Source organism: Cetorhinus maximus, chromosome 2 (assembly GCF_964194155.1).
Source record: "Cetorhinus maximus chromosome 2, sCetMax3.hap1.1, whole genome shotgun sequence".
Lineage (NCBI taxonomy): Eukaryota > Metazoa > Chordata > Chondrichthyes > Lamniformes > Cetorhinidae > Cetorhinus > Cetorhinus maximus.
Window position 1 is genome coordinate 80,319,999 of NC_135880.1, and position 144,179 is coordinate 80,464,177.

Sequence of the window (144,179 nt, forward strand, 5' to 3'; positions counted from 1 at the left end):
GGAAGATGTAAAGGATCTGAGACCTACTGAGAATGTAGGAGTCATGGGCAATTCATGGGAAGCGTGCACAGACCTGTAGGATGCATTTGTGGTGGTTGCACACCAGCTGAACATTCAGCGAGTGGAAGTCCTTGCGGTTGACATAGTTGACTGGTTGCCACAGAGATTTGAGCGCCACATGAGTGCAATCAATGGCACCTTGCACCTGTGGGAAACTTGAGATCTTGGAAAATCCTCGTGGTTTTGCTTCCTGGCTTTCCTGATCCCGGACGAAATGCACAAAGTTGTGTGCCTTTGCAAAGATGGTGTCCATGACCTCCTGGATGCATTTGAGTGATGGGGCTTGCGAGATCCCACAGAGTTCACCTGTGGAACCCTGAAAGGAGCCACTGGTGTAAAAAAATTGAGTACAGCAGTCACTTTCATGGCCACTGGCAGTGGATGCCCTCCGTGTCCCCATGGCGCCAAAGCTGCTTGGCCTTTTTTTAATTGATTCTTTAATGGCCTTTAACAGGTCTTTTAATTGTCAATGGGCTCGCTGCTGACTCTGCCGTACACCCGCTGACCGAAATATCACGCAACTGCAGGTTGACATCGGGACGCTCACCTGACTTCAATGCGCGTCATTTCACGCTTGAGCGGGTTGGGCGCGTGCCTGCCAGTCGAGCTAAGAATTTTGCCCACTGTGTCAAATGTGAACAAGTCCACTCCAGTTTTCTGCTAGGGCCTCTCTGGAACGCTGTGTGGTTGAAGTGGTTCTTTTTGTTGCAATTTACTGTACTTTTGTCACTCTGCACATGCATTCACCATTTCCCCGATTTGTGCTCCCATTCCAGGCCAATACATCAAGCTCTTCTCCTGCATGTTTCTATACTGAGGTGACTTTTATGTACGTGCTGCAGCATTTCTATCCTCAGTGTTGCAGGAATTATGATCTTTTCTCCCTTGAAAAGTATTCCTTCTGCTACACGAAGTTCCTCACAAAAGTTCCAGTACTCTTATACCGGAGAAGGGGCTCCGCTCCGATGTGTGGGCCAGCCAGTTTGTACAATCTGCTGCAGTTTTCTCAAGGTGGTGTCAATTTTGGTCACTTCCTGTACTTCCCTTTCTTTATCCTCTTCCTCCGTGATGGGTAGGTACGCACATGACAGAGTGTCTGCGATGTTCATCTCCTTGCCCGGTTTGTATTTACCTCTGACCTGATACTTCTGCAGACATTTGTAATCTTTGGATTCCTGGCGGTGCACAGTTCAGGGGTTTTTTAAGTATAACATCCAAAGACTTATAATCGGGACTCTACCTCCACGTCTTTGCCGTGGACAAACCAGTGGAAGCGTTCTAGGCCAATCACAATTGCTAGCATTTCTGTCTCTATTTGGGCATAACGCTGCTGTGTTTCAGTCATTGTCTTTGAAGCTTTGGCCACTGGTGCCTCATTTTGCAAGAGGACAGTTCCCAGGCCAGTCTTTGAAGCATCCACTGAGATCATGACCGGCTGACTGACATGGTAATACTTTAACACTGGTGCCTGGGTCAGTGTTCTCTTCAGACTGGTCAAAGCTTCCTAGTGACTTTGTTCCCAGTGCCATTCCACATCATTTTGTTGAAGTTCTCTGAGAGGTGCTGTCAGGTCTCACATGTTCAAAATGAATTTCCCAAGATTGGTCACCATTCCCAAAAACCTCTCCAAGTCTTTCTTACATTCTGGGGGTGGCATGTTCACGACTGCTTCGATTTTACTTGGGTCCGGCTTCAGTCCCTCACTTGTTAGCACATGTCCCAAGCAATTGATTTCATGAAAACCTATTTTGCAATTTTCCTTCTTCAACTTGAGGTTCCTTTCTCTAGCTCTGGCCAGCACCTGCCTCAGTCTGTGGTTGTATTCTTCTCGTGAGGCACCCAGACCAGCAGGTTGTCGATATAGGTTTCCACACCCTATAACCCTTCAAACAGCTGCTTCACTGTTCTGTGGAACACCTCCAGAGCTGAATTAATATCAAAAGGCAATGTAAAAACCTGCATCGCTCTATGGTGTGTTGAAGGTACAGAGATAGGAGCTACGTTCATCCAGCTTGACCTGCCAGAAGCCTGAACTCACATCCAAGACTGAATAGTATTTAGCATCAGCTAGCTTACACGTGATCTCTTCTACTGTGGGCAGCTGGTAATCCAAACAGACTTGCAGATTTCCATCTGATTTTTCTACAATTACAATTGGATTAACCCATTTTGTCAGTTCTTCAATTTTCTTGACGATGTGAAGTTTCTCCATTCTGTCCACCTCTGCTTTCAGTCGGTCTCTCAGCATTACTGGTATTTTCCTGGGTGAGTGTATTTTGGATGTCACAGTTTTGTCAATCATGATGGTGTGTTCCCATTTTTAGGCAGCCAATCCCCTGGAACACATCTTTATACTCGCTCAGGATGTCATCAGTGGTGACAGTCATTATTCTCTTGATTAGCTTCAAATTTTCACAAGCTTTGAATCCAAGAATGGGTTTTGCATCAGTTTTCACCACTATGAATGGAAGTGCTTGAGACTGTTTTTTTGTAGCTCATTTTAAGTGTGCACTTGTCTTCTACAGTAATTTTTCCACCTGTATAAGTAGACAGCTTCACTTTTGTTTTAGTTAGCTGCTTTTCTTTGCTTATATTACAACACAGGTTTATGGGAATGACATTTGCTTGTGCACCTGTGTCAAGTTTGAAATTTATCATCATGTTGGCAATATTTAAATCAACCTTCCATTTGTCTTCTTTGGAATTTGTTGTTACTGCACCAACGAAAAGTTCAGTTTCAGTGTCTCTGTCATCATCTGCAAACATGTGTACTTTCTTCAATTTACATACCTTAGCGAAGTGATTTAGTTTAGCACAGTTCTTACACTACTTTCCATAGGCTGGACAACTATGTGGTAAATGATCTGTTCCACGTCAGCTGCATTTAAATGTTTTAATAGCAGTTTTGTTCTTTGCACCTTCAGGCTGTTTCTGTTTAACTGCATCTAACTGCTTGACTGTGAGTGGCTTATCATCTTCTGTCATCTATGTAGTCTGGCATTTCGTTGCCTCTGCCATTCTGTAGATATTTATTGCTTTCTCAAACATGAGATCAACTTCTCTCAAAAGCTGTTCTCTCAGAGTGTCATTTGCGATCCCGCAAATTACTCTATCTCAGATGAGTGATTCTTCAAGCTCGCCATATTCACAAGATTTCGCTTGTTTGCTCAGCTCAGTTATGTACTGACTAATGTTGTTACTGCCTTGCGTGCGTGCAAAAAAAACCAGTATCTTTCACATGTTATGTGTTTCTTAGGGCTCCAGTAGGCTTTGAATTTTTCCATTATTGCTTTCAAGTCATTTCGTTCTTATCACTTTCAAATGTAAATGTGTTATAGACTTCTAGGGCTTCTTCCCCTGCTACATGAAGAAAGATGACAGACTGTACCTGAGGGTCTTTTTTATCACTGCCCATCACTGTGAGGTACAATTCGAATTGCTGCTAGAACCTCCTCCGGAGTTCACAGAGATTGCCCTCCAAACTGAGCTCTGTCGGTGGTTTCAGAACCTCCACTGTTGCATTTAGTTTACTTCTGACACTATGGGCAGAATTTTAAGAGTCGGCGAACGGGGGTGGCGCCCGATTTAAATTTTCAGGAAGGCAGGAGCGCAGCAAAATCAGCTGTGTGCCTGACGACCTGTCAATGGTCAATTGAGGCCATTGACAGGGTCAATTAAGTAATTAAAGGACCTGCCCATCCAACCTTAAGGTTGGTGGGCAGGCCAGGAGCCCTGGCAGGAACTAGAAAAAAAATGAAACCTCATTCACGGGCGGGATGAGGTTTCATATAGGCTTTAAAAAATTTTAATAAAGCTTTTGTAAAAATTATGGACATGTCCCAACTCATGTGACTTTGTCACATATGGGGACATGTAAGGGATTTTTTTTATTTCTATTTTTAATATTTTTGAAAGTAGAGACGATCTCCCTGCGGCTACACTTAGCCTCAGGGAGATGAGTGCGCTCTTTCATGCGCATGTGCAAAAGAGCGCACTCTCGGTTTTGAGAATCCCTCCCCTGCCCGCACAGGGAGCACATAGCACTTCTGTGCGGATGTCATGCTGGGCGGGCCTTAATTAGCCCACCCACGTAAAATGGCGCCACGCCCCCAATTAGGGTCGCCGATCAGAAGCACGCCCATACGCGCCCGTCCATCAACTTCCCCTCCAAAGGGGGGAAAGTTCAGCCCTATGTCTTGTTTCTCGTTCTTTTTTTTAATGATGCACACAGACCATTGACTTTGCAGCTGAGCTAACTTTATTGATAACACATTTTCCTAACATAAATACATATCTGCAGTATCTGAACTCTATCAAGACAGGGTCGAACATGTGCTGGCTGACCTTCAACCCCTAAGTCAGTTGACCCTGTGTATAGTACAGAGTACCATATAGTATCTAATACTGGAGTCCACAACCACAAACATCTGTAGTATTTTACTTTTGAACAGTTCACATGGAGGCCATGAGGAACAGCAGTCGCAGCAATAGCACCCACCTGGCCCCCCACCCGGGGCCACTGAAGTCTCAAACAGGGTGGATTGAGGAAGTGCATCTTGGCATCTTCACAGCCTCCCAAATCCCTCCTTGGCAATAAAATGTCCAAACCTCATGGGCCCAGGTGGGGAGTGAGTGAGCCTGTGTGACCATGAGAGTGAGTGTTGTGAGAGCAAGAACCCTGAGACTGGGAGTGAACCAGACACACACTCATCCTTCCCCTTATCCTCCTCCCTCCCCAAAAACCTATCAACAAAGCAGCCGGGAGAGGGGGAAAACCAAGGCTGAAAGGTAATCTGCTTCCGACCCCCACTTTTGCATGAATTCCACCAAGCCAAGCTTGGAGTGTGTGCCACTAGAGGTGCAACCAAGGTCAGTGTTAGTTAAGCTCAACAGCTTAGCTCAGGTCCGGTCCCCACCCCTTCTCTGGTGACCAGGACTTCATGCCTAATCTGTCTCTCTAGCTCTGGTTCTTAAGTGAAAAGACAAAAAAGATTTTATTGGTTAGTTCTGCTGCTTGGCACTTTTTAATGGTCATTATTATTAATTGTTTTCAAATGACCAATTTATTGCTTTGGCATTGATCTTTTTTTCAATTCATGTTCAATATTGTGCCAAACCTGATCTTTCTAAAATTTGCTTATCAGCACCGTTAGTGAGAAAAATAATTGAACTGTGACCCCCCTCATGCAAAAATGTTGAGCACCCCGACCTCCCCTGAAAGTTCCATGCTGAACCTTTTAAATAGCTCTGGTTGTGTAGGAGGGGGGCGGGGAGGGTGGAAGGAGGCCGGGAGGGTGGATGGGGGAGTGGGGAGGATGGCTTTTTGGTCCCTGGTGCAGCTGAATGCATGTTTAGCTCTCCATGTTTAAGAGAGGATGATAACACGACTTGCAAGTTCCAAAATGGCAGCTTGTGTTTCAAATCAGCATTAGACATGAACTGCTATCAGGATCTGCCCATTCCGCATGCTTCCAATATACCACAGGGATGCTATTAAATCATCTACTAAACAGCCTTGTAGATGATGTCCTCCTGGAATCTTAATGTGGCTTTAGAGCTAACCATGGGGCAGCTGATGTGGCAGGTGCAGCAAGCCAACTACAAGAAAAGTGCAGAAATAAACATAGGATCTATGTATGCTGTTCATAAACCTAACTAAAGCTTCTGACAGTGTGAGTTGACCTATCTATGTCACTTGTTCTCCAATCTAGAATGCCTGAACAAATTTGTCAAAATTCGGCACCCACAGTAAAAATGAAAGTTGGAGATTCAAAACTTTCTACTGCCTTCAGAAAGAGATGGCCCATCACAACTACAACAAAACAATACACACAGGCTCCAGCGAAGTGCAGCTCTGGCGAAGCCACCCGGTGATGCAACCGGACCAGGGAATGCCTCGGGAGGGCAGCTTTTGACAGGAGGCATTAAAAGAGTCAAGGCGAAGACCCAAGGATTCTCCATAATTTTATCGGTATTTACCAGCTTTTCTTTTGTTACTTCTTTTAAACAGTTAATGCTGTTGTTATTGACTCATTCTGAGTGTAATTATTTAAATTTTTAAATTATTGTATATAATTTATAGTCAGTATTTATAAGTGAACTTATTTTCTCTTACTTATTTTAAATCTGTAATGTTATTAAATGACTTTAAGTGTAGCGTGCTTAAAACTATTCATGTTTTTGCATTTAGAGGATGGCAACTCATGATAATGTGGTGAAGAAGAGGAGTCAAAACTTCACAGATGAGGAATTGAATATTTTGTTAAACGAGGTGGAAGAAAGGCACAAGTACATCCCAGGGCATGGAAAGTCTAAGCCTCCAAGGAAACAACAAAGCATGGCTTGGAAACAGGTTGCAGCTGTTCTTAATGCCAACAGCATTGTACCTAGGATGGTGGATCAGTGCCATAAGAAACTAAATGATTTAATGCTTTCAGCCAGGGTATGTATATATCTGAATACATAAATTAATTTCTGAAACTTAAAATCCTAGCTTGTGACTTTAAAATGAAGAAAAGGCAGGAATGTTTGTTCTGTCTACTAAGTTTATGAGATGTCAAAAATGCAGTTGCCATGGAGACACTTTGAATTAGTTATATCCAATCTTGATAAGACAATACAGTTTATTTTCTAACTTTGAGGTTTCTTTGCTAACTTTAAAGAATGTAGTTGCCTTGGAGATGCTATGAACTAGTTCCATCCAATCTTGATAAGACAAAAGATTCTTTACTGACTTTGAGAGAGGAGTCAATTCACAGCTGCAATACCAAGCCTCAACAGATGTTTGCCAGCATCTGCAAAGATTAACTGAGGTTAATACTCAGCGTGTGCAGATTTCTCAGGAGCAGAATGAGCTTACGAGGCAGCATAATGAGTCTCTTTGTCAGATTCTTACTAAAATGGTAACACCTGCAGCTGCACATTCTGGCCAGAAGCCGCCCAATTCAGATGCAGTTGCTGCTGGGCATGTTGCTGCGCCTGCACCTTCTGTCCAACAACCGTCCAGTTTAGAGAAACCTGCTGCTGGGTATGTATCTGGGACACACAAGGTTACATCACATGGGTGGGGAAAGGGCTGGGTTTTTTCAGTGCTTTGTGTTCCTTATTTATTGCGCTTTTTGACCACTGACTTGACTGTAAACTATGTTTTGTTATATTTGATTTATTTTTGGTTTGTGTTGTTTATTAGTTTTTATGCCTTCATTTAAAAATGTTCCAGTTCAGATTTGTTGTTTATTTGAGTTATGTTATTCAGTTATAGCTATCTTCCGTTTAAGTGTTCAGTGTTTTGGGCCAAAATTTTCCGTTTGGCTGGCAGGCGGAGCAGGTGCTGACACGGGCAGCCGCGGACCCAATCGCCGCCTGCGATCGGAGCCACGCTGCCATTTTGCGTGGGCGGGCCAATTAAGGCCCACCCAGTGCATTTCCGACCCCCGTGGAGAGCGGGAGTCTGAAGTTTGCGGCTGGCGTGTACAGACTGCCAGGTCCAAAGGCGTTTAAAAAAAGGCCTGGCAGCCTCCTTTAGGCTGTTCGCTATGGCCAGCTGCAGGTCGTACCATAGGGGGTCTGCACAGCAGGCCATTGTTGAGGGAAGGCCAGAGGAGGATGGCAGGCTGCAGGGTGTGGCCCAGGAGCAGGGCAGGCTGTAGGGTAGGCCAGCGGGAGGCTAATGTGCCCCTCGCTTTTTTGATGATTGCCTTGCTGCCCTGCTCGAGGAGGTGGCAGACTGGTGGGAGGTGCTATTTCCCCAGCATGGGAGGAGGAGGAGGCTCCCCCACATGACGAAGCGTGCCTGAGAGGAGGTGATGGAGGTAGTGAGCTCCCGCGACATGGTGCGGCGCACCTGGATACAGTGCCGTAAGCACTTCAACGATTTGTTGCACTCTGGAAGGGTGAGTACCATGTTGGCACTGGGCATTTAGCCCAGCAGGTAGCCTGAGCCTTTGAGGGCACACACACTTCCCCCCCACCCCCCCCCCCACCCCCCCCACACTACCCGACAAGTCTTACTGTTGTGACTGCATTGACTCATATTGGGTATTTGTCGCATGCTGGGTGGGCACGCAGATAGTGACCGTGCTAACATCAGCCTCAGTGGTCCATGAGAAGATGGGTTCTCCCCGCACCATGTGTTGGTCTTAGTCGCACATGACTAGTCTGGGGGAAACCTGCAGGAGATGCACCTCAGCAAATACTCAGAATTTCAACACATGCCTTATTCACAGTGATGAGATTGTGGAAGAGGGGTCTCAAGGTCTCATGGCCAAGAGCCATCTGGTGCCCTTGACGCCACACCTAGTTGTGCCTCCTTGCCATGGGAGCTAAGATCGTGTGTTTCTGAAAGTGATGGACACAGAATGTGTCCAAGGTGGCTGTTGTGTCGGGGGGTTGGGAGCAGTTGTACTATATTTTTGTGACCAATCAGCAGTAGTGTGGAGAGGAGGCACTGCAGACCTGAGATGGGTCACTGTGGTTGGGGTGTGGCGTGCTCGTGCAGAGTACGTGAGTGATTAGCCCCAATGAATGGTCTTCTCTGTTTTGCAGGAGAAAAATGTGAACAATGCTTATGAGCGTTCCTGCACTGGAGGCGGCCAGGCCCAGCTGGTGATATTGAGCCATTTTGAGCAGGAAGCCCTGGAGCTAGAAAGGCGCCATGCACCCAGGTCCACAGGTGTCAGTGAGGCTGGGGTGCAGCGGCCAGGTATTTGAGGTCCACAGTCACATCCGCTCTATCTTCCCACCATCCAAAGCACTGATGATTTTTGGAATCGTTAATGTAGTAACATTGCTCACTCACAGACTGATAGAGTCAGAGGTGTGGATCATAGACAAAGGTCCCTCGGCCCTTCGAAGATGCGCATGTCCAGCACCTTCCAAAGTCGCCTTATCCCATTTCTGACCACTATCCCCATGGCCTTGTATGCCATGGCATCGCAACTGCACACCCAAATCCCAAATACTTATTACATGTTAGGAGGGTTTCTGGCTCCACCACTTTTTCAGCCAATGCGTCCCACATTACTGTGTGCAAAAGTTCATCATCACCTCACCTGTCAACCTTATGCCTCTTACCTTAAATAAATGCCAGAAGGTTAGTCTGCCAAGGGGAAAAGTTGCTTTCTGTCCACCCTATCTATGCCCCTCATAATGTTATGAAGCTCAATAATGTCACCCCTCAATCTCCTGTGCTCCACGGCAAATATCACTTGCGTATGCTGTGTGTCCTCATAACTCCAACTCTCCAGGCCAGCATGCATCCTGGTCGGCGACCTCTGAACTCCAATTGCATCCGTCCCATGAAGCGCTGATTACAACAGAACGCAGAAGTATAGCTGTGGTATTGGCAGCATGACCTCCCTGTTCCTACATTCTATTCCTCAGCAAATAAAGGGAAGTATGGCATTTACCTTCTTAAATGCCTTATGTACCTGTCCCGCTACCTTAAGGGGCCTGTCGACATGCCCAGCAAGGTCCCTCTAATCGTCCTTATTTTCCACGGTCCTGCCATTCCTTTGTATTCCCGTACCTTGTTTCTCCTGCCCAAGAGCATCACCTCACACTTATCCACATAACATTCCATTTGGCATTCCTGAGGCCATCTGGCCAGCCTGTCTGTATCCGCCTGTAATGTTTGGACCTCCTCCTGTCTATTTGCCACCCCACCAATATTCGTCTCCTTAGGTTCTGGAAGTTTGAGCGTATTGTGAGCCTGGGGAAAGGGATGAAGTGTGTCACAGAGTGGACGCTAACTGATCCGCTGTCCTTGTTGTTATTTTCAGCATCATCAGAGGCTGCCGGCCAGGCTCGAATACACATGCCCCCTCTCACACCTGAGGGCCCTGAACTGTCACCTGCGTCACACCATTTCTGCGAGGCAGGCACCAGCACAGAGACTAGCACATCGGTGGAAATTGTAACATCGGCTAGTGTCCCAGGGCACAGTGGAGAGAGCACTCCACAATTGCTGGAGGAGATGGCAGAGACAGAGTGCCGATGGTGCCAGCAGCCGGAGGACAGCACTGGACCAGGCACATACTGAGTCAGGGCATGATGATGTGCCTTTGGAGTCGTCCGCAACACAGCAGCTGCAGGAAATGCGGCCGGGTGTGTGGGAGCAACTGGGAGTGTTGCATGAGAGTATGCTTCGCTTGGTGTCCGTGGTGGAGGAGTCCACGCGGAGCATGAGTGATGCCATGAACCTCATGTCAGAGCGTCATGCTTCTTCCATAGAGAGAGTGGCGACTCTCCGGGAGAGGGGCTTCCTGGAGAATAACCAGCTTCTCCTAGGGATATGCTCGGACCTGCAAGCCCTCACAGCGCCAGTTGCCACAGCTGGTCATAGGCAATGTGAGAGATGGTCTGGGCACCAAGTGTCCCAGCTCGGTGCCCATCCATCTACGGTGAGCAGGGAGGTCCGAAGTGACCTCACGTCAGCACAGCAGCTGCCTGTTGACTCTGCGGGCTCCTCTCAGGGCGCTCTGGATGAGGGCAGCAGCTCCTCTGCCCCTCAGCCAGTGACCATTGCATCCGTTGAGGCTGCGACAACTGGGGAGATGCCAGCTGTGGAACTGGCCACTCCCTCCCAGCCGGGGCCAGCACAGGCTCCACGGTCTGCCAAGGTCATCGAGGCCAACAGGACAGCAGAGTCAGCAGGCTGTCTCAGAAGCCACTCCGAGCGATGGGGCGGCACCAAGACATAGGACCCGTAAATGTAAGCATAAGGCACTTTAGGCACACCATGGGTTTCTCACTAGTGCTTCTGTGTTGGCCCTAGATTAGGGAATAATTATTTTTTGCAGTTGTAAAAACGTTTTGGATTCATTTTGTTGGACCATATGATGGATCAAAATAAAACCCACATGTGTTACCACTGCTGAGGATAGCTCCTTTGTGTTGCATTTGTATGTTTTACATACATGTCATGAGTGTTTGAGTGGACATTTAGGTTTATGACCAAAGCCCTTAGTTGCAGCTGATGAAGTGGCAGATGTAGCACTTAAGCGCAGTGTATGGAAGTGCCAGGCAATGCTGGTCCTCCAGATCCATTTGCGTGCAGCTAGCTGAAGGTTCATTGGATTAAAGTCTCCCGAGTGCCCCTGCCTCCTTGGTGTAGTGCCGGGTCAGCGTTTATCCCCTCATCATTCCCCTGTGCTTCCTCATCCTCCGAATCACTGCTGGACTCATCGTGTGCAGCCACATCCACTGCGTCAAAGTCTTCATCATCTACTGCGCCCCCCTTTCCAGCGCAAGATTGTGCAGAGCGCAGCATGTAACCACTATCACCGAGACACAATCTGGGGGGTACTGAAGTGCGCCCCCTGAGCGGTCCAGACATCAGAAGCGCAACTTGAGAAGACCGATGGCTCTCTCCATCACAGCCCTTGTGGAGCCCTGGCTCCTATTGTAGAGCTGCTCAGCTTCTGTTCTTGGATGGCGGAGAGGCGTCATGAGCCACCTTCTGAGGGGATAGCCCTTGTCACCCAGCAGCCATCCATCAAGCCGAGCCAGAGCACTGAAGAGCCCCGGCACCTGGGAGTATCTGAGGATGTAGGCATCGTGGGAGCTGCCTGGGTACCTTGCACAGACTTGTAGAATCAGCATCCTGTGGTCACACACTATCTGCACGTTCATGGAGTGGAATCACTTCCTGTTGACGAAGGCACCGGGCTCACCCACTGGCGCCTTGATGGTCACATGTGTACAGTCTATAGCACCCTGGACTCGGGGGAAGCCTGCAATGGCTGCGAAGCCTCTGGTTCGCTGTGCCTGACTTGTCTGGTGGCAGCGGAAGTGGATGAAGGTCAATGCACGCCTGAACAGAGCGTCTGTGACCTGCTTGACACAAGTGTGAACAGCTGATTGGGAGACACCGCAAAGATCACCCACCGAGCCCTGGAAGGAGCCAGAGGCGCAGAAGTTGAGGGCAACTGTGACCTTCAGAGCTGCTGGCATGGGGTGTCTGCCCACACAGTTAGGAGAGATCCCAGGGCCAATCATCTGACAGATGTACTGTACTGTCTCCCTTGACAGTCGGAGCCTCCTTCGGCACTGCATCTCAGTTATATTGAGGTAGCTGCTTCTCCACCTGTATACCCTGGCAGCAGGATAGTGGTGTCTTCTGTGGCCCCTTCCACCTTGGACTACCTCTTGGCCCTGCGCCCCTTATGCCTGTGCCTATACTCGCAAAGGTGGCTCCCCTGGAGGCTGATTGTCCACTCCTGGCCTCCTCCTTGTTCTATCCCTCCCTTCCTCCTCAGAGAAGCTGCCTCCAGTGGAGATGTCAGAACCCATACCCAGGCTAAAGGGAGGCCTCTGGAAAGCTGCAGGCCCGATAAAGATTATTGACTGCAGACTGCTGAACTGAAAGTTAAAAGTACACAGAAAGCTACTGGAATTCGTTCTGAACTGCTACAGGTCACACAGGCAAGTTTGAAAAACTTTCTGCAATAAATACTCACAGACCAGATTGACAACCCCACTGAGCCCTCTTATCCCGCCCGTGGATGAATTTTATTAATAAGCCGCTTACTCACCTGCCCATTGCGCCCATGCGCCGAGCCGTAGATCGCACGGGCGCCTCAAGATCAGCATCAATTGCCGAGTTAAGGGCCTTAACCAGCCTGTTAATTAGTGGCGGGCGCGGGTCGCACTTCATCGCATGCCCGCCCAACGAAATGTCGCGATGGCGCGCGGTGACGTTGGGACGCTCGCCCGAAGTCACCACACGTCATTTTACATGCTGACGTGCAGAGCCCGCCCCCCGCATGTCACCCTGAAAATTCTGCCCTTAATGATGTAATAACACATTTGTAGCAGTCTGTAAAATTTTATGAAAAACATTTATTCACAAAAATAATGTAAGAGATACAAAATCTTAAATTTTTGACAACAGTAACCTTTAACTTAAGCAGCGGCACTAATAAATTTTGAACAATAACTACCTCATATTTTTTCACATTTTTAGAAATAAAATGAAGCATTTTTTCAACTTTACCACAACAGTTCTCTTGTTTTATTTTGAAAGGAAGGGAGAGAGGGAAGGAAGAAGGGAGAAGGGAGGGAGGGAATTTACATTGTGAATTTTCAAAGCTCAATTGTCATGACCATGGATCCTATTCCTGAATTACTTATGGGCACATTGAGCTTTTAAGTGAGATGTGTTTTTTAAAAAAAGGACCTACAAGCAAAAACTGGCTGAGGCTGTAAGGCATATAAACTTGCTATAAAATTCCTATGGATTTCTTGACCAACTAGTTCAGAGAGAATGAAATGTCATACCTAAAATGCGTGACATGGCCTACTTCAGACAGAGGGACTTCAAAAAAAAATACAATGCCAGCTGAACTGTAATCTCCTGTGGTCGCAGAGATAATGGAAAATGATTACCACCTCAGCCAAAATCACCTCCTGTTGAGTTACATCCCAGACTGTGAACATGAACTGAGTTGAAAAGAAAACAGTTCTGGGCGAAAGACATGTTTGTTTTCTCCCTTCCAGGGATGCACAAGGAAAGTAGTTTAAAAAAGCCAACTGCAACCCTAGTTTTGTGTGCTAGTCTGGTGTTCTGTTCTGGCGTGTATGTGCTGTGAAGGTCACAGGTGAAGAACACCAACTGGGTATCCCTGCACTTGCAGGTAATAAAAACTCTCTGATTGCTGGAAGCAAGTCACAAGTCAGCAAAGCCACAGTTGAAAAGGAAACAGGGCAACTCATTTCAGCTAACCTGCAGAACCAAGAATTTTCAAAACTAACTGCTCAACTGCCAAAGTCAGCGCTACCGGAATTATCCCAATGTAATGGCACAATGTTTCACCACCTACTCCTCATGGACAAGCCCAAGGACTGATTTGTATATCTTTTTAACTTTTATTTTTGGACTCAATTTTCTCATTTCTAACTTGTGTGTATGTGTATTGCATTTTTATTTTTTCTCACATTTAATAACTAATAAACTCAGTCTTTCTTTGATTCAAGACAGCCTGGTTAAATTGGCTCTTTTTAAAACATAAATACTTTTGGACTGGGAAAAGGTATCCACAAGGGAAGTGATCCCTTTTAAATTAATATTGTTGTGACCAACCGAGGGGTTGAATAAAGAAGGGGAGCTCATTCATTCCTCCTCACCCAGGAGCATAACAATTTGGGTTTCTCGTCTGGGATCATTATAAATTGGGGGGCCTCACCCGAGACTGGTCGTAACACAATGTCCAAAAGCAGTAGCGACCAGGTGAAATGTTATACATGTCATTAGTGTCGTGTTGAAAAGACCCAGATGCAACGAAATTGAGGTTGTGAGTTTAATCTCCACTGCTAAGGCAGTGCGGCATTTTGAGTTTGGTTTCATATCTTCCTTCAACATTTCACAGAGGCATCCCATCGCTTCCTTACTGAAGCATAGTCTCCTGACATGCAGCTCCTATGACATTTCATATGACGTCCTTTGCCTGTACACTCCCTGGGGTGGGTAATTGATCCTCTTGCTCAGCAGGTGGACATTTTGCCTGAATCTCCTCTCATGGTGCCTGTGCCTACATCAAGTCCTCAACATAAGTAGAGTGGTTCCAATAAACAGAGCAGAAATTGTGATGTGCCAGGGATTGAACATGACTCCAGGTCAAGTTCGCAATCTGCACTGGATTCTGGAATACCTGTCGGAGATAGATCACATCAGCTTACGGCTTGTGTCAAGAAAACAAGAAATTGTAATATTTTTCTTCTGGTAATAACCCTGGCATATTTTCTTAAGTATTGGAAGTCAGGCTGCAATTCGATTAAGAGCTAGAGTGATGGTAAAGGTCTAAATTCAACAGTAAGAAGTGGTTTTGATATATTAATGAACAAAGAGGGACTTCATTTAGAGTTTTGCATAAAGCAATAACAGGAATAGTTTGAATTGAGTTGTTTTAGTTCAAAGGGGGATATATGCAGGTTGTAAAAAGGTGCAGGGAAGTGAGGTAAAGATAGGGTAAGTTTGTTATTACAAGTCTAAGAGCTAAAGTAAAGAATAGTCCAATCAATTCTGGGAAGAAAGCATTTCTGAAGAAACTGGTTGAAATAATAGGGAGATCAAAGGAAAGGAATGCATTTAAGGAAATACTGAAGCCTATATGAGGGGCCAGCTGCTTAGATCTCCCAGAAGACTGCAGGGTAGCTGGTCAGAACTCCCAGAAGGCAGTGTGAACAAGGCCAGACCTGGAGACCTGGTTGCTGTCGCCCAAGGGAAAAGCACTGTGTGGTAAAATTACCGGACATCTATAGATTTTAAAATCTATAAGGATAATTGCTGAACAAAAAATGGAAAGGTTAGCTCTGGGGATAGTTAAGTTAAGATTTATGGAACTGTTTTAAAGTACTGTTTACTGTGTGAAGCCATTCTTGTGTTTAAATACAATTGTGTTTTATTTTTTCCTTTATTATTTAAATAAATGTTTACTTTAATATAAAATCATCACAAGTAGTCGGGGAAATCATTTCTTGATTTCAAAGCCACTCCTCATAATATAGAAATTGCAAAAACTGCTTTGGCAGTTTTTCAGGTTTCCCTCTGGGATTTGAGTAGCTTGGCATTTATCACCCGCTGTGCCATTACACTTTTTAAGCTTTACACTTTTCTAAAGCAATTGAAATAGCCAAATTACATACTTGTAAAAGTAAATGCAGTACTCCTTTTCAAATATATCAGATTAACTATTTAACAGGCTTCTTTGGATCAACATTGCATTAAAGGGACTGGAATTAAAACTGGAATACACCACACTGCATTAAAGTGCATCATAAACATATATTTTATGAAATAATTTTAGCTGAAGCTTATTACAGACACTTTTATGAGTCATACCTACCTTGTTAAATATGAAAGCGTTTTTAATGGAATAAACAGCAGAATTGCGTGACAAAGTTGTAAAAAGATTAAAATGCTACCCTTCTTACACTTTCTGCACATTACACATACTTTCAACATCTTTTAAACGTATATAAAAAAAACACCCAAAGAATCTCTCTGAAATGTCTGCTTCCTCCCTTCACTGCAGTTCGACCAAGAATGAAAGTATAAAAACATCCACATAAATTCTTGCCTATCTTTGGGGCATCTAGGCAAAGTTAGCGCTGTCACATCAATTTAAATAGAAGCCCTCCAGTGCAGCATATTCAGCTGTGCAGTTAAAAATCCTGAGTTGGAAATTCCAATGCAGCCGCTTTTAGCGTGCATGTGCATGTGCATGAGTCGGGACTTTCGCTGGGTCCTGACGCGCAACTTCCAGGCTATATCGCTGGAGCATCGGTAAGTAATGAGGAAGTTAAGGCCCCTAGTTTCACCATTGATACAGCTGCAGCAGTCTCTGTTATGAGAGTCTATGTTAAGGAGAGTACAAGAATTCTTCCTCGCATCTCCTCTAAACCTCCTGCCCCTTACCTTAAACCTATGTCCTCTGGTTATTGATCCCTACCATAAATAACTCTGCCCAGTTTAACCATATTTTCCTAAGCCAATTCCTTCTCATCAGGGTGACTTTGTTTCCTCCTGCTACTGCCAATGGCAAGTAATAAGATGCATCATTGTATTCCATGCTAACGTTAATTTCACCTAACACTGGAATACTGTTACTGGAATAACTAGTACCATTCACACCAGTTTTGTGTAAGGGAATGTGACTTGGGGATTTCTTGTACTCTCCTTAACATAGACTCTCATAACAGAAACTGCTGCAGCTGTATCAATGAAGAAACTACTTTTCATGTCCAAAGGTAGAAACTGTAGAAAGTTGGTAAAAGTTGTGTTGTGTCTCAGAATGACAACTGATCTAACCACGGCTCCTTTCATTCCATGGTCAAACATAGGAAAACCGTGGGAATGAGTTCATGTCAATTTCTTTGAAATGTAAGGGAAAGAGGACCATGTTTTGATTGATAGCTATAGCAAGTGCATAAATGTTGAGTCTATGCCCAATATCACAAGTCATAGAGTCATTGGGGTCTACAGCACAGAAAAAGGCTCATCGAGTCTGCGCCAGTCAAACATGTATCTAACTATTCTAATCCCATTTTCCAGCACTAGGCTCATAGCCTTGTATGCCATGACATCGCAAGTGCACATCCAAATACTTCTTAAATGTTAAGAGGGTTTCTGCCTCTACCACTCTTTCAGGCAATGAGTTCCAGATTCCCACCATCACCTGGGTGAAAAAATTCTTCCTCACATCCCCTCTAAACCTCCTGCCCCTTACCTTAAATCTATGCCCCCTGGTTATTGATCTCTCCACCAAGGGGAAAAGTTCCTTCCTGTTTACCCTATCTATACACCTCAATCATGTCCCCCCTCAATCTCCTCTGCTCCAGGGAAAATAACCCCAGTCTGTCCAATCTCTCCTCATAACTAAAACTCTCCAGCCCAGGAAACATCCTGGTAAATCTCTTCTGCACTCTCTCTAGTGCAATCACATCCTTCTTATAATGCGGATTCCAGAACTGCACGCAATGCTCTAGCTGTGGCCTAACCAGCGTTTTATAACTTCCCTGCTCTTATATTCTATGCCTTGGCTAATAAAGACAAGTATCCCATATGCCTTCTTAACCACCTTATCTACCTGTCCCGCTATCTTAAGGGACTGGTAGACATGCACACCAAGGTCCCTCTGATCCTCGGTACTTCCCAGGGTCCTACCATTCATCGTGTATTCCCGTGCCTTGTTTGCCCTGCCCCAGTGCATCACCTCACACTTATGCAGAACAAATTCCATTTGCCACTGATCAGCCCATCTGACCAGCCCATCTATATCCTTCTGTAATCTAAGGCTACCCTTCTCACTATTTACCACCCCAACAATTTTCGTGTCATCTGTGAACTTACTGATCAACCTTCCTATATTCAAGTCTAAATCATTTATATATACCACAAACAGCAAGGGACCAAACACCGATCTCTGTGGAACCCCACTGGACACAGGCACCCAGTCACAAAAACACCCCTCAACAATCACCCTCTGCTTCCTGTCACTCAGCAAATTCTGGATCCAATTTGCCAAATTGCCTTGGATCCCATGGCCTCTTACCTTCGTTATCAGTCTCCCATGTGGGACCTTATCAAAAGCTTTGCTGAAGTTCAAGTAGACTACGTCAAATGCATTGCCCTCATCTACACACCTGGTGACCTCTTCGAAAAATTCAATCAATTGGTCAGACATGACCTCCCCTTAACAAAACCATGCTGACTGTCCTTGATTAATCCCCGCCTCATCAAGTGTGGATTAATTCTGTCCCTCAGAATTGCTTCCAATAGCTTCCCCACCACTGAGGTTAGACTGATTGGCCTGCAGTTCCCTTTTTATCTCTTCCTCCCTTCTTGAATAACGGTACCACATTGGCTGTCCTCCAGTCCTCTGGCACCTCTCCTTTGGCCAAAAAGGGATTGAAAATTATTGCCAGCGCCCCTGCTATTTCCTCCCTTGCCTCACTCAATAGCCTGGGATACGTTTCATCTGGGCCTGGAGACTTATCTACTTTTAAGCCTGCCAGACCCCTTAGAACCTCCTCCCTTTCTATGCTAATTTCTTTAATTGTATTGCAATCTTTCTGCCTGATTTCCATACTCACGTCGTCCCTCTCACTTGTGAACACCGACACAAAGTATTCATTTAGAACCCTACCTACAAATTACCACCACAGTCCTTAATGGGCCCTACTCTTTCCCTACTTATCCTCTTACTCTTAATGTAGTTGTAAAATAACTTTGGATTTTCCTTTATTTTACCTGCCAATGTTTTTTCATGCCCCCTTTTTGCTCTCCTAATTTCCTCCTTAGGTTCCCCCCTACACATTCTGTACTCCTCCAGGGCTTCTGCTGTTTTGAGCCCTCAGTATCTGCCACAAGCATCTCTTTTTCACTTTATCCTATCCTGTATATCCCTCGACATCCAGGGTTCCTGGATTTGTTGGTTCCACCCTTTGTCTTTACTGGAATATGTTGGCCCTGTACTCTCCCTATTTCCTTCTTGGATGAGTCCCACTGCTCTGATGCAGATTTACCTAAAAGTAGCTGCTCCCAGTCCACTCTGGCCAAATCATTTCTGATCTTATTAAAATCGGCCTTCCCCCAATTTAGAACTCTGATTTCTGGCCCATTCTTGTCCTTTTCCACAACAACCTTGAATCTAACGGAGATCTGATCACTATCTGCAAAATGCTCCCCCATTGATACCTCTACCACTTGCCCGGCTTCATTCCCTAAATTAAGTCCAGGACCACCTCCTCTCTTATAGGACCGTCTACGTACTGGCTTAAAAAGCTCTCCTGGATGCATTTTAAGAATTCCACTCCCTCTAGACCTATCACACAATGACTAACCCAGTTAATGTTGGGGAAGTTGAAATCCCCCACTATTACTACCATATTATTTTTACACTTCTCTGAATATCTGCTCTTCTATTTCTCTCTGACTGTTTGGGGACCTATAGTATACTCCCAGCAATGTGATTGCTCCTTTTTTGTGTTTCAGTTCTACCCATATGACTTCATTTGAGGAGCCTTCTAAGATCTCATCCCTCCTTATTGCTGTAATTGATTCCTTGATCAAAATTGTGATACCCCTCCTCTTTTACCTCCTTCCCTGTCTCGCCTGAAGACCCTATGTGCTGGAATATTGAGTTGCCAATCCTCCCCCTTTCTCAACCATGTCTCTGTGACAGCAACGACATCATACTTCCATGTGTTAATTTGTGCCCTCAACTCATCTGCCACACTTGTCAGACTCCTTGCATTAAAATAAATGCCATCCAACCTTGCCAAACTCCCTTGTGCCTTAACTGGCCTATCATTTCTCTGCCTTTCAGACTCACTTGCTCCCTCTTCTAATTTTGGCTGTGCATCTCCCCCTGCTGAACCTCCTCTCAGGATCCCATCTCCCTGCCAAGTTAGTTTAAACCCTCCCCAACAGCACCAGCAAACCTTCCCGCAAGGATGTTGGTCCCATTCCGGTTCAGGTGCAACCCGTCCACCTTGTACAGGTCCCACCGCCCCCAGAAATGGTCCCAATGTTCCAGAAATCTAAAGCCCTCCCTTCTGCACCATCTCTCCAGCCATGCATTCATCTGGACTAACCTCCTATTTCTGTACTCACTTGCGCGTGGCACCAGAAGAAGAGTCATACAGACTCGAAACGTTAACTCTGTTTTTCTCTCCACATATACTGTCAGACCTGCTGAGTTTTTCCAGCAATTTTTGTTTTTGTTTCAGATTTCCAGCACCTGCAGTATTTTGCTTTTATCTGTTAAATTTTCAGGTATTGTTGATGTTGATTTAGTCATATTTGAATATTGTTGAAAAGAGAGACATGTTGCTGAAGCTTTTCATCTTGCATTCATCAGGACAAATGCAAGAATACCAAATTTTAATCAATCACAACCATTTATACTATGGGCAAAAGGGGTGCTGATTGGTACCACAGAGTTGACTTGCCAACTAATCAGCATCCCTTTTCTCCTGTAGTATAAATGGTTGTGATTGTTTGAAATTTGGCATTCTTCTGTTTGTCCTGATGAGTGCAAGACAAAAAGTTTTGGCAACATGTCTCTCTTTTCAACAATATTCAAGTTTTGTACTACCAAGTGACTGTTTAGTCATATTGCATTCTGGGAATGTATGTACATCTATGATTTTATATTTGAATTAATAAGTTGTTCTAAGTGGGAAGGGAGTTAGTATGTTGCAAGATCTGAGCATTTTACTATATTGCCCTCTCTGTTGGCGAGGCGTAAAGTAAGTTGTTCAATAACGGCTGCCTGCACAGTGCAATACACAACACCCACGGAGATCATGAAGTCACATGCAGCGTGGTCATACTCAAATAAAGAGGGTACCACCCACTATTGCAAAAGTAATTTAATTCGTGTAATACACTTCAAGCAAGTTCTTTGCTAACTAAACCAAGAATAAAAGCTGTTTAATTTTAGGTAAATCTTTGATTTTTTGAAAATTCCTATTTAGAAACGAAATCAGGTATTCCAAAAATAACACTCGCATGCCACTGGTTGGCATTCGAAATAGCACAATTACTTTCTGTTGCCTGTCTTGAACTTTCGCGGCTGCCGTCTCCACTATAGGCCTTGCGGATGGGGGGGAGTTTCCTGTAGATTCAGTTCCACCCACTCCTGCCCGTTTGTTCATGTTGCCGAGAAATTCCGCTTCGATTCCCGCTGTCAGTCGGTGTTTCGGGAGAAGAGCAGTTCAGTCGTCATGATTAAAGCCATCCTGATATTTAACAACCACGGCAAGCCGCGCCTCTCCAAGTTCTATGAGCGCTATGTGAGTATGAGGAGGGCCGGCGGAGAGGGGACGTTAAACTATCAACTTCCGCGCGCGATCGGTCAGGAGAGTAACCCCCCTCCATCCCCGGGACACGCGCTCCAGGCCACATTCCAAGCCAAGGCTCGTGCTAGGAATAGCGTTGACTGAGGGTAAGGAAGGGATCTTGCGCTCTAAGGGTGAGCGTCAACATTGGGCAATCATAGGGCATAAGCGGAGCCGCTCCGCTCGAGCACTCTGCTAAATTAACCTGGTGCCCGTAGAGCTTGTTTTGAATGCCAGCATTGTTTGTGCATGTGAAGTTATTCTAAGCATTTTTTTAAGAGCATGTACCAAACCTCACTTTAAAGCAAAGATTTTCTTTCCAAAATTGCTGAATTAATCCTGTACGAAACATTCCAAAGTAGAATTGCACAGAATGCTCGAGACCATGTTCCTTATTTCGAAGTCGAAATGCTGTTCTTCAGGTCAGCTGCCAGTAATTCCCATGATATAGCTGCCGAACTATCGCGTACAGGTGTATGAAATGAGACATCATCAGCTGCACCAAGAGTTGTTTGACAAACCAGCTCAAGAAAAACATATAGGAAGGAGCCCAATGAAACTAATGTCAAATTAGCTTGTGTTATTTGCGCATTGGGTCGTCGTGAGTTTTGAGTTTACCGAAGGCAAAAGTTTCCGAACTTCAGTATTTTGGAAAGGCAGTGCCCATTTAAAGACAACAGTGGCTATCCTGTGATAGTTTGCTTTTTAATTAGGGTAAGAAAAGCGACTGAGGGACAGCATGGTGTGATATAACGGTATATTAGTAATTAATGTTGCTTTGTGTTGATCAGCGAATTGGAATGGGACACTACATGCCTAGCTGTATTCGATTCCATTATTCCTGTCAAACTAATAACGAAGGGTATGTTTCCTGAGACCCTAATTATTATTGCAAACAAAGACGTGCCATTCACAAATTTCAAATGCCCCAAAGTGCTTTAGCCAATGGGAGATTATTTCTTTTGCACTGAAATGTGGCAGCCAATTTAAGCATAAATTCCCACAAATAGTGATGTGATAAATATTAGATAATCTGTTCTTGAATTTGTTGATTGGGTTAAATATTGACCAGGACACCACGGATAACCCCCTTCTTTGAAATAATGTCATGGCACCTTTTACGTCCCAACTTAGAGAGCAGATGGGGCTTCGGTTTAACATCTGGCCAGCATCTTTGACAGTACAGCATTCTCTTCATAATGCATGAAAGTGTCAGCCCAGGCTTTTGTGCTCAAATCTCTGCAATGGGACTTGAACTCAAAACCTTGTGACACGGAGGGAGAGTGCTACCAGTTGAGTCACAGCTGAAACCATGCAGAAAGGGTACTGAGTAGTTGAGTGATTCTGTGCGACTGCTATTTTTGGAATTAATCAGTCTACAACAGCATCAATGTCATTTAGGTCTGAGACATTATAAACGTTGTGTTGTAATTAAGGTCAGTGATATCAACTACTTTATTAACATGATGTCACTACTCAATTTATAAGTTATTATCTTATTCATTCTTGTTAATCATTAAATTATATAACTGCATCCATCTGCTCAAAATTGCAATTTAGTTCCCTGTGCTTGCTGTGAAAATCAAATGTATTTGGATATTTGCAGTTGATTGAATATTATTAAATGTGAGGTGTAAATAATCATGTGGACACGATCATGATTCTGTTTGTAGCCAAGCCATTTCTGTTAAGCACATGACTTTTAACTGATACTTCCTGAAAATGTTAAAACATTTCTGGATGCAAATACTCAGTTGATTGTGAACAGTTGTATGGATTGATTTTAGAATAGTGAGCTCATTAAGTTTCAAATTATCACTTTGAAATTTGTACTTGCTAAGAGTAGTAACCAAGAGTAGTTAATAGAACAATTTGAACTGCTGGTGCACAGTATTGCTCTCTAGCATAATGTTTATCAGCCCATCATTTTTCACCTATTCACTTTAAGCCTGAAATTGTGGGCTGACAAATGCAGAAGAAGGAAACTTTGGCCGGTATTTCCAAATTGTGCTGCACATCTTGCATCGATTCGAAGAGGGAGTTGCTTTGCATTGATGCAAACTATATAGTATCACTTATTATGTCTTTACCCATACGAAAAGCCTTACATCTTTAGCTTTAGGCTAACCAGCAAAACCTTTTGATATGCCGTTTTGTCCATCTTTAATCATCCTAACGCTGCTTATTTGGTTTCCATGATCAGTGATGGTGTATTTTCCAACTTTGGGATTTGCACCTTGAGATGGGTTACTGCACAAATTAAAATTTAGTTTTAAAAGGTATTGCAGTTAAAGTGAATTAAGTTAACTTAAATAAGTTTAAGTTAAAGTTAAAGTTTTCTCCTTTGGATCAGTTCATTTTGGATCTGGTTCAATTCAGTTGTGGCTTGCTCCTTCTGTTAAGAAAACCAGTTAATTCTAACGGTGCCTGAAGCAGCCATTAATTATTGAAGAGTTAGTTCACACTTAATGAGTTGTTGAGTTCTCTGTTACAATATCTGCACTTTTCACAGCATCAATTGATGGCAACATATTACTTTGGTTTATTTCAAATTTCTTTCAAAAAATCAATGTAATTTGTTCAGCAGTATATGCAGAAACTGCTTGTTAAAAGAGATTTCAGAACTACTAGGATCTCTTGGATTGCATTATGAGAATTATAATAGGGATGGTATAAAAAGTAATCAATACAAAAATTACTGTTGCTCAAAATACAGATGTCTGGGAAATTTAGAACTCAACATTAGTGTCATATCTATACTGATGCTTCAATGTAAACCTGAATTGCCCTCCAATGGATAAGATTTTAAAGCCAAGGTCCTGTTCAGTGGGTGTCAAAGATCCCTTTATGTCATTGCTTGTAAATTTTTTAATGCATTAATGGGATGCAGACATTGCTGGCAAGGTGAGCATTTATTGTTCCTAACCCCTAATTACACTGGAGGTGGTGGTGGCGAAACTGCTGCAGTTCGTGTGGTGTTGCTACACCCACAGGACTGTTAGATAGGAAGTTTCAGGATTTTGATTAGTGACAAAATAACTGCAATCTATTTCTAAGTCAGGGTGGTGTGTAACTTGGAGGGGAATATGAACATGATCATATTCTCATGCATCTGCTGCTCTGTACTTCTGGGCGATGGAGAGCCTGGGTTTGGTGGATGTTATCAAAACAATCTTAGCAAGTTGCTGCATCTTGTAGAGGGCACACACTGCTGCCACTTTGGTGGTGGAAGAGAAAGTTTGAGGTGGTTGGAGTGCCAGTCAAGTGGGCTGCTTTGTCCCAGATGATAAGCTTCTTGAGTGTTACTGGAGCTGCATTCAACCAGGCAAATGGAGAGTATTCCATTACACCCCTGACTTTTGCCTTGTAGATGGTGGACAGGCTTTGGGGAGTCAGAAGGTGAGTTACTCACTGCAGAATTCCCAGCCTCTGATCAGCTCTTGTAGCCACAGTATTTATTGCTAGTCCAGTTCAGTTTCAGGTTAAAGGTGACTCTCAGGATGTTGATAGTGGGGGATTCAGCTATAGTAATCTCGTTGAATGTCAAGGGAGATGGTTAGTCTCTCTTATTGGAGATGGTCATTGCCAGACCATTGCATGGTGCAAATGTTTCTTCTCACTTCACCTATCAGCCCAATCCTCTATATTGTCCAGGACCTGCGGCATGTGGATACAGACTGCTTCAATATCTGAGCACTGAAGCTGAACACTGCAATCATTGGCAAGCACCAGTACTTTTGACCTTGTGATGGAGGGCAGATTGTTCATGAAGGAGCTGAAGATGATTGGGCTCAGGACACTATACTGAGAAACACCATCAGATATGACTTGGGGCTGAAATGGTTGGCCTCCAACAACTGCAGCTATCTTCCTTTTGTGCTATCTATGACTCCAGCTAGAGGAAGGTTTTTTACCCCTTGATTTCCATTGACTTATATAGATAGGTTAAGTGAGTGGGCAAAGATTTGACAGAGCATAATGTGGGAAAATGTGAACTTGTCCACTTTGGCAGGAAGAATAGAAAAGCAGTATATAATTTAAATGGAGTGAGAATGAAAAACTCTAGGGTACAGAGGGATCTGAGTGTTCTGGTAAATGAATCACCAGGAAGTTAGTATCCAGTAACAGCAAGTGATTAGGAAGGCAAATGGAATGTTGTTGTTGTAAGGAAAATGGAACATAGAAGTAGAGATGTTTTGCTACAGTTGTACAGTGTGTTGGTGAGACCACATCTGGAGTACTGTGTTCAGTTTTGTCTCCTTAATTGAAGGATATAATTGCATTAGGAGCGGCTCTGAGAAGAGTCACTCAACTGATTCCTGGGATAAAGAGAGTTATCTTATGAAGAAAGATTGAGCCTGTATCCATTGCAGTTTAGAAGACTGAGAGGCGATCATATTGAAACATGTAAGACCCTGAGGGGACTCAACAGGGTGAATGCTGAGAGGGATGTTTTTCCCTTGTGGGAGAGACTACAACTAGGAGGCAGTTTAAAAATAAGGGATCTCTCATTTAAAATGGAGATGAGAATTTTTTTTGACGGTAGTTAGCCTGTCGAACACTCTTTCCCAGAGAGCGTTGGAGGTAGGGTCATTGAATATCTTTTAAAGCTGAGCTAGATAAATTCTTGATTTGACAAGGGAGTCAAAGGTTTTGGCCATAGACAAGAAAGTAGAATTGAAGCCACAATTAGATCAGCCATGATCTTAGCAAATGGTGGAGCAGGTTTGAGGGGCTGAAGGGCCTACTCCTAATTTGTATGTTTGTGTGAATTCAATTTTACTAAGGCTCTTTGTCACATTCTTTCAAAGGCTTGATATTAAGGGCAGTCACACTGACCTATGGAATTCAGCATTTCAGCTTTGTTTGGACCAATGGCTGTAATGAGGGGCTGTAGCCATTCCAATGAGAAAGGAAAAACCCCAAGTGGAGGGCCCGTCATCTGTGGTTAATGGAAAAAAAGTTAAAGACAGTATCAAACTTAAAGCAAAAACATATAATTATGCAAAGAAGGGTGGCAGGTCAGAAGATTGGAAAGAATATAAAGAACAGTAAAGAATGACTGAAAGATTAGGAAGGAAAAATTAGAGTATGAGAGGAAGTTAGCTAGTAACATAAAGACGGACAGTAAGAGTTCCTATAGATATTTAAATAAGAAGAGAGTTAACAAAGTGAGCATAGTGGCCGAATAGAGTGTGTCTGGGGAATTGATAATGGAAAGTAGGGAGATGGTGGATGAATTAAACAGGTATTTTGCTTCAGTCTTCACTATAGAGGACACAAGTAACATCTTGAAAATAGCTGTAAATCAGGAAATTGAAGGGAGGGAGGAACTCTGGAAAATTATAATCATCAGGTAAATGGTATTAAGCAAATTGTTGGGGCTGCAGGCTGACAAATCTCCAGATCCGATGGACTTCACCCTAAGGTCCTAAAAGAAGTGGCTAGTAAGATAGTTGATGCACTGGTTTTAATTTTCCAAAAACTTTCTGGATTTGGGGAAGGTTCCATTTAGATTGGAAAATAGCAAATATTATATTCAAAAAGGGAGGGAGACAGAAAGCAGGAAACTAAAGGCCAGTTAACATAACATCTGTCATAGGGAAAATGTTGGAAGCTATTGTTAAAAATGTTATGGAAGGGCTCTTAGAAAAATTCAAGGCAATCAGGCAGAGTCAACATGGTTTTATAATAGGGAAATTGTTTAACCAATTTATTGGAGTTCTTTGAAGGAGTCACATGTGCTGTGGATGAAAGGGAACCAGTGGATGTACTGTACTTGTATTTCCAGAAGGCATTTGATAAAGTGCCACATCAAAGGTTATTGCAGAAAATAAAAGCTCATGGTGTAGGGGGTAACATATTGGGTGGTAAAAAGAGTAGGGCCTATTAGAGACCAAAAGGGAGTTTACACATAGAAGCAAGAGACATGGCTGAGGTGTTAAATGAATACTTTGCATCTGTCTTTACCTACGAGGCAGATGTTGCCCATGCCATGATGACAGAGGAGGAAACTCAGTCACTTAGAAGGGTTAAAATTGATAAGGAGAAAGTTTTGGATAAGATGTCGATACTTAGAGTTTATAAGGCACCGAGACTGGATGAGATGCATCCAAGAATATTGAAGGAAGTGAGAGTGGGAATTGCAGAGGGACTGGGACTGGCAATAATCTTTCAGTGTTCCCTGGATTTGGGGGAGGTGCCAGAGGACTGGATAATTGCAAACATTACACCCTTGTTCAAAAAAGGTTGGAAAGATCTGGCCCTGCAATTACAGACCAGTCAGTTTAACTTCAGTGGTGGGGAAACTTCTAGAAACAATTATTCAGGATAGAATTAATAGTCACATGGAAAAATGTGGATTGATTCGGAAGAGTCAGCATGGATTTATTAAAGGAAAATCATGTCTAACTAACTTGCCGGAGTATTTTTGGAAGAGGTAACAGATTGTTGATGAGGGCAAGGCCATTGCGGTCTAAATGGACATCCAAAAGGCATTCAATGCAGTGCCACACAACAGACTTGTGAGGAAAGTTATAGCTCATGGAATAAAAGGGACAGTAGCAACATCGATGCAAAAGTGGCTGAGGGATAGGAAACAAAGAATAATGGATATTTTTCAGGCTGGAAGAAAGTTTGCAGTGGAGTTCCCCAGGAGTTGGTATTGGGACCCTTGCTTTTTCTGATATATATAAATGATCTAGATCTTGGTGTGCAGGGACAATTTCAAAGTTTGCGGATGACACAAAACTTGGGAAAATTGTAAACTGTGAGGAGGGCAGTGTGGAACTTCAAAAGGACACATTGGTAGAATGGGCAGATAGGTGTCAGATGAAGTTTAATACAGAGAAGTGTGAGGTGATACGTTTCGGTACAAAGAACATGGAGACACTGTACAAAATAAAGGATACTATTCTAAAGGGTGTGCAGGAGTAGAGAGACCTAGGTGTATATGTACATAAGTCATTAAAAGTGACAAGACAGGTAGAGAGAGCTGTTACTAAAGCATACAGTATTCTAGGCTTCAGTAATAGGGGCATAGAGTACAATGTGATGAACTTGTATGAGACACTGGTTAGACCTCAGCTGGTGTATTGTGTACAGTCCTGGGCGCCACACTGTAGGAAGGATGTGAATGCATTGGAGAGAGTACAGAAGAGCTTTACGCAAATCGCTCCAGGGATGAGACACTTCAGTTACGAGGAAAGATTGGAGAAGGGACTGTTTTCCTTGGAGAGGAGAAGGCTAAAAGGAGACTTGATAGAAGTTTTCAAAATCATGAGGGGTCTGGACAGAGTAGATAGGGAGAAACTGTTCCCGCTCGTAAATGGATCGAGAACCAGAGGGCACAGTTTTAAAGTGTTTTGCAAAAGAAACAAATGTGAGGTGAGAAAATACTTTTTAACACAGCAAGTAGTTAGGGTTTGGAATGCACTGCCTGGAAGTGTGGTAGAGGCAGGTTCAATTGAGACATTCAAGAGAGCATTGGATGATTATTTAAATAGAAACAATGTGCAGGGTTATGGAGTAAAGCAGGAGATTGGCACTAAGTTAAAATGCTCAGAGAGCTGGTGCAGACACGATGCCTCTTTCTACACCGTAACAATTTTGTGATTCTATTGGCATGGATAAAAGATTGGCTAGCTAACAGGAAACAGGGAGTTGGCATAAATGGGTCTTTTTCAGGTTGGCAAGATGTGATGAACGAGGATGTGACAGGGATCAGTGCTGCAGCCTCAATTTTTTACAATTTATATAAATTACTTGGATGAAGGGACCAAATGAATGGTGGCTAAATTTGCTGACGACACAAAGATAGCTAGGAAAGTAAATTGTGAAGAGGATATAAGGAGGCTACAAAGTTACATAGTTAAGTGAGTGGGCAAAGATCTGGAAAATGGAGTATAATGTGGGCAAATATGAAATTGTCATTTTAGCAGGAAGAATAGAAAATAAGCTTATTATCTGAATGGTGAGAGATTGCAGAGCTCTGAAATTGAGGGATCTGAGTGTCCAATGCATGAATCACAAAAGGTTAGTATGCAGGTACATCAGGTAATTAGGAAATCTAATAGAATGTGGCAATTGATTGTGAGGGGAATTGATTATAATAGTAGGGAGGTTATGCTTCATTTGTGCAGGGCATTGGTGAGACCACATCTGGAGTATTCTGGTTCAGTACTGGTCTCCTTGTTTTCCACTTTTGTCAGGTAGATGTAGTTGTACCAGCTCAGTTTGGCAAGTGGCATGGTTAGTTCTAGAGCTCAAGGGTTCAGCACGACAACCGAGATGATGTTGGGGATATCCATCAGCCTTTATTTATCATTTGGAATCAATCAAATTGGCAGAAGTCTGTCATCTATGGGAATCTTAGGAGGTGGCCACAATTAATCATCCACTTCACACACCTGGGCTGAAGATGGTTGCAAATGTTTCAGTTTTGTCTGTTACGCTGACGTGCTTGGCTCCCCCATCAACTTTGACTCCATCAAGATTGTGCAATGGTTACTGCTAATCATGCTTATCATGGATTGATACATCTGTGACAGGTAGGGTGGCGAAAATGAGGTCATGTAAGCTTTCCCCTCGTATTGGTTCCCTCACCATCAAGTCTGGCAGTTATGTCCTTCAAGACTCGGTCAATCGTGGCGCTACCATTGAGCCAGTCTTTGTGATGAACATTGAAGTCCCCCACCCAGAGTACATTTTGTGCCATTGTTACCTTCTTCATCTTCCAAGTAGTGTTTAACATGGGTACTGATTAACTAGACTGTGGGGGCAGCTCATCCAATTTTGGCACAAGTACCCAGATGTCAATACAGAGAACTTTGCAGGTCGACTGGCTGGATGCACCTTCTTCTTAGCTGGTGCCTGGTGCTCTGTCTGGCTTTATTCTTATTGACTTTTCCATAGTAGTTTGATTGTCTGAGTGGCTTGCTAGCCGTTTCAGAGGGCAGTTAAGAATCAACTACATTGTGGGTCTGGAGTCATATAAAGGGTAAACTGGATAAGGACAACAGATTCTCTTCCCTAAAGGGCATCCATGAACCACAGTGGTGTTTATGATAAGCCAGTCATTATTACAGAGACTTTTTTTATTCCAGATTTATTTAATTAACTGAATTTAAGTTCCCCAGCTATGGTGTTGGGATTTGGACTGGTGTCTCCAGATCATTAGTTCAATTCTCTGGGGTACTCATCCAACAACATAACTATGCTGCTGTACCCTAGCTGGTAAAGAGTTATAGCTGCACTTGACTACATAAAATGCAAAAAGTAATTGTGTGAAACACTTTTGAGACATTCTAACACATTTTAAGACACACTTGTATGCAAGTATACTAATACAATTGCATTTAGTTATGGAATGGAAGAAAAAGTCGCTTCCCAAGCAATATTTAAGCATGCTGTACCTGAGTAATTCAGCCTGAGCCCTCTAATGGGAATGAAATGTGACATTCACTGTGCTTGGTTACAGACAGAGCCACTGATAATAGTGGTGGGAAGAATGTGTGATGGTGGAAGAATGTGTGATGGTGATGTCATAGAAACATAAAAACTAAGAGCAGGAGTAGGCCATTTGGCCCTTTGAGCCTGCTCTGCCATTCATTATGATCATGGCTGATCCTCTTTCTCAGCGCCATACTCCTGCTCTCTTTCTATACCCCTTGGCACCTTCAGAGTCTAGGAATCTGTCTATTTCCTTCTTAAATATATTCAGTGACTTGACCTCCACAGCCTTCTGTGATAGAGAATTCCAAAGGTTCACCATCCTGAGTGAAGAAGTTTCTCCCCATCTCAGTCCTAAATGGTCTACCCCATATCCTGAGATTGTGACCCCTTGTTCTTGACTCCCCAGCCAGATGAAACATCACCCTTGCATCCAGTCTGTCCAGCTATGTCAGAATTTTATACTTTTCACTGAGATCCCCTAACATTCTTCTTAACTCCAGTGAATACAGGCCTAATCGGCCCAACCTCTCCTCATACGACAAGCCTGCCATCCCAGGAATCAGTCTGGTGAACCTTGCTGCACTCCCTCTATGGTAAGTATATCCTTTCTAAGGTAAGGAGACCAAAACTGTACACAATGCTCCAGATGTGGTCTCACCAAGGCCCTGTACAGCTGCAGTAAGACATCCTTGCTGCTGTACTCAAGCCATCTCTCAATGAAGGCTAACATACCATTTTCCTTCTTAACTGCTTGCTCCACCTGCATGCTTGTTTTCAGTGATTGGTGTACAAGAACACCCAGGTCCCTTTGTTCATCAACATTTCCCGATCAATCACCATTTAAATAATACTCTGCCATTCTGTTTTTCCTACCAAAGTGGTAACTTCACACTTATCCATGTCATACTGCATCTGCCATGTACTTGCCCACTTTCTCAATCTATCAAAATCATCTTGAAGCCTCTTAACATCCTCCTCACCACTCACATTGCCACCAAGTTTTGTCGTCCGCAAACTTGGAAATATTACATTTGGCTCCCTCATCCAAATCATTGATATATATTGTGAATAGCTGGGGCCCAAGTACTGATCCCTGTGGTACCCCATTAGTCACCACCTGCCATTCTGAAAAAGACCCATTTATTCCTACCCTCTGTTTCCCATCTGTGAACCAATTCTCAATCCGTGCCAGTATATTACCCCCAATCCCATGCGCTTTAATTTTTCACACTAACCCCTTACGTGGGACTTTATCAAAAGCTTTCTGAAAATCCAAATACACCACATCCACTGGTTCTCCCTTATCTATTCCGCTAGTTACGTCCTCAAAAAATTGTAGTAGGTTTGTCAAACATGATTTCCCTTTCATAAATCCATGTGGACTTTGTCTAATCCCGTTGATATTTTCTAAGAGTCCTGTTATCACATCCTTTATAAATAGACTCTCGCATTTTCCCTACTAATATTAGGCGAACCAGTTTGTAATTTGCTTTTCTCTCCCTCTTTTTTTTAAATAGTGGGGTTACATTTGACCCCGTCCAATCTGCCAGGATTATTCCAGAATCTACAGAATTTTGGAAGATGACAACCAATGCATCCACTATTTGGCATAATGCAAGAAGCATAATACATAACATTAAAGCATATTGGCTTGTGTCTCTTCTGTAGTTTTTCTATAAATCTAATAAATAAGCCCACTGAAAACATTTGTAGAACAGAAAAATAATCTTTTGCAGTTTTGAATTTATATTCCTCTTGCTAAACATAACTGGCAATTCAATTTTAATATCAGAACCAATTGTTTGGATTACTAGGCCATACCTTGCTGCTTGGTAGATTATACAGTACATCTTGCCAAAAGTGTCCTTGCCTTGATACTATTATTATAGGATTACCTTCAGACCATGTTTATGCTCCATGTGGCACATGCAAATTTCTGTGTATGGAGATCTTGGCTCAAATTTTGCAGTAGTAATGGTGAAATTGTCAGCATTCACTGTCATTATTTTCTGAAACTGACAGCAAGTTATGGAGTCCACACATGTGGAGTTAAGCATGGGAATCCAGAAGCCACTGTTGGCTCATTGTAGGGTATGCTGTTGAAGTCTCCGTAAACTGCAGTCAAGTAGAAGTCACTAAATGGATGAAAATGTGCCCTTTTACACTTAGTTTTGCTGCGTAAATGGAAAAAATTTTAACACCTTTTTAATGAGATCTAACTAGGCTTTTTAGCAATTTGAGATCATATTTACTGTTCTACACACTCGAACTGAAAAATTTATGGAATGTCAAATTTTTCCATGATAAAGTTAACATTTTTAATTTTTTAAAAGCTTATGCTGTTTCAGCTTCAACCTTAATCTCATGTTTATGTTCCAATCATTTATTTTGGTCTCTGTTTTTAAAAAAAATTAAATGAAAATTGAGTGCATTTTACTTCCTGGATTGCTGTGTCTCAAAATTCTTCAATACTTTCTCTGCTTGGTGGCATCACTGGAAGCCTGGTTATCCCTTGGTGCCAAATTCAAACTGACCCCGGGAATTTCACGCCACAGATGTGGGCAATTTTTTCGAGGTCCATGGTGAGTGCCACTGATCACAAACTCTGGCCTTAAATCTTAGGATGTCTACCTGACCACTAATGTCTACCTGACCTTTTGGTTTGACAGTGAAATAGAACTGTAGATGTTTACAGCAAAGGAGACCATTTGGCCTCTGCTGTATTTTTTAACTAGAGCAGTTTAAAATTAATCCTGTCACAATCCTTCCCCAATAGCCCTCTATCATCTTTGCTTTGCTCCCTTTATTCTCTCAAATCCTTGCTTGTATTGTTAGCTCCCAAATCTGTGCCCATCTTTCTCTCAATGATTGAATCCCTCCAATTGTGTTTCAGTTCCTACCTCAGTACTGCAATGGTCCTTACAGTCACAAGTGATATACTGTGTCCATGGTAAACTATCCCTCCTCACTCTTCTTGACCTATCTGCATTTTTTGACAGGGTTGTCTAGGTCCTGAACTCTGGAGTTCCCTCCCTATATCTGTCCCTCTTCCACTCTTTTCTCCTTTAGGATGCTCCTGAAAACCTACCTCTTTGACCAGTGTTTTGGTCATCTGTCATAATAGTTCCTGTTCTTCAGTGTCAAATTTTGTTTGATAATGCTCCTGTAAAGAACTTAGGAACATTAGAAATACTATATAAGTGCAAGTTGTTTTAAGTGTTTACATATTTCCTTTTGATGGAATGGTGATTACATCTTTAACTCTGTGCCAAAGCATTCTATGCTGTGTAGAGAATCTTTCTTAAATCAAGGGAATCAGGAGAGAGATTGTGTTGGTTACAACATATTGCAGCGTGGACAGAGTATGCTGCGGTCGGGTTTATGGAAGAGAGAATGTGGTAACTCATTCCTTGGCCAAGAAGGTAATGCAGGTTTCCAACTATGTTATTTGGAAGTGTTTGTCAGTGATGTTCTCCAGGCACCCCACGCGAGATCCTTGAGAGTTGCTTTCCCTCTTTATTTTTTTTCCCCTCCTCCCATGCAAGTGGCTGAGATTAGGTATGTGATGTGTGTGCAGGCATCTGGAAGTGGAATGAAGCTTTAGGTATAAGTCTCAGATATGTTAAGGAATTTTTTTGGCTGATTTGCTTTCCAATTAGTCCTGTTTGTATGGTTCTTTGGAATGGTCCGTCCCTCCATGTAATTTGCTGGAAGTGTAAGCTGGGGGCAGTGAGGCATCTGTGTCCTTGGTGAATGACGGAGCCAACAGAATAGCTCAAACAATTTAAGGATTGCGAAAGAAACAGTGTGTTTAAAATCAAATTCTCTACAGAGTAAGAAATAAAGGGAAAGCAAGATTGGATTGAGAGAGAGAAAAAGACGAAGGTGAAGTAAGAAAAGAAGTAACATTTGGCATTTATAAAATCTTTTAACCATTTGCTACATGCAAAAATAGGACTCAGCTGTTTAAGCTGTTCCCTTTCTGGGCTAGAGAGATTAGTTACATTACACTACATTACAATACCATTCAAGGGTACTTGTGCTATTAATTGAGCCCTGATTTGAGACCAGTTTAATGGAAATTAATGTGCAAATCCAGGAACTTCTGAAAAATAATAGGGAGCCTAAGGACAAGATATCTTTTTTGTGAAGCAAGTGGCAGTGCAGTGTAAATTGACTATGAAGCTTTGGAAACCCACAACTTGAGGCATATCTTTTTATCCCCCAAATGTGCTGGCTGATTCGCAGTTTAATAACAATTTGGCAGTAACACATACTTATCAGGAAGATTTAGTGCTTTGAGTTATCACTCTTGAGAAGTGAGAGACAAGAAAGTGTTTGCCATTCAGTCTTCAACATACACACCATAACCGCATTGAGATGGAAACAAAGCAAGTAAAAATGGTGGAAATGCAGCAGGCCAGTGAACACCTCTGGAAAGAACCGTGGAATTGACATTTCAGGTATGGATCTGACACAGCTACACAAAAATGATTGGCATGAAAAGACCAACTGGTCCATCAAACTTGCCCCACAAAACACGTTATTTCCCATACTGCACCGTGTAATCTACAGTACTGGGGGTAGGCAAAAAACAAGCCAGTAAGGGTTTTGTGGGAAAATAGAGCAAAGCATACCTCAATATCAAGGAAACCACACTAAACAAATTAAGTTGTTTATTTGAGCAGCCTAATAAATATAAATGGCCAAGTAATAATTAACACAGGAGTTTCTTTAAGCACCTATAAAATTAAGCTGGTGATATGTAATATATTTGGTGTTATTTATGCTTAGCAGCATTTGCAGACTGCTCTAGTTCAAAGCTCTAGTACAAAGGCTGAAGGCATTTGTGTTATGGAGCTGCATATATTTGCTGAAGAATAGTTGGACAAGAAAAATGGCTAAATGAGAGTGTCCTTAACAAGTGCAAGAAAAGAGGTCATCGGATGATTGAGGAATATGGTAGCATAATGGTCGTGCTACTGGGCCAGTAACCCAGAGGCTTGGGTGAATGATCCAGAGGCATGAGTTTAAATTCCCCCACTATCGATTTTAAATTCAGCTAACTCAATAAACCTGGAATTCAATCCATTCTTAGCTATCTAATTGTGGCCAGAGAAACCTTTGCAATGGCTTGCTTCTCTTCCTGCATCATTAATACTGATATCACACAAGAATGTGTCCATGGCACCCTCCTATTTCCTCATCTACATACTGCCACAAGAACACAAGGAGCAGGAGTAGACCATGTGGCCCATAGAGCCTGCTTCACCATTCAATACCACCATTCGTGGCTAATCTTGGACTTCCACTCCGTTTTCCCACCTGCTCCCTGTATCCCTTAATTCCCTGAGAGACCAAGAATCTATCTATCCCAGCCTTAAATGTATTTAATGATGGAGCATGCACAACCCTTTGGGATAGAGAATTCACAACCCTTTGAGTGAAGTAATTTCTCCTCACCTCAGTCCTAAATGATAGGCCCCTTATCCTGAGACTGTTCCCTTGTGTTTTAGATTCCCCAGCCAGCGATTACAATCTCTGTGTCTACCCTATAAAGGCCCTTCAGAATTTTGTAGGTTTCAATAAGATCACGCCTCATTCCTCTAAACTCTAGAGAATATAAACCCAATTCACTCAACCTCTCATCATAGGACCAATTTAGTGAACATTTGCTGGACTGCTTCCAATGCGAGTATATTCTTAAATGTGGAGACCAAAACTGCATATAGTATTCCACACATGGTCTCACCAAAACACTGTAACAAGACTTCTTAATTCTTGTACTCCAATCCCTTGCAATAAAGGCCAACATGCCATTTGCCTTTCTAATTGCTTGCTGCACCTACATGCTGATTTTCTGTGTTCCTTCTATGACCACACCCAAGTCTCTCTGGAAATCAACGCTTAATGCAATATCGGTGGAAAACAGTGTTAGTTTTCACATGTACGCTGATGACACCCAGCTCTACCTCACAACCACTTCTCTTAACTCTTCCACCGTTGCTAAATTATTAGACTGCTCATCCGACATCTAGTGCTGAATGAGCAGAAATTTCCTCCAATTAAATATTGAGAAGACTGAAGCCATTGTTTTTGGTCTCCGCTCCAATCTCTGTTCCCTAGCCATCGAATCCATTCCTCTTCCTGGCAACAATCTTGACTGTTTGCAATATGAGCATATATTGACTCCGGATGATTTTCCAAACACAACCCTACGTTATCGCTAGATGTCTATTTCCACCTCCGTAACATTCCTCAACCCTGTCCTTGCCTTAACTCATCTGCTGCTGAAACCCTCATTTATATCTTTGTTATCCCCAGACTTAACCACTCCAATGTACACCTGGTTGACCTTCGGTATCCCACTCTTTGCAAATTTGAGGTCATGCAAAATTGCTGCCCATGCCCTTGTGCCAAGTCCTGTTTGCCTATCAACCCTGTGCTTACTCACCTACATTGGCTCCCAGTTCAAATGTCACCCCCATATTAAAGCTCTCCATCCTTGTTTTGAAGTCTGAGCATGGCCTGGCCCCTCCCTATCTCTAATAATAAACAAAAAAAGCAGGTCAGGCAGCATCCGTGGAGAGAAAAAGTTGATGTTTCAGGTTGATGACCTTTCTTCAGAACTGAAGATAGAAATGCAATAGTTTTTAAGTCAGTGGAGCATTTGGGGAGGAAGAACAAAAGAGAAGGCCTAAGATAGGGTGGAGGGCAGGGGAGATTAAATGACAAAAGAATTCATGATGCAACAGCCAAAGAGAGTGGTGACAGATATAGTGAAGAAACACAGGTTGTGTTCAAAAGCGTGAATTGCTACATGAAAACCATCTGAATGCAACATGAAGGGATAAAGAAAGAAACAAGATGAAGACTGACCCAGCCAAATGAAAAAAAAACAAATAGGATGAGATAAGGCAAAGGTTATGGTTAACGTTGCCGAACTTGATGTTGAGTCCAGAAAGCTGCAGAGTGCCAGATCAAAAGATGAGGTGCTGTTCCTCGAGCTTGCGTTGAGCTTCATTGGAACACTGTGGCAGGCCATGGACAGTAAGGTGAGCTTGGGAGCAAGGTGGAGAATTAAAATGACAAGCAACCAGAAGTTCTGGGTTGTGCTTGTAGACTGAATGGAGGTGTTGCACAAAATGGTCGCCAATCTGTGTTTGGTCTCCCCAGTGTAGAGAATACCACTGTGCTCAGGAAATACAGTAAACTAAACTGAAAGAAGTACAAGTTAATTGTTGTTTCACTTAGGAGGAGTGTTTGGGCCGTGGACAGTGAGAAGGAAGGGGGTGAAAGGACAGGGGTTGCATCTTCTGTGCTTGCACAGGAAGGTACTGTAGGGAGGGGGGATGTTGGGGGTGACTGATCTCTGTAATCTTCCTCCAGCCCTACAGATATCTGCACTTGTCCAATTCTGGCCTCTTGAGCATCCCTGATTTTATTATTCCACCGTTGGCAGATGAAGACATGATCACCAATGCCCTAAGCTCTGAAATTCCTCCTCTAAACCTCTGTGTCTCTACCTCCTCCTTTTAAAGCACTCCTTATAACCTGCCCCATTAACCAAGATGTTATGTGCTCTAATATTGCCTAATGTGGCCTGGTGTCAAATTTGTTTTATAATGCTCCGGTGAAGTGTCCTGGGGTATTTTGTTATGTTACAGATGCTATATAAATGCTTTTTTTGTGAAAGCAGCATACTATAGACTGAACTAAGCAATTCCAAAACCAACTATCAGATCAAAGCTTTGCTGTGTTGCCACAAGCAGTCATAAATAGTGGTAGTCAGTTAACAACTTATGGGTGGGACAGGTTCCATGAACATTTTCATCCTCACTGAGGGCAGAGCCTAGTCCATGAGTACAAAAGACAGGGCTGAATTGTTCATATCTATCTCATCCAGAAATGCAGAGTAGATGTTTGACCTTGGCTTCCTCCTGAGGCCTCCACTATTATGGATGCTGGTATTCAACTAGTGCAATTTACTCTGTGATATTAAGAAATGACTGTCCTATCAAAGTGCGTGGGCCCTGACAACATCCTGGCTGTAGTGCTGAAGACTTGTGTTCCAGAACTAGCTATGCCTCTAGACAAGCTGTTCCAGTGCAGCTACTATACTGGCAACTATCCGACTAAGTGGAAAATTGCAAATTACTGCACTTGACATCAAGGAAGCACCAAGGGGCTCTTGTAAAATTGAAGTAATTGGAAATGGGAAGAACACTGCACTGGCTGGAGTCATACTTAGCACTAAGAAAGATAGCTGTGGTTGCTGGAGGTCCATCACCTCAGCTCCAGGACACCACTGCAGTGGTTCTCCAAGATTATTTCATCAATGACCTTCCCTCCATCATAAGATCAGAAGTGGGGATGTTGCTGATGATTACACATTGTTCGGTTCCTTATGCAATGAAGCAGTTCATGCCCAAATGCAGCAAGGCCTGGACAACATCTAGGCTTGGACTGATAAGTGGCAAAAAACACTTGTGCTGCAAAAATGCCAGGCAATGACCATCCCCAATAAGTGAAAATCTAACCATCTCCCTGTGGCATTCAATAGTATTACCATCATCTAATCCTTCACCATCAACATTTTTGGGGTCTCCACTGAAAAAATTAACTGGGCCAGCCTTGTAAATACTGTAGCTACAAGAGCACGATGGATCCTGGGTATTCTGTGGCGAGTAACACTCATTCTGACTCCCCAAAGCCTTACCACATGGTGCAAGTCAGTAGTGTGATGAAATATTCCTCACTTGCCTGGATGAGTGCAACTCTAACAGCACTCTAAGCTTGACATCATCCTAGACAAAAAGCCTGCTTCATTGATGTCCCCTCCAGCACCGTAAACATTTACTTCCTCTACCAATGGCATATCATATCTACAGCGTGTACCATCCAAAAGATGCACTGCAACAACTCGCCAAGGCTTCTTTGGCACCTCCCAAACATGCAACCTCCGCCACCCAGGACAAGGGTAGCAGACTCAAGGGAGCAGAACCACCTCCAAATTTCCCTTCAAATCACACCATCTTGATTTGGAGTTTTATTGCTGTTCCTTCAATGTCGTTGAGTCAAAATCCTAGAATTCGCTAGCTAACAGCACTGTGGGCACACCGTTACCACACAAACTGCAGTGCCTTACCACCACCACCTTGAAGAAAATTGGGGATGGACCTTGTCAGCAATGTCAGCACCCTTTTGATGAACCAACATTTTTTTTGGAACGTATTATTTGAGTTCTGTATTTAGGTTTGTTACTGCTGCCTCAGGATGTATCACTGTTCTTCGACAAAGATAATAGGCTGGGCCGGCACAATTAATCTCTTATAAACACAGGAAAATACATTAGTTACCAGTCATCTCATGCATCCTACTCTCAATGTTGTCCTTAATGCAGGAATATTTCCCTCTAATATATTAAAAAGGCATTTTCTTCTCTCTTTCCACAGGCTTTAATATACCCCAGAAGTAGTGCCACTGGTTCCTACATTTTGTCATGGATTCAAGTATCATTCTCTTAGCCTATTTCCATTTCCCTAAATAATATCCAACTAAAGCTTTGGCATTTATGCAGTGTGAAGGAGTTGGGGAAAAGGCACTTTTTTGTGTTTGGTATTTGCTACTTTTTCTTTCCTTTGCTGTTCAGTACTGACAACTTTGAGTCTTGCAGCTACAAGTGTCTGCATAAGATTTTATTTCAAGAGACGCATTATCTTTTTATGTTATGGCGGATGCTTTTAAATTATAAATCAACCTGTATTCATTTACAGAGTGAAGACACGCAACAACAAATTATAAGGGAGACATTCCACTTGGTGTCAAGAAGAGATGAAAATGTCTGTAATTTCCTGGAAGGTGGCATGTAAGTAATGTAAATAATTTTTAAAAAGAGTCAGAGCAAAAACACTGTTTGAGATGAGCACTTCACTTGAACCAAGGATATCATTGAAAATGGATACTGTAAAACTGCTCAAAGAAATTTAGAACCAAGCTGCATATTGTGTTACATTATATTAAGCTGACTTAAGCTCGCTGTAACTGCTTAAGGTAACCTGATGCTACATTTTGTTAAAAGCCATCAGAGTTCAGGGGTAACATTTTTACCCCAAGTCACAAGTTTTGGCAGCATTAAGTTTACATTTTCCTATGTAAGTGTAGGTGTTGAAGTGTATCATGGTTACTGTGTTAAACAAGCAGCTTATCAAATCACTGTTGACTTTCAGATCTACCTACCTCAAATGGGTTGTGTTTTGACAACAAACTACCACCTTTTTTTTGTGACCATAGCGCAGATGTTTCCAAAGGGCAAGTGCTATGCAGTTTTTGTTTGAAACGTATTGAATGCAGCAAGAGGTGGTGTGCCTGTGCCAGAATACACATTTATAGAATTGAGGATGTTTGAAGATTGCAATTCAAATCTTGTATACAGTGTACATGCTTAGGATTTGGACCACTTCCTGGGACTTTGGGGAGTTGCAAACATAATGCCTGTTTTACATCGCTAGACTTCAAAGTGAGTAACAAATTGTACCAACTGGCATTCACTGAGGAGTCGTTTGAAGAATACATAGGGGAAGCCGTTTATAGAAAATCATTTTTCTGGTTTGATAAAAGCTGTGCCCCAAAGTAATGTGTAACTTCTTTTGTTTTCTGTAATTTTCTTTTGTTTTAGGTTAATTGGAGGAGCAGATAACAAACTTATTTACAGACATTATGCAACTTTGTATTTTGTCTTCTGTGTGGATTCTTCAGAGAGTGAACTGGGCATCCTGGATCTAATTCAGGTATCTGCGCATCTATTTCTTTCAGTTTTGATGAAGTATCTGGTAAAGATGGTGGGGTTGACTATGAACCACTTCAGCTATAAATTATAGTCCCCTGTTTCTGGTACAAGTGAATAGAACCTGCAGCAGTTGCCTGCTGAATATAATTAGACAAGTTTCTGTATTAGAACTGTAATTTCAGTTAGTAAGGACTCCAGACTAAAATTCTGGAGTGGCAACATGACTTGTTAAAAATTCATTTATGGGATGTGGGTGTTGCTGGCTGGACCAGCATTTATTGCCCAACCCTAATTGTCCTTGAGAAGGTGGTGGTGAGCTGCCTTCTTAAACTGCTGCAGTCCATGTGGTGTAGGTACACCCAGAGTGCTGTTAGGGAGGAAGTCCCAGGATTTTGACCCAGCGACAGTGAAGGAATGGCTATACATTTCCAAGTCAGGATGGGGAGTGCCTTGGAGGGGAACTTCCAGGTGGTGTTCCCATGCATCTGCTGCCCTTGTCTTTCTAGATGGTAGTGGTCGTGTGTTTGGAAGGTGCTGCCTAAGGAGTCTTAATGTTGACCTAATAAATAGAGGAGTCTGCGTTTGAATGTTGGGCACAGTGTCTGACTATTATTAACTTGTACCATGAATAACAACATCAGAACCTAAATATAAAAAAAGGGAACATTTTTCCCACCTTAACTTATCCATCCAGAGGAAAAATGTCTGCTGCCACACTGTGCAACTACTTTCAATGAATTTTTCCTCTTATTTTACAGAGAACAGCCCATACCGAACACTTTAACTTGTTCTGGTTTTAGTTACAGCAAGAAATCATATTTTTATCCTAATTACAGGTACAAGCAAGTAAATGTGATCAGTTCAGTGTTTGCTTTGTGTTAAAGCATTACATGGCCCATGAATGCATTAGTTTGGCAGTAATAACGCATTTCCACAAGGTCAATTAGATCATAGTGAATTTTGAAATAAAATGATTCCCAGTGCTTCTGTCCTGTTTAATGATTAGGTGACTGAAAGAAGGTCTTATTGCAGTTAATGACCTTGAGGTCTCTCTCATCCTGGTGACCTTGGTTGGCAAAGATTGATTGGCTAATCACTGCCTTTTGGGGGTTATTGAAAAGCACACAATGGTTGGCTGGTGTTGCAGCTTGTGGACCAGTGTTGTCTGCTGACAGTTGGCATTTTTTTAATTACAAATTTTTTCTCATTGCACAACATTTGATCAAAATAGCCTGTCCTCTAGTTGGTCCCTCGAGATACTGATCTAGAAAACTATCGTTTGTACTTACCAAGTACTCTTCTCCCATGCTTCCTGCAAATTGGTCTGCTTAGTCTACATGAAGATTAAAACCCCCGTGGTTATATCAGTAATGTAAAGTAACCTAGGGGAGGTAATGCAGCCTGTAAATTATATATACTGCAGCAACAGTGCACCAAGGATACAGGGAGTGTAATAGAGGGATTGTATGTTGAATTCAAAAGAACAGGAGAGAAGAATCAAGTGAAGTGCTCTATCCTGAATGGTGTCCACTTAGTGTTGCAGTTGTACTCTTTCAGACAAATGGTGAGTTTTCAACCACATTTCTAACTTGAAGAGAGGAGATATTGGTTAGGAAATTGAATCCCTTTATGATTTTATATAATTCTGTTATACTGCTCATGACCTACAGTGCCTCCATCTCCCCAGTTTTAGGCTACGAGATCAGTGCTTAATCTGTCTCACTTAGCATTGCAGTAGTATCACACTACACAATAAGGATGTCCTTACTGTAAAGCTGAGACTTTGGCATCGTGTGAATTGTGAGACAGTCACTTCTACCTCCGCTATTGTGTACAGAGATGTCTGCAACCAGGAGATTGTAAGGATAAAGTGGGTTCACTCTCCATCTTGCATAAATCTAACCTGACAGATATACCCCTCAGTTAATGGTGATACTACCTCACAACTCTTAATGGTGGACATTGAAGTCCTCCAGTTAGAGCACATTCTCTGCCTTGCTTCCGTCAAGAGTTTCTTCAAAATTATGTTAAATATGGAGGTGTACTGATTCATCAGTTGACAGACATTAGGAAATCAGCAGAAAAAGGCTTTCTTAAGCACTATTTGATTGAGGCCTCGTGATTTCATGGGTTCAAAGTCAATCTGGAATACTCCCAGGGACACCTACACTTCTGGTGGCTTTATATGCTGGTGGAGCAGGACATACCCAGGGATAATGATGGAGGTGTGTAGGATGTTGGCTGGTGGATATGATGGATCAGTGAGTATGACTATAATCGGATTGTTGTTTCATTGTTCTATAGAACTGTTCTCCCACTTTGGACACTAACCCTCAAATGTTAGTGAGGGGGCTGCTGTACTTTGACTTGGTGCCAATGTCTCATTTTGATATTCTGCTTGGGTATTGCTGAAAGTCCATCTGATGTTTTCCTTTTTTTGAACTTTGTAATAATTGACTTGCAAGAACACATATATCATTGGATTGGAGTAGGCCATTATATGTTGGGCGAGCAGTTTCCATAACAATGCAGTAACTTTTGATCATTTTTTGCCTTGTATGAGACCATGTATTATGAGATTAAATTGAATTTCATAAGTTTTCTTGGTAGATTTGAAGCAATATCCTGGAAGAAATCTTGCTACAGGAATTTTGGATTATAGCTACTGCTCACAAACAGCCCAAGTGCATGTGTGTTTTCTTTTCTTAAAGATACTTCATATTTCACTCACATCTTCATGTGCCATGCACTATTCCACAACTAAAAGGGCGCATACCTAAAACATCCAGAACTTAGCAAAAGCTTCTCATGAGAGAGCTTCGACAAGTGCAAAGCAAATTCTGATCATCATTCTTCTTGTACCTTTGACGAACAGCACAAACTGGAACATCCTTTATGGGGAATGAGCAAACGTTGCATTCACTGCACTATTTTCTGGTCAACAAATACTAATGACAGTTGGAGATTAATGGTTTACATTATGTGCCATAATTGTATTCTCCTTGGGTCAATTAGTGCATACGTTAAAATGTTAGCCTGGATTTTGCGATTAGCGGTGAAGTTTGGATGCTTGCTGCTTGTCTCAGGCTCGTTGAAAGATCTAGTGATTGGTGTGATGAGAACTTTACCTCATCTCATATTGCAGTGGATTGTAGTGTTCTTTAGTGAAGATTCCCAATGTTGAGCTGCAGTATATCATCAAGCTGTCCATGCAGCCAATCACATTAGAGAATTTTGACAGTCAATCAGGAAATGAAAGACATTAAAATAAGATAACTTGTTTAAAAAATTTACATTGAGCAAAATAAAAATTGTAACGTACACATGGATTGAAGGTAGAAACTATTTAGGTAGCTACCTAGTTATCGTGAAAAGCACTCCATAAATATAACATTTTTATTTTAGAGCCAAATCTACTATTCAGCAATGGTTATTACTCTCATCTGTGTTTAAACCCAGTTACGCCTGATTAAACAAGGTATAACTTTTTATTGTGTTCCTAACAGTGATTTGAGCGTGGAATAGGGATGTTGATGCCACATCAAGTGATTTCACTAATCTGGGGTGGGGGCATTCATGGCGTAGCCTTGTATGGTGGAACAGTCAATGACATTGTAACTTCAGGATTACCATGTTCATTGATGTTTACACTAAACCCTGAAGTTGTGATCCGTTTCAGAGGGCTGGCAGTTCAGCATCAAAGATATTCCATTCCAGGCCATTACATCTATTACACAACAGATATCACACATTATTTTGGTACTTTGAATGTGTAAGAGAGAGAAAGGCAAGTGATTGACCGGTAACCTGAAATTTACAAGCAGACCTCAAATGGTAAATGTAGGTACGCTGACCAGGAATTAGCTATTGAGAGCAATTGTCTTAAAACAGAGGTCATATTAGCAACTAAACATTATAACCATGTTTCAGACTCATGTTTACTCACAAATATGAGTAGAGAAGATTCACTAGTTATACTAAAACAAAGAGCAGTTGGGTCAGAACCAGTTACTTATAATGATTTGAATTAGAAGGCGGCCTGATGTTGAATTGTTGAGATATGAACCAACCCAACATTGTATGAATTGTAAAATCATCTCATGCTTCATATTAGAGAATCTCTAAGCAGCTGATACTTTTCCCAGCACAAAGTAAACCGATCCGACTGTCTGAAATGTTTTCGTTCTACAGAATACAATAAATGACAGCACATTAGAATAACCTGTTAATACTTGTACACTAGTATTCAGATAAATGTAATGAAGCGTACATTTCACTAGACTAACCAATTTTTGTTGTCTTTCTGACAGCAATGATTCACCACATAAATAGTGGTTTCTAAATTCATTCTTAAGGTCAAAGACTATAGTAATTATTGAACCATTCCAGCCAGTACCTGGGCTTATGGTAGGTGAAACTTCCTGCTGAAAACCACTACTGCCCTCTCTCAGCTGATGAGTCGTTACTTTTCCATGTTAAACACACATAGAAGAAACACTTGGGTATGGCACAGAATGTACTCTGGATGGGTGACTTCAATGTACACTACCGAGGGTGGCTCAATAGTACCACTACTCTGAGCTGGTAGAGTCTTAAAGGGCATACCACAGCTATGACGTAATACTTTATATAAAAAAAATGACTGAATTTATTGGGTGGAAACCACTAATTGGATTTTCAAAAAGACTAAAGCCATCTTCCAATGAGTTGAAATTGCGGTTAATGATCACTGTACTTTCTAAATTCCAAGTCCATTGAAATGGAGACAATCTGTTTGTAAAGCTTCACCAGGAACAGTTGCCTTGGAGAATGAATGGGGGCCATCTTCTACCCCATTAATAAATCATCCAGACAATCACCTGAGTACTCAACTGAGTGGAGGCAAACCGTTAGATGTAATCACTTGGACAATGGGACTCTGGCTATGAAAGGAATGTGCCCAGGCATAATCTAATCATGTAAGACAGGCAACTGGAATCCATTAACCATAACCATATTTGGGTCACTGGGCATTGGCAAAAGAGGGTCATGTGACAAGCCAACTAACCTTTGTTTAAGCACCTGTGTTCTCTGCTGACCTGCACAAGCAAATGAGTCGCAGAAGAATCAAGACCGAGTGAGCCAGCCAAGTCACCAACCTTCAAGAGTCATATACACTTTAACTTTACTGGACTTTAAATTGCTTAATCTATCCTCCCGCTCTGTAATCTAATTTTGTGTGTGTGTGTCTATTGTGGTCAAGAGAGGAGTGGGGAAATGGGAGTCATTTGACCCCTCCTCACCTGGTTGTAACAACTGCCAGACTGGACCTGTGGCAAGTGCTGACAGAACCTGCAAAAGTGAAAAAATCTAGTTGACCTCTCCTTCAGTCTACCTTGACAGTATTTTAAGGAGAGACCATTGCATACCCTGTGGCGACAAAATACTGTTTTCAAACGGAACACCCCCTCCACAATGTTGTCTGGCTTTACCACCATGCTGAATGGGATAGACTCAGAACAAATATAATGTCTTAAAAACTAGACATCTGTGAGGTACTGTTTGCCCCATATGCCTGACTGTACCATTACCATTAAGCCAGGTTCAATAAAGAGCATAAGCATGCCAAAAGCAGTATCAGGCATACTTAGAAATGAGGTGCCAACCTAGTGAAGTAACAACTGAGGACCACGTGTATACTCAACAGTGGAAGCATCATGACATGGATGGAACTAAGCTATTCTACAACAGGTGGATCAGATCAAAACTTAGCAGCCCTGCCACATCCAGTCGTGAATGGTGGTGGACAATTAAACAACTAATGGGTGGATGGCTCCATGAACATTTCCAGCCTTTATGAGGCAGAGCCCAACATGTGAATGCAAAAGACCAGACTGAGTATCTTGTAACCATCTTCAGCCAGAATTACTGAGTGGATGATCCATCTTGGCCTTCCGCAAAGGTGCCCATCATTACAGAATCTTGCCAATTCAATTTATTCTATGTGATATCAAGAAATGGCTGAGTGCACTGTATAGGCTGTGGGGTCCCAACAATATTTGGGGTGTAATGCCGAAAACTTGTGCTGCAGAACCAGCCACTCCTCTAACTAAACTGTACCAATACAGCTATAACACTCAAGTTAAAAAATGCCTGGATATGTCCCTTCCATAAAAAATAGGGAAAAATTCAATCTGGCCACTTACTGCCATATAAGTCTACTCTTATCATCAGCAAAGTGATGGAATGTATCATTGACAGCATTATCAAACGGCACTTATTCACCATGTGTTCAGTTTGGGTTCCGCCAGGAACACTTGACTCCAGATCTCATTTACAGCCTTGAACAAAGAACCTAATGCTAGAGATGAAGGGGAGAGGCACTGCCCTTGACATCAGGGCAGCATTTGACAGAGTGTGACATCAAGGAACTGTAATGAAATTGAAGTCAATGAGAATCGAGGGGGTTGGAGGGAGGGATACCTAGAACAAAGATAGATGGTTGTAGTTGTTGAAGGCCAATCATCTCATCCTGAGGACATCGCTGCAGGAGAACCATCTTCAGCTGCTTCATCAATTACCTTCGCTCCATAAGGTCAACATTGGGGATGATATGATTGTACAGTGTTGATTTCTACTTGCAACTTCTCAGGTAATAAACCAGTCCTTCCCTGCAGGCAGTGGGACTTGACAACCTCTGGCCTTGGGCAGATGAATGGCTAGCAACATTCATGCCACAAGTGTCAGACAATGATCATCTCCAACAAGAGTGTCTAACCATCTCCCCATGATATTTAATGGTATGACCATTGCCAGAAACCCACCATCAACATCCTGTGGTTCACCAGAAACTTAACTGGACATGACCAGCCACACAACTGTGCTTACATGAGCAAACCAGAGGCTGGATTTTCTGTGGCAAGTAACTCAACTGCTGACTCCACAAACCTTTTGACTATCTACAAGTATAAGACAGTGTGATGAAATATTCTCCACTTGTCAGAATGAGTGCAGCTCTAAAAATAGTCAAGATGCTTGACACTATTTAAAAAAAAAACATTTGTAGTGCTTATCATGACACCGGATATCTCAGTGCTTTACTGCCAATGAAGTACTTTGGAAGTGTAGTCACTGTTGTAATGTAGGAAACATGGCAATCAATTTGTACATAGCAAACTCCCACATAAACAGCAATGTGATAATGATCAGATTATCTGTTTCTGTGATGTTGATTTTAGGGGTAAATATTGGCAAGGATAACTCCCTTTTTCATTTTCGAATAGTACCAGGAGATCCCTTGCATCCACTCGAACAGGCAGATGGGACCTTGATTTAATGTCACATTTGACGTGGGGTTTCTGGTGCAGTGCTCCCTCAGCACTGTACTGTAGTGTTGGCCTTTTTTTCTTTTTGTGCTCAAGTCCTAGACTTGAACCCGGTACTTTATGACTCAGAAACAAATGTGCTATCAACTGAGCTATGGCTGACAGAGAAACATCAGCTTAAAGTAACTCACTTGATTGGAACCCCATTCACATTGTTAAACATTTGCTCTCTGCACCATCAGTGCAGTGTAGCTGCAGCATATGTATTTTGCAAGATGCACAGTAGCAACTCGCCAAGGTTTCTTTGACACTTCCAAAATCCATGATCTCTATCACTCACCGTCTAAGCTTACTTAGAAGTAAGTTTTAGTTAAAACCAATCATTCTCATGCTAAACTTACTGAATAAGTTATCAGGGCCAAAGGAAGCCATCTTAGAAGTAACAAAAACAGAATTACCTGGAAAAACTCAGCAGGTCTGGCAGCATCGGTGGAGAAGAAAAGAGTTGACGTTTCAAGTCCACATGACCCTTCAACAGAACTGAGTGTAGTTAGGAGAGGGGAGAAATATAAGCTGGTTTAAGGTGGGGACGGGGGGAGAGAAGTTGAGGGTGGGGTGGTTGTAGGTACAAGCAAGCAGTGATAGGAGCAGATAATCAAAAGATGTCACAGACAAAAGGATCAGAGAGGTGTTGAAGGTGGTGATATTATCTAAGAAAAGTGCTAATTAAGAATGGATGGCAGGACACTCAAGGTACAGCTCTAGTGGGGGTGGGGTGGAAAGACTGACAAGGTATTAGTTGTAGATTTAAAAATAATGGAAATAGGTGGGAAAAGAAAAATCTATATAAATTATTGAAAAAAACAAAAGGGAGGGGGAAGAAACGGGGTGGGGATGGGGGGAGGGAGTTTAAGATCTAAAGTTGTTGAATTCAATATTCAGCCCAGAAGGCTGTAAAGTGCCTAGTCGGAAGATGAGGTGCTGTTCCTCCAGTTTGCGTTGGGCTTCACTGGAACAATGCAGCAAGCCAAGGACAGACATGTGGGCAAGAGAACAGGGTGGAGTGTTAAAATGGCAAGCGACAGGGAGGTTTGGGTCTTTCTTGCGGACAGACCACAGGTGTTCTGCAAAGCCGTCGCCCAGTTTACGTTTGGTCTCTCCAATGTAGAGGAGACCGCATTGGGAGCAACGAATGCAGTAGACTAAGTTAGGGGAAATGCAAGTGAAATGCTGCTTCACTTGAAAGGAGTGTTTGGGCCCATGGACGGTGAGGAGAGAGGAAGTGGGTGGTTGTAGGTACAAGCAAGCAGTGATAGGGGCAGGTGTTGCATCTTCTGCGTGGGCATGGGGAGGTGCCATAGGTGGGGGTTGAGGAGTAGGGGGTGATGGAGGAGTGGACCAGGGTGTCCCGGAGGGAACGATCCCTACGGAATGCCGCCGGGGGTGTGAAGGGAAGATGTGTTTGGTGGTGGCATCATGCTGGAGTTGGCGGAAATGGCGGAGGATGATCCTTTGAATGCGGAGGCTGGTGGGGTGATAAGTGAGGACAAGGGGGACCCTATCATGTTTCTGGGAGGGAGGAGAAGGCGTGAGGGCGGATGCGCGGGAGATGGGCCGGACACGGTTGAGGGCCCTGTCAATGACCGTGGGTGGAAAACCTCGGTTAAAGAAGAAGGAGGACATGTCAGAGGAACTGTTTTTGAAGGTAGCATCATCAGAACAGATGCGACGGAGGCGAAGGAACTGAGAGAATGGGATGGAGTCCTTACAGGAAGCGGGGTGTGAGGAGCTGTAGTCGAGGTAGCTGTGGGAGTCGATAGGCTTGTAATGGATATTGGTGGACAGTCTATCATCAGAAATTGAGACAGAGAGGTCAAGGAAGGGAAAAGAAGTGTCAGAGATGGACCATGTGAAAATGATGGAGGGGTGGAGATTGGAAGCAAAATTAATAAATTTTTCTAGGTCCTGACGAGAGCATGAAGCAGCACCGAAGTAATCATCGATGTACCGGAGAAAGAGTTGTGGGAGGGGCTGGAGTAGGACTGGAACAAGGAATGTTCCACATACCCCATAAAGAGACAGGCATAGCTGGGGCCCATGCGGGTACCCATAGCCACACCTTTTATTTGGATTTTTTAAAATCTTGTTTAGAAGTAACATATGGTTTCTTGACAGCAACCATTGTATACATTGTTATATTGACAGTGAATTGGGCAAGCTGGCAATAAATAATTTTAAGGTAGTGAACCTCAATTAATTTTAATTGACTTTAAATGAATCAATAGTTATTTTAAAATGCTTGGCTAAAATTAAAAGTTCTTTAAAAGTCATCTTTTTAAAATGCATGACGCTGCAATTTTGAAAACCTACAAACTTCTGTTAAATTCAGCACAATTACTTTGTATTTCTGTACATAGCATTATTGTAAGAGACATCAGATTAATTGAAAGAAATGTACCTTGGTGGCAATTAATTAACCCTAATCAGCAGAGCTAGCACTGAACATTCACACATTTGTGTTTATAAGTATTATTTCACCTTTTTTAAGTTTTAATAATTTCTTAAAACTTATTTAGGCATGTATAACTATTTTCTTTTAAGCTTAATGACCTGACCATAAAATAGAGTTCAGATATGTTAAGACAAATGACCTTGCATTCTGATGTGTGTAGCCATGACAACAACAGATAAGGAGAACTTTCAGCCCAGCAACAACAATTAGATAAGATAAGCCTCAGTTATAATTATAATGAAGGAACTGTTAATTAATTAGTAGTTTTATCGCAGGATTCGATTTTTAAATTACACAAATTAAGACTAGGCATATTCCTAAAGGAATTTTATGTGCATTTTTGTTAAGAAGCAGACACAAAATGATTGCAAGGAACATCATAAATTCTGATTAGAACAAAATTTAGAAACTAAAAGTTTGTACAAATTACATAAGGTGTGTGTTTGAAATTATATTAAGGAAACAGTGTTCATTGTTCTGTTATCAAGATTAATTAAGCTAAATTAAAATAATATGTCAGCCAATCAAAGGATGATAAGGCACTATTAGCATGTGAAGTGGGAGGATCTTAGACACTCCCTAGGGATTAACCCCATTCTGACACCCAGAGAAGGAAGCAAATATACACTTTTGTGGAACTGATGAATTCATTGAAAGTCGTGAAGGTCTGTTGGATGTGATAAGTATGCTTGTGTTCCTTTTTGGGTTTTTTGTTAAAAATTAGTCCAGTGTAGGAAAAGGATGATGAATGATTTTAATTACAGACATATGCACTGTGTATTGAAACTGGTGTTTAATTGTATGGATGTATGATTCTTATACATTTGCACATAACTAATTCTGCATTATAACTTCACAATCCTATATTACAACTCTGTACTAGTTTGTATTTCTCTTTAAATAAAATTTCTTTGAATTCACTTTCTGAACAGTCTTGTCTTACCCTGTGGGCCTAAACTATTGTTTGAACCTGAGAGTTAAAACCAAATTACTGGTGAATTGGGTTGATTCCAATTGGGTATCCATCCAAAGATCCTTACAGAAGGACAAAGGACATGGGAATATCACCACCTACAAGTACCCATCCAGGTCTCTCTCACCATTCTGACTTCAGAATTTATCGCCATTCCTTCATTGTTGTTGGTCAAATTCCTTGCCTACAGCACTGTGGGAGTGCATACACTACACTGCTGCAGTTCAAGAAGGCAACTAACCACACCTTCCCACAAGGGCAATTAGTGTTGGGCAATAAATACTGGCTTTGCCGGTGACATCCAAATCCCATGAATGAAATTTAATTAAAAAAAAATTTTTGACCTGTTTCAAGTTTACTGTCGTTCAAGATGAAAGAACCACAAAGGGCCAGATTTTGGCTGAGGAGACAGTATTTGGAAGACTGGTTCATTTTCGAGTTAATTCTGTTTCCAACTGGAACCCAAAAGCTTCTGATTTTGGTGGAGGTGCAAGTTTAATTGGGAACGGGCCTGGAGTGATGGCCAATTAGAGGCCGGGGTTGGAGATAGGACACCAGAGAAACAAGCAATGTTCAACCACACTGTCAGCCCTGTTCCTAACAAGCTTTACGTAGTTCTCAATGGCTGCCCGCTCCAGGGAAAAGTTGATACCTGAGAAGGCGAACTCTTCAGGAGCTGCTTAATTATCTAAATGCACCCAATTAATGGTGAGGATGACAAATTTTCCACCCTCACCCCTGCTCTCCTCCCAGCCTTACGAGAATGGGCAGAGTTGGGAATGGAAGTGAGACATTGTGACGCCTCCCACTGCATCTTTCTGGCTGCCCACCCCCTCACATGAAACTCTGGCCCAAAATGACAGTGAAAGATGCCATTAATGAAAATTGAAAATAATTTTAGCCAGCTAACGTCAGCATTGAATACTCCAAAAACACTCAACATAAGGCTGCCAGAGTGAGAGTAAAGTTTTGCTTCAGCAACATGCCTTAATCTTACAAAGGCACCCTGTTCTGCTTCACTGAACTTCTTTCTCACATCAATGATCCTTAACACCTTTTAAATGCAATTGTAGGCAACTCGTTTATTTTGTTCTACAGTAGATGTACTCCCACTGGGATCTAGGTCAAACCTATCCAAACCACTTCATGTTAGAAACATAGAAAAAATAGAAGAAGGAGTAGGTCATTCGGCCTTTCGAGCCTGCTCCACCATTCAATATGATCATGGCTGATCCTCTACCTCAATGCCATATGCCTAAAGCCCTTAATGCCTTTAGAGTCTAGAAATCCAACTATTTCTTCTTAAATATATTATGTGACTTGGCCTCCACAGCCCTCTGTGGTAGAGAATTCCACAGGTTCACCACTATCTGAGTGAAGAAGTTTCTCCTCATCTCAGCTCTAAATGGCCTAACCCATATCCTGAGATTGTATCGTATCCTCTCTCCTCATACGACAACCCTGCCACCCCAGGAATCAGTTTGGTGAACCTTTGCTGCACTCCCTCTATGGCAAGTATATCCTTTCAAAGGTAAGGAGACCAAAACTGCATATAATACTCAAGTGTGGTCTCACAAGGGCCCTGTATAGCTGCAGTAAACCATCCTTACTGCTGTACTCAAGTCCTCTTGCAATGAAGGCAAACATACCATTTGTTGTCTTAACTGCTTGCTGAGCCTGCATGCTTGCTTTCAGTGATTGGTACAAGGACACCCAGATCCCTTTGTAAATTAACATTTCCCAATCACCATTTAAATAATACTCTGCCATTCTGTTTTTCTTACCAAAGCGAATAACTTCACACTTATCCACGTTATACTGCATCTGCCATGTATTTACCCACTCTCTCAACTTGCCTAAACCACCTTGAAGTCTCTCAACATCCTCCTCACCATTTGCATTCCCACCTAGTTTTGTGTCGTCAGCAAACTCGGAAATATTTCATCCAAATCATTGATATATGTCGGACATGTGCAGGGATCATCCCATCAATGTTGGACTTAATGATCATGAGTCATGGAATGCTACAGCACAGAAATGGGTAATTTGGCTACAAGTTTGTGCTGACATTTTCCACATGGCTACATGGTCCAATTTAATTTCCCTAGTTAATTCCTATATCTATTATCCCTGTTTGAAGGGCCCATGTAATTCCTTTTTTAAAAAAAGTTCTGCACCTCAATGACAATTTGCGATAGAGAATTCCACATTCTCTAACCACAGTCAATAATTTATTTCTAATGTCTCCTTTAATCCTTTTGTCAATTATCATCACTATTTTGTGCAAGCCCTATCACTGTGCTGAGTGAATGGTTGAATATATTGCTCGGTATAAAACATCTTTGACTTGTTTCAGAAACAGGAAAAGGCCTTTCCTTTAGAATATCCTGGAAGCAACACATCTGAAATAAATTGATTTAATTGTGGTTACAATTTCAGTAGAGACCAGTAACGTTTTAATTTTTTGTTTTGGAGATCTAAAAGATTGAAACCACAACGAGGTTCACTTTTTTAAAACAAAAGTATTTTACTAAAAATCAAAGAGCACAAATACTAAAAACCTTAGCTATGTCCAAGTTATTAAGTCCTTCAGCTATCAAGCGATAAACCCTTTTACCCATCCCACAGAATATCAACTGAATTCTGCTTGAAAGAGATGTTCCCTGCAGCCAGCTTGTTCTAACTGCTTGAAATCTATTCCCCACTATAATTAACTTCTTGTTTCATCATCTTTTACTATTGTTTATCTGCCAGGTAGCTTTACCACATGATGGAAGCAAGTTGCTTTTCTATTTGAGAGAAACCTAGCTCTTAGAGGGACTGTCACCCCAATATAAATTATAGCTTTTTCCCCAAAGCACATGGGCCATCACAATTGAGAGGTGGGGGAAAAAAAATCCTTGGCTAAATTTTTAAAACATTTATGATGAAGATTAGCAAGTATTCTATAGTAGTAATTAAAAAAAGTAAAATATTAAAATAGGAGGAAATCTGAAATACTGCAATTCGATTAGTTGCACAGAAGAACCAATAATTGTTTTAAGAATTTGTCTTGATCAATGTTTAATGGCAGATCTGGACTGATGACATTGGCACCTTGTAAGTGCAAATCCTCCTTACTCAGTGAAAGCGTTTGGTTTGATATTCACTTTTAGTAAGCTATCTCACTGCATCATGATATACCACTGACTCTAATTGTAGCCCTTGTTTAGAGCTCCCTCTGTCTTGGGAACCCATGTACAACACCAGTTCCTGCATGGTGCGAGCTTAGAACAGTACAGAAACATAGTTCTAGCTTTTAACTTGCTGTGAGCTAAATGGTTTTCCAGCCCCTTTTATTTTCGGATTTCTATTTTTGCTGGGAGTGCTCCTGAGACTGCCTTGTTGGGACGATCTCAGGTTGTCAGGGTCACCAAAAGAAAAACTCATCTATCACTAGCATCATCTCTTTCATGGTTAGGCATCAGAAGGTAAGTTGGTAGTTCTCAAGATGTGACTTTAACAATTTAAAATTGATTGGCTCGGAAACTGGCCTTTTGAAGGTGGATTTTATTTAATAAGAGACCAATTCTATGAAATAGATTGCACTTAAAATGAGCAGTGAAATCACAGAGGCTGAGGTGGTGAGGTAAATGCAAGGTATGGAATAGAAATAAAGTTAAAATCAAAGTGGGAAAGAAATACTCTTCTTTCTACAGCGCAATGCTAAGTTGCTGTCCTCGGGTAATTGGGTTATAGTCAGGGATGAGCAGCAGCTGGTGTTCTACACAAGGGGAGGTGAGATTAACTGAATTTAAATTCCCCAGCTATTGTGGAATTTGAACTCATGTCTCTGGATCAATAGTCCAGGCCTCTGAATTACTAATCCAGTAACCACTAGGCTATTGTTCTTGTTTTGAGCCTGAGTTATAGGCAAAACTGCCACTTTCTCAAATCCTGACTCTCACCATAGAATATTCAGCTATTCCATGTTTCCCAAGCTATGCCCACTCTCAAACTCTGCTCCCAGATATTTCAATCTGAAATGAACAGATTGCCCATTGTTCTACAAAGAAGGTTTCTGTGCATTTATGAAAGCATTTTTAGTTCAAAGCTAACCAATAATGTCATTATATTTAGCACAGTAATATAAAACTATAAGAGGACTATGTATATTGGGGGTTGCATAACTTGCATCCAAGCCAGTTTTCAAAGGCCAGGTAATTCTAGAGTCTTGGCCAACATTTTCTCTCAACTACCACCACAATTACTGCTGTGCACAGAACAACGACCAAGTTTATTTACACAACTATAGCAACAATATGTGAGGTGCTTTGGATGCTTTAAGATATAATTAAGTGCTATATAAATGCTGCCTTTTCTTTCCAATTGAGTTTGTTACAGCATAACCATGTGCGTCTTGAAAATGTAAGCAAAAATGGTTGGCCTAGGGATGTGAATTTCATGTAAGTGCCAGCGTTCTAAGGATTAATAATGAATTCACCTTTCTTAGGCTGTCAGTAACACCCTCCCCCCCCCACAAGAGGTTGTTTGCCTGAAAACTGAAATATTTTGATATAAAATGCTTTGAACTAATGCTTTACCAGAAACAAGTACAAATTAACTTGCATAAAGTTAACATTACTCTTACTAAATGAACAGCACATTTTGCAGTAGTTCATAAAACATTAGAAGTACCGCAATAATTGATTGCGGTAAGTAATTTTTACCACCTAACAAAAAAAATCAAACTGTTTTCCCGATTTTAATTGGCATAATTTTTGCAGAATCTTTTCTTTTAGAACTACATTTTAGTTTATGTTTGATGCCTTAAATTTAAGTCTCCATTTCTTTCCCCTTTTTATCTTTTTGTGTTTTGTGGCACTTCGAGAGTAAGTAAACAGTCTCTACTTGATATTTTGTCATGAGCTGAGCCAAAACCAAGAATTCTGTGCATAAATAGCTCTGAGAAAAGGCATGGCAGATCATTGCTGCTGTACTTAAAAAATGTAGGCTTAATGGAAATTAAGCAAGCTTGCCCAGTCCCAACCAATTTCCAGTATATGCACCATCTGATGATAGGGCAGTAATTGTCATGAAATGCATTGGTTTGGTCTGACATATTTGTAGAGGCTGGAAAAGATGCCGCACAGACGCAGTCATGAATAAGATCTTCAAAGGTGGTATGTGTGTATATGGTATAAATAAATGCAGAAAAGGAAGGCAGAGATGTAGCAGAATGTTAGTGTCACCCAGTGACTGCTATGACTGCATAACCCATGAGCTCTAAAAGGTGAGAGTAATAACACACAAGCTGAATATTTGGTGTCACTCCATCCACTGTTGGAATGATTTGTTTAAAACTATTTAAAAATATGAGCACTGTTAACTGTTGTATTGTGGGGGTGGGGAAACCATCTGTACATGGCATCTTGGGGCCTGGTGTTGTGATAGGCCTGGAATTTTGTTGTGGAATGGCAAGCTTCCAGTTGCTCATGTCTGATTTCTAAAATTGAATAATTCCTTGCAACTCTGACTTAGTCCGAGACAAATTATACCACTTGAGATGAAATCTGTTGAACATATATGTATTACAGTTTTCAATCCTATGTTGTGAAACTGATGATAACATCAGCTTCAATCCTCAATTATCAATTATCTCCCCCCACCGCTACAGCCAGATGACTTCACAAGGAACAAAATGCTAATGTACTAATCTGAAAATTTAGTAATCAAAAGTAAAATATTTCTTGATAAACTTGTAGCAGTGACATTTTGATGATTAAATTTGTTGTAGATACCACAATGACATGGACCTCGCCTTCAGCTCTTAGCTGAATGTTAGTGTCACCCAGTGACTGTTCCCAGTTCTCCATGAAATTAAATTAGTATAAATTATTAATTAGATATTGAATGTGCTTTTAAGAAAATATGATCTTGGAGTTCAGATAATAACAGTACAAAGTTTGTTGTTTAGTGGTTTTTAAACTTCTCTGCTGTCCACACAGTTATAATATAAAGCTTGGAATCTCTATAGACCCTCTGTAATAATCTCGATTTATATGCATTATTGTTCCAGTTGACTTTGCTTTATGATTTGCAGTAATGTAGTTTCACGGTAACTCCAACAAGGGGTGCTATAAGCAAAGAACAGCTAAAGTACGCAATCTCAATAATTTCACTAATGTTGATAAGCACCTGTTTAAAAAATATTTTTTGAGATTTTAAAAATAAAATTGTATTATTAACTGAAAAGACAGAATGTGCAAGGCTACAGGGAGAGGAGGGGGGCGGTGTGGCACTAGATGAATTGCTCCTTCAGAGAGCAGCACAGACACAATGGACCGAATATGCTGTAACCATTCTGTGATTCTGTAAAATGTTATTAAAATTGTGCCAGGAGCAGTGAAATATGAGTCAACGTTCTTCACAATGTGCTTTGTGGCAGTTTGGTTAAATCTTTGGAGTGATGGAATGGAAGCCAGGTAGCTTCTCAACCAAAAGAGGGGACAAAATCCATGAACACTCAATGACCCTATTATAGAATGTAATTGTCAGAGCAGACCCTCAGAGGAATATACCAGGTGACATCCTGGGTCATTGGGCAGGATCCAACATAAAAGGAAGGTGGGCGGCTTTTGGTTTCATTCCACATTAATTGTTTTTTTTTGTGTGAATTTTCACTGAACACTTTTTCCCACAGCATCTATCATTCATAAAAGTTTATGCTTTTCTAAATACATATTTGAAGTTTTTTTAAATTTATTGAACTTTGCATAATGGACTCAAAAGAAAACTTGTGTGCATGGTGTTTTAAGTTTTTGTACTTTCATTTTCTTCCCTTTGCAGTGACCCAGTTCCTTATCCGGTGAATTCCTCTGAGTGCAGTTGGGATTGACAGCTTGTTTGGGGTAATGTGCACTGCTTCATGTCACAGCTGTAACCTGCTGCCAAATATAACCTCCTAATACCATGGATCCTGTCACACAATCCCATGCTGTTCAGATCCCAAGTTACAAAATTCATGCATCTGTGACCCAGATCTCTCCAGATCACCGAGAAAATAATTCCATCAAAAAGAAACCACAACAACTGAAAAATAATACACAGTATTGTATATGTTCCAAATCATATTTGGTGAATTAAAAGAGAGTAATCCCATCTCAAATTGGACTTCAAATGGTCAGAATCTGCGTGAGTTTCTAGTACTTTGTATTTTGCCACCTCAGTCACTTACCCATTTGTCTGTGAAATGGTGCCTGCAAGCCTTTTTTTGATATAATGTAATAATTACTGGGTAGGTTACTTCAGTTAATGTGCAATGCAGCATTTACTTTACAGAGCCTGAGCGCCAGCTCCCAGACACTTCCTACCTCCTCCTGGACCATGATCCCATCACCGAACATCAAGCCATTGTTTCCAGGACTGTCACTGACCTCATCTCTCTGGAGATCTTCCCTCCATAGCTTCCAGTCTCATAGTCTGCCAACCCCAGGCAGCCCACTTCTACCTCCTTCCCAAAATCCACAAGCAGGACTGTCCAGGTAGACCCATTGTGTCAGCCTGTTCCTGCCCCACGGAACTCATTTCTTCCTACCTTGACTCCATTCTCTCTCCCCTTGTCCAGTCTCTTCCCACCTACATCCATGATTTCTCTGATGCCCTACATCATATCAACAATTTCCAGTTCTCTGGCCCTAACCGCTTCCTCTTCACCATGGACGTCCAATCCCTCTACACCTCCACCCCCACCAGAATGGTCTGAGGGCTCTCTGCTTCTTCCTTGAACAGAGGCCCAAACGATCCCCATCCACCACCACTCACCTTTGTCTGGCTGAAATTGTGTTCTCACTGAATAATTTCTCCTTAAACCTGTCCTACTTCCTCCAAATAAAAGATGTGGCTATGGGTACCCGCATGAGCCCCAGAACACCTTTCCTGCATCTACCCTGTCCAGTCCTGTTAGCATTTTATAGGTTTCTATGCGATCCCCCCTCATTCTTCTGAACTCCAGCGAATATAACCCTAATTGACTCAATCTCTCCTCATATGTCAGTCCCGCCATCCCAGGAATCAGTTGGGTACACCTTTGCTGCACTCCCTCTATAGCAAGTACATCCTTCCTCAGATAAGGAGACCAAAACTGCACACAATATTCCAGGTGTGGTCTCACCAATGCCCTGTACAATTGCAGCAAATGCCCTGTTCCTGTACTCGAATCCTCTGGCTATGAAGGCCAAAATACCATTTGCCTTTACCACCTGCTGCACCTGCATGCTTGCCTTCAGTGACTGGTGTACAAGGACACCCAGGTCTCGTTGCACATTCCCCTCTCTCAATTCATAGCCATTCGGATAGTAATCTGCCTTCCTGTTTTTGCTACCAAAGTGGATAACCTCACATTTATCTACATTATACTGCATCTGCCATGCATTTGCCCACTCACTCAGCTTGTCCAAATCGCACTGAAGCATCTCTGCATCCTCCTCACAGCTCACCCTCCCACCCAGCTTTGTGTCATCTGCAAATTTAGAGGTATTACATTTAGTTTTCTCATATAAATCATTAATTTATATTGTGAATAACTGGGGTCCCAGCACCGATCCCTGTGGTACCCCACTAGTCACTGCCTGCCATTCGGAAAAAGACCCATTTATTCCTACTCTTTGTTTCCTGTCTGCCAACCAGTTTTCTATCCATCTCAATAAACTACCCCCAACCCCATCCCATGTGCTTTAATTTTACATGCCAATCTCTTATGTGGGACTTTATCGGAAGCCTTCTGAAAGTTCAAATAAACCACATCCACTGGCTCCCCCTCATCAACTCTACTGGTTACGTCCTCTCAAAATTTCAGTCGATTTTTCAAGCATGATTTCCCTTTCATAAATCCATGCTGACTCTGTCTGATTCTGCCACTGTTTTCCACGTGCTCAACTGTTAAATCTTTTATAATGGACTCTAGAATTTTCCCCACTACCGACATCAGGCTGACTGGTCTATAATTCCCTGTTTTCTCTCTGCCTCCCTTTTTAAATAGTGGGGTTACATTAGCTACCCTCCAATCTGTAGGAACTGTTCCAGAGTCTATAGAATCTGGGAAGATGACCACCAATGCATCCACTATTTCTCAGGCCACTTCCTTAAGTACTCTGGAATGTAGATTTTCAGGCCCCGGGAATTTATCGGCTTTCAATTCCATCAATTTCCCCAACACCATTTCCCTAATAATACTGATTTCTTTTAGTTCCTCCCTCTCACTAAACCCTGTGTTCCCCAACATTTCTGGTATGTTATTTGTGTCCTCCTTTGTGAAGACAGAACCAAAGTATGTATTTAGTTGGTTGGCCATTTCTTCGTTCCCCATTATAAATTCCCGTTTCTGACTGTAAGGGGACATTTGTCTTCACCAATCTTTTTCTCTTCACATACCTATAGAAACTTTTACAGTCAGTTTTTATGTTCCCCGCAAGCTTACTCTCGTACTCTATTTTCCCCTTCTTAATCAATCACTTGGTCCCCCTTTGCTGAATTCTAAACTGCTCCCAATCCTCAGGTCTGTTGTTTTTTCTGGCCAATTTGCATGCCTCTTCCTTGCATCTTATACTATCTCTAATTTCCCTTGTAAGGTTTGGCCACCTTTCCTGTTTAAATTTTGAGCCAGACAGGAATAAACAATTGTTGCAGTTCACCCATGCGCTCTTTGAATGTTTGCCAATGCCTATCCACCATCATCCCTTTAAGTCAAGTTTCCTAATCCATCACAGCCAACTTGCGCCTCATATCATATATGTTTCTGTGTCAGTTTCTAGTAGTGAAGTCAATAACTGATAATGAGTTATTTGAAAATAGCTCAGAGTATAAAATGCAATGCTCTGGAACAGCCTTTCCAGTTGATTTCTCCAGCTTTGATATAGGTTCATAACGGGTGTTGGTATGGGTTGCCATTGCTGTGCCTGTTAGCACTAGAAGCCCTCGCTAATTTTACTATATTTCAGTTTTACTAAATTTTAGGTGAAAATGCAATAAAAAGTATGAACTTGCAACAATAAATTCAGAAAGGTGAAAGGTGCATTTTGTACTCTTACACCACTTGCTGGGACATGTGTACAGAAATTGAGATATGATTTAAGGGCAAACTAATTTTAAAGGTAATCTGTTTGAGGCTACTTGAATTGGAGCGAAGAGAAGTAAAGGCCAGCTTACATGTGGCATTGATTAGCAGCCTTCCAAATGTGTTTTTAATAATTTGATATAAGCAGAAGTTGGATATATGAGTTTTCTGCGCAAGCATTTGCCTAGCATAAATGACCATGAGTTGTTAGTCACAAGTCTCATTCCTGTATTGGTTTAATATTGGATAGTGCCATCATTCCATTCCATCACCTTAATAGCATCCATAACAGAAAATTTTGATGACATTTTGCATTTAAATGCATTCAAAAATGATCAGTAATCATTAGCCATCAAAAGATGTAATTTGGAATGAGACTTTCATTAGACATCAGTGCTCATTGCCATCTTTTGACATCAAATGTGATCAGAAACGATCATTGGCATCAAAAACGCTCATTAGGCCTCCCCCACCCCTCCAGCGACACTCACCAATTCCCTCTCCCCTCAGCCACCACTCACTCTCACCATCCAACCCCACATAGCCTCTCCACACCAGGATTTCTCCACTTTGCCTAGATGTAGGACAGCCTCCAGCACCACTCCAACCCAGGCCCCAAATTGCAGCCCCATTGCCTCGATCTCAGCCGCAGGCCGTGGACCTGCCTTCGGCCCCAGGCCACGGACCAGTCAGCGGCAGTGACGCACACGGGAGGCAGCATCACGAAGACCGAGCACAGGAAGGCACACTGCAGGGTGCACATGAGTTACTGGTGGTGTGGTCTCTGCATCTTTCGATCTCAAAGTTAGTTAAAAGCAGGTGGCTTTGGTTTAAACTTTGCATAGCTGTAAATCAGGAAATGGGAAAGAGGAACTCTGGGAAAATTATAATCACCAGGGAAGTGGTATTGAGTAAATTGTTGGGGCTGCAGGCTGACAAATCCCCAGGTCCAGATAGACTTCACCCTAAGTCTTGAAAGAAGTGGCTAGTGAGATAGTTGATGCACTGATTTTAATTTTCCAAAACTCCCTAAATTTAGGGAAGGTTCCATTAGATTGGAAAATAGCAAATATAACTCCTTTATTCCAAAAGGGAGGGAGACAGAAAGCAGGAAACTATAGGCCAGTTAGTCTAACATCTGTCGTAGGGAAAATGTTAGAAGCTATTATTAAAGATGTTATAGCAGGGCACTTAGAAAAATTCAAGGCAATCAGGCAGAGTCAATATGGTTTGGTAAAAGGGAAATCATGTTTAACCAATTTATTGGAGTTCTTTGAAGGAGCTACGTGCTGTTGGTAAATGGGAACCGGTGGATGTACTATACTTAGATATCCAGAAGGCATTCGAAAAAGTGCCACATCAAAGGTTATTGCAGAAAATAAAAGCTCATGGTGTAAGGGGATAACACATTGGCATGATAGAAAATTAGCTAGTTAACAGGAAGCAGAAATTTGGCATTAATGGGTCATTTTCTGGTTGGCAGGATATGACAAGTGGTGTGCCACAGGGATCAGTGCTGGGGCCTCAACTTTTTACAATTTATATAAATGACTTGGATGAAGGGACTTGAGGAATGGTAACTAAATTTTCTGATGGCACAAAAGACAGGTAGGAAAGTAAATTGTGAAGAGGACGTAAGGAGGCTACCAAGTGACATAGGTTAAGTGAGTGGACAAAGATCTGGCAAATGGAGTATAAGGTGGGCAAATGTGAAATCGTTTATTTTGGCAGGAAGAATAAAAAAAGAAGCTTCTTATCTAAATAATGAGAGATTGCAAAGCTCTGAGATTCAGGGGGATCTGGGTGTCCTAGTGCATGAATCACAGAAGGTTAGTATGCAGATACAGCAAGTAATTAGGAAAGCTAATAGAATGTTATCATTTATTGTGAGGGGAATTGATTACAAACGTATGGAGGTTATGCTTCAGTTATATAGGGCATTGGTGAGATCACATCTGGAGTATTGTGTACAGCACTGGTCTCCTTATTTAAAGAAAGATGTAAATGCATTTGAAGCAGTTCAGAGAAGGTTTCCTAGACTAATGCCAGGAATGGGTGGGTTGTCTTATAAGGAAAGGCTGGACAGGTTAGGCTTGTATCCACTGGAATTTAGAAGAGTAAGAGGCGACTTAATTGAAACCTTTAAGATCCTTAGGGGTCTTGACAGGATGGATGTGGAGGGGATGTTTCCTCTTATGGGAGAATCTAGAACTAGCGGTCACTGTTTAAAAATAAGGGGTCGCTCATTTAAGACAGAGATGAGAATTTTTTTTCTGAGGGTTGAGAATCTTTGGAATTCTCTTTCTCGAAATGTGGTGGAAGTAGAGTCTTTGAATATTTTTAAGACAGAGCTAGATAGATTTTTGATTAACAAGGGGGTGAAAGGTTATCAGAGGTAGGCAGGAATGTGGGGTTGAGGTTACATTCAGATCAGTCATGATCTTATTGAATGATGGAGTAGGCTCGAGGGGCTGAGTGGCCTACTCCTAATTCACATGTTTATATGTATATGTAGCAATGCGTGCATTGATGCACATGTTTCTGAGATGTCATATGCCAGAAATCTTCTCTATTGAGCTTTGACAGTGAAGAAGTGCATTGGGGACTGAAATAAATACATTCTTGGTGTCTATTGTGACTATGCTCTGGAGAAGTTGAATTTTCTTCCATTCAAGCATCTGTCCAAGTTTGTTGCTGACAATCCTTGGTGAATTGGACAAGAGGCTTCTGTGTCAGAAAATAAAGCACTCACAAGTTCCCTGGGTCACAGCCGCTATAGTCTATTGCAGGGTTTGTCATGAAGAGATTAATGTCTATAGTGTTATTGGAAATTAATTTTTAAAGTAGAGTTTAGTGATGTCTGTGTCTATGTTTGTATGTGTGTGTGCCTTAATTGGATTAAAGCCAGCTACCTGGGTTTGCATAGTTTGAGATGTTAATTAGGTAAACAACAAGGAAGTTATAAGGTAAAGTGTACATTGACATTTGTTGAATAAAGCATTCAAGAGTGGGAGTAAAATCTTGCACCTAGCTGGGAGACGCTAAGCAATATGTTTATATTACTAATAAAATTAGTGGGATGAAAATGTTATTGTTAGAAGATGTGACTTTAGAAACCTAGTAATACAATAGGAAATTTACATTCAAAGGAAACGCTAGGTATAAAGAGAAAGGAGTTTGTATGTGTAAGGGAGAGGCATTTAAGATCTAACCAGCCTGCACACCCTCAACTGTGTCTGCAAGGAACCTCATTTTGAATTTGTAAGATCAAATATGCTTTGCCTGGGGTCTTTTAAAATCTGAATTTTACTGTTGCCTTAATGGGGGTGTAACTGAGAGAGTCAGATTAATTAGGGGGATCTTGTAGTTATAGTAATAATTTTGTTGGCATATGTATGTGCTTACAGTTTTTCTTGTATTAATAAATGTTTAATTTAGTTTTATAAAAAAACCTCAAGACTCGGTGGTCTTATTACTACTGAATTCAAAGCCTCCATCTTGAAGCATACAAATTGCAAAAATGGATTATGACAGTTGTTTCAAGTTTCCCTCCGGGATTTGAGCAGCTCAGCCTTTTACCATCGGCTGTGTCATAATAAGGATCCAGAAATGTAAAATTCAGTGCAATCCTCACTTTTATTGCCACAGTTAAAGCAGTCTGATTGGTTGACCATGTGTCCAGATCTGATGTAGAAGACTATATCTTAATGGCCCAGATTTTCCTTTCCCAATAGAAGTGAACGCTGGGACGTTTTCTGCCATTAGTTTCACAATGACACTGCAACTTGTGGCAATCTCGCTTGTGCCAAATCTGGAAATTGCGGTGTGCCTCAATGGACTCTGAATAGTGCAATCTACACAATGCATGTATAATGTATTACATCAGTTGGGATTTAGGAAAATCCATGACACGATATTGTTGATTTCAGCCTATGTCTGCAACTTAGTCAAATTGACAGTCGTGATCGCTAGAATTGAGGCTTTTTCCTGATAAACAAGCTCAGATTGCTTTTGATGTCAGTTGAATACTTCTGACCACTTTGAAGGTAATTAAATGATAAATGTTTGTAAATGTTGCTTGTGTTCTGTGTGATTCCATTTGATGTCAATTGATGACTAATGATGTCAGTTGATCACTACTTGGGATGTCAAATGATGGCTAAATGATCACTGTTGAGTACAGATGATCACAACTGAGCACAATTATGCCTATTGAACGCAGATGATAACATTTTCTGGTAGGGGTTGCTGAGATCATCAGCCCACAGGACGATGGTTACACAAAGCCTTGGTTGTTTCAGTTCCTTACCACCACTCGTGCCCCCCCACCCCCCCAAGCCCACCCAGCTTTTTTTTTATTTTGCACTAAAGTTAGATTTTGTTTTTACGGATTATTGAAAATGAAATCATTGTACAAAGTTCTCTCATTTTACTTTTCACAAGCAACATTGCAGAAAACTATATTTTTCAGGATGTGTTGGGCTGTGAAAAAGATGACATAGTATTTTTAAAGGTGAATATATCTTGGGCACTCAACCCAACATAGCTTAATGTGAAAACTAGGAAAATGAAATTTATTTTTCTTTGTCATTCAACTCACAAGATGGAAATCAAAATTAAAGCCTAAATCGGGGGTAAAAACTCTTCGTAGGTTTTAGTCATACCTAGCACAAAGAAAGATGTGGAGGCCAATCATCTTGGTCCCAGGACATTGCTGCAAGAGTTCCTCAGGCATAACCATCTTCAGTTGCTTCATCAATGTCCTACCCTCCATCATAAGGTTAGAAGTGGACTTGTTTGCTGATAATTGCACAGCGTACAATGCCACTTGCAGTAACTCGGATATTGAAGCATTCCGTGCTTGCCTCCAGCATGACTCAGGCAACAATCAAGCTTGAGCTGGTAAGTAACATTTGCACCAGGCAATGAGCATCTCCCCTTGACATTCAATGGCATTGCCATCGCTGAATCCCTCATTATCAAAATCCTGTATATTGGCAGAAACTGAACTGGACCAGTCATATAAATACTGTGGCAACAAGAGCAGGTGCGAGGCTGGGAATTCTGCAGCAAGTAACTTATCTCCTGACTCCCCAAAGCCTGTCCACCATTTGCAAGGCAAAAGTCAGGTGTGCGATGGAATAATCGCCACTTGTCCGGATGAGTGCAACTCCAGCACACTTATGAAGCTCAACACCATCCAGGACAAAGCAGCCTGCTGAATTGACACCACATCCACCACCATAAACATTCACTCCCTCCATCAACAGTACAAAGTGGCAGCAGTGTGCATCATCCACAAGAAGCACTGCAACAACTTATCAGGTCTCCTTCAACAGCATCTTCCAAACCCATGACTCCTACCACCTAGAAAGACAAGGGTGGCAGATGCTTGGAAAAGTGAGTACCTGCCAGTTCCACTCCGAGCCGCACAGCACCCTGACTCAGAACCACATCACCGTTCCTTCACTGTCACTGGGTGAAAAATTCAGAACACTCTTCCTAACAGCACTGTGGGTGTACCTACATTGCATGGACTGCAGCGGTTGAAGAAGGTGACGGCTGCACCACCACCTTCTCAAGGGCAATTATGGATGGGCAACAAATGCTCAGGCCCCAAGAACAGATAAAACAAAATCAGCATCAAATCTCCATGTGCTAGAGACACTCTAACTAATCACAGCTGAGAACAGTGTGTAATATACCTTTCCCTAGTACTTTAACTGTCTAAAGTGATTTGGTAAGGATTTTTTTTTTGAAACTTCATTCATAAATTTTAAACAGGAGACTCCTAAATATTTATTTTAAATCCCACTTGCATATTCACCATATGAATTATTTTGACCATGGCTGCTGGATAGTTTCTCAAGTTCTCTCTCTCCCCAGTTGGCTGCTGTTCATAAATACTTCATAAAAAATAAAACACTATTAGATTATTTGCCTAAATTGAAATCCAGTTTTGTGCTTTATCTGCTAGCTTTGCAAATAAAAGGAAATTACTTTTCAGCTACTAACTTCAAAATTTTTTAAAAAATTCTTATTTCTTTTGACAGGTTTTTGTGGAAACATTAGACAAATGTTTTGAGAACGTCTGTGAGCTGGATTTAATTTTCCACGTAGACAAGGTAGTATTTGTTGACAATTCATGTTAATCAGTATACTTGCTATTGTCAATCAGTGGAAAGTTGACCACTGAAGTCACTGGTGGTTCATATGCACCTCCAAGGTTTTCAAAATTTGCAACTGACAGCTAAGAGTACTTCTCCTTCAAAGGGACAAAGAATTCGGATTGGGAAAACCTTCTGTGTAATAAATGCATTGAACAAACACAAAGAAATGTTTACTTGCAGTGGTCACCACTATATGAACACAGCGTGATGTGTGAGAAATCTGTTTTGAGTTCCTGTTTCTCTCTTCTCCTCCCTTGCTTAATTGAATAAACTTCCTGAAGTTTATAGAACACAAAACATAAGCTGGAAACAGACATTTAATCAAAACATTAGCTTTTTTCCTGTCTCAGCACATGCACGTGTGGTTGCACACGCTCAAACACGCACAATCCGCCCAGTTTTATAAAAAGCACTCAAGAAAATTTTATACGAATTAAGCTTCTGAAATGTGTCCCCTAGCTTTTTTTCAAATAGTTATGAAAACCTAGAGTAGAATTTTTTTAGAAGTTAAAGGAAAACTATCCTATCAATACAGTTAGTACTGATGACATTGCCTACACTTCACATGCTCAGACTGTACAATCCAAAATTGGCTTAAAGTGGCATTAGACAATAGAGTTATTTCGAAATGTGTTTTTCCCTTCTCATTTATGTAAATTTTCTGATGATTGACTCTAATTTCCTGAAACTAACTTTTAATTGAAGAAATGCATTCGTCAAGTACAAACCCAGGCTTTCGGAAGAAGTGGACGCCTTCAAGAAAAACGCTTCAATAAAAAAATTCAATTGATAAACAATCACATTTTGAAACGTTTTTTTTAAATTTTTTAAATCCTTAGTTTGGACATTAAGAATTTTGAGGATAAAATAGCAGATGAGACTTTTCAGTAAGTATTTTAGTGATGGTTGTGGGAACCAGTGGCCAAGCTGCATGGACACAGGATAATGTACTCGTAGTATAAAATAGTAGTTATTGTGTAAATACCCATCATACCCATAACAATACGAACAGGAGTAGTGGATACTGTGGGTACTTAGAATCGTAGAAAGTTTATGGCACAGGAAGAGGCCACTTGGCCCATCGTTTCTGTGCCAGCTTATGACCCTTTGATGCAATGCATGCTCCATGTACTGAATTTACCATGGCAGTTGATTACAAAGCAGCTTAATCAGTTTGAAAGTAAAGCTACCGTTCATAAATATCTGAATTTCCAAATTAAATTAATCTTGAAATTTGATTCTTTTATACTTATTGTACGTCTGCGTATAAATATATATTTAATTTTAACGTGATTTTTAAACTATTTTTCTTCAGCTTTTGTGCTTTATTATGACACTATCTTGACTTGGGCTTTTTAATTATACTCTTAATGGCACTTGTATAATAGGATTTATAATTGTAATATTATTGCTGTAGCTTTGAGAATATTTTTAGATTATTGGAAAATTCGCAGAGACCTGCAAAACCAACTCACTCTTTCTCAGTCCCACACTCCCGCCCCCACACGCGCCCCTGCACTCTGGTCCTGCACCTGCGCTTTGCCCTGTTCAGTGCTCCCTGCACTAGCGCCTCCCTCCCTCCCCTGCACTCACCCACGCTACGCGCCCCCTGCACCTGCGCTCTGGCCCCCACTCCCTCGCCCCATGACCTGGGACTCGGCTGCACAGCGGCTCTCTGCCGGACCTCGCAACCAGCCTCTCCTTCCTGGGACCCCGTTCCTCGCAGCCAGGCTCTCATCCCCAGGACCCCGGCACTTCGCTCCGCCATACTCTGCTCTCCGGGCCCTGCTTGGAAGTGCCGGAGTGGAGGTGGGAGCCGCCACTGGCTCGCAGGCCATGCATTGAAGAGCACTGGTCTGTACCCTCCAGAGTTTCTATACAATCTGACTCCAATGAGCATGCCACCCATCGCAAAAACTTAGACTCGTGGAAGGAGCTGTTATAATGTTACTGCAAACTTGAATTCTAAACAAGGACTGTGTCATGGAAGAAGAATGGGAGTTAGGAAGCTGTTTTCTTTGCTGGTAGATGCTAAAATTATAACAGGCAGATTTCAAGGAAATAGAGGGTTTATTCCTCAAATAATATTGAGCCCGTCAGATGTAAATCGACCTTTTTAGCTAAGGCATATCCAGTTCCAAATTAGGCTTTCATATTCTAAGACCATAAACAAGTCACAAGGCCAGACTTTCAACACAATCTGTATTTGTATTCCTAGGCCTGTTTTTACGTGGATAGCTTTATGCATTTTTTTTCCTGTTTCGATCCTGTTAAAGTCTTTGATGAAAGAATAACTAGAAATTCTATATTTAAAGTACTGCTGCTATAAAAACCTGAGGGTGTAGGAGTGTGGGACTGAGAGAGAGTGAGGGCATGTGTGTACAGGAGATCCGTTTGTAGCCAGGAAACGGGCCCGCTCCTTCAGGCGTGAGCCAATCCTGACAGCGGCCTCCACCCGGGAAGGCGCCACCTAGCATTTTGATGTAGCTGGCTACTGGAATTGTTCAAAGGGCAACCACCATCGCAAAAGGATGTGATGTACAGGAGTGCATCACCAGCTCCTCAGGAGAGAGAAGTCAGCCCACTGCATTCCCCCAGGAAGAACAATGTACTCTGCTTTTTGGTTAATGTCCTTTCATTCTTTGTGTTACTACAAGCAGGAGTGAATCAAGCAATGGCCTCTGTTATAGTAGTCGATGTGGTTCTCACATTGTAGTTTTTTTGTAAAGTGGCCCTTGCTTGAAAAATAGCGAAGATCACTGGTCTAGACTGTTATCTTTTTTTCTATAGAATCAAGGCTTATGTATTCTTCTAATACACCTGACAACTTTTCTATAACTATTCCTTTCAATTCTAGTGAATTTTCATTTTTAGCACAGAGTATCTTTTTAAAAATTCACATCAAATAATTGTTTATGCCATTTTGCCACATTTAACCAGCCTTCAGTGCCAAACCCTCCCTCACCATCCCATCCCTCATGGAAAACATCTTCCACTATTTTTGTTCTCCACTATTTGGAAACTGCATGAGTGTCACAAGCTCCTGTTCTCACGACCCCACGTGCCTCCATGTGTGGCAGGCACCACCCACTAAATATGCCCACCAACAAATACACACACTACACCAACCAATAAAAACAGCCGAGACAGACAAAATCTGAGTATTCTTCCAGATTCTCTGCTAGTTCTGTTTTCTGCAGAGACTCTCGCAAGAGAATCTAATTCGAGGAATTTAATTATATAACGAAACTAATGAACCTTGAACAGTTCACCTTCTCTATTTAGATGTAGTTACGAAAATGTATTTGTCCCCTTCTCATTTATGGAAGTATCCTGATATTTGACTTGTTTCCTGACACCAACTTCCAATTGAAGAAATTTATTCATTAAATAGTCACATCTTAGATGCTTTAAGCACACACTGATCTCTTGATTTTGAAACAGATGTTTGGTGGCAGCATGGAAACATGCATTTTTCAGTGACATTTAGAATGCTGAATGGTAGCTGTGGACAGTATTCGCAGTTCATGGTGTTCATTCACAAGGACTATGCAAATGTCAGGTTTCAAGTTTCCTCCAAAGCATGAAATTCAGGAATTGCTCAAAGTGAGTGGTGACTCTCAGACTTTGACCAGCTAGCAAATTGCATCCAAGCATAATATTCAGGATTGTGTAGTAGTTCAAATGAATGCAGTTCACCTTTATCATGTATGATCGCAGTGAGTGAAGTATTTCTATTTTGTTTTCTGCCCTTAGTTACAGGAAAGTCACAATTTTGGCCCATAACTTCTGAGCTCTGGAGAGTTGTACCCCAAAGGTGGTGTGTTGGGGAACCCTTGCCCCCAGAAGTCCTTCCATATGGATTGCATAGCAATTGTCTGGGAAGTTCGAACTTGGGTTGGGCAATTGTCCTGCAATGGGAATCATCCGAAACTTCAATTTAAATTGCAGAATTCAGATGATTTTGACTGTCTTACATCAATAGTTACTCAGAAAAAGGTGAATTAAAAGCAGTTCTAACTTCTGGGTAACTATAGTACTGACGCACCCTGACCCCGCCATGGGACTCTCCATAACACCCCCGACCCCTATCCCCCCCCCCACTCTCCCACAGCACTCCCGTGAACCCATGGCACCCCCAGTGAACCCACACCGCCCCGGCCCACCCTATCGCCAAACCCTGCCCTCTTACCTTACACATTTACATTCTACCTGGCTTCTCAAAGTGGAACTGGACCTTTAAACCTACTTGTTTTATGGCAGCTAGTGTTGTAAAAAAAGAGAGTGGGTTCTTTACTTCTGATTCAGTTTCTCTTGGCACAAGGCCTTGGCAACGCACTGCACTGCACCTTTCTCACCTGGCCCAAATCAGTAGATCGGGCGAGAAAGGTGCAGCTGCATTTCAGGGTAAATAACTGGGAGCGGAGTGGCAATCCAACTGTGATTGCCACTCCATAGAAGGAATGTTTGTTATGCAAGCACTTGTTGTAATGTTTGCTGGGTTTGTGCTGTTGAAAGTTTGTGCGCGATTAGAAGAGACTAAATATGTAGGACTGGAGAGTGCCTCCAAAATTGCCGCTGATTGGGTCCCTGGTGATTGTGGTGATAGACTTGGCCTGCACCAGTTAGACCCTAAAATCAATTCACAAGAATATGCATGCATCTTTTTTTATTTTTGTTCTACCTACTTTTGCATTTTTTTTCTAATTTTTGCTTCCGATTTTAGAATTCATTGATACATGTTTTATGATAGTTTTCCAGTATGATTAGCCTCTCTTTGACTAAATTTGCACCATGGATGAGAGACTTTAGTTGTGTGCAGAAACTAGAGAAGCTAGAATTGTTCTCCTTAGAGCAGACAAGGTTACTGAGATATTTAATAGAGATGTCTAAATTTTAGTGAGATAGACAAGGAGGGTGACCAAAAGCTTAAGTGATTTAGGTGGGTTTTAAACAAGGCCTTAAAGGAGAGAGGAAGGTGGAGGGGCTTGAAGAAATAATTCCTGAATGTGGAATCCAGGGAACTAAAGTTTTCTAATAGTAGACAAAGAGAGGGGGATGCACAGGTCAGGGTCAATGGAAGAGACACTTTGTGCAGGGCTATCAGCCAATCACTGGAGCATATGACTATTGTACCTGGCATCGCACAAGGACTGAAATTCATACATGATTTTGCTCAATTGTGTGGTATGCAGAATGTCTTTTTGGACTGATGGCAGCATTCTATTAGTGGAAAATACCCCTCCAGTGTAGCCATAATGTGTATGTTGTCCGGTGAAGTAGGCTTGAGATAGACGGTAGTGGAGAATCCATTGGCAGATTTCTCAACTAGCACACCAAAGAAAGGGAGTTCGTTACTGCTTCTCGAGAGTGAATTTGAGCACAGGATGGAGGGCATTAAGATGTGTAAGGAAATCCTTACAAGTGACTGTAGGGGTAGATTGGGGGCTGGGGTTTGGAAGGTCTGTAAGAGGAAAGCAGCGGAGCGGGGGTTCAGCAGGCCTGGGTGGGGTAAGAAGGAAGAGGGAGCAGCAGAGTCCATGCCTGATGCATAAGTCTGTTCTTTTTTTCTCCAAACACTTTGGAACAGTGGCTGCAGGGGATGTAAATGAAGATGTCAAAACTGGAAATTCCCAAGTTAGTGAGGTAGATTCTGTACTATGTATTACAATGATTTGTCAATTTAAAAGAGAGTGAGATGTTTAAACTTGTGCACAGGAAGAGAAAGTGTAAAGGTTGATGACTTCTGATCTCCAGCAAAACAAGGAAATTACAGAATTCTTTGCATTAAAAAATCCAAAAGAGACAAACATTTTTTCTTTATTTGGTGAGATGTTGTACTGTAATTAGCTTTAAAATGCAAGATGTTGCAACACTTTATTGCAAAAAAAAATTCTAAAGATGTAAGAATCTTTTTTAAACAAAGCAACATGAGCATATTGAGAATCAAACATACAGTTATTATAATAAGTGTTATTCATTCACCAAATTACTTTTAGGAAATAGACTCAGAGCAACCTTATTTAGATGAATTAGTGTTCTAAAATTAATTTGACAACTTGAACCTGCTGTTAATTCAAACTGGTACATTTTTTATAATGAGTTTTTCATTGGCTCAAGTCTGAAGGAGAATTCTTGCAAGATATGAGAAAAATTAATTGACATGCTTTGACACGATACAACTAGCTACCCAGGAGGATGCAGCGAAGCCCGAGACACAGCTGATTATAGTGAATCAGTGCCAGTTTTTAGTCATAGTGACCTCGCCATGAAGGGGATTGTGGGACCCTAAGATTGCCTCAGTGTTACTTTAAGGCTATTGGAAAGGCCAGGCTGGTGAGTGTGTTGGAGGGAGGCAGGGTTAGGAAGAGGGGTGTGAGAGTGTGGAGAAGGGTTAAATGTGTGTAGGGGGGTGCAGGGGCGAGTGGTTTCACTGACTCTTCTGTCACTAGGGAATATGAAAAGCTTGGCTGAAACTTACATGAGTATGTAAAATAGTAAGACTTCTACACAGTACTTCAACAACGTATTTTCATATTAAGTCAATATTGTACTCTCACGGGCAGAATTTGTGTTTTTGTATTGTCTGCGCTTAAATCATTTTGAATGTGAGCTGTGCGTGCTTTTACCCTCTGAGTGGTTGTCCCAATTTGAATAATTCCAGCAGTAAGCTATTTTGAGTTTTGAAATAAAGAAGGTTATTTATTATCCCACACTTGCCCCAGAGGTTTAAAAACGCAACACCACTCGCGCACAGGTTAGATACGGATGAAAAAAAATGCAGCCACAAAAATTGGGATTATTTCAGTCTCTTTCATAGCAGGCATATAGATTCTCAGATAAGTTCAGGCTTTGGGTGGAGCGAAGGTCTTAAAAAGCAGAGGATTCTCATTAAGCTGTGAGGCTTCTTGTAGTTGAGGTTGGTTCTTAGGTGAACTTGAAGTTGGAACAGGTTGGAGGGAGTCCTTTTCCCACTTTCAAGGTATGGCTGTTTATTACCTTGGCTGCTTAGTTGACTGCAACTGGTTTGATAGCTTTCTGCTAATCTGTCTGCAGAGCTGATTTTTTTCTGCTTAAAAGCAGGCAACAAAACTTGTCTTATCGACGTGCCATGGTACAAGTCTAAAGTCCTTTTCCAAACAGGGTGGTGTGTTGGGCCGATAGACATTCTGGGTTGTGCCTTTTCTTACTTTGAGAGTTTAATACTGCCAAGGTCTTTGTGTTTGGAAGAGGGGCTATCACAATTCAATTAAAGGTCGATGGGATCCGTTTCACATTCGCCTAATACCCATTAAGTTTCAATATCCCTGGTGGAACATGGAAGATGAATTGTCTGTAAACCCCATTGTTTGTAGGTTTTGGCCCATCCTTTAAGCAGTGAGATGTGTGAATCTCATAAGTGGCTGTGAAATCCCTTTACTTAGGTCCATATTTAATCAGGTATTGGTCATGGACTTTACTGTTCACAGTTCAAATGCTAAAAGCCACATGGTATGCTGCAGCCATCTTAACAGCTTTTATGTTCACTTTTTTTAAATATAGCTTTAAAATGTCCTAATTTTTCCATTAGGCATGACAATACTTTGATTTATAATGTGAATTTTAATAATTATATACTGAATGTTATTGGTTTTCTTTATTCTTTCATGGGATATGTCCATCACTGGCAAGGCCAGCATTTGTTGCCCATCCCTAATTGCCGTTGAGCCGAATGGCTTGCTAGGCTACTTCAGAGGGCAATTAAGAGTCAACCACATTGCTGTGGGCCTGGAGTCACATGTAGACCAGACCTGGTAAGGACGACAGATTTCCTTCTCTAAACGGCATTAGTGAACCAGATGGATCTTTACAACAGTCAATTATAGTTGTCATGGTCACCATTACTGGGATTATTTTTTTAATCCAGATTTATTAATTAATTGAATTTAAATTCCATCAGCTGCTGTGGTGGGATTTGAACCCAGGTCCCCAGAGCATTAACCTTGCCCTCTGGAATACTGGCCCAGTGAGAATGCCAATACACCACCATCTTCCCGTAATTGCTTTGTTATTGTTTTGCTGGCGTCTGGGGTCATGTTAATTGTCAAAAGTGTTACACACTTATATGTTTGTCCATGTGGCATGGCCTTCGCTGGCAAGGCCAGCACTTGTTGCCCAATTGCTAATTGCCCTTGAGAAGGTGGTAGTGAATTAAAATGGGGTCACATTTGAAAATAGTTTGTGAAGCACTGCCCTAGTCTTTGATTTGCTTAACATGTACATTAGCACTGCTAGTCCTTTGGTTTGCTTTGCATGTACGTTAGCACTGCCATAGCCCTTTGCTTTGCTTCACATAAACATAATCCAGCATGATCATGCTTTGTTGTTAGTATGAACTTCATCCTGTATTACATGCACTAACTGCATTGAATGCTGAGGTCACTTTGATAATGTGATACAAGTGCATTGGTCCACAGTCTTTATGGTGATAGACGGTAAACGAAGGGAAAACTAATGGTTCTACCCAGTTGAAGTCTAGTAATTTCATCTATTTGAAGTTGCCTAGAAGCATGTGCATTCACTGCAGATAATAAAAAGTGCTATAATTACATGGTTCCTGGTCACACAAGATTTTCAGATCATTTTTGTCTTTGGTCACTCTGATTTCTGACTTTAGAAGCTCATTTTAAAAAAACCGAAGCTTGAAATTTGCTTAGATGATAGGTTTTTGCTAAATCAAAATGTTGCCTATGTTTTTCAGCATTATGAAGTATTTTGGTAAATGCCAAAAGAAGGTATTTTCAAAGCCAATTATGTATACAGTAAACTCAATCTGGTTTCTGTCATATATCCAGGCCTGAGTTCCTGGACAAAATAAAATTTCCCACACTTACTCAACTGTGTGGTACTTGATTAGATGAGCTCCTTTTGGCTTAGTAAATACTGAAAATGCTTGAAAACCGCACAATTATCTATGGGAAGAGAAACATAGATAGGGTTATAACATTTTGGGTCAATGACCTTTTGCCAGAACTGACACTTAAGTGTTCCTGTGTTTTTTTTTTCTCTCGTGGTATCATAAAATGATCTTGGCATTCTTCCTTTTATGTAGGAAGTGTGACCCATCAATCTCCATGACCTCCATTTGGTGCATGGCATAGGAGAGTGTCTGTGCAAGTTGGAAATGCTGCAAGTGCAAAAAATTCAAACTTCTTCAAAAATTCCAAGAAATTACAACTGTTGAAAACTTAAAGGTCTTTGTATCCATGTCGCTTCCATTATTTCTTCCAAACATCCTCAATATCCTAGCTGTTTGGAAAGGTGGAGTTCACCAAACAGAAGTCAATATAAGTTCTGAAGAAGAGTCATACGGACTCGAAATGTTAACTCTGTCTTTCTCTTCACAGATGCTGTCAGACCTGCTGAGTTTCTCCAGCAATTTTTGCTTTTGTTTCAGAAGTCAATACGAGTTGTGCCAAAGGATATTTTTTTTATCTTTAATACTGGTTAATATCTGCCTCACCCAGGCCTTTGTTCTCAAAGGGGAATTGCCCTTTCTTAGTCAAGTCCAAACATCAGGCCTTACATAGTTGGTCTTTTTTTAAAATAAAATGTACTTTATGAAAGTCTGCTAAAGGTATCTTTTACTCTTGCAGAAAGTTTATGCCGCCTGCCTGCCATTATTTTGTTTACCAGAGGTATTATGATGCAGATTGTCCCCAAGTCTATATGACATATATAGTTTTGACACTTGTCAAAGATATCGTAAATTTTTTTGTATAGTCCTGTACTTAATGTGATTTTGATTTTTTAAAGGTTCACAATATTTTGGCAGAAATGGTAATGGGAGGAATGGTTTTAGAGACCAATATGAATGAAATAGTAACTCAGATTGATGCTCAGAACAAAATGGAAAAATCTGAGGTAAGAGTCTTGCACCTTGTAGGAAATACCTTTATCTTGCATGGTTGTGGATCCTGCATGTTTCTTGTGCCTTCTGTTGTAGCTTATTCTTTAGTGCCAACAGCCAGCTTGCTTCATATGCTAAGCAAAGTTATTGAATGACAATTTGGGTAGTTTTGCTGTGTAACAGATCAGCAGCAGTGATGATGCATTGTAAAATGCCTACTTATCAGTGGGAACATTACAGTGCGATATGCGCAATTTGGTGATAAAGCTTTATGTGTGCAAGTTTTGGCGATATTGAAGTCAAAAGCTGCATGAATGAATTTGCATGTACATTAATCTAGAAAGATGAAGGCCTTGACAAACTAATCTTATAAGGCTGTAAGTTTAAGGGCAAAGTAGAAGTGTATTGAGCATAAATGATTGTTAAAAGAGAAATGCCATGATGGTAGCTTCAGTTTATCAACTTTTCTAGGATGATCCCGCTTTAAAATAGCTTTCCATTTGATACTTAATGTTTGCCAAGTTAGTTGGTCTTAACCTTGACAACATTTGTAGTTTACTTCAGTGCTCTGGCTTAAGGAGGAAAAAAATCAGCCAAGGCTAGCACTCCAGATTGCTTTCAGTAACCCATACAGGATGAGAAGGTGGCATAGTGGCAATGTTGCTGGACTAATAATCCAGAGACCCAGCCTAATGTTCTGGGGACATGGGTTCAAATCCCACCACAGCAGCTGTTAGAATTTGAATTCAGTTAATAAATCTGGAACATAAAGCTAGTCTTGGTAATGGCGACCACAAAACTATCATCAATTGTTGTAAAAATCCACTTGGTTCACTAATGCCCTTTAGGGAAGGAAATCTGCTATCCTTACCTGGTCTGGCCTACATGTGACTCCAGATCGGCAGAAATGTGTTTGACTCATAACTGCTCTCTGAACTGGCCTAGCAAGCCATTCAATTCAAAGTCAATTGGCAACAAATAGGCAACAAATCCTGGACTCGCCAGCGACAACCACACCCCATGAAAGAATAAAGATCAAAAAAATGGTGAGTGTGTGAGTGAGCTAAACCATGATGCTCACCATGATCAAATAACCTGTTGACATTCACTGTTGAGACTCAGGTAAGAATAATGATCACTTGGGCAAGATGCTGTCAGGTGTCTACTGCTTGTGAAACAGTTTTTTTGAATGAAATTCCTCTTCAAAGAGTTTTACTACTTAAGGACAGAATTTTTAAAAATATACATTTTCCCATTTTGGTTTTTTAAAGTGAAGTTTTTTTCAATGTGCATAAAAATAGCTTGTCTGTATATCTTTTTATTAGTACAGGTACTGCTATCAATTGCAAACAATTGTAACTATATTTGCAAAGCAAAAGACTGAAATGTACACTTTCACTTCGATACAAATGTTTACAGCATGGGAGGCCATTTAGCTCATCGTGTTTATGTTAACTCTGCTAGAATAATTCAACACTAATCCCACTGTACTCTCTTCTACCCATAGCTCTGCCTTTCTCTGCGTGTAGCCTGATCTCTTAAATTGTGAAACAAGCTGCCTCAGCATCTGACTGAGAAAGATATTTCTCTCTTATACTGATTGATCTGTATGTCCTCCACATTTTCAGTCTTTATTTCACATTCCCATCAAATTGCAGTTTTCATATTTGTTGCCTAAATGGGGGAAAAATAGGGACTAAGTGAGAAAAAGACAAGTAGCACAACTTTAACATTTTAGTTTTCAAATTTGATCCTTCCATTAACAATTTTTTAAAAGAAATATGGCTAATACACAATTTATTAAAAACGTTTGGTGTAAGATGTAAAAATAAGGTTTCAGTAGAGCAGGTTTCAATAAAAAAAACTTGCAGTGGAAACTGGGGATTGTTTGTTTATTTTATTGTTCCAAAGGCCATTGGATTGACCTAACAGTCCAACTAATTATATTAAAGTAATAAAGCCCCTCACATATTTAGTAGCTTGGAAGCAGCATGTTAGAGTAGGAGCATGGTTGTGGGACTACGTGCTTGATTTCTTCCTTCCATCTAGCTAAGTCTGTAACCTCATGCATATTGCTCTGGAACAATGCTGAGCAATGTCCAGCCATTTCCCCCAGAGTGGTGGGAACATTTTATTACTTCATTACTTTAAAATAATTAGTTAAGATTGTTAGATCAATTCGTTGGCCAGTGAGCAACAAAATAAATAAACTCCAGTGACCACCGCAAGTTTATTTTTTATCTAAATCTGCTCTACTGAAACTTTGTTTTTACATCTTACATTTTCCTTGAACTGCTTTTATGTACTCCTGACGATCATTTCAGATTGGCGTTGATAAAAATGAGAGGAAAGCCAATCAACAGTTTTCCCATGTAGCCATAGGAAATGTGTGGTTCATAGGAAAGATTAGAAGATAAATACCATTTAAATACCTCTTTTAAAAAGAAAATAACTGTTCCAAGATGGTTACTTAATATGTGCTTTAGGTGGTACTGCTGTTCCCGAGTCATGTAAAAATCATTGATTTTCTTAGGCCTTTGGGCATTTAAATTTTTGTATGCTGATTAACATAGTGATGCATTCTCACATACAGTACACTGGACTTCTTTTACCCTAGGTTGAGATGGTGAGGCGGTGGTAGCGTGGAGTATATTCTTAAGTTTCCTCATATTTCATATGTGGCTTTCTGTAACTCTTCTGAACTATTTAATTTAAACTTCCCCTCAATACTCCAGAGTGCACGTTGTTACTATACTGTGGAGGTTGGGGCTACTCCACTTGGAGCAATGCTAGCTAAGATAATGCAGGGTGTTTCCTCCCTAGATGATCAGTGTCAAATATCAGTTTAGTCTCATTGTCATGGAATCAGTTGAGGACCCTTCAGCGCAAATGCTGCACCCTAGCAGTAGAATGCAGATCCTGGGATTGATGGCAGCAGGAATAAATGTTGCAACTCCAGACTTCCCAAGAACCTGTTATAATGGCCTCTCAAACTTTCTACACTTCTGCAGACAATTTGCACTAATCAACCATTGTCAGTTTCCTTGACCTGGTGGTTGTAAGTGATATGCGTAGGTATGGATTAAATTACAGACTCTGCTACCTTCTCCTTCCCAGATGACAGCTGTAACAGTTTTTGTGGTAACTGGTCATGATCTTGCTTAGACTGAAGGTTGTTCAAACTCTCCTCATGGATTGTAGCATAGATTTTCATCTTCCATGCACTCTATAGAACTTGTCTGATTTTCGTTCCATTGAAAACTGAGCAGAATAAAAATCAGCTGGCTTCTATAAAGAATTAAACCTGCCCCACAAGATTGCAATTTGGGTGGTGAGAACACTGATTTGTGCCTTTTATCTCCTTTTGTTAGCTTGACAGTTAGTTTTGACTCCCAGCACATTAGTGAACATTTTCCTGACTTGAACTAAAATTAGATCTTGGAAAAAGTTTGTCATTAGTTTGACCTGATGAGTTTTAATATTGCTGCCACCTACCAATGTCTTCAATGTTTGCTGGGTCTGAGCTTTCGTCCAGCTCAGAGTATGCTTGGCATTCATTTCAGCCTGTCACTTAGCTATCGATGGCATGAGAGAATATTGTGCAGCCATAGTGAAGCGGTTATTTAGCAAATAAATCTCAACTACGGCCCCATTCTTCTAGAATGTGATCACTCCATTAGCCAATGTTGACAGTTATAACTACCAAAATGGACTGAGCAGACTTGGGCTCTTTTCCTCTAGAAAAGAGAAGGCCAAGGGGCTGGATTTAATGCAGCCCATTGCAGTGGGAAATATGGGTGGCTCTTATGATAAAAGTGTAAAGAAAAATCATTTTTAGCAGTTAACAAAAGTGTAAGTTTCAAAAGCCAGGCCCACTCAGCCATGGGAAAGGTGGCAAGTCAGTCTCCCGGCAGCGGGAAGACCTCCTGCGATTAAGTTTGAGGCAGGAGCATGTGCACGGGGGAAATTTGCCCGCTCGCGGCAGGTTGTCAAATAAGCTCATTATTGAACCAATTAACAACAATTATCCCTGTGTCTGATCAGGGAACCCAACATTGGACAGGGCGGTGGCTGCTGAAAGCCACCCCCCGTCCTTGCCTTCAACAACCCCCGCCACCTCATTCCCACAAACCCCTCCCCACGACCCCCATCCTACCCTCACTCACCTGTGGTTTGGTTTCCTTAGCAATCCTAGGCCTCCCCCGGATGCATTACTGGCAGCAGCCACTGCTGCTGACAGTGGAGAGCTGCTGGCCACTGGTTAGCCGGAAGCTAGTGGAAAGCGGGATTTCCACGCCTGGGTACTCAATCACAGGTAAAGCCCCACCAGTCGGGGCTCCCCCTTGGAAGCGATGCGTGTTTCCCACCGGTTCTCCAACTGGTGGGCTGAGCCCATGTCAGTTACATTAAATTCTGTCCAGCGTCTTTAACATTATGGAGGTGTTTGATATGATAGAGAAAGAGAATATGTATCCACTTCTGGGGAAGTTCAAAACCCGAAAATATCTGAAAGCCATGGATAAATCTGATAAATAATTCAAGAGAAGCTTCTTTACCCAGAAAGTGGTTGGAATGTGGAACTTGCTGCCACAAGGGGTGGTTAAGGCGAATAGCATGTGTCTTTAAGGGGGAAGCTAGTGCAATTAGGAGCAAAGAATAAGTAGAAGCTTATGTGTAATGTATTAGATAAAGTAGTATGGGAAGAGACTCGGGCATAAAACACCAGCAGAGACCAGTTGGGCCAATGTACTTTCTGTACTGCAAATTCTGCTACTATAGATTCTTTTTGTAAGTTGCCATGCATGCTCTTTCACTTTCTTCCTTAAAATTAGTTTAAATCTTCCTACAAAACAGGGCATTTGTTCAGTACTTCAGATCCTAAAATATAACTTCAAGCTCAATTGCTCTTTGGTAACAGAGCTGAGAAGTTCTCTGAAGACACAATGCTTACAGTATGGAAATATATGCCAAATGATGTGATGGAAATATATGCCACATGATGGGATTTGGTTACTATGTTTCAAAGCCTTAAAGCAAAATGGTCATTCAGAGTGGTTGAGAAGTGATTTCAGGGTTCTGCAGTGAATTTCCTTTTACTATTAACTCAGATTGATAAGGAAAATCTCCTCTGATCATCAAAGCCAGAGGTTTGTCGTACATTGGCCTCTCATATCTGTGCTTGCTCTCTTCTAAAGCAGTGCAAATCTAATTTCATTGCCCTGCTCCCTTCCTAACTTCCATGTGAAGCTTTCCATGCTCTTTGCATTCAGAAATCGCAAGCCCCTTGCCACCAATCCACCCATAACCAGAGGAAATGGTTTAACCTTATCCTGTTATAACTTTTCATAATTTTAAGAGTTTCTGTTAAATTTGTTATCCTTCTCTGCTCCAATGGAAACGGTCCTAGTATCTACAGTTGCCTCAAACTATAGCTTCCCATCCCTGATGATATGCTGGTGAATATACACTGGCTGTTCTTTTATGGCCTTAGGGTATTTCTATAATGGATCACTCAGCTCTACATGCAGCCCTGCAACTGGTCTCTCCATTACCTTTTATAAACTGTGTTAGGTCTTTGCTCTTGGATTCAATTTATAAAACCCAATTTTTAAAGGACCTTTTGTGAGCTATGTTTGTTCAGTGTCAAACCAGCTTTTGGTAAATTTTTGTTCATAGTACTAAGCTATTTGAAATGAAAGACAATTTAATGCAAAAATTACAAGCACACTCAGGCCACAGAACTGAAAATATTGACACTTTTCTGAAGTGTTTTATTGAATTGAGACCTGTCATTGGGATAGAGTACAATGAGTTCTTCTGCATATCGATAGCAATGCTATATCTATGTGCTCGTTTGACATTGTGAGCTTATTCACCAATGTGACACTCAAGGAAGCCAGGCATTTGTACCACATCATTGTATAATGATAATTGAGACCCACCACCATTTTCTGAATCTGTATTAATTGAAGTTATGAACTTAGCAACTTAAGTAGTTTTGAGTTCAGCTTTAATGACATTGTGTATGCCCCTATAGATGGCGTTGTCATGGGATCCTCTCTAGGCCCAGCTCTTGCTAACATTTTCGTTGGTTTCTATGAGAATGTGTTTTCAATGGAATGACCCCTAAGCCATCCTGAAGGATAATGCATACCCCGATCTGCGTATCATGCATACTCACGAATAGGCCTAAAACTGCCATTTTCGGACCTGAAAAGTGCCCAGTCGACTTCATATTACCCTGGAAGGGTAAGATATCTCAACAATTTCAACCACAGGTGAAGCTAGCTGTATCATGCTGTTACGATGCAGCAACAACACAAGTTGTATTTCCCTATAACAGGCTGTTGCTGTCATGCCAAAACCACGTTCTGCCTACCACACAAATGAGCAATGTGGTATATGAATTTCAGTGCTGGTGAGATGCCAGGTATGTAGGCTATACGTCCCAATGACTGGCGGATCGTATAACAGCATGCTCCTTCAGTTGATCACAATAGACAGTGTACTGACTGCTCAACCAGCACCTGCTTGCAAAACTCAAAACATAATGTCTAACATTAGGTGTGATTCTGCAATTGGGCAGCACTTGCTGAACAATCCCAAGTGTGCTAAGAATTATACTAACAATCAATTTAAGATTATCAGTTGGGCTTGCAATTTCGCTCCTTATGCTTTATAGAAACTACACATATTCATATACAGAGACCTGTCTTCTGCAGACAAAATGAATATGACCAGACATTGTACCTTTTTTGAATTAAACAAAAGTATGGGGGACAATACTCCTTGGTACATTCTTCATGACGAAGCCTCAACCAATTAGCACCCTTTTATCATGCAATATAAATTTTTGCTTCCTTTGAAATTTGACATTCTCGCATCTGTCTTGATGAGTGCAAGACAAAAGCTTTGACAACATGCCTCTCTCTTTTTCAGCAATACTCAAATTCTTCTCCATAAGTAACCCATGTTGTATTGAGCTGGGAGCTCTTGATCCTGACATTGGATGTCAAAAATGAAAAAAACCTTGCATTCTCCAACATTGAAATTATTCACCTCAACAAGCAGCAAAGGAGTTTTCCAAAAACTCTGATTTTGCCTGTTGGTGCTTAGTTGCCCAATCCCTATGGAGAATAAACTATGCTCAAAAGAATGAGGAATATTATGCCAGATGTTGGTAAACTGCTGACTCTCCATATATGATAAAATGGGTATTATATGGATTAAATGCTCTTTTAAAAACTTGACATTTCAACTGAGGCTTGATGAACTGCTTTAATGTCTCAATCTGCATTTGGCATAGATCAAAGATACTAATTGTTCCCGCTTCATGTTTAATAGCTTCATTTTTATCAGCCTACTAAGATTGTACCAAACATCCTATGCAAATATTTTTATCTTAATTTTAGTATCCCTATCTAATTCTTGCTCTCCTTTAAATACAATGTAAGGTTTTTCTCATTTTTTTTGTTTCTTGAACATTCAAGTTTTTTTCACTCTGGAGATTCAGGAAAATTGTTTAATATCTAGGTTCTAACTTCTGAACTGGGGCTGAACAAGATAGAAGGCTTGGGAAGTTCAGCATATAAAGCCTTAGCTATTCTCAGTAAAGGTTTTACAAGTTCAATTATCTAAAAAAAAATGCTATAATTTGATCTCGTTATCCATGTCACATTGTTAACAAACAAGGATTGCAAGGGAAATTGAAAATCAGGCAATTGGCCTGTACAGAGGAACACAGGAAATAGGCGCAGGAGTAGGCCATTCAGCCCTTGAACATCATTACCTCAACGCCATTTTCCTGCACTCTCCCTACATCCCTTGATGTCTTTACTATCTAGAAATCCATTGATCGAGGTCTCTGGGGTAGAGAATTCTAAAGATTTACCACCCTCCGAGTGAAGAAATCCCTCTTCATCTCAGTCCTAAATGGCCTACTTCTAATTCTGAGACTGTGTCCACTGGTGCTAGACAACACCCTCACCCCAACCCAGGTAAACATCCTGACTGCAAATTCAGAAAATCTAAAGTATAGAGTATAGGCTGTCTGTCCTTAAGCGTTGATAAGACACCAGGACAGGATGGGATGTATCTAAGGATACTGAAGGAAGTGAGAATGAAAACTCGAGGAATTGCCCATAATTTTCCTCTCTTCCTTAGAATAAGTGGTGGTGTCAGAAGACTGGAGAAATGCAAATGTTGCAGCCTTTATCAAAAGGTGTAAATTTAAGCCCAGTAACTGCAGGCTAGTCAGTTTAACCTCAGTGGTGGCAAAGCTTCTAGAGACGATAATTCGGGACACAATTAATAGTCACTTGGGCAAACGCTGGTTAATTAAGGAAAGACAGCACAGATTTGTAAAGGGCAATTTGTGTTTAACTAAGATAAAAGCAAAACACTGCGGATGTTGGAAATCTGAAACAAAAACAAAAATTGCTGGAAAACTCAGCAGGTCTGACAGCATCTGTGGAGAGAAAGACAGAGTTAACGTTTCGAGTCCGTAAGGCTCTTCTTCAGAACTAAAGAGAAGTAGAAATGTGGTGAAATATATACTGTTTAAGGGGGTGGGACAGGTGAAGCTGGATAGAAGACCAGTGATAGGTGGAGGCAAAGGAGAGATTGCAAAAGATGTCATAAACAAAAGGTCGAAGGGGTGTTGATGGTGGTGATACTGGCTAAAGGAGGTGCTAATGGTGACATTAAGAGTAGAAAGCAGGATGAGCAAGTGACAGACGGCCCTAGTGGGGGTGGGGTGGGGGGAGGGGGTGGTGTGGGGGGAAAAAAGATCGAAATAAGCTAAAAGATGGGGATAAAACAATGAATGGAAATAAATTTTAAAAATAATAATAGAAATAGGTGGGAAAAAAATGTATATATAAAAATTTTAAAAATAAATGTTGAAAAAAGGTGATCAAAAAGGGGTGAGGATGGAGGAGACAGTTCATGATCTGAAGTTGTTCAACCCAATGTTAAGTCCGGAAGGCTGTAGAGTGCCTAATCGGATGATGAGGCGCTGTCTCTCCAGTTTGTGTTGAGCTTCACTGGAACATTGCAGCAGGCCGAGGATGGACATGTGGGCCTGAGAGCAGGATGGAGTGTTGAAATGGCAAGCGACAGGAAGGTCTGGGTCATGCTTGCGGACAGACCGAAGTTGTTCCGCAAAGCAGTCACCCAGTCTGCGTTTGGTCTCTCCAATGTAGAGGAGACCGCATTGGGAACGGCGAATGCAGTAGACTAAATTAAGAGAAGTGCAAGTGAAGCACTGCTTCACCTGAAAGGGGTGTTTGGACCCTTGGACGGTGAGGAGGGGGGAAGTAAAGGGGCAGGTGTTGCACCTTCTGCAATTGCATGGGAAGGTGCTGTGGGAGGGGGGTTGAGGTGTAGGGGGTGATGGAGGAATGGACCATGCTGTCCCGGAGGGAACGGTCCCTACAGAATGCCAACAGTGGGGGGTGAAGGGAAAGATGTGTTTGGTGGTGGCATCATGCTAGAGTTGGTGGAAATGGCGGAGGATGATCCTTTGAATGCAGAGGCTGGTGGGGTGAAAAGTGAGGACAAGGGGGACCCTATCATGGTTCTGGGAGGGAGAGGAAGTTGTGAGGGCAGAGGCGCGGGAGATGCATCTAATACGGTTGATGGCCCTGTCAACCACCGTGGGTGGGAAACCTCGGTTAAGGAAGAAGGAATACATGTCAGAAGCACTGTTTTGGAAAGTGGCATCATCGGAACTGATGCGATGGAGACGAAGGAACTGAGAGAATGGGATGGAGTCCTTACAGGCAGCAGAGCGTGAAGAGTTGTAGTCAAGATAACTGCGGGAGTTGGTGGGCTTATAATGAATATTGATGGACAGTCTATCACCAGAAATTGAGATACAGAGAGGTCAAGGAAGGGAACGGAAGTGTCAGTGATGGACCATGTGAAAGTGATGGAGAGGTGGAAATTGGAAGCAAAATTAATAAATTTTTCCAGGTCCAGACGAGAGCGTGAAGTGGCACCGAAACAGTCATCGATGTACCGGAGAAAGAGTTGCGGGAGGGGGCCTGAATAGGACTGGAACAAGGAATGTTCCACATACCCCATAAAGAGACGGGCATAACTGGGGCCCATGCGGGTACCCATAGCCACACCTTTTATTTGGAGAAAGTGAGATGAGTTTAAGGAGAAATTGTTCAGTGAGAGAACAAATTCAGCCAGACAGAGGAGAGGTGGTGGAAGGGGAATGTTCGGGCCTCTGTTCAAGGAAGAAGTGGAGAGCCCTCAGACCATCATGGTGGGGGATGGAGGTGTAGAGGGATTGGACGTCCATGGTGAAGAGGCGGTTGGAGCCAGGGAACTGGAAATTGTTGATATGATGTAGGGCATCGGAGGAATCGCGAATGTAGGTGGGAAGAGACTAGACAAGGGGAGGGAGAATGGAGTCAGGATAGCAAGAAATGAGTTCCGTGGGGCAGGAATAGGCCGACACGATTGGTCCACTGGAACAGCCTGTTTGTGGATTTTGGGGAGGAGGTAGAAGCGGACTGTCCGAGGTTGGGAGACTGAGGTTGGAAGCTGTGGAAGGAAGATCTCTAGAGGAGATGAGGTTAGTGACAGTCCGGGAAACAACGGCTTGATGTTCGGTGGTGGGGTCATGGCACAGGGGTAGGTAGGAGGAAGCGTCTGCTAGTTGGCGCTCAGCCTCTGTGAGGTAGAGATCAGTACGCTAGACAACAACAGCACCACCCTTGTCAGCAGGTTTGATAATGAAGTCAGGGTTGGACCTGAGAGAATGGAATTCGGCAAGTTCAGAAGGAGGCAGGTTAGAGTGGGTGAGAGGAGCAGAGAAATTGAGACGGCCGATGTCACGCCGACAGTTCTCAATGAAAAGATCAAGAGCAGGTAAGAGGCCAGAGGAAGGGGTTCAGGTGGAGGGAGAATACTGGAGGTGGGTGAAAGGACCTGTTGAACAGGGGGAAGGACTCCTGTCCAAAGAAGTGAGCACAGAGACGACGGCGGCAGAAGAAGAGTTCAGCATCGTGCCGAGCCCGGAATTCATTGAGGTGAGGGGATAAGGGTATAAAACTGAGCCCTTTGCTGAGCACTGAACGTTCAGCATCAGAGAGGGGAAGGTCAAGGGGTTTGGTGAATACGTGGCCGGGGCTGGGATTAGAAGATGGGTGTTGGTATCAATGAGTTGTTGGAGCTTGTGTTCCTTAGCACCTGAAAGAAAGAGACAAAGTTTCTTGTTAAGGTGTCGGATGAGATGAAGAATAAAATGAAACGGGGGGTAAGGACAGCTTAGAGATAGGGTCGGTGCTGCTGGGGGAGAGGTCGAGTGTGTTCATATAGCGGCGCATGGCATGTGTTTAACTAACGTGCTTGAGTTTTTTGAGGTAACCGGGAGGGTTGATGAGGATAATGATGTTGGTGTGGTGTACATGGACTTCCAGAAGGCATTTGATGAAGTGCCACACAACAGACTTGTGGACAAAGTTAGAACGCATGGAATATAAGAAACAGTAGCAACATGGATATGAAATTGGCTGAGTGACAGGAAACAGAGCAGTGGTTAATAAATGTTTTTAAACGGATGAAGGTTTGTAATGGAGTTCCCCAGGGTCAATGTTGGGACCCTTGCTCTTCCTGATAGACCTTAGTGTACAGGGCGCAACTTCAAAATTTGCGGATGATGCAAAATCTGGATGCATTGTGAACTGTGAAGAGGATAGTGTAGAACCGCAAAAGAGCATAGGTAGAATGGGCAGACAAGTGCGTGATGAAATGTATTGCAGAGAAGTGTGAAGTAATTCATTTGGTTGGAAAAATGCAAACAAACAATATAAAATAAAGGTACAATTCTAAAGGGCGTGCAGAAGCAGGGGGATCTGGGTGTATATGTGCACAAATCAATGAAGGTAGCAGGATAAGTTGAGAGGGCTGTTAATAAAGCATACCGCATCCTAGGTTTTATTAATAAGGGTGTAAGTATGAAAGCAAGAAAGTTATGTTAAATTTGTACAAAATACTAGTTCAGCCTCAACTGGAGTGTTGCATCCAGTTCTGGGCACCACACTTTAGGAAAGATGTGAAGACATTAGAGAGAGTACAGAAATGATTCACGTGAATGGTTGCAGGGATGAGAACCCCAGTTACGTAGATAGATTGGAAAATTGGGGCTGTTTTCTTGGAGAAGAGAAGGTTGTGAGGATGGTGTATTCAAAAGCGAGAGTGGTCTGGGCAGTGTAGAGAGGGTAAAAACTGTTCCCACTGATTGAAGGATCTAGAACAAGAGGGCACAGATTTAATGTGATTGACAAAGGAAGCAATGGCGGCATGAGGAAAAACTTTTTCATATGCAGTGGGTGATTAGGATCTGGAATGAACTGCCTTAGTGTGTGGTGGAGGCAGGTTTAGTTGAGAAATTGGACTGTATCTGCAAAGGAAGCATGTGCAGGACTACAGGGAGAAGGCAGGAGAGTGGCACTAGGTAAATTGCTCCTATGGAAGCTGGCGCAGACACGACAGGCCGAATGGTCTCCTTCTGTGCTGTAACAATTCTGTGATATTTTCATATAGGGATGAAACTGGGAAACTGAAAGCATAATACATAAGGATTTTTTTTTTGTTTTGTGTAATGTTAGCAGTAACAGGTTTTAAACTCTGTGCAACTATACAAAAAAAAAGTTGCTGTAAATCTGAAACCAAAACAGCGTGAAACACTCAAGTTCAGGCAGCATGTGTAGAGAGCATAGAGGAGTTAACATTTGAGGTAATTTTGCCTTTATCCAAAATGCTACACAAAACCCCATAGGATAAAGTTCCTAACAAAGAATGGACTACATATAAACTGAATAATTAGACAGGTCATAGAAATGAACAATGTATAAATGTATTGATCAGCAGTCTTTCTTATTCTCAACATTTTCAACCCCAGGTTGTGTTTACCATAGGAACCCTGCTGCAGTGTGAATCATATATGGCAGTTTATGGCAGGTCAAAGCCGCTGTCCTGTCCCATATTGCTCAAGAACACATGAGCTATTGTAATGGTGAACATCATCTGTTTATTGATATATCCTGGCTGCTGCTGTTCACATGGGAGCAAGCGGATGTCCTGAAGCATGGACAATTAATTGAATTATTCAATCTGGTTCAGCGTTCATTAAAATTAAGTTCTAGAATGTTTGTTTTTAAAAGCAGTTTTCCCATGACCATGCAGGAAGCTTTTTTTCTTTACATAGTTGTAGAGAAAGACAAATTACACATGGAAATTACACACTAGTGTATTCTTATGCTACCTCCCAAATAGCTCCAATCAGCATACAGCTGAAATTCTTGGCCTACGAAAAGGGCTTTATAGAATGGTTTCAATTTGTGTGAAATATGGTGACAAATTAAAGTAGAAACGGAGAGGATAGTTAGAATCCTAACCATTCTCTGTTATTTATGTGATCTTTGGAAACTACTGCATGGCTTGTCTCCATTCTGCATCTTCCCTACACTAAACTTCACAAAACAGATGCTTTAAAAACTTTGTCTTTTAACAAATGTACATTGTTTAAAAGCTGTAGTTTAACTTCGTTTAAAAGTGTTAGCTTGCAAGGAAGCTGAGCTAGTGCCCCACAGAGGTTTTTTAAGTTTATTCTATGTTACATTTGCACACCAGCTCCTATTTCAATGGGACGCTTTGGAACATTATGTTGCAGCCATGAATCATTCTCACTTGATGTCACATGTTTACTGGTCATAGCAGGACAAGAAAATCAGAGATTCTATCAGATGTTCACTGTATCTAGGAACTCCTGACATCTACTTCCATGGCAGCTTCTTTCTAACAATGCATTCATGCAACAGATTTATCGCCAGTGCAAAGTCAAAACCACTTTCTACCAATACTGAACTTGTAGTGTAAATCAGCAACTAGGACCCAGGCTACCCTGAAATGAAGCAGAATGAGACTACCTCTTGTAGATCGGAGCCTGATGCCAAATTAAGACTGCATTGACATTGTAACAGCAGTGTTTGGGCAAAATCAAATGCTTCACACTGAATCTAAAGCAGGGGCATGAATGCATCCTAAGAAGGGAGAAAGAAGCTTGCATTGCATCGTTGACATCCTCAGGATGTGCCAAGCACTTCATAGGCAATTGCAGTGGTATCACTTTAGGCATTTAGGCGACATGATAGCCAATTTGCACACAACCAAGTACCATTAACAGATGAATTATCACTTGCTCTGTCTTCAGTGGTGTTGATTGGATGCATATTGACCTGACAGCAGGAAAAAACTATCCTGTTCTGCAAAAAAGTGCTATATCTTTGCCTTCCATTAAACAGAGATACATAGAAAGTACAGCGCAGAAACAGTGTTGGTGTTTATCCTTCACACCATCCATAGTCCTAATTTACTGAACCTGCACTGTTCCCATTTACCTATCTAACCTATTCTTGAATGTTGATGTAATCTCTGCTTCAATCACTCAAATCTTCAGAAAATATAAGTTGCTTTTGCTTCTGCTGTGAATGTCAAGTTGAGGTTACATGGTGGATTGTTAAGTGGCTCATATAAATTGCGCGCTCCTTCAGGAACCAGTTAATGTCACTGTGCATTAAAAAATTACTATGTTTGAATGGACTGTTCTGACATTACTTCTATATATAAATCTCTTGAAAATTATTTAATCTCCCTGGCAGAGAAAACTGCCCCTGATGGGCACTTTCATTGGTGAAAGGGGAGTGACATCTGTTCAGAGATCCATTTGTTGTCCACTTTATTGCCAAAAAGGCTCCAGACTTAGGAAGGATGCAGCAAAAGTGGAGCGGGGGCATGGTGGGGAGGTAAATGGGAAAAGGAAATAATTGGAATTTTAAACATTATCACACGTACTTGCTTAAAATAGCTGCATATAACTGGCTATTTGGAAACTTTACTGCCTAGAGTGCTCACACAGGCTCCAACATAGCTTAAGTTACTAGCAGAGAGCCACCCTTGGTCTGTGTGTATTGACCTCCATGCTCACCTGCCAAAACTCTGCTTTTTATTTGTACGCTAAGGCTGACCATCAATTCTACTTCACTGTTTTCTCCAAGGTTGCATACAACAGTGTCCAGGATAATCCAGGGAAATGGTCACCATAAACATTGATTCTTAGCTGTAGTATGATGTTAAATTCCACTGACATAACAACTTTAGTACTTCACAAATGTACACTGGCCAAGTTACCATAGTCAGTTTTAAGATGTGAAGCATCAGGATTCATGGGCGCAACCAGCTTACAACAAGATCAACTGCCTTATCAGCAAGTAAATACAGGTGAGTGCTACATATATGGGCTGTGTTCCTCAGACTGGGAGTATGATATAAAAGCAGCTTGCGAGTGATTCAAGAGTTCATTAGAATAAAGTAAGATTATTGACACAAGTAATTTTGAGACAGATGTAGGAAATTTACATTAAAAACATCTTGGTAATATTTTTATGACATATTCTTGCTGTTTTTGGGGAGTCACTGGGCAGGCACGGTAATTCTCCCATTTGGTGATTTACTTGTGGGGCTAGTTTTTCAAATTGACCAGAATGCTCTGAAATTTGTTCTGGCTGGAGTGAATCAGTTATTACTGTTCTTGCTGCCCATTGTGAAGTGCTTCTGGTATTTGTTACACTAACAAAACAAAATGCAGCAACTGAAGTGGTTTACTTCTGAGTATTTACTTAAATATTTCTGGGTAACTGATTTCTGGTAGAAAATAGACAACTTTAAGTTCTTGAGGTTTACCCATTGAAGAGGAACAGGGATGTGAAATGGTAATCTGAACTCTTTCTTGCTGGTATTTTAGCACTTATATGAACTTATCTTTGCTCTCTAATGACTCATCCAGCATTCTATAAATATGCCTATATATTCCCCAGTAACTTGTTCTGCTACAGTGTACTGTAGCTGGTGGGTATTCTAAAGGTATAATGTCTTACAGTATACAGACATGATAAAAAATTGCAGCAGGTTTCAGACTCTTTTCGGTAAAATACCGTAGGTAGGTGCTGAATGGAGTTAAAAGGCGTTCTGCCCATTCCCTAATGATTGTTGGTAAATGTACTATACAGCCCAGGAAAGTGCCAGGTTCAATCCCTTCCTAGTTTGTGCTGTTAGCTGACCTTTAAATGGATCCTAAAGTTGTCTTTGGCATTTCTGGGCTGGGTGGGGAGAAAAAAAATGATTACATTTCCTGATTGCTATTTAGCGACCTTGATTGGAAAATGTTCACACGGACATCAGGGACGATGTTAAATTTATTCTGAGTGAATAGTCAACTGGCACTTGTTGGATCACATTCAAAAAAAAGCTTTGCTTCTTGGATGAGGTACTGGGGCAGCTGATGCCATAGCCCAGCATTGGTTAATGCCTTCTTCGAGAAAACCAAGTCTCAGGTTGTGGTAGAGCAATTCATTCTCCACAATTTGTTCATAACAAAAGATGCATTTTTTCCCCTGTCAGTCGTCTTGAAATCTTCACTTTCCAAAACTTTTGACCTTTCTAGCTATTTCCATTCTTCTCTCTTACAGACCTTTATCTTTCAGTCTCCCAGACAGGACAGATAGATACTGTTACTATAATCTCTCAGGTACTGCAGCCTTTAAATGGCCCACCATAATTCCTTTTCTTGTTGTTCACAGCTAGAAAGCAAAATGATGTCATCAGAGTAATGGGCCACTTGTGGGGGAACCATGGGAAGACAGCTTATCTTATGCCTCTTGGTAGGGATGTTATGAGGTTCAGATGCTAAATTCTCAAGATGACCTTAATTCTTCCTATAGGTTTCTCCTCATTTTGTTCTCCTACTTGCAGACTTCATTTTGTTTTCTCTTTCTAGTAATTGCATGCATGCAATATAACCTGTAGCGTGCATAATCAAACTAGCAACATGAATCTTTCTCAGCTGTCATGAGTTTCATCCATTCATTACCTAATAGTTGTCTCCTAAGAAAATTAGAAGGGATTGGAATAACTTGTAGTCCTCATTAACAATGCTTTCTTACCCATCTGTAATTTTAATTAAAAGCAATTGAGATGGCAAAATGCTGCATCATAAATTCTGATAAAAGGCTGTTTGTCTAAAGCCTCCTCATTATCTTTTCTGAATAATGAGATTTCTTCCTCTTAATTTTATTTTCTTTCAAACTATGAAACTCTCTTTGAATACATGATATTTTTACAGTTTTTCTTCAATCAACTATGTCATCTGAATTTTCACTAGAGTAACCATATTCAATTATTTAATTCTATTTTTTGTTTAATCCCCTCATGCATTTCATAATGTCACCCTTTTGTGATGTGTTCTGTGCAATCAGTTTAATGCATTGATCTAGTTTTAATTTGTGACATGCTGTTAATTTCCATAGACCATTTGATAATCATAGTAAAGTAATTCCATCAACTCTGCGTATTACTCACATATCTGGTGTCTTCTCTAACTTTGAGCCTGACATTTTTCTAAATGATATTTCAGTGTATTTTTATTTGCTGTGAGTAAAGCATTAGTTCTATGCATCACTTGTTATGCTGTTGGATGAACTCTTACTACAGATGAAGTTTTAGAATGTGTTAAAGCTGTTGGTGACTCCGTTGCTTGAACACTGCATGAGCTTGCCCAGTAATAATTCTTTGTCTATTTAACTTGCAGTGAATGACTTTTAAAAAATGTTAGAATGAATGAATACGTGAAGCAGGGTATTTTGTGGGAAAACCTTTTACGGTTCTTTTTATACATTGTGCAAAATTGCTCGAATGTGTCTTTTAAAAATTGCCTTCAACTGGGGACCTAGGTTATTTTGTTTTACTTTCTTATAATTATTGGTCAAATGGCAGGACTTCTTCCAAGGTGGACTTAGAACACTCTAACCTAGAAAAGTGTCCTGTGGGAAAAGCAGAAGGTGCTGGAAACATACAAAAATATATCAGCATCTGAATTATGCCTTTTGTCATGAAATTTTATCAGATGAGTTAATGCATCCCTAAAGATGATGCTTGTACCTGCTAGCCATATTTTTCCAAGCGATTTCTGACAGACATGAATTGATCCTAAGTGCTTGGTTACATCTTAAAGAACTCACTGATTTAAAGTCAGTATCTTACCTTTATTTTTAATCAGAGTAACTTAATTTATTCCACCAGTGGGCAAAATGTTGCCATTTGAAGTCCTGTCCAAAGATGGTTGGGTTAGAGTCCTTTTCTATTGTATAAAAGTAGGAGTAAAGTGGAAGTTTTACTTGAAACGGTTATAAGAAAGCACAATGAAAATGGTCTTCACTGGGCTGTGGTTGACGACAGCATTGTGAAATCCTGCCTTCATGTGTGCAAAATAATGAATAGCCCAGGAATATTTCCTTTTGCACGTGGTGATGCCTTAGATATTTTCTAGCTAAGCGAGTTTTGACTATTTCTAGTTGGTATCCTGTAGAGTTTAAACTGCTGCTTCAGATATAGTAAATTCAATTTTCTTTCCAATAAGCCTACGGTAGGACTGATTTGTACAAAATAAACCAGTCACTTGGTTATTGTTGGAGCAGTACAGACGGGTGGAATATTTATGGGGGGAGTCCCATGATATCCCACTGAAAGATAATGAAAACTCTGGAGAAACAACATAAGTACTTATTTACACCATTTCTCCAGGATTTCTACAAATCATGAATCAAAGTTAGTGAAAGATTGGAAGGGCCCTTGTGGCAATTGCTGCTGAGGATGTCTAAAGGTGACACTGACCTCTGCCAAAAAAACACCATAAACAACTAATACCAGTAACACTTTCCTAGTGGAGAAAAATGGGATCAAGTACAATCCAGGAGCAGTATCTACATTTTTGTAAAGATAAGTTAGCTTTAGATCAGTGGTAGAACTTACTCCCCGGGGCATAACGCCCACTTCAGGACTTGGCCCTTAATCTAGGCTGACACTTCAGTGTAGCACCAAAGCAGTGCTGCACTCTTGAGGTGCTGTCTTTCAGATGAGACATTAAACTGAGGTCCCGTCTAACCTGTATCCAAGTAAAAGATCCCACAACACTATTCTGAAGAAGAGCAGGGTGTTTTCCCCAGAGTTCTGGTCAATATTTATCTCTCAACCAACATCACTAAAACAGATTATATGATCACTTATCTCATTATTTTTTGAAGGACCTTGCTGTGTGCAAATTGGCTGCTCTGTTTCCCAATATTACATCAGTTTTTTTTAAAGTTGGCTGTAAGGTGCTTTGGGATGTCTTGAGGTCATGAAAGATCCTATATAAATGCAGGTTTTTTTGCTTTAATATACTATGATTAAAATACTTTTTTTTCCATTTCCAGAATAGTCATTTATGATGAATTAACTTATAAGTTATAGATTCATACAGCACAGGAATCCATTTTGCTCATCATACTTATGCCAGCTCTCCAAAAGAACTACCAGTTACTCCTACTCCCTTTTCTTTCCACACAGCCCTGCAGCATTTCCTCTTTTAGATAGAGATTCAACTTCCTTTTGTAAGCTACTATTGAATTTGCCTCTGCCAGCCTTTCAGACAATGCATTCCAAATTATAATTTAAACATAAAGGAATTTTGTTATTTGCAGATGGACACAATCATACTAATTTCATCATACAGATCAAAAGAGGTTTATAATAAAATGTCGCAGCTCTTTTAAGTCAGCAATCCTATGTAATCACCTTTGTCAATATTGAAACTGCTACGAATAAAATAACAGCTACTATTTTGTAGAAATGGCCAAAAATATTGTGTTCCACTTAAAACGATGCAAAATCCAAAACTTCCTTGTCATGGAAATATTCTTGGGCTACTGATTGAATGACATATTTAAATTTTGTGTTTACTGCAGTAACTGAATTAATTTATCACACTCTGGGTAGTTCAGATGCCTGAGGCATGATTTCCAGCCTGTCTAAAAAGAAATTATGAATTTAATTCTTTAAGAATATCGAAGATCATTTCAGAACCTGGGAGAGGAAACATTTCCACTTTTTGCCCTTGATACTAAAAGTATGTATAAAGGACACATTTGCAATTCTGCAAATAATGAACAATGGAAACTTTCAAGTTTGTTCATCAGTAGAATCGATTATTGAATTTTAATTCTGTGTGTTTGAGTACTCAACCACTAATTACTTTTTTCAAATTTACATACTTTAATATAGGCTGGTCTAGCAGGAGCTCCAGCCAGAGCTGTATCAGCAGTAAAGAATATGAATCTGCCTGAAATGCCTCGAAATATTAACATCGGAGATATCAGCATAAAAGTGCCAAACCTGCCCTCGTTTAAATAAAAAATATACTCAACTTCCAGTTTGGGAAAGTTTCAGAAAAGGTTTACCATGCAACTGTCTACCAAATAAAATATCTAATTAGTATTGAAAAGTATGTTGGGAAATTTTATTCTGAATTGCACCAGTGAAACAAAAAATAAATCATTTGTGCTTGATTTGTTTTAAATCTGATCAGTTTCCTTTCTAATGTCACATTTACATCTACATTCCGGCACTCTATGAAGTGACTTTTATTGTGTACTGGCTGCTATTTAAGATAATTTATTTAAGATGATAGTGACTTTGTACATTCTATGCTGTTAAACTATTCTTTATATATCTGATGGATCCCATATAAACAGTAAAGCAAAAACTCTGACTATTTTTTGGGATATTTGTATTTATTTAGAAGTCTGTTGTATAGGAGCCAAAGAAGCTTGTTTGATGACAAGTTTTCAGTTGCAGTGTTATGACAGCTTAAAAATAAATAAGTTTTATCAGAACTTAAAATGTGCAGGTTATGTCATCCTTTCCAGTCCTGGACTTGTTGTAGAATCCAGCTTCAGCAAGACAGTTACAATATTTTGCTGACTGTGTATTCATGATAACATTTGTGTGTGTTTATAGTTAATGTCAACAGCCTTGAACAAGGTTAAAGCAGACACCATTGTGAAGTTTGGCATTAGATTTTAAATCGCAATGTAATCAGAACAAGCTTTTTTTTAAAGTAACAATTTGGCTTGCCAGGGATGGAAAGGATAAAAACCATCTTAAGTATTAATAAACACTGGTTTATGACCGATGCATGCACGTTTGATGTTGTAGGTTTGACCTGTAGGCTGTTGTTTAATTTTTATAATGGAAATGCTAGTCCATTGAGCACAATGTTAACCCTATGCATTACTTGTACAAACATCAAACAATTGTAAAATATTCACTGTTTAGAGGTATAACATATTTATGATTGGAAGATTACTTGAAGTTAATGGCAAAACATTCACAAATTACTTATCAGGTGAGAAAGAAAGACTTAAACACACAGCTGAAATGGGATGATTTGAAGGATATTTCCATAGGTGTAATTTGCAGTGTCTAGTTATGGGGCTAAATACCACAGCTTGAAATGATTTGCAGATCAGCATATTTACAATCTAGAAAGAACAATTCATTTAGTTTTAAATTTCATCACAGTAGAATATATGCTAAGTAGTGAATACATTGATATTGTGCAGCAAAACAAGCAGCTGTAACTATCTCAATTTTTGTTACATGATTAATAAAGTTGTAGTTATTTTTGCCTTGATGGTTTGCAGTCTGAAGTTACTAGCATCCACCTTTGCATGCATCTCTGGAATTACAATATCCCTGGAATTACAGAAGCAAATTACTGCTGATGCTGGAAGTCTGAAATAGAAACAGAAATGTTGGACTGTTAGCGTTTCAGCTTAGTGACTTATTATTATTCCAATATGATTTAGGAACTACGTCTTCATGTATATTATATACAAATATTCAGATTGCCACACCACTCACTACTGCACTACAGCCTGCATATCAAACTAACAATGTATCAGAAAGCAGTACATGGTGCAATCCAAGAAATACATTTGATGAAGCTTCAGCATTTGAAAGTGAGATTTTTTTTCAACCTCTGGGAGCTACAAGTCATAACATGGTGGAAGCAGGTGTCTGTAAATAAAACCCAAACAGGCTTGAAGGGCTGAATGGCCTACTCCTCCTAAGTCCTATGTTCCTATTTTAAACTGATGTTGTGTTGAACTAAATAGAGAGAAATTAGCCTGAATTAATGCCAGAGAGAGAGAAACTGAGTGAATTACACAAAAATAAAATGGTCGCCACTGCAACAATGAGTGCATAGCTCCACCCCTATTGAATTGCGAGGTTAATGATGTCATAGAGGCATTTTAAGTTTAAACATGTGAAGATTGACATTCAGTAGTTTTCTAAAGGGTACTAGTGAAGAGGAAAGGGTCAACAAAGTTTTTTGTGGCAGAAGAGAAAGATTTAGATTTATTTAATAGGGTGGCAGTAAAAGCCCAAAGTTTTTGAAAAATTCACACATCTCCAGCCAAACCATCAGATCGACTGATATGAATTTTGAAGCCTGAGGCAAGAACCAGGTGTGCCCGTTGACAATTTCTTACTGAAATTGAGAAATGAAGAAAAAAACAGCTGTAAATTCAAAAAAATCAGATGAAAGGCTGATAGATCTGCTCATTTGGGGCTCTGCACATCCTGATGTACAAAAAGGTTTGATTGGAAAGGGCAAGCTCAATATCGCAGGCTTTTGACACTGCCAGAGTACATGAAGCGACAAGTAGACAAATGAAGATCCTGACTACCCAAACATAGCTTTCAGCTGAGTCAAGGGAAAGGCAGCAGATTAGATGCAGTGAAATAGCAACACAAAAAATATGCACACCAGGCAAAGAAAGATGTGCCAAAGCTGTGGACAGACCGAAGGTAATGTCCCTCATACAGATCAAACCGTTGAGCTGGTGGAACGCCAAATACTGAGAAAATGTGCAGGGCAAAGAAAGAAGATTGTAAAAGAGTTGCAAAAGAGGCAAAGCAACAGAAGGAAGGAGGTGAGAAATAAGCCCACAATCATAAATCTGAAGCTTGATAGTAGGGCACACAGTAACATCATCCCACCCAGACTATACCAGAAGATCTTTCCTGGAAATTTGAAAGATACTGGTTCCCCAAGGAAAGATGCTCTGAAGCCGAGCAACGTCATGCTAATGGCTCGTGGGGAACTGAGATTCGACAGCAAGGAGCAATGCAAATCAGAGGGGGAGGCAATGAAGATCTGGTCCAAATGTACCCAGATTGTTTTGATGAAACAGTTGGATGCTTTGAATATTTTGAGTACCACATGACTATTGATCCATAGAAGAAACCAGTGATTTATCCCCCACGTAAAATTACCAGCAGAGTTGAAAGAAAAGCTTGAAAGAGAGCTCCAAGAGATGGAAGAAAAGAAAGTGATTGCCACATAGAACCTTCAGATTGGGTACATTCCATCATTGTGAGAGGGAAGTCAAATGGACGGCCACAAATTTGCCTGGCTCCCCAAAGATCTTAATCGAGCAATAAAGAGCAATCCTGTTCTAACACTGGAAAAGATCATACCAGCTCTGGCAGGGGCAAACGCTTTCAGCAAATGTGATGCCAAAAATAAATACTGGAATGTTGAAGCTTGATGGGGAATCTGCACTATTGATGACCTTCATCACACCCTTTTGGACAGTACAAATTCCTGCATCCGCCTTCTGGCAGAAAGACAAGATGCAAAACAGCAGTCGGCATAGCTGGTGATATCCAGATCTATGTTGTAGATGGAACAGATCATGACTGCCATCTAAATTAAGCCATGGAGATAATGGAGAAAGCAGGAATCAAGCTAAATGCAGACAAATGCCTGAGCTGGAAAAGTAGAAAAGGTCAGCAACAACACCAGTATCACTAACAAGTGAGACAACATCAACAGCGTCACCAACAGGCGACACATCAGCAACAGCAAGCACAACTCCAACACAAGAACAACACGTACAACATGGTCAGTATAGCGTGCCAAATCATCACTGAGTGATGACTACCTTGGTACAAAATTCTATCACCTAAGCAATACTGTGAATAACATTTTGAGAGAAAAGAAAACAAGCTATATAAAATACTCTTAAGGTGTTCAATTTAATTATAAAGGTCTATTGCTAATCTTTTAATTTTTAATGTTATGTTTATTTATTGGAACAGTTATATCAATATAGATGCTTTTTTTTAAAGAAAGAGGGATGTTATACTATTCCAATATGATTTAGGAATTATGTTCACGTATATGTAAGTATTCAGAGTGTTATATCACACTGCTGCACTACAGTCTGGATATCTAATTAACAATGTATCGATCTGCAGCACATGTGATCTGAGAAATGCATTCAATTGAAGCTCCAGCGTTTGAGTTTAAAAGTGTGATTAATTGAAACTTCTGGGAACAGCTCGGAACCACAAGATATCATCAGAATTGGAAAAAGTGAGAGAGGTAACAGGTTTTATTTAATCAAGTACAGAAACAGTGGAAGGAGGGAAAGTCTGTGATTAGAGTGTGAGGCAGGAAAAGGCAAAAGGGGTAGTAATGGGAAAAGTAAAGAAACAAAGAATGGGTCTAGGGGAGGAGTAAATGAGAAAAGCTGAATTATAACCATTGGCCCGATTTTTTTTTTGGGCAGCAGCTGCTCATAATGATCTAAAATTGTTAAAGTCCAGTGGTGAGTCTGGAAAACTGAAGTGCCTAATCAAAAATGAACACTGACAGATGAAAGCCTTAAATCCTATGTTCATATATTCATGCCAACTTGAAATGGGGTGGCCAAGTGGACAGTGTGCTTAAAAAAACAGAAACAGATATTCATTCTCAGATCCCTCTCATCCCTTTCAGACTCCCTATCTATGGCCTGTTGTTGATCTACACTGGCTACATCCATCCCTTGGCTGAGAGCACTGTGCCTCCTGGTCTCACACATCGAAAGAATACAGAAGTGTGTGCTGAGATTGATCTTAGGCCCTCAGTACCAGTTGTACAACAATGCCATTCATGTTGCAAAGCTCAAAACCCTAGAAACAAGACAAATTAACATTTGTACCGAGTTTTGAAAATCCCTTATGCAATCTACCCAGATTCAGACCCCAGTGTAAACAAGACAACTCAAAGAGGTTCAACTAAATTCAGCCCTGTAAGATGCAAGATGGAAAGCTACTGATGTAGTCATATTCCTTAGGTGGTCTGGGTCCTCAATGAAACACTTAAGTGATAAAATTTATATCTACTTCAGTGCCTGTAATGTAGGAATGGTGCATTGGTTTGTAATTTTAATATAATTTTAAATCAACATTATTTTTCCTTTATTATCCCGTCCACCACTTCCACTACCTGCTGAATTTGTTTTCTATTTTTGTTACTACATGACTGTTATATGTTTGCATGATTTTAACCTGATTACTTGGTCTAGATACAAAATTTTTTTGATGCAAGTCACACTGCACTTCAGTCTTGGGGCTGCGAACATGATTCCTGAATTAACTATCATTAATATGAAGAGTTGTTTCTTGAGCTTATGTTGAATTTCATTGTAATAATGCCAAGGGCAGAGTAAGAGAGGGGCAGAGAATTAAAATGACAGGAAACTCTTGGTCATGCTTACATATTGAACAGAGGTGTTCCACAAAGCAGTCTCTCAATCTGTCGTTGGCCTCTTTGACATATAGGAGACCGCATCATGAGCAGCAACACCCTATACTAAATTGAAAGAAATCCAAGTAAATCGCTCTGTTAGAATTGCTTGAGTCCCATCTCAATGTTATTAGATAAGGATTTCTGTTAACATTAGAGATTAGTCATGAAATGGAATGAATGACTAGCAGGCATGTTGGCTACATCCCATGCCAGGTGCAAGTATCTGGTATTGGCTAGAACAATGGAAGCACCCAAGCAGTATCACGTTAACTATCTGGGATTTTGTGGATCAGGTTCGTCCAACACATGGCCCGTGGGCCAGATTATGGCCCCCAAAAGCCACTGTTCAAAATACCAGTAATACAGGTAAGTGAAGTTGAACATTCTGCAAGGAGCTGCTCCTCCAATCACAGGCCATTACTCTGCTGCGTTTCCTGCTGATAGGCTCAATAGGCCCATCGGCAGCAATTGTGGGAGAGAAACAGTCTCTGATTGGACAAGCAGCGATCACCGGCAGCGGTAAGCATTCTGGGGTGAGAGAGAGGATTTGAGGGGGGAAGAAGAGAGAAAGGAGCTGCGGGGTCCAAAATGAGAGAGGGGCTGCGGGCCTGAGGGGAGAAACAGGGAGAGAGCGGGAGTGAGTGTGTGTGTGTGTGTGAGGGAGGGGGAGAGGGAGTGTGCGAGGGAAAGGGAGTGCGTGTGCGAGAGAGAGAGAAAATGAGTGTGCGTGTGTAAGAGAGGGGGAGAGGGAGTGTGCGTGTGCGATAGAGGGGGAGAGGGAGTGCGCGTGTGCGATAGAGGGGGAGAGGGAGTGCGCGTGTGCGATAGAGGGGGAGAGGGAGTGCGCGTGTGCGATAGAGGGGGAGAGGGAGTGCGCGTGTGCGATAGAGGGGAAGAGGGAGTGCGCGTGTGCGATAGAGGGGAGAGGGAGTGCGCGTGTGCGATAGAGGGGGAGAGGGAGTGCGCGTGTGCGATAGAGGGGGAGAGGGAGTGCGCGTGTGCGATAGAGGGGGAGAGGGAGTGCGCGTGTGCGATAGAGGGGGAGAGGGAGTGCGCGTGTGCGATAGAGGGGGAGAGGGAGTGCGCGTGTGCGATAGAGGGGGAGAGGGAGTGCGCGTGTGCGATAGAGGGGGAGAGGGAGTGCGCGTGTGCGATAGAGGGGGAGAGGGAGTGCGCGTGTGCGATAGAGGGGGAGAGGGAGTGCGCGTGTGCGATAGAGGGGGAGAGGGAGTGCGCGTGTGCGATAGAGGGGGAGAGGGAGTGCGCGTGTGCGATAGAGGGGGAGAGGGAGTGCGCGTGTGCGATAGAGGGGGAGAGGGAGTGTGCGATAGAGGGGGAGAGGGAGTGCGCGTGTGCGATAGAGGGGGAGAGGGAGTGCGCGTGTGCGATAGAGGGGGAGAGGGAGTGCGCGTGTGCGATAGAGGGGGAGAGGGAGTGCGCGTGTGCGATAGAGGGGGAGAGGGAGTGCGCGTGTGCGATAGAGGGGGAGAGGGAGTGCGCGTGTGCGATAGACGGGGAGAGGGAGTGCGCGTGTGCGATAGACGGGGAGAGGGAGTGTCCATGAGTAAGGGAGGGGGAGAGGGAGTGTCCATGAGTAAGGGAGGGGGAGAGGGAGAATGTGAGGGAGAGTGCGTGTGCAAAGGAGATGGATTGGGAGAGGGAGTGAGTGAGTGTGCGTGAGAGGAGGGAGAGAGGGAGTGCGCGTGTGTGTGTGTGTGTGTGTGTGTGAGAGGAAGGGGAGAGGGAGTGCGTGTGTGTGTGAGAGAGGAGGGAGAGAGGGAGTGCGCGTGTGTGTATGTGCGTGTGTGTGAGAGAGGAGGGAGAGAGGGAGTGTGTGTGTGAGAGAGAGGAGGGAGAGAGTGAGTGCGTGTGTGTGTATGTGCGTGTGTGTGAGAGAGGAGGGAGAGAGGGAGTGTGTGTGTGAGAGAGGACAGAGAGAGGGAGTGTGTGTGTGAGAGAGAGGACAGAGAGAGGGAGTGCAGGTATGTGTATGTGTGAGAGAGAGAGGAGGGAGAGAGGGAGTGTGCGTGTGTGTGTGTGTGAGAGGGAGAGAGAGTGCACGTGTGTGAGAGTGGAGGGAGAGAAGGAGTGCGCATGTGTGTGTGTGAGAGGCATGTGTGTGTGTGTGAGAGAGGAGGGAGTGTGTGTATGTGTGAGAGAGAGGAGGGAGAGAGAGTGCGTGTGTGTGTATGTGTGAGAGAGGAGGGCGAGAGAGTGTGTGGGTGTGAAAGAGAGGAAGGAGAGAAGGAGTGCGTGTGTGTGTATGTGTGAGAGAGAGGAAGGAGAGAGGGAGTGCGTGTGTGTGTATGTGTGTGTGAGAAAGGAGGGAGAGAGAGTGTGTGAGAGAGGGAGTGCGCGTGTGTGTGTGTGTGAGAGAGAGAGGAGGGAGAGAGAGTGTGTGTGAGAGAGAGGGAGTGCGCGTGTGTGTGTGTGTGAGAGGAGGGAGAGAGAGTGCACATGTGTGGGTGTTAGAGAGGCGGGAGAGAGGGAGTGTGCATGTGTCTGTGTGTGTGAGAGAGAGAGGAGGGAGAGAGAGAGCATGTGTATATGAGAGAGAGTGTGTATGTCTGACTTACTCCCAGGCTCAGGGTTCTTAGTCACCCTCATCCCCACTCACCAACACATTTTCACCCACTCACGTAGCAAGTGAGGGTGAGTGAGTAAGCACCCTGAGACTAGAGGCAGAATTTTACCGTCAGCAAGCAGGGGGGAGGGCCCGCTCACCGACACGTAAAAATGACACGGGATGATGTCGGGTGGAACCCCCGACGTCACCGCGCCCCATTTAAATTTTCAGGAAGGCGGGGGCACAGCAAAATCAGCTGCAGGCCTGCCGACCTGTCAATGGCCAATTGAGGCCATTGACAGGATCAATTAAGCAATTAAAGGGCCTGCCCACCCAACCTTAAGGTTGGCGGGCAGGCCAGGAGCCCCGGCGGCAACTAGAAACAACATGAAACCTCACCCATTGTCACGTAAGGGGGCATGTAATGGATTTTTCTTTTCTCTATTTTTAATATTTTTAAAAGTCAAGGCGATCTTCCTGAGGCTGCACTTAGCCTCAGGGAGATGATTGCGCTCTTTCGTGCGCAAGCGCGAAAGATGGCAGTCTTGATTTTAGGGATTCCCTCTGCCCGCACAGGGAGCACATAGCGCTTCCCGGCGGACATCACGCTGGGCGGGCCTTAATTGGCCCGCCCACGTAAAATGGCGGCACGGTCTCGATTGCTGGCGGCGATCGGCTCCGCGCCCGCCCGCGATTGGGTCAGGCCCACCCGCCTGACGAATGGAAAATTCAGCCCTAGCAGTGAGCCAGACACACATACATTCACTCTTTTACACTCTAGTGGTCATTTTTATTGGTTACTCTTTTTTTAAAATTATCAATTTATTGCATTGACTTTGCTTTATTTTTGCTCAGCAAGTTGTTTCTTCTTACACAGCTGTTTTTTCAAATTCATGTATCTTTCTGAAATCTGTTCATCAGCCCCTTGAGTGAGAAAAAAAATGGAAATGTGTACCCCCCCACCCCACCCCCCATGCAAAAAGGTTGGACAAGCCTGGGCTTGATCACCCTGTTTAACTGCTTAACAGAATAGCCACCTTGCTGGTTTAGCTGTTAAAGCTGTCGGTTTGCCAAGAAGGAACCTTGCTTCAGTATACCTTCTGGGCATCATGTGATATGACTCACAAAAAGGTATGCAAAATTCAGCAGGGCTCACAGGATGGAAGCTCAAAATCTTGAGAAGCCACATTTGATCACTTTGGGTCTGCAGGAAACCAGATTGTATGGTCAGAATTTTATGCTTCCCCCACCACGGCATGACACCCCCCCCACCCCCCTCACTCCCCCCGGGCAGGTTCTGGGGAGGGGGAGAGTGTGAAATTGTATGGAATGGATTCCCTCCTGGATCCCCGCCCCCCGCTCCACATCCTGGTTGCGATTTTATGGTGGGGCAGGCAGGCTCTTGGAGGGGAAACCCTCCCTTGCCCCAATTAAGGCCCTTAAGTGGCCACAAAGGCCTCTTCCCACCCAGCCTCAACTTTTAGGCTGCTGGGCGGATGACAGATCAGGGGGCAAACCCAAAAACGAACAAGAGTTTGACCTTGGGTGGGAAGTTGGGGGGTGGGGGGCAGTGGGGTCAGGGTGGCAGGTGCCTCCATCAGAAGCCCCCTCCTGAGTGGGGGCACCCTCCCCTTAAGGCCCGGAGTCGACAGGACCAAGTCCCCACCATCCTGAAAATTCAGGCCTATAAGTCTATTGTGTAACTATTATCGTTATTATCCTATTGGTGTCTGAGTAATAAAATTGTATTTGGACAGTACACTCAAGCCTGACTCACAAAGAATCATTTAATTGAGTTTGAGATTTCCTAACATTAACTAATTGTCAATCCATTCAAATATATTAACCCAAACTCATGAGCTCTAACTTTGTCTAAATGCCTCTTGTGTGGCATCTTATCAAATGTTTTTTGCATTCTGGAGAACTAGTCCATGTGCTACTCTTGTCCCTTATCCTGGCTTCAGCACACTCACCTGTTGTCTCAACACATGCAGATCCCACCTCTAATCTGCCCTCTAAGATGCATGTAATGTCAGTGTCTGAACTGGTGGGTGCACATGTGAAACCAAGTGAGAGTACTGTGTCTCCATCATCACTCTCTTGGTGTTCTTCCACTGCCTGACCAACTTGCACCCCTTTGATACCTGAAAGGAAAAAGGCAAAAGGGTAAGGTGAGCGGAGGGAGGGGAAAAGTAACAGGTGCATGCTTACATCATCTGTGGCTCGTAAATCTGAAAGGAATGTGGGGTGAAGGGCAAGTAGGATTGTGAGAATAGAACCATGGAACCATTGAAAAGTTACAGCACAGAAAAAGGCCATTCAGCCCATTGTGTCTGCGAAGAAAAATAAACTAGCTGCTCATTTTTAATCCCACTTTCCAGCACCTGGTCCATAGCCTCGCAGGTTACAGCACTTCAGGTGCAGATCCAAGTACTCCTTAAATAAGTTGAGTGTTTCAGCCTCGCCCACCAATTCAGGCAGTGAGTTCCAGCTGCCCGCCACCCTCCAGGTGAAAAGGTTTTTCCTTGTGTCCCCTCTAATCCTTCTACCAATCACCTTAAATCTGGGCCCCCTGGTAATTGACCCCTCAGCTCAGGGAAATAAGCCTTTCCTGTCTACCCTATCTAGGCCCCTCATAATTTTGTGCACCTCAATTAGATCACCCTTCAGCCTCCACTGTTCTAAGGAAATCCAATCTTTCCTCACTGCTGCAATTTTTTAGTCCTGGCAACATTCTTGTAAATCTCCTCTGTACTCTCCCCAGAGCAAATATATCCTTCCTGTAATATGGTGACTAGAACTGTATATAAAATTCCAGCTATGGCCTAACCAGCACTTCATACAGTTCCACCATCACATCCCTGCTTTTGTATTCAATACCTCATCCAATAAAGGAAAACATTCCTTATGCTTGCTTTACCACCTGTCCTGCCACACTCAGGAACCTGTGGACATGCACTCCAAGGTCTCTCATTTCCTCAACCCCTCGTATTATCCTCCTGTTTATTGAGTATTTCCTTGTTTTGTTTGCTCTCCCCAAATGCATTACCTCACACTTTTCCGGATTGAATTCCATTTGCCACTTCTCGCCCGCTCAACCAAACCATTGATAGCATTGACAACAGCTATCCTCTTCACTATCAATTTTTTGTGTCATCTGCAAATTTCCCAACCATGCCTCCCACATTTAAGTCCAAATTATTCATATATAAAACAAACAGCAAGGGCCCCAACACTGAGCCCTGTGGAACGCCACTGGAAACCGCTTTCCATTCACAAAACATTAATTGACAATTACCCTTTGCTTCCTGTCGCTTAACCAATTTTGGATCCAACTCACCACATTATCCGGTATCCCTGGGATCTCATTTTTCTGACCAGTCTGCCATGTGGGACTTTGTCAAATGCCTTACTAAGATCCATGTAGACAACATCCACTGCACTACCCTCATCAATCCTCCTTGTTATTTCCTCCAAAATCTCTGTTAAGTTAGTAAGACACGATCTCCCCCTCGCCAAACCATGCTGACTATCCCTCATCAATCCATGCATTTCTAAGTGACAGTTTATCTTCTCTCTCAGAATTGATTCCAATAATTTGCCCACCACCAAAGTCAGACTGACCGGCCTATAATTTCCTGGCCTATCCCTCATACAATTTTTAAACATAGGTACAATGTTTGCAGACCTCCAATCCTCTGGTACCTCACCTGTATCTAGTGAGGATTGAAAAATGATCCTCAGAATATCCGTTATTTCTTCCTTGGCTTCCTTTAACAACCTGGGGTACAATCCATCCGGCTCTGATGATTTTTGCACATTCAAGGATGCCAGCCCCTTCAGTGCTTCCTTTCTCACTATGCTTATTGTATCTAATATTTTACACTCTTCCTCTTTAACTAGAATGTCTGCATCATTCCCCTCCTTAGTGAAGACAGAGACAAAGTACTCATTGAGAACCCATGTTTTTGCCATAATGGCCTGAGTGTGCTTCATCTTTTTTATTTTTTGGTGCAGGGTGTGCCAGTATGTATTGCTGGACATGAGTGGCTCTATGCTTTATTGTATAGGCACTGAGTGGACTTTGGGTTCAAATGAAAGGGTCATTTCAATCATCCAGGATGGAGATGGCATCCCTGGCATGAGGTGGAAGCAGATCTTTGGCAGCCGAGCTGAAGGAGGGTTGGATCAAGGTGTCCCTGCCTCCCTGGAGGCTACCGAGGTCTGCCTCCATGCCCTCAGCATTCTCCTCACCGTGCTCCTCTTCTGCCTCACTACTGGGTTCATCCTCTATGGCCTGTGTAGCTGCATCAAGATCCTCTTCCTCCAGTGGGTCCCCCCTTACCAGTGCCAGATTGTGGAGAGCACAGCTTGCAACCACTATCAGCGACACCCACTTGGGGGGGTGTTGTAGTGCTGCTCCTGAACGGTCCCAGCATCGGAAGCACATCTCCAGAAGACCTATGGTCCTCTCTATCACTGCACTTGTGGTGACATGACTCCTATTGTAACATTGCTCTGCCTCTGTTCTTGGGAGGTGGAGAGGGGTCATAAGCCACCTTTTCAAGGATAGCCCTTGTCACCCAGCAGCCATCCATCCAGTCGGGCTGGAGCACTGAATAGCTTCGGCAGCTGGGAATGTCTGAGGATGTAAGCACCATGGGAGCTGCCAGGGTATCGTGCACAGACTTGCAGTATCTACATTCTATGATCACACACTATCTGCATGTTCATGGAGTGGAAGCCCTTCCTGTTGACGAAGGCACCGGGCTCACCTGCTGGTGCCTTGATGGCCACATGTGTACAGTCAATTGCACCCTGGACATTGGGGGAAGCCAGCAATGGCTGCAAAGCCTCTGGCTCACTCAGCCTGGCTGGCCTCTTCTGTATGGAAATGAACAGAGTTTCTGCCACCAGTTTGACGCAACTGTGGACAGCAAATTGGCACAAAGATCCCCCACTGACCCCTGGAAAGAGCCGGAGGCATAGAAGTTGAGGGCCACTATGACCTTCAGAGCCACTGGCATGGGGTGGCCACCCACACCATTGGAGATGATCTCAGGCCCAAGCATCTGACAAATGGAGGTCACAGTCTCCATAGAGAGGCAGAGCCTCCTTCGGCATTGCAACTTGGATATATTGAGGTAGTTGCATCGCTGGCTGTAAACCCTGGCAGCAGGATAGTGGCATCTTCTGCAGCCCCTCCTGCTTTGGACTACCTGCTGGCCCTGCATCCCTTGTGCCTCTCCTCCCACAGGTCCTTCCCCTGGAAGCTGCATTGGGACACCTGGCCTCCTCTCCCTTCTGCCCCTTTCTTCCTCCTCAGAGGAGCTGCCTCCAGCAGAGATCACAATCTCCATTACCAGGGTAACAGAAGGCTGCCTGATGTGGGTTGCCCACCTGCCTGTGCGACAAGTGCAAAATCGCACAGGCCGCATAAACTCGCGTTCATTTGGGTTTTTAATGGCCTTAAGTGGCCTCTTAATTGATAGAGGGCGTGGCTCCGAAACCAGCATGCGCCTACCAACCTGAAGATTGCACGCGCGCGGGATGAAATCAGGACGCTCGCCCGATGTCTTCTCAGACTATTTTACGCCCGATCGGGACATGCGCACGCCAGCCCACCCGCCAGATGTAAAACTCTGCCCATTAGCTCTTGATGCACTTAATCAAGTTTTATTGTCACATGATGACTTGCTTTCGAACTGCCCTGTTTTTAGTTCTATATACATCAGACATACCTCATAAATCAATACACAAATTCTTAAAAATCAGATTTAGTAGAAGAATCATAAGTTTTTTTTCAAACATCAACTAACATAGATTAACAATTGGTGTATAAACCTCATTAGAGGCTTGTTTAATCTCTAACAGGTCAAAACTCTTTATGAAAACTCCATTACTGCATCTGTAAAATGCTTTACAACAAATTGTAAAAGGATCTACCTATTAGTGCCACATGTGCTCACAGACGCTCTCCACCCACCACCACAGCACCATACAGCACAGGAGGAGGCCATTTGCCTATCATGCCTCTGCCAGCTCTTAGAAAAAGCCACTCACTTAGTCGCACTCGGCTTCTCTTTCCCCATAGCTCTGCAATTTTTTTCCCTTCAAGCATTTATCCAATTGTGTTTTGAAAGTTACTGTTGATTCTGCTTTCTATCACACTTTCAGGCAACACATTCCAGGTCATAATTACAATTCAAGGTGGAGAAATTAATAGAAGGATATGCTGATAGAATTAGATAGAATAAGATGGGAGGAAGGTCATGCGATGTAAGAATTACAACTCAGAGCAATGGAATCCAATTTGTACTTTCCAATTATAGCTTCTTAATATCACTTGAGCAATTATTTTCCAAAACATAAGGTTTCTATATTTAACTTTGAATGTCACACGGGAGGGCAAGCTTTTTTTTAAAGTCTGTAACAATGGGGCAGGCCAAGTTACATGTTTCTATACTGTAGTACTCTGAATCTACAAATAAAGAATCTCTCTGGCAGTTGCAAAAATCTTTGTTCAATTCTTGCTCTCAGTTCAAAAACACAAAAATCAAGATATTAACAGCAAAATATCACACTAAAATATCTTTAACTTGTACAACAGAAGCATAACAGCCAGATAGACCAAAGTCATTTTTAAAAATTCATTCATGGGATGTTGGCTTCGCTGGCTGGGCCAGCATTTATTGCCCATCCCTAGTTGCTTTTGAGAAGGTGATGGTAAGCTGCTTTCTTGAACCGCTGCAGTCCATGTGGTGTAGATACACCCACAGTGCTGTTAGGAAGGCAATTCCAGGATTTTAACCCAGCAACAGTGAAGGAACAGCGATATATTTCCAAGTCAGGATGGTGAGTGACTTGGAGGGGAACTTCCAGGTGGTGGTGTTCCCATCTATCTGCTGCCCTTGTCCTTCTAGCTGGTATTGGTTGTGGGTTTGGAAGGTGTTGTCTAAGGAACCTTGGTGAATTCCTGTAGTGCATCTTGTAGATGGTACACGCTGCTGCTACTGTGTGTCGGTGATGGAGGGAGTGAATGTTTGTGGATGTGGTGTCAATCAAGCGGGCTGCTTTGTCCTGGACGGTGTCAAGCTTCTTGAGTGTTGTGGAGCGATAGTTAGATTCTCTCTTGTTGGAGATGGTCATTGCCTGGCACTTGTGTGGCGTGAATGTTACTTGCCACTTGTCAGCCCAAGCCTGGGTATTGTCCAGGTCTTGCTGCATTTGGACATGGACTGCTTCAGTATCTGTGGAGTCGTGAATGGTGCTGAACATTGTACAATTGTCAGCGAACATCCCCACTTCTGACCTTATGATGGAGGGGAGGTCATTAATGAAGCAGCTGAAGATGGTTGGGCTGAGGACACTACCCTGAGGAACACCTGCAGTGATGTCCTGGAGCTGAGATGACTGACCTTCAACAACCACAACCATCTTCCTTTGTGCTAGGTATGACTCCAACCATTGGAGAGTTTGCCCCCTGATTCCCATTAACTCCAGTTTTGTTAGGGCTCCTTGATGCCACACGTGGTCAAATGTAGCCTTGATGTCAAGGGCAGTCATTCTCACCTCACCTTGGGAGTTTAGCTCTTTTGTCCATGTTTGAACCAAAGCTGTAATGAGGTCAGAAGCTGAGTGGCCCTGGTGGAACCCAAACTGGGTGTCAGTGAGTAGGTTATTGCTAAGCAAGTGCCGCTTGATGGCACTGATGATGACCCCTTCCATTAGCTTACTGATGATTGAGCGTAGACTGATGGGGCAGTAATTGGCCGGGTTAGATTTGCCCTGCTTTTTGTGTACAGGACATACCTGGGCAATTTTCCACATAGCCGGATAAATGCCAGTGTTGTAGCTGTACTGGAACAGCTTAGCTAGGGGTGCGGCAAGTTCTGGAGCACAAGTCTTCAGTACTATTGCCGGAATATTGTCAGGACCCACAGCCTTTACAGTATCCAGTGCCTTCAGCCATTTCTCGATATCACATGGAGTGAATCAATTGGCTGGAGACTGACATCTATGATGCTGAAGACTTGCGGAGTAGGCTGAGATGGATCATTCGCTCGGCACTTCTGGCTGAAGATTGTTGCAAACGCTTCAGCCTTATCTTTTGCACTGATGTGCTGGGCTCCCCCATCACTGAGGATGGGGTTATTTGTGGAGCCTCCTCCTCCAGTGAGTTCTTTAATTGTCCACCACCATTCATGACTGGATATGGCAGGACTGCAGAGCTTAGATCTGCTCCGTTGGTTGTGGAGTTGCTTAGCTCTGTCTATCACTTGCTGCTTATGCTGTTTGGCATGTAAGTAGTCCTGTGTTGTAGCTTCACCAGGTTGACCCCTCACTTTTAGGTATGCCTGGCGCTGCTCCTGGCATGCACTCTTGCACTCTTCATTGAACCAGGGTTGATCCCCTGGCTTGGTGGCAATGGTAGAGTGGCGGATATGCTGGGCCACGAGGTTACAGATTGTGTCCGAGTATAATTCTGCTGCTGCTGATGGCCCACAGTGCCTCATGGATGCCCAACCTTGAGCTGCTAGATCTGTTCGAAATCTGTCCCATTTAGCACGGTGGTAGTGCCACACAACACGATGGGGGGTATCCTCAGTGTGAAGATGGGACTTCATCTCCACAGCAACTGTGCGGTGATCACTCCTACCGACACTGTCATGGACAGATGCATCTGCGGCAGGCAGGTTGGTGAGGTTGAGGTCAAGTATGTTTTTCCCTCTTGTTGGTTCCCTCACCACCTGCTGCAGACCCAGTCTATCAGCTATATCCTTTAGGACTCAGCCAGTTCAATCAATAGTGATGCTACTGAGCCACTCTTGGTGATGGACATTGAGGTCTTTCTGCACTCTTGCCACCCTCAGTGCTTCCTCCAAGTTGTGTTCAGCATGGAGGAGCACTGATTTATCAGCTGAGGGAGGGCGGTATGTGGTAATCAGCAGGAGGTCTCCTTGCCCATGTTCGATGTTGAAGACTCCCAGGGCAACTCCCTCCTAACTGTATACCACTGTGTTACTCCTCTGCTGGGTCTGCCCTGCTGGCGGGACAGGACATACCCAGGGATGGTGATGGTGGTGCCTGGGACATTATCTGTAAGATATGATTCCGTGAGGATGACTATGTCAGGCTGTTGCTTGATTAGTCTATAAGACAGCTCTCCCAATTTTGGCACCAGCCCCCATATGTTAGTAAGGAGGACTTTGCAGGGTGCAAAGGGTGCCTCAGTCGATGCCGGGTGGTCCATCCGGTTTCATTCCTTTTTTGTGTCCTTGTAGCAGTTTGATACAACTGAATGGCTTGCTAGGTCATTTCAGAGGGCATTTAAGGGTCAACCACATTGCTGTGGGTCTGGAGTCACATGTAGGCCAGACCAGGTAAGGATAGCAGATTTCACAGAATCACAGAATCTTAAAGGCACAGAAGGGGGCCATTCGGCCCATTGTGTCTGCACCAGCTCTCCAAATGAGCATTATGACCTAGTGCCATTGCCCTGCCTTTTCCCCGTACCCCTGCACCTTGTTTCTATTCAAATAATCTTGAATGCCTCAATTGAACCTGCCTCCACCACACTTCCAGGCAGTGTCTTCCAGACCCGAACCACTCGTTGTGTGAAAAAGTTTTTTCTCACATCACATTTAATTCTTTTGCAAATCACTTTAAATCTGTGCCCTCTCGTTCTTGATCCTTTTGCGAACGGGAACAGTTTCTCCCTAACCACCCTGTCCAGCCCCCTCATGATTTTGAAAACTTCTATCAAGTCTCCTCTCAGCCTTCTCCTCTCCAAGGAAAGCAGTCCCAACTTCTCCAACCTATCCTCATAACTGAAGTTTCTCATCCCTGGAACCCAGGTTCTTGTAAACCTCTTCTGCACTCTCTCCAATGTGTTCACATCCTTCCTATAATATGGTGTCCAGAACTGTACACAATATTCCAGCTGAGGTCTAACAAAGATCTTATAAATTCAGCATAACCTCCCTGCTCTTGTATTCTATGCCTCTATTGATAAAGCCCAGGATACTATATGCTTTATTAACTGCTCTCTCCACATGTCCTGCCACCTTTGATGATCTATGCACATATACACCCAAGTCTTTCTGCTCCTGCACCCCTTTCAAAATTTCACCCCATGTTTTATATTGTCTGTCCATGTACTTCCTACCAAAATGCATCACCTAACACTTCTCTGCATTGAACTTCATCTGCCACCTATCTGTCCACCCCACCAACTTGTCTATGTCCTCTTGAAGTTCCACACTGTCCTCCTTGCAGTTCACAACACTCCCAAGCTTTATATTATCCACAAACTTTGAAATTGTCCCCTGCACACCAAAATCTAGATCATTAATATATATCAGGAAAAGCAAGGGTCCCAATACCGACTCCACTACAAACCTTCCTCCAGCCCAAAAACTATCCATTGACCATTACTCTCTGCTTCCTATTTTTCAGCCAATTTTGTATCCACGTTGCTACTGTCCCTTTTATTCCATGAGCAATAACTTTTCTCACAAGTCGGTTGTGTGACACTGTATCAAATGCCTTTTCAAAGTCCATGTAAACCACATCAACAGCATTACCCTCATCAACCTTCTCTGTTACCTCTTCAAAAAACTCCAGCAAGTTAGTTAAACATGATTTCCCCTTTAGAAATCCACGCTGGGTCCTCCTTATCAACTCATATTTTTCCATGTGACTACTAATTCTATCCCAAATAATTGTTCCTAGAATCTTGCCCACCACTGAAATTAAACTGATTGGTCTGTAATTGCTGGGCTTAACCTTGCAACCCTTTTTGAACAAGGGCGTAATGTTTGCAATCCTCCAATCCCCTGGCACCACCCCTGAGCCTAGGGAAGACTGAAAGATTATGGCCAGTGCCCCGGCAATTTCTACTCTCACTTCCTTCAATATCCTTGGATACATCTCATTTGGTCCCGATGCCTTGTCAACTTCAAGTACCGACAGTCTATTCAACACTTCCTCCTTATCAATTTTGAACCCTTTTAGTGACAAAGTTTCCTCGTCTGTCACCATGGCCTGGGTAGCATCTCCTTGGTAAAGATGGATGCAAAGTATTAATTTAACAACTCAGCCATGGCCCTTTCGTCCATGTGTAAATTCCCTCTTAGGTCCCTAATTGGCCCTATTCCTCCTTTTACCACTGTTTTACTATTTATATGCATATAGAAGACTTTAGGATTCCCCTTTATATTGGCTGCCAGTCTTTTCTCATAATCCCTCTTCGCTTCTCTAATATGCTTTTTCACCTCCCCTCTGAACCTTCTGTATTCCTCTTGGTTCTCAATTGTATTTTCTACCTGACACCATCATAAGTGCACTTTTTCTTCTTTATCTTAATTTCAAACTCCTTTTTCATTCAGGGAGCTCTGGATTTGATGCCCTACCTTTCCCTTTCTATGGAATATACCTTGACTGTGCCTGAACCAATTCTTTTTTGAGGGTAGCCTATTGTTGAGCTACAGTTTTCTCCGTCAGTCTTTCATTCCAGTCTATCTGGCCCAGCTCTGTTCTTGCCCCATCGAAGTCGGCTCTTGTCCAGTTAATTATTCTTACTCTGGATTGCCTATCGTCCTTTTCTATCATCATCCTAAAACATACAATACAATGATCACTGTCTCCTAAATGTTCCCCCACTGACGCTTGATCTACTTGGCCCATCTCATTTCCAAGAACCAGGTCCAACAGTGCATCTTTTCTTGCTGGATTGGACACATAACTGCTGTAGAAAATTCTCCTGAATACAATCTGGGAACTTTTGCCCCTCTCCGCCCTTCACACTACCACTGCCCCACTCTACATTCGGGTAATTAAAGACCCCATTATAACTACTTTATAATGCCTGCATCTCTCTGTAATTTCCTTGCAGATTTGTTCTTCTATGTCCTTCTCACTAGTTGGTGGTCTATAGACTACACCAAGCAATGTAATTCCACCCTTTTTGTTCCTTAGCTGTAGCCAAATTGATTCTGTCCTTGAACCCTCTGGGACATCCTCTTTCTCCAGAACTGCAATGCTCTCCTTAGCCAATACCGCCACCCTCCTCCTTTCCTTCCTATCATATCTCTTCAGAACGCCTTTTACCTGGGAATATTTAACACCCAGTTCTGCCCTTCCTTGAGCCAGGTCTCTGTTATCACCACAACATCATATTTCAACATGGCAAACTGCACCTGTAACTCCCCAATCTTATTTACTATACTCCTTTCCTTAAGGGCATTGGTGAACCAAATGGGTCTTTAAAACAATAATTATAATTTAAATTCCAGATTTTTATTGAACTCAAATTCCACTGTTTGCCATGGTGGGATTTGAACCCTGGGGCATTACCCTGGGTCGCTGGATTACTAGTCCAGTGACAATACCACTACATCATTACCTCCCCAACTTTTGTAGCCCTATATCTTACTACATTTCTAAACATTAGTTAGTCCAAGTACAGACCATTAGAAAAAAATAGGGTAATGAAAATGATCAAAACTAGGCACCAGAAGTAAATTCAGAGAGGTGGTGGCATAGTGGGAATGTCATTGGACAAGTAGTTCAGAGGCACTGGGCACAGATTCAAATCCCCCTATGACATCTGTTGGAATATTTAAATTCAATTTATAAAGTCTGGAACTGAAAGGTAATCTCAATAATGGTGACCATGACACTATCATGGATTATTGCATAAACTCATCTTGTTCACTAATGTCCTTTAGGGAAGAAAACCTGTTATCCTTACCTGGTTGGGCCTACATGTGACTCCAGATCTGCAGTAATGTGGCTGATTCTTAACTACCTGCTATAATGGCCTAGCAAGTCACTTAGTATAATGGCAATTAGAGATGGGCAACAAATGCTGGCCTTGCCAGTGACACCCACATGCCAATTTTCTCGCATGACTCTCATCTTGAGGTCCAATTATCTGGCAATGACTGAAAGTAAACTTTCCTGAGTTTACTAAGGATTGTGCTGGAAGACCTGTTTTAAAAATGAAGTAAAACTCAGCAAGATTAATCTTGGTTTACTATGTGGGTATCACTATTAGGTGATAGGTTTCATCCAGCATAAAAACAACCTTGAATTTAAAGTTGAGCCTTTTATGTTCTCATTTCAACAGAGTGCACCCTAAAAGGATCCTTCCTCAGTAACATCACACATTCTTCTTGGTATTGATTTGGTGATGGGTTGGGAGGTGGGAGGGTTGACAAAATGGTGAGACGAGGCATTGGGAGGAGAGCCCAATAGCTCCCCCATGCCATGGTGCCAGCAGTGGGAAGTTGGTGGCTTGACATTTTGTGTTCTGGGGATTGCCCTCCTTTATGGGTGCCCCATGGCTCACGCAGGCAACAGTGGCGCTGGTGTTCAATGACCGCCTCCCCTGATCACTGGACACTGCCTGCCAGGCCTCAGTCTCCCTTAACCATAATTACCCCTCTTCGAGGATGCTTAGCTACTGAGGCACCCTCTCCCTCGTGTTGCAGCCTCTACAACGGCTGCTGTTAGTTGTGGTGCTGCTGAGGCACTGACCTTGTAATTGACCATCACCAGCAATATGCCACCTTGTGTCCCATTGCCAGCCAAAACAGGGCTGGTTCCAACTTTCAGCCCCAATGATGGTAGCTCACTGTCTTCCACAAAATTCAGCCCACAATGTTCCACCCGTGGTGGAGCAGCACTAAATAAAGTCGCATTTTTGAACGCCTACAAAAAATCCCGAGAGATAGGGCCACCTCACAAGATCACGGGTGGGGCTTAATTTTACCTTGAATTTGCATATCTTATGATAAAATTGTAGGAGTTGATATGGCTGCATCATTAGAATTCATTTTGCAATACTTGCAAAGGAGCCTGTTGCCTGAAACAGGCACTTCAGCCAATGATATAAGCCTTTGAAAATACAGATGGCTGACCAATTTCAGCGAATTAAAATTGACCTTGCTATAATTGGAGTTAAAATAGAAATAAGATAAGAGCTTCAATTAGTACCAATTTTAAGGTTAATCTATCCCCATTGAAATGAAAATAAACAAACACAATGGGCAGAATTTAATGTCCCCCAGCCTCACCCCGGGTGAATCTGGAGCTGGAGTTGGGGGAGGGGGGGCATGCGATCGTGCAGGAGGGTACAACCTGGAGATCCTGCTGTCCTCTCACGTCCCTTCAAGTCCAGGGCGGGAAGGCTTGCCTGCGGCCTTCCCACACGGAGACCAACTGAGGCCCTTAAGCTGATACTTAACCAGTGGTGGGTGGGGTCTCGCCATCCAAGGAGGCTGCTCAGCATACCCTGTCATGCTTTCCTGTGGCCTATCAGTGTGGGTCCCTCGACCACATTCACTCTGTTCCCGATCAAGTGATCCAGCATCAAGAAGGGGGAGCCCAGCAGGAAGCCACCTCCACGTCTTTACTTCTGACCTCCCTCCCTCACCACCAGCAAACCCCTCCATGCAACCCCCATTTTGCCCTCCCTCATCTTTCTCCAGGGATCCATTGGCGATTCTTGGTGAAGGCCCCACTGTAATACTGGCAGTGGCCACTGCTCCCGGTGGTGTTGCCGGTACTGGAGAGCTGCCGGCCTCTGATTGTCCACCAGCTCTCAGGAGTGGGACTTGCACCTTGCTCAGGGTCTAATCGGATAGGAGGCTCAATGATGCCCAGATAAGTGCCTGCTTGGAATGTAATAGCATCGCGGCTCCCACTGGTACTCCAGCAGGTGGACGAAACCTCCATCACCCACATTAAATTCTGGCCTAAGTTTCTCTTCAAGTCATTGATGGCAATTTTGTGTTAACCTGTTTTGATGATCTTTTTATTTGTTCACAAGATTGGCTGTCATTTGCCAATCCCTAATTGCCCTTGAGAAGTTGGTGGTGAGCCGCTTTCTTGAAATGCTGCTGTTAATGTGCTGTACGTACACCTACAGTCTTGTTAGAGAAGGAGTTCCAGGATTTTGACCCAGCGACAGTGAAGGAATGGTGATATAGTTCGAAGTCAAGATGGTGAGTGGCTTAGAGAAGAGCTTGCAGGTGGTGGCGTTCCAATTCACCTTGTAATTAAGAGTCACAGATTACTTTAGAGAGTAGAGAACTTTCAAGCAGTTTATTGGGAAACGACGGCAATAGTTCAAATACAACTTCTAATCAGGATAAGTAGACATACGACCCATAATAAGTGAGGACAGTTTACCAAACCAGATCGGAAGCACAGATGGAAGAGGCAAAATGGTTTGATTTCTGTAGATCATGATAATGATCTCTTCTCATTAGGTCCTTGCCCCTGTCAGATGTGATTTTGCCTTCCCGGCTGCCCGTTTATATACCTTATCTCTGAGGGTTGATGGATATCTCATGTCAATCACTCATACAATTACATCTTCCCATTCAATTGTTCAATTATCAATGTACAGGGACACAAGTAAACTGCTCCCATTCCAGCCCCTTGGCAGTGACGTCAGCCCTTTGCTGATCCCTCGTATGGACCTCTTGCTATCTTGTTCCAGACAGTTTGTTTTAGATACGTGGACATGAATTCCCAGTTTATCAGCTCCAGGAATGCCCACACTGAGGTTTGTGCCTAGTTATGTGCTTGGCAAAGAAAACAGTCCCATGCTCTCCTGTGTCTTTGTCAGCTCTGGCTGCAGTGATAAAATCTTTTTTTCATAAGGGAGAAAGAGAGAGAGAGAGACTTATTCCTATAATATTCAATTAATTTCTTAAGATTTTATAAGGTCATGAGGCTATCATTTCTCATACCCTTATTCTTCTAGGTGTTGGTAATCATTGGTTTGGAAGGTGCTGTCAAAAGAGACATGGCAAGTTGGTTCAGTGCATCTTAAAGATGGTACATGCTGCTGTCACTGTGTGGTAGTGATGGAAGGAGTTATGTTTAAGGTGGTAGGTAGGGTGCCAATTGAGTGAGCTGCTATGACCTGGATGGTGTTGCGCTTCTTGAGCGTTGTGGGAGCTGCACTCACCTAGGCAAATGGGGAGAATTCCATCACACTCCTGACTTGTGCCTTGTAGATGGCGGACAGGCTTTGGGAAGTCAGGAGGTGAGTTACTTGCCGCAGGATTCCCAGCCTCTGACTTGTAACCACGCTATTCATTTCTATGTCCAATAAAGTTTCTGGTCAATTGTAATCCCCAGGATGTTCATGGTGGAGAATTAAGCGATGGTATTACCATTGAATGTCAAGGGAGATGATTAGATTCTCTCTTGTTGGAGATGGTCATTGCCCAGCCCTTGTGTGGCATGAATGTTACTTCCCACTTATCAGCTGAACCCGAATGTTGTCCAGATCTTGCTGCATGCAGGCACGGACTGCTTCAATATCTGAGGACTTACAAATGGGCCTAACATTGTGCATTCATCCCCACTTCTGATCTTATGATAGAGGGAAGTGATGTATCAGCTGAAGATGGTTGAGCCGAGGACAATGCCCTAAAGAACTCTTGCAGCAAAGTTTTCTTTTATTCATTCATGGGATGTGCTCGTAACTGGCTAGGCCAGCATTTATTGCCCATCCCTAATTGCCCTTGAGAAGGTGGTGGTGTTCTGCCTTCCTGAACCACTGCAATCCAATTGCTGTAGGTACACCCACAGTGCTGTTAGGGAGGGTGTTCCAGGACTTTGACCCAGCGACAGTGAAGGAACGGCGATATATTTCCAAGTCAGGATGGTGAGTGATTTAGAGGGGAACTTCCAGGTGGTGGTGTTCCCATCTACCTGCTGCCCTTGTCCTTCTAGATGGTAGTGGTCGTGGGTTCGGAAAGTGCTGTCTAAAGAACCTTGGTGAGTTCCTGCAGTGCATCTTGTAGATGGTACACACTGCTGCTACTGTGTGGCAGTGGTGGAGGGAGTGAATGTTTGTGGATGTGGTGCCAATCAAGCGGGCTGCTTTGTCCTGGACGGTGTTGAGCTTCTTGAGTGTTGTGGGAGCTGCACTCATCCAGGCAAGTGAAGAGTATTCCATCATACTCCTGACTTGTGCCTTGTAGATGGTAGACAGGCTTTAGGGAGTCAGGAGGTGAGTTACTCGTCACGCAATTCTTAGCCTCTGACCTGATGTTATAGCCACAGTATTAATATGGCTAGTCCAGTTCAGTTTCTGGTCAATGGTGACCCCCAGGATGTTGATAGTGGAAGATTCAGTGATGGTAATGCCATTGAATGTCAAGGGGCGATGATTGGATTCTCTCTTGTTGGAGATGGTCATTACCCGGCACTTTTGTGACGTGAATGTTACTTGCCATTTATCAGCCCAAGCCTGGATGTTGTCCAGGTCTTGCTGCATTTGGACATGTACTGCATCAGTATCTGAGGCGTTGTGAATGGTGCTGAACATTGTGCAATCATCATCGAACATCCCCACTTCTGACCTTATGATGGAGAGAAGGTGATGGTTGGGCTGAGGACACTACCCTGAGGAACTCCTGCAGTGATGCCCTGGAACAGAGATGATTGACCTCCAACAACCACAACCATCTTCCTTTTTGTTAGGTATGACTCCAACCAGTGGAGAGTTTTCCCCTTGATTCCCATTGAATCCAGTATTGCTAGGGCTCCTTGATGCCACACTTGTTCAAATGCAGTCGTGATGTCACCTCACCTAGGACTGAGATGATAGACCACCAACAACCACAACAACCATCTTCCTTTGCACAATTTATGACTCCAACCAGTGGAAAATTTTCTCCCTGATTCCCACTAACTTCAATTTTTCTCTTTGATGGGCTTCTAGGGCCCCTTGAGTTCCTTGAAGACAAATTTTGCCTTAATGTTAAGGGTATTCACTCTCACCTCATCCCACTTGATGAATTAATTTTATGTAATATTTTAATTAACATATTTCAGATATGCTTATAGCTAATGAGTATAAATTGTAGTACAATTGGTTCAAAATTAGGCATTCATGAAGACAGCAGAGTATTGAATTACAGGTACTTCTAATTACGGTATATCAAATATGGATGCTGATGGCGTCTTAATATTCTGTGACATTTTTTGTAAATATGCCACCAACCTTTCTAAATCCAATACTACTATCAGCAAAGAAGTCACTAATTTCAACGACACTTCCACCTTGAAGCACGCATTCATCCACATCTGTAATTCACAAGACCAGTATTAGGTTCCTCAATCATTACCGCACACAGCTGCCACCTTCTGTGATTCCGTTAGCCAACGCACACAAGGTCACCACTATCCTCTCTGAAATTTTCATTCACAGAACTATTGCTATCAATATCAGCTGCACTATTACTTATGTCATTGAGACTGTTGTTAAACTGAAATGATCTATTAATCTGACAATGACAATTAGTTACGCTTTTCACCAATTTGAGTTGAGCTTCCACTAGAGTGATTATTCTTACAAGGTTAGGTAAATATGTCATAGTTATTGCATTACTATTACAATGCTGTGCCAGTATTAGAACTTCATTACAATTTCATGTCTTGTAATCAAAATGTTACTTTGTGAAATTTTACTCAAAATGTACATTTTAAAAAGAGTCTGTCTGCATTGTTTTATTTATTTTCTAAAATCTCCAAGGCCTGGATTTTTTGTTTGTCAGGCACGTGTGACTGGCCGGCCTGGGAGTGGATGGGAAATGGGCCTTCGGCCGTGATTGGCCCCCGACCACGATTTCAGGAAGGCTTGCCAATTATCGGGCAGCCAGTGTGAAAAGCACATTGCAAAGCTTAGCGCTGGTGGGGTGGGGGCTGGAAGAGGACGGACCTAACTGAAGGTGCTGATGAGCACTTTTAGTGAGCTCCCTGAATGCAAACAGCTGCCTCAGCGAGCTGCAGACCTCCACAGAATAAAGGACATGACAAAAATGCTGCAAAATATGTCCATGCAGCACAATCAAGCACCAGAAAGCAGCGCTGATAAAAATACAGTCCCCAGATATCTGTTTTTTATTTTATTTCCCCACGGAGATTTCATCCCACCCTGGATCGAGGTTTGAGCAAAAACATGACTGCCGCCTGTGAGAATGGCCCGTCCGCCAACCGTAAATGTGGACGAGCCACATAAAATCACTGTTAATTGCATCGTTAATGGGCTTAATTGCCGGCTCAATTGTCGGCGGGTGCGCTTCCAACTGCCCTGTGCGTCCGCCGAGCAAAACATTGCGCGAGTGCGCGATGACGCCGGGATGCTCGCCTGATGTCATCTCACACTATTTCACGTCCGTCCGTACGCCGGTCGGATGTAAAATTCTGGCCTAAAGGTTAGTGCAAAGGGACAGAAACAAATGAAAAAAAAGGCAAATGATATGTTGACCTTTTTCTCAAAGTTGGAATTCAAAAGTGAGGAAATGTTGCTTCAGTTGTACAGAGCCTTGGGCAGACCCCAGACTGCATTCAGCTCTGGGCACTGAACTTCAGGAAATATGTATTGTCCTTGGATGGGTACGGAGCAGATTAACCAGAACTACGGTTTCAAGGATTGAATTATGAGGACAGGTTACATAAACTCGGCTTTTCTCTCGAGTTTAGAAGGTTGAGGGATGATCTAATTGAGGCATTTAAAATGGGTCAACTGGTGGAATCATCCCAGGTTTGCACAAAGTGTGGTAGTGGGTGGGAACAAAGACGTTTTACCTGCCGGCCACAACGGTGGCTTTTCGTGCCGTATTGTCCCATTCCCGGCACGTCTTGCCTCATTGGTAGTGCATTCCCAGGAAACACAGCGGATTGCTGGTAGGATGGCCTCTGATTTGCCTACCCCACTGTCACTTCAGGCCTTCAGTAATCTGGGCACCATACTTAAAGGGTGCCCCTGCACAGAGATAGCGCTCTCTAAGGCATCGGAAGCTGCTGGACAGTCATGGCCGCTAAAAGGCAGGAACATGCTGCCCCCAAAATTTAGCAATGCCTCCCTTGTACGCCTACTAGATGCAATGGAGGGCCACCGTGAAGTCCTCTACCCCCGCTCTGAGTGAAGGCCAGCAAGCAAGTTCACCAATCTAGCATGGGAGGTGGCTGCAGCGGTAGTCAGCGCCAACGCCCTGCAAAATAGGACAGCCCCCCAGTGCCATATGAGGATGAATGATCTCCATTCTGCCAGAGTGAGTAACTTTTCTCATCACTTTCAACTCACACACTTACAAACCCATCACACATCCACAGGGCCCTCACTCAGTTCAAGGGACATCACCATTCACTCTCTCACACATAAACCTTCATCTGCCCTGTGAATCGTGTCCTCATCTCATCCATGGCACCACTTACCACCCAAGCAGGCCAAGCATCCATCTCATCTGGCCTGGCAGGCATCTTGCTTGCACTCTCTCTATTTGTCTTCATGCAGGACAAACTGGCACACAACAAGAGAGAGAGGTCACAGACTGGTGTAGGAATGCCTGAACCAGCTGGCCGGCGATGATCTGGACTGTTCCTGTGCTGATGGTGAGGTCAGCGCTGCTCTACCAAGTGAGGATCCAGCAGTGCAACATCCATCAGACAACCATGCTGTGAGTGAGTTCTCTTGTTTCACAGGCCACTGCCATGCACTAATTATCTCTCCTTGCTTTCGCAGTCACATCTGAGAAGCAGCCGAGGGGTCCACGACCCAGGTCCTTGACTCAAGCCCCTTAGAAACCTTGGAATCAGAATCTGATGACAACCTAATTGAAGACTCATCACAGTGCTCACCCACACCCTCCACCATTACAGAGACACATTTTCCCTTGCAAGATCTCACTTGCCCTCCATTCTCCCTTTCTGCCTCCTTTGTCCCTATCATTCCTCTCTCTCTCATTCCATCTTTTCCTTTGTCTCTTATTCCCTTCCCCTCTCTCGCAGTCCTCAACAGTAGCTAATGATCTTTACCTTATAAACCTAATTGTTTGTCCTATTCCAGGTAGCACCATTGGGATGTTCTATTGAAGAGAAGAGTAGGGAGGGGGGTAATGGTAGAGATATTTATTGTTTGAATATGCCAGCCTATTGCTAAGAACAGAGTATAGTAGGCTCCTCATTTCCAGATGGTGATATATTCAGGCTAAAATTAGATGAATAAAAAATGATTCCAAAAACTTACAGTAAGCTAATTATTTTCTGAAAGAACTAATTCAGAATCATTGTTGATTACATTTCCATTTGCTGTCACACATATACTTTAGTAATAAAGGGCAGAACTTTCCTGTTGGTGTGCGGGGGCGGGACCCGCACGCTAATGTATAAAATGAAATGTGGTGACGTCGGGCGAGAGTCCCGATGTCATCGCGCGTCATCGCGATATTTCATTAGGCAGGCGTGCGATGATCTCCGATGTGCACTCGCCATTAATTAACAGGCCACTGAAGGCCCTTGAGGCACCAATTGACGGTGATTTTTCAGCGCCCGTGCGATCTTCGGGTCGTCACACGAGCGCAACGGGCAGGTGGGTAGGTCACATTTGTAGGGGCAGATTTTTCTGGCTGGCAGGCGGGTGGAGTGGGAATGGGCACGGGCAGGAGCGGACCTGATCGCCGCTCACGATCGGGTCCACGCTGCCATTTTACGCGGGTGGGCCAATTAAAGCCCGCCCAGCGTGAATGGCAGCTCCAGAGGACAGCGGGAGTGGGCGGGTGGCGGTGGGACTGCAATGACCACCGGGTCCAATGGCGACTCAGCGGCCTGTTTTAAAAAGTTCCTGCAGCCTTTCAAAGGCTGTGAATCACGGCCAGTGGAAGGACTCCCCAGAGCGCTGCTGGTGAGCAGACCAGGCAGGGGGGTAGGGCAGGGGCGCACTGTGCCCCTCGTTTTTCAGACGATTGCCTTGCTGCCCTCCTCGAGGAGGTGGCAGCACTGTGGGAGGTCCTCGTACCCCAGGATGGGAGGAGGAGGCCCCTTCACATGACCAAATGTGCCTGGGAGGAGGTGGCGGAGGTGGTGAGCTCCTGCGATGTGGTGCGGCGCACCTGGATCCAGTACCACAAATGCTTCAATGACCTCTTGCACTTGGGAAGGGTGAGTACCATGTTGGCATTGGGCACTTAACCCAGCAGGTAGGCTTCCCCCCTGGCGCACCCCCACCCGCCAAGTCTGAGTGCAGTGACTGCATTGAATCATTGACGGCATGTGTCCTTCGCTGGGTGGGGGGCTTCAAGGTGCCCATGTTGAGGACACCCTGAGAGGGTGGTGAAGAGATGGGTTCTGCACCCACAGCATGTGGTACACTGAGCCCCACATTACTGTTTTGGGGGCAACCTGGAGGAGCTGCACCTAGACGGAGTGCTGGAACTCCAGGACATGACAAAGTCAGGGTGATGACATGCTGGGAGGGGGGCTTCAAGGTGGCGTAGCACCGATCGATCTACTGCCTGCTGTGCTCCACGTGCTTGTGCCTCCTTGCTATGGAAGGTTAGACCGTATGGTGCCAAATGTGATGTAGGCAGCATTTGGACAAGGGGGTGGGGGGCAGGGGGACAGGCCTAGCATGTTTGTGTGAGTGTTCGGCAGCAGCGGGGTGAGGAGACACTGAAGCCCTGCAATGTCTCACTCTGGTTGGGGTGGGCCGTCCGCGAAGAGTCCAGGTACAAGTGGCACTAATCAATGCTCTTCTCTCCTTTTCAGGAGAAGAATGCACATAATACCGCCGAGCGGGTGAGGACTGGCGGAGGGCCGGCCCAGGTGGCGATGCTTAGCTGGTTTGAGCAGATCTGGAAAGGCGGCATGAGCCCAGGTCCACCGGTGTCGGTGAGGCTGGTGTGCCACGGGCAGGTATGTTTGCCCATCAGTGAGGTCACCATTGTTCTCCCAACAGCCATGGCAGTGCTGAATGTTAAGTGATTTCATTTTGCAACATGGCTTGACCATTGCTTATGGAAGGATGAGCGCAAAATGATCTGGGGGACAGGGATGCACATTGAGATTGATTCCACGTTAACTGATCCAATGTCCTTGTTCTTCCTTTCAGCATCAGCAGAGCAGGGCCGGGAGGAGGAGCAGCAGAGGCCCCCTCTCACACCTGAGGGCCCTGAAGTCTCACCAGCGTCACACCATCTCTGCCAGGCAGGCACCAGCACAGATATTAGCACCTCCATGGGAGTTAGAACATCGGCTAGTGTCCTGGGGCACAGCGGTGAGGGAACTTCACACTCGCTTGAGGTGCGGGCACAGACAAAGAAGTGCCCATGATGCCAGCAGTCGGAGGACTACAGGGGATCAGGCACATGCTCAGTCGGTGCCTGATGATGTGCCTCTGGAGTCGTCCACGACGCAGCAAAAGCAGGAAATGTGGCCGGGTATGCGGAAGCATCTGGTGGAGATACATGAGGCTGTGCTTGGCTTGGAGTCCGTGGTGGAGGAGTCTATGTGGACTATCGCCGATGCAATGAGCCTTATGGCTGAGCATCATGCATCTTCCATAGAGAGAGTGGCGACTCTCGTGGAGAGCCTCCTCCAGGAGATCAATCAGTGCTTCCTGGGGTTGCGCTCAGACCAGCAAGCTCTCACATTGGCATTGACCTCAGCTGGTCAGTGCCAGTGTGGGAGATGATCTGGGCACCAAGTTTCCCAGCTCGGTGCCCATCCATCCACAGTGTGCAGGGAGGTCTGAAGTGACCTCACGTCAGCGCAGCAGCTGCCTGTTGTCTCTCCGGGCTCCTCTCAGGGTGCTCCAGATGAGGACAGCAGTTCCTCCATTCCTCTGCCAGTGACTGTTGCATCTGGTGAGGCTGCAACGACTGGGGAGATGCCAGCTGTGGAACTGCAGCTCCCTCCCAGGTGGGGCCAACACTGGCTCCACGGGCCAGAGGATGACCGCCAAGGTCATCGAGGCCATCAGGACAGCAGAGTCAGCAGGCTGTCTCAAACACCAGTCCCAGCGAGGGGTCAGCACCAAGACGTAGCACCCGAAAACATAAACATAAGGCACCTTAGGCACACCACGGATTTATCACTGGTGTTTTTGTGTTGGCCCGGAATGAGGTCTTTATGAGTTGGTGTGATGTTGAACTCCTTTGTCATTTTGTTTCCTTAAGTTCCTTTTGTTATAATATGACCATGACTGAGGGTGCCTCTTTTCTTCTGCAGGTGGATGGTTACCAATAATGTTATTAGTGATTTGTGGGACTTTCAGCTTTATTGACAAGGCCGTTAGTTAATGTTCCTATCCAGGCAGATTTTGCACTCAGGTATCGAGTATGGAACCTGCAGCCCAGGCTTGTCCTGGAGGTCCATATGTGGTGTGTCAACAGGAGATGGTTAGATTCTCTCTTGTTGGAGATGGTCATTTCCTGGCACTTGTGTGGCACGAATGTCACTTGCCACTTATCAGCCCAAGCCTGAATATTGTCCAGGTCTTGCTCCATATGGACATGGACGGCTTCTGTATCCAAGGAGTTGTGAATGGTGCTGAACATTGTGAAATCATCATCAAACGCCCTATTGTTTACCTTATGGTGGTGGGAAGGTCATCAATGAAGCAATTGAAGATGGTTGGGCCTAAGACACTACCCTGAGGAACTCCTGCAGCGATGTCCTGATGCTGAGACCACAACCACCTTTGTGCTAGGAATGACTTCAACCAGCGGAGAGTTTTCCCCTTGATTCCCATAGATTTCAATTTTGCTTGGGCTCCTTGATGCCACACTTAGTCAAATGCCGTTCCTTCACTGTCGCTGGGTCAAAATCCTGGAACTCCTTCCTAACAGCACTATGGGTGTACCTACACCACATGGACTGGAGCGGTTCAAGGAGACAGCTCACCACCACCTTCTCAAGGGCAACTAGAGATGGGCAATAAATACTGGCCCAGCCTGCAAAGCCCACATCCCATGAATGAATAAAAAAATGATGCCTTGCTGTCAAGGGCAGTCACTCACATCTCTCCTCTTGAGTTCAGCTCCTTTGTACATGTTTGGAACAAGGCTGTAATAAGGTCAGAAGCCTAGTGGCCCTGGCGGGCCCTGGCAGTGTGTCGTAGCTTCACCAGGTTGACACCTCATTTTTAGGTAGGCCTCATGCTTCTCCTGGCATGCCCTCTAGCACTCTTCATTGAACCAGGCTTGATTCCTTGCTGGAGTGGAGGATGTGCCGGACCATGAGGTCACAAGTTCTGATTTCTTATGTCCTTTTGTTCTTAAGTGGGAAAGATCATGGCCCCACCTGAGGTGGAGGGGGTTCAATGTCACATCTTTTCAGAGGCCATTGAGTTGCAGCACATGTACTGGATACAGAACACAAGCCTCACAGCTACTGATGTCAGGCAGATAGAGGAAAGTTTCCAACACTGTGAGAGCAACTTGATGCCAAAGCAGTGTTGGAGCCAAAGAAAACAAGGCTCATTCCCCAAATGTTCCAGCCTTTTTGATATGATGAGGCCAGGATGTTATTACTAATATATTCTCACCTTTTCTTGAGCGGCAGCCTCCAAGCCCAGGACACTGATAATCAGATCCTCAGAGTTTAACCTCCTCTGCTGTCTCCATGCTAGAACTAAAGTGTGTCATGTTTAGCTGACCTTCTCAGCCACACCCACACGGCCTCCAGCCCTGACTCACCCTTGTCCCCATCCTCCTCCTTCACATCTGTTTCCCTCCTCAGTGTGGTATTGAGCTGATGTTTGCATCAGTCAAACATCAATACGAATGACATTCTCCCAGATTCTGCAGATGCAGATCCTTGCTCCTCTTCATCAAATCGTAAATTGTGTGGATTTGGGATGGACAGTCACAAAGCACTAGATCCCAAGTCGTTCCCATCTTTCCCAAAACTCACACGAACATACGAACATACAAATTAGGAGGAGGAGTAGGCCATTCAGCCCCTTGAGACTGCTCCACCTTTCAATAAGATCATAGCTGATCTGTGGCTTCAACTTCATATTCCGCATACACCCAGTAATCTTTGACTCCCTTGTTAGTCAAGAATCTATCTACTTTTGCTTTAAAAACATTTAATTATGCTGCCTCCACTGCTCCTGGGGAAGAGATGTCCATAGACACACAACCCTCTGAGTGAAAAAAATTCTCCTCATCTCCACCTTAAATGGGAGACCCCTTATTTTTAAACTATTTCCTGTGGTCCTAGTCTCTCCTACATGGGGAAACATTCTTTCAGCATCCACCCTGTGAAGTCCCCAGTTCTTCTGAACTCCGGTGTATACAGGCCATGCCTGTCCAACCTTTCCTCATAAGATAACCCCCTATCCCAGGTATCAGCCGAGTGAACCTTCTCTGAGCTGTTTGTAATGCACTTATATGCTTCCTTAAATAAGGAGACTAAAATTGTACTCAGTACTCCAGATGTGGTCACATGAATGCCCTGTACAACTGCAGCAAAACATCGCTACTTTTATATTCATTCCCCTTTCAATAAATGGCAACATTCCATTTGCCTTCCTAATCACTTGCTGTACCTGCAAACTAACTTTTCCTGATTCAATAACCAGGACACCCTGATCCCTCTGTACCTCAGGGCCCTACAATCTCTCACCATTTAAATAATATGCTGCTTTTCTAATCTTCCTGCCAAAGAGAACAAGTTTACATTTTGCCACATTATACTCTGCCAAATTTTTGCTCTTTCGCTTAACCTGTCTATATCCCTTTGCAGGCTCCTTATGTCCTCTTCACAACTTACTTTCCTGGCTATCTTTGTCATCCGCAAATTTAACACTTGGCCTCTTCATCCAAATAATGAATAGTTGAGACACTGATCCCTATGGCATTCCACTCATCACATCTCGCCAACCTGAAAATGACCCACAGAAATGAATATTAGTCCATGTGATTTCCAAAGTCTGAGAAATCAAAGTGTTTCCTTTGTGGCAGAATGCAGTCCAGATGAATTTCTGATTGGAGGCGACAATACGAGAGTCCTTGAAACGATTGGCAATGGAGTTTCTGTGCTTAGGCTGCTTGGCAGGCGATGATCAGAGACTTTTAGAAATCAAACAGGCTTCGAGGAGTTGAGAGATGTTAACCAGCTGCTTGCTCAACCAGGCTGCTGGAATCCTTTCCAGTTGCTGTTAAAACAGCAGTCTGAGGATTTCTCAGTTCTCAAAGGAATATAGAACCATAGAACCATAGAAAAGTTACAGCACAGAAGGAGGCCATTCGGCCCATCTTGTACAGAGGTTTCAAAATGGTCACTTGATCATGTAACCTTCTTTCTCCACAATGATGTCAAAAGGGATGTTTATCTATTGCCTGGAAATGGCTTTTGGTTTCAGGACTGAAAATGTCCCAGCCATTAGCTTTTGAAAGAGTTTCCATCCGTATTGAGGTTCTTGTATGGGGAAGCCATTGTCCAGGCAGACCGTCTGACTCCACTAGAGTGGTAAGCTTATCAAAATGCAAATGACGTCCATTGTCCCCTCAATGGTCCCCTTTTGAAATGGACCTGGACAGTCCCAAATGTGAGTTGGGTCTGTTAGCATCTCTGCAGGCATAACAAGTTTCGTTCTGAGTCCCCTGATTTTGTGATTATAATGTCATTACGATTGGGTGTGAGATTCCACAGTGATGAGAGAAGAATTGTTTTGTTCTTGTAACTCCTGTTTGTAGTTTCCAGAACAAAGGACCAATCTTGTGGTCATGTGACTTGCAGAAGCCATCTTCCCGTTTCAGCAGAAAGTCCATTTTAAACATAGCAAAAAATAATAAAGTTTATATATACAGTTTGGATTTCTTTTTATGTCTTATTGACATAACACTATCCTTAACTTCCCTAGTCAGCCACAGGGTGTGTCCTTCCTTAGAGTCTTTCTCACTGGAATGCACTTTTCTGAGTATTCTGAAGTATCTCCTTAAGTATCTGCCACTGTATCTCTACTGACCTATCCCTTAACCTAACTTCCCAGTTCACATTAGCCAGCACTGTCTTCATGTCCTCATAATCACCCTTATTGAAGTTTAAAACACGAGTCTTAGATTCACTCTTCTCTCTCTCAAACTGAATGTCAAATTCAATCATATTATGATCACTGCTAGCTAGGGGAGCCTACAAACTGAGGTCATTAATTAATCCTGTCTCATTGCACATTACCAGATGAAGTATAGCCTGCTCTCTGGTTAGTCTAGAACATACTGCTCTAAGGAACTGTCTCGAAAACACTCCATGAATTCACCATCCAGGCTACCTTTGCCAATCTGGTTCGTCCAGTCTATATGTAGATTGAAATCACCCATGATTATCGCCATACCTTTCTCATAAGCTCCTATTATTTCTCCCTGTATACCCCATCCTAAAGTCTGGTTATTGTTCAGGGGCCTATGAACCACTCCCATAAGTGACCGCTTATCTTTACTATTTCTATTCTCTATCCAAACTGATTCTTGACATCTTGATCTCCAGAACTAAAGTCATCTCTATTTATAGTGCCAATGTCATCCTTAATTAACAGAGCTATCCCTCCACCTTTTCCTAGCTTCCTGTCCTTCCTAAATGTCATGTACCTTTGAATATTCAGGTCCCAGTCTTTGTCATCTTGCAGTCCTGTCTCTGTAATGGCTATTTGCGCTGTCAATTCACCTATTTTGTTACGAATGCTACGTGCGTTCAGATACAGAGCCTTTCATACTGTCTTTTTACTTTTGTTTTTAACCTTTAGCCTTATCTGCTGCTGCACTTTTGGGTTTGTATAGTCTGCCCCTTCCTGCCACACTCTGATCATCATTTCCCTTATTCCTACCTTGCTCTCTTACCTTGTCTTCTCTATTTAACTGATCACAGCTTCCCAAACCTTATTCCTTGCCCCTATTATTTAGCTTAAAGCCCCCTCTAATGCTTTATATGACTCACCAAAACAGTCATCTCGGCGTGTTTCAGGTGAAGACAATCCCGGTACAGCTCCCTCTTTCCCCAGTACTGGTGCCAGTGCCCTGTGAATTAAACCCACATCAATCTTTGAACAATACATTTAACTCTTTAATCTTATTTCCCCACACCAATTTTTGTGGCTCAGGCAGTAATTCAGATATTATTACCTTTGAGGTTCTGCTTTTTAATTTAGCCCCGAGCTGCTCATATCCACTCAGCGGAGCCTCTTCCCTAGTTCTACCTATGTTGCTGGTACCTAGGTGGAACATGACCACTGGATCCTCCCCTTCCCACTGCAAGTTCCTTTCCAAGCCAGAGCAGACATTCTGAACCCTGGCTCTGGGCTGGCAACACAGCTGTCTGGCTCTCGCTTTCAGCTGCAGAGGACTGTGTCTATCCATTTGAGTACGTTAATTCCAGGTTTGGATCCCTCCAATCGGGTTTCCACCCCACCTCAGTACCAGCTATTATCAAAGTTACAAATTACATTCTATTTGACTGTGACAAAGATAAACTTTCCCTCCTCATCCTTCTTGACATGTCTGCAGCCTTGACATGGTTGACCACACCATCTTCCTGCAAACCCTCCCTACTATTGTCCAACTGGGCGAGATTGCTCTTAAGTAGTTCCATTCTTATCTACTCAATCATAATCAGAGAATCACTTGCAATGGCTTCTTTTCTTGCTCCTGCATTGTTTCCTCTGGTGTCCCAAGGATCAATCCTCCTATTTCTCATATACATGCTGCCCCTCAGTGACATCATCCGAAGGCACAGTGATATTTGCTCGTGTACACTGATGACACCCAGCTCTGCCTCACCACTTCTCTTGACTTTTCCACTGTTGCTAAATTAGTAGACTGCTTCTCTGACATCCAGTACTGGGTGAGCAGAAATTTCCTCCAATGAAAGATTGGGAAGAGTGAAACCATTGTTTTTAGACCCTGCTCCCAACCCCACTCCATAGCTGTCAGTTCTATACCTCTCCCTGGTGTTACGAGTGTATCTACCTTATTTTTGAAAATATAATTTTTCAACTTTCAACTGACCAGAAATTTTGCAATTTTAACTGAGGCAGAACAAACTGCTTAAAAATGCAAGGCCACATTCCAAGGTGAATGTGGGAAACAAAAAAATCACCCTCAGGGGAGTGAAAAGAGTGTTAAGAGAGAGACAATTCCTATAATCCAGACACCCATCAAAACTCGTAATTGCCTAAGAAGAGACATTAAAAATACAAAGCACTGGATATTGAAAAATGGCTGCCACAGACAGACACAACCAGAACCTCTTACACAATATTTGAAGTATTTTAAGGCAAAGCTGCCAGCCACTAGAGAGAGATTTCAAGTGACTCAGGCAGTGTCAAGAAAGCCTTCAACAGAGGAAGCAAGCTAAGGACTGCTCTCTCTCTCTTTTGAAATAAGAATGTAACCTGGATCAAGAAGTGAACTCTACCAGACACCTACCAGCGACCAGAGACCTTGTAACAAATGCAGCATCTCCTACATCTGACCACATCCAAGAAACCAGCTAAACTAAATCAGCCACAAAATTTAAAATTTACGCCTCAAGGACAATCAAAGGACACTTAACTGTATGTTCTTTCACTTTTTTTATAGGTCTCTAACTGCCCTCTATCTGATACCTGTGTGTGTATGTGTGTCTGTGTGTGTGTGTGTGTCTGTGTGTGTGTGTGCCCATGTGGGCCTGAATGATTGCATGAGGGCCGAATGCTTGATGTTGTGTTTTTATTATTTTTCTCAGGTTTAGTTGTTAATAAATTTGCTCTTTCTTTGACTCAAGAAAACCTTGATTGATTGGCTCCTTATTGTTCATGGTTTAAATAGTTAAATACATTCTTATTTGGAAAAGGCATATCTTGTAAAAAAAATTAAACTTAAACCTTTGTCGTGACCAACAGAGGAGGTTGAATAGAGTGAAGCCAGCTCACCCTTTCCCACCTGGTCATAACACTGGCAACAGTCTGAGATTAAGCCAGTTTGTTTGCAACTTTGGTGTCACTTTTGATCCAGAGATGAGCTTCCAACCTCATTCATGCCTTTGTTACCTCTAGACCCAACATCCTACCTTCTATAAACTTGAAGCCATCAAAAACTCTGCTACCTGTGTCTTAACTCACAGCAAGCTTTGTTCCGCTATCTCGCTGACCCACTTTGGCTCCTGGTCAAGCAACATCTTGTTTTCAAAATTCTCATCCTTGTTTTCAAATCCCTCCATGGCCTTACCCTTCCCTATCTTTGTAATGTCCTCCAACCCATAACCCTCAAAGATACCTGTGCTTCTCTAATCCTGGCATTTTATGCATCCCGAATTTTATTTGCTCCTCTGTTGGTGGCTGTGCCTTGGTCCCGAGTTCCGGAATGCCCTCCCTACACCTCTCCACCTCTCTACTCGCTATCATCTTTTAAGGGATTCTTTAAAACCTACCTCTTTGACCAAGCTTTTGGCCATTTGACTTAATATTTCCTTATGTGGCTCGGTGTCATTTTTTAAAAATTCATTCATGGGATGTGGGCTTCGCTGGCTGGGCCAACATTTTTTGCCCGTCCCTAATTGCCCTTGAGAAGGTGGTGGTGGTGGTGAACCGCTGCAGTCCAAGTGGTGTAGGTACACCCACAGTGATGTTAGAAAGGGGGTTCCAGGATTTTGACCCAGTGATAGTGAAGGAACGGCGATTTATTTTCAAGTCAGGATGGTGAGTGACTAGAGGGGAACTTCCAGGTAGTGGTGTTCCCATCTATTTGCTGCCCTTGTCCTTCTGATGGTAGTGGTCGTGGGTTTGGAAGGCGCTGTCGAAGGAGCCTTACTTTGTTTTACTTTCCTGCTGCGAAGCGACTAGGGATGTTTCATTATGTTAAAGGCACTATATAAATATAAGTTGTTGTTGTTTAATGAGCTGTAATTGAACAGCCCTTTATTCCACAGCTGATTTTACCCTTTCATATAAAACTTTTGTATATATTTTCACTGCAGCTATTCCAGGTGGCAACTCAGAAAGCAGAGTGTAGTGGGAAACGCATTGCTGAACATTCAATTTCTGTAACTGCAGATTAAACGACACAGATAAAAACATCTAAATTTACTGAACTTCCCCACAAGAAAAGCGTCAAATCAAAAGAACCATCTTGTAAATGTTTCTTCTTCTTCTTAACTTATCTGCCTGAAGGCAGGTCCTTGGTGATTATTTGCTGAACCACACAGAGTACTGTGATATTTACTACAGGTAGGGTGAGGAGGCAGGCCCCAAATCTACCTCAGCCAGAACAGGAATAGGACCCCATACTGCTGGCATTAACCTTATCCACATGCTAGCCGTCTTGCCAATTGAGCTAACCAGCCTCCCAGTTTATGTAGCTATATATAATTCAGGTTATCAATGTTGCAATGCCAAACTGAGTGCAAGCATCATTCATTCCTAAATTTTAGCCTTACTTTCAAGAGGTCTGTAATGCCTTAGACTCAGGAACCTCTGGCAAAAATTCATTGGGAGATATCAATGAGAGTACATGAAATATTTAGAAATACTCATTGTCTCCGCCATACCACTGTTTATGCAGTGTCACAAATCACATGTTTCAGTTCACGTACAATGTGCCCTATCCAAGTATTTATCCTGCCCCATCCAACCTTCTAACTCGGGGAGCCAATCACAGGCAAAACCTCCAAGAAACCAAAAACCATGTGAAACCTGCTGCCAGTAACCAAGTGGAATTCCAGAATGCCAATTAATGCTGCCCATACTATTAACCTACTAAATTGGTATGCTTTGTGCCAACCCACACTAATTTCCATCTCAATTTCTTTTAAAAAAGAATTATCGGCTTTTGCTGGGAGTTTGTTCCATATGCCATTAACATATGAACACTTTCCTTATCCTGACATGTTAATCGTTTCTTCAAAGGGTTATTTCAGGCAAAGAGTGAAAACAGGTGCTAACTGGGTACTGTGCTAATAAAATAAGCCTATTTGAAAGTCTGGATTTAGCTCATAATCTTGGTCTTAATTGCTGATTACTATAATGTTTTAAACATGCCTAGAGTTGCTAAATGGGGTGTCTGCAGGTTTAGCACTCAATTTTCCTGGAATGGCATTTACAGCCTCCACACACATTGAAGGTCTGAAATGTAGTGGCTGACAGTGAAACTGAAGGAGCAGGTACAATGGCACTTCTCAGGGTGGCCCAGGGACTGAGGGAGAGGGCTCACAGCTTCTCAGAGATTCTACTGAGTGTCCTGATACAGAAGGTACAGCGGAGGAGGGATGTCGTGTACCCACAAGGCGAAGCAAGATCACAGAGGCAACTAATGTGGTGGGCATGGGAGGAGATCACCAAGGAGGTCACATCCAGGAGCAATCACCCCAGGACATTGTTACAGTGCTACAAAAAAAGTAACGATTTGACACCAGTGGTGAAGGTAAGAACCCATCTCTCGAACACATTTCCCAGGAAGTGCACCAAAACAGGTATCACAATCTTAACACACTGTATCCATTATTGCATCCTCCACAATCACTACTTACACTTCAGCCACACCTCACAGCTCTTCAAGCAAAAACACACCACCAATGCACTCATTCACAGTCACCACTTGCTCTCTTCCGCAACAAGGTAGCACAAAACAGGAAGAAGCAGGACCTGACTAGGGGAGGGGAAGCAAAACTCCATGAGATTTATTCCCCATGAGGCAGTCCTGGTGGTTATTGGGATGGGAGTGGCAGATGCCGTAACCATAGGCAGAGCGGGGGAATAGTGCCTAGAGGTATGAGGCCACTCCAGCTTCCTTACATATGCACAACTAATTCTGACCCCTCATCTCCCAAACCTATCCTCACTCACCAGCTCAATATGGTCATATCACTCACATCCTCCTATAGAGGCCGGATGCACTTCACCCTAATGCTGCTAGCTTCATCACTGCAAACTCCCAGAGTCAAGATTCACCTCTCCCCTAGAGATAAACTGGAGGAGGAAGAGCTACCTCTCTATTCTACATACCCTTTCCCCCAGAGGCAGAGGAGGAAGAGAATGATGAAGAAATCACTGTGTTAATCACTACCACTTTTACAGGCACCAGTTCAGATACTGGCATCACATGAAGCGTAGAAGCTGTGGTAGAACAAGGATGCTCAGAGTAGTAACCACAACAGGTAGAAAAGAAAACACAGGTGCCATTTTGCCATGGAGTAAGGTTCCACACTAATTCCACTATATAACAATCAGAGAAGAAACTACAATCGTTGAATGGCAAAGTGCTGCTATGGAAGCTCGGACTGCTGCTATGGTGGCTTTGAGCTTCTTGGTTGAAAAGGGTTGGCAGATTGGTTCAATTTCCCAGGGATCTGTCCTCCGATAGGTCACTAGGCAGACTGAGCAGATGCCCTGGGCTAGTGGCAGGAACCTATTTGCCTCTCTCAGGATGCCACTCTGCCAGCATTGGCTTTGGCCATGTCTGTCAGGTGGCCCAGACTGCTCAAGGTGATTCAGAAATGGTGTATAATGAGGTGTGGCCATCACAACCGAGAGATCCTTGAGGACGTTCCAGTTGGATATCTGAACTACCCACTTCAGACCTTCAGCAGCTTGCTGCTGCCACTCTTGAATGCACTTCAGAAAAGTACCATAGGAGACAAGAGCACTTATAGGATTGCCACTAAGGTTGAGCACCAGAGAAAATAGTTTAATATTTGAGAGTACTGTCGGTTCTTGAAATGTTTACATTGTTTTTGATGTCTATAAAGAATAATGATGTTAATTGAATAGTGGTGGATTGGTGGTCTTTTTATTGTGTTCTTCACAGGGAAAGAGTTGAAATGATTGTGAAGGTGATTGACTCCTCGATGGATCCTCAGTTATGAAAGGTAAGGCATGTGGCAACAGAGCTTCAAAGTGAGTTGTTCGAGAACGTCTCTTAAAAGCAACCTACAATTAAGATGGCGGCAAGTGTCCCTCCCAGATGTGGCCCATCTACCTGGAACCCTCTACAACACATCCTTGCCTCCCTCCTCTTCCTCCTCCTCCCCCTTTTTTGGGTTTTGACCTTAATCCTCTGGCATAATTGTTTGTGGTAATAGAAATTCAACACAAATCTGGAGACCTTCTCACCAAGTACTTCAGGGCATCTCCGAACAACATGTCTAAATCTTTGCTTGAGGACCCCATTGGTCTGCTCAGTGATATTCCTGGTATCAGAATGGCTCTCATTGTGTGAGTGCTCAGATGGTGCTTCCTAACTGAGTCATCAGCTATGGCATCAGAAGGCATCCCTTGTCATCTAGTAATCAGCCATGCACACTGCACTGGGTCTTAAAGATCTGTGGGGAGATGATTGATTCATTATAAAAGCATCGTAGCAGTACCCTGATACCAGGCATTTGGCTGCATGATGCACCACTGGTAGTCACATACGAGCTGCACATTGAGTAAATGGAACACTTTCCTGTTCCTGGACACCTCTCAATTTAAATGAGGGACTCAAATGGCTCCAGACAATGGACCATAGGGATTGCTGCACTCCTGGTGGATCCTAGTGCTCTCTGCATTCGGTCTTCTTTGGCAATGAGAAATGATTAATAGTCTCAGAGCATCCAGAGCCTCAGAGACCTCCCTTACGCAGAAATGTACAGTAAGATGTGACTTCTATCACCTGTGGCAGCCTGAAAGATTCCAGTAACATAAAGATTAAGTAGGACTGTGACCTTGACTGTCACAGGCAATGTAGTTCTGGCTGTGCCGTGACACCTGAGTCTTTGTTCCATGAGGCCAAGATCTCTAGCCACCACCGATGGTTAATTGACTGGCCTGTCATTACTAGGAATGTCCTTGAACAAAGGTGTCATATTTGCCTCTTTGTAATTCTCTAGCACCTCAGCATAGAAAGAAGCCATTTGGCTCATGAAGTCTATGCTGGTATTTCTCTCCACAAGAAGCAACTTCTATGTTTCATTGTACATCACACTTACCAAAATCAAAATCCATCTGCTATCCCTTAGCCCTTCTGTTTAATTTTTCCAGAGCGTTTTGATAATTACCAAACTCTGCTCTCCTTATAATCAAGTTACATAGCTTTGTGACATCTACTAATTTTATAAAGTAATAAGATGTACCTTCATGTTATTCATGAATATAATATTAGCTGTATTGCTATAGCACATTATTATTATGTTGATACACTTGAACTAATAAATTACTTTAAAGAATAGTAATCTCATGTAGTCAAAATGTGAACAGTGTGAGGCTTTGGTAGAAATTACCTCTGACCTTCTCCTGCTCTGTCAATCTAACTTTGTTATAGGCAGAAACCAGGGGCAGAATTTTGCGTCCTGCAGGTGAGCGAGCGCCTGACCCGAACAGGGGTGAACTAGTGCATGATGACGTCGGGCTAGTGTCCTGAAGTCATCGCGCACTCTCATGATCTTTCGGTTGGCAGGCACGCGTGAGAGGTGGCAGCGCACCCGCCAACAATTGAGAGGCCTATTAAGGCCCTTAAACAAGTCATTAATTTGTATTTTTCGCTGCCTGCTCAACTGTTTGGTTGGCGGGCGGGCGAATAGGCCAGACGGCCTTTGCGCTTTTTACGAAATCTCATCCACGGGCAGGATGAGGGTTCCAACGGTTACTAAAAAATCAATTAAAATTTTTTAACATCCTTTTTAACATGTCCCTCTTCATGTGACTAAGTCACATGCGGGGACATGTTTATATCATTTCTAAAATGTTTATTTTTAATTTAAAAATTCTTCACCTCCCTGAGGTGGCTCTGTGCCTTCAGGGAGCTTTCAGCGCTCCCACGTGCCCGCGTGACTTCAGCGCTCACGCTCCTCCTGCCCCCACCCTGGCAGCGCTAAGGCTTTTAGCACGCGTTTCACACTGGCTGGCCGTTAATTGGCCAGCCAGCGTGAAATCGTGGTTGGAGTCCGATCACGGGTGGTGGTTCGTCGTGCGGCCATTCCCAGGCACGCCCGCCGCGCCCGCCTGACGAGGGGAAATTCCTGCCCCATGTATAGGCAAGTAAAACAAGGTGAAGTTCTGGCAGCACAGTGGGAGCAGCTGCTTAGAAAATCCTGGCCCTGGGACGTATAGAACTCTACTAATCTCTGACCCTAATCCCCAAATACAAATTCACAGTCTTCAGTCCATCCAACTCTATTTCCAAGGATGTTAACTGTTAAAATCTCATCAAATATCTTCTGAAAATATAGGTTAGCTTGTTTCACTGAAATGTTGTTATTTTCTCAAAGAATGCCAGTGGATTAATGAGGCTATTTGTTGCTTCAAAGTCCATAGTTGCACATTGATAGCAACATATCTGAGAATCTAATTAGTTTTGAGCCCAGGATTCACAATCACACTAGTCAGTTGGAGATATAAGGAGTGGAAGTTGTTCAACAACATGTTATTGTCTACAACATCTTACTGTCAACAACATCTTACTGTCAATATTTGATTAAAGAACACAATTCTTTGAGGAAGTATGTATGCTTTTAAAAAAATAATTCTTAGGAAGTGGCTGTTGCTGGCAAGGCCAGCACTTATCTCACATCGCGAGTTACCCTTGAGAAACTGATGGTGACCTTTCTTCTTGAACCGTTGCAACCTACAGTGCTGCTATGTAGAGAGTTCCAGGATTTTAACCCAGCAATGGTGAAGGACCAACAATATATGTCCAAGTCAGGATGATGTGCAACTGGGAGGTGCTG

General features: G+C 42.8%; 1 protein-coding gene and 1 long non-coding RNA gene across 5 annotated transcripts; one reads left to right on the forward strand and one right to left on the reverse strand.

Moving 5' to 3' along the window:
- Nucleotides 1-12,885: 12,885 nt before the first annotated feature.
- LOC144690390 (uncharacterized) lies at nucleotides 12,886-16,098 on the reverse strand. Its single transcript, XR_013578877.1, has 2 exons — nucleotides 16,048-16,098; nucleotides 12,886-14,708 (listed from the first exon to the last, which is right to left on the reverse strand). It is a non-coding gene; the product is annotated as an uncharacterized LOC144690390 (long non-coding RNA).
- Nucleotides 16,099-21,166: 5,068 nt separating this feature from the next.
- ap3s1 (adaptor related protein complex 3 subunit sigma 1) lies at nucleotides 21,167-100,168 on the forward strand. Of its 4 annotated transcripts, XM_078566484.1 has the most exons (7): nucleotides 21,167-21,357; nucleotides 40,632-40,723; nucleotides 41,534-41,645; nucleotides 68,580-68,651; nucleotides 78,492-78,599; nucleotides 95,130-95,188; nucleotides 98,758-100,168. In XM_078566484.1, exons 1-6 carry the CDS (start codon nucleotides 21,289-21,291, stop codon nucleotides 95,163-95,165), a joined length of 489 nt encoding a protein of 162 aa, XP_078422610.1. In that variant the 5' UTR covers nucleotides 21,167-21,288; the 3' UTR covers nucleotides 95,166-95,188; nucleotides 98,758-100,168. The 4 variants fall into 4 exon arrangements, with proteins under 4 accessions (XP_078422610.1, XP_078422593.1, XP_078422618.1 ...); XM_078566467.1 differs by lacking the exon at nucleotides 95,130-95,188; XM_078566492.1 differs by lacking the exons at nucleotides 78,492-78,599; nucleotides 95,130-95,188.
- Nucleotides 100,169-144,179: the final 44,011 nt, after the last annotated feature.

Coding starts and splice junctions, on each gene's coding strand:
- ap3s1 (XM_078566467.1), top strand. CDS start 21,289: ATGATTAAAGCCATCCTGATATTTAACAACCACGGCAAGCCGCGCCTC. Junction 40,724..41,533: donor AATTTCCTGGAAGGTGGCAT/GTAAGTAATGTA, acceptor CTTTTGTTTTAG/GTTAATTGGAGGAGCAGATA. Junction 68,652..78,491: donor TAATTTTCCACGTAGACAAG/GTAGTATTTGTT, acceptor GATTTTTTAAAG/GTTCACAATATTTTGGCAGA.